Here is a 144,179-nt window from a genome sequence, read left to right on the forward strand (position 1 = left end):
AGTTAAACATGTTAATTATTAAGTCGACACAAAGGATGAGAGAGAGAGGGTGGGTGGGGATGGGGTTGGGGGGCAGTAGCTATGAAGTGTCATTGTGAAGTATAAAGAAATTGTTATACATAAATGTTTCGTGTCTTCATTTTCTTCCAGCTTCTAAAATGTCTTAAAACCTTAAGATCTCGGTTGTGTATACACTGCTGCATCAAGGAAATTAGGACAACATGCTTCAAACCTGCAGATATAAGCGCTTCTTGTTCAGCCATCTACTGAGAATTGGGTGTATAGTCTAGCGATGTGGTCTCGCCAGTTCTCTACCGCAGTCACTGTGACATTATTTTTGTGCTGATGGATTAAACATACGAATGGTCTACGAATAGAGTCCCAAAATACTTACCAGGTATATTCCGTTTTACCAGCAATAACATTATGGTCCTTATGCTGCATATGACCAGCTTTTAAATATGTTATAGTACTTCGGAGTAAATATACTCGAAAAACATCAGATAAAAAAAATGCATACATAATATGACTATATTTAGAAATACCAAAATAATTTACTTTATAAAATGACACAGTAACAGCAAAATATCTGGAAATGAATTGCCATTTACAAGCACCGTGTTGGATAAAGTAGTCCTAAGGTTAAAGCCAGGAGAGGAATGTTTTCATCCGTTAAACAGCACATCATAACATAACTGACATTGTCACCGGCTAAAGCAAAAACACACAAATACACTATCTCCAATGTACTTCACACGATGCAAGGTTGTATGGTAGGTAAATGCTATGTCAGTTTGAACACTGAACCTAGTGTTGTCTTCATTATTCAGTTATGTTCACATCATATTGGAGGCATTATAATGAGGCGCCTATTGACTTGAGGGGAGAACGTAATATATGCTTGACAAGGACTTTTCAGTGTCATGTGCACACAGAACATCGTGAAGAACCTTACCTCTAAAACAGCAATAGTGAGTGTTCTCCCGTTTAATCCCCTTCGTGCATTAGGAAACATTGTTGATGCGTTGGTTACGCTGCAAGGTTCACCAATATGAGACCATTCTCGGCCTGTCCGTGACCACTGTAGTGTCATCACGTGTGTGCAGGTGATGTTGGGGCTACTCTGGTTCTGCACCTTGTTCAGTAAAGTAATATCTTTCGCAAGGAAACCTAAGACATGCATAATATTAGGATATTTCCACGTATATTTGTCAGGATTAATTAAGGGTCAATAACTGCATTAGTTTTTTTAAGCAGTTTTTTTTTTCTTATTTGATAATTTAAAACGTTTTGTTACGAAAATTAATGTTCTAATTATGTTTACTACTCAAAGTTTGCTGAGGATCACTTTACATCTGTTGAAATAGCCAAAGGCAATATTGCGTGAAGACGTGCATAATGAGCAAAGGTCTGTTAACCAATAATCATCCAGATCAAACGTGACAGTGAAAGTATCTGGCAAAAGCAGATACGTACAAAATCACGGATGCAAACGTATTATCCCAAATCACAACTCTTAGGACCGTGTATCATTGTATTTCGGGATGTTTCAATCAGTAAATTCTTTATTTGTTAGGTTATTGTCTATGTGATCACGACTTGATCCGTAACAGACTTTGAGTCGTGTTTTTTGCGCTTGTGGTCTTTCGTATTCGATATACTTCTAGGATGAACATGATAACGAACACTTCATTCAATTAACAGTACAAAGGAAGCGATTGATATAATTCAAATGCTAAAACATGATGTCAAAATACTTTCTGTTTGGTCCATACGATGAACTATTTCGAAGATACCGATGGATGCAGTTTGGTATCTTTTGAAGAAGTCACTCTCAAAATTATTGCTATTCACGTAATCAACAATTTCAAACACCTCTTACTTATAGATACTTAAGAATTACCGCCTACCCGGAAATGTAAAACATATTCAGTAATGTAAATCAAATAGTGATAATTGTGGCTGAATACAAACTTACCTGAGACAAATCCAGCTTAATTGCAAAAGCCACATTGTCGATTTCAGTGTCGATTGCACGGGGTAATGATGTATCCAGGTAAGGGAGAACGAAAAGCCATTTTGAGAAATGTCTGAAAAGTGACCTCTTGCCATATCTCCTATCTTTGTCTGAAACCTTGCAGTTGTTGAAAACGTGTAAATACAATATTTCTTCCTTCAAAGTATATGTTACTACTAAGCTTGCTATCAAGATCTGTATTGTCAAGAATAGGAATTAAATGTCGTAATCGGCGAACAGGGCAACACGTTTATGTTAAGTGAACTTGATACCTTTCACTTCGTTCTGTAAAAGGCTGTAACTGTCATAAGTCCATCTCAGTGCATGGAAGTTTCGTGTGTCTTAGCGCTAAGATCGTTTTGTGAAAAGGTACTTTTCATATGTTTCGGATGATATTCAATATTCAATATTCAAACTTTTATTCAAAATGGTTAGATACACCTTTTAAGCACTTCTTAACAATAAAGATTCTTTTACAAATTTTGCTAAGTTAATTAGGATATTCACTTTATCACAACTTAATAACTATAAATTTATAAATAGAAGGATGTTTCCAGAAATTTTCAGGAATATCATTTTGTCTTAAAATGGAATAAACTTTACATATTAACAGAAAATGGTATTTATCTTCTATACATCCATTTAGACATAAATTACAAAATCGTTCATCGCGAACAATACCGCAACGTCTACCAACATTTATCATTAAAGGCAATTCCCCAGATCTTAGTAAAACTAAAAGCCTTCTATATTCGCGATCCTTTAGAGTGGATAAATAATATTCAACTGACAATCTAGATTTATATTCTTGATAGAAATTTAGAAAATCAATCTTGCTGGTGACAATTTTGAACTCTTTGCACAAACTTACTAAGAAATAAAGAACACATTTGTACTTCCTGAGAGATCCAAACAAATCCAAAACCATAAGAGAAAAGTAACATTTTAACCTTGAAGACCATGTTTAACACGATTACAGTCGCCTAAAGATTTACAAAGAAGATAGCTTTGCTTAGGATATCTATGATAAGGCATTTATAGCAACTTTAACCAATACTGAATACATCTTTTATGAAAATCAACAAATAAGCCATATCTACCACATTCACCAAGTGCAGCAAAATTAGAGACATAACTACCTACACCAATAACATATTTACAAAACTTAACATGAAAATGCTCGATGCATTCAATTTTTGAATGACCCCACACTTCGGTAGAATAGAGTAAGATTGACTTAATCTGAGCATCAAATATCTTGAATAAATCTTAAGAAGAAATATTCTGAAACTTACACTGTAATTGTTTAACGGAAACTAGGGCTTTTGATGTTTTTTTAACAAGAACTTCAATACTCTTTGACCAACATAACCTGTTAGAAAACGTTAACCCAAGATAAGTATAATAGGTCGATGTCATAATAGTTTTATTGCCAAACATCCATTTTTCAGTAAACCTTAATTTGCCACCATTTCTAAAAACTAAAATTTCAGTTTAATTGACATCCAAACCCCATTTGATACTAAACTGCTCCAATACATCTATTTTCCTCTTTAGACCAATCACACTATCATCAAACAAACACAGCATAAAATAAAGATAAAACATCACGAAACTCTTGACCAACAAATGTACCTCGGACATTCGATTCCTGAAACATAGTTTCCAACTCAACAACAAAAAGAGAGAACAGCAAAGGATTTAAAAAACACCCCTGTTTTACGCCACTTAAGGTATCAAAATAATGAGATATGGAACTATTCGACAGTTTAACAGCAGATTTAACTTTAGAGTACATGATAATGTCAACATCGAGTAACCATACAAAATCGTACAGATTTTTTTGTATCTCTGGACAAAACAACACTGAAATACTGGTGTAATTGTTAATCAACCAATATGTGTTGCAAGAAACGCTAAAAGATTTTTAATGTTTTGATCCATTGCATGGTCATTGGCGTAAAACAAGGACTTTCGTGCAAACGATATGTGTGCAATAATTTTGAGGGCAATGTTTGACTCGTCTAACCTCATATTCAAAACGAGGCGACTGTTATATAGTGTCATGAGGAATCAGGTACATGTTGTTTAGCATTATGAATTCAAAGCATGCATCGTTCAATTGACAAACATTAGTCCTGTTTTCCCGTGTGTACTACGATCTCTCAACGTGTAGAAAATCTGTCACCTCTGATGAAAATAGTTTCATATGATTATTTCAGTAAACATGCCTATGAGTTCACTACGAATTTGTCTTGCTTTCAAAAGAGATTGTTTATAAGAGTCAATATTATAAACAGTCAACGAATATACAAAGAATTACATTTACACATAGTGCTCGTGTGGGGAGATTTTAGCTCAACCACTAGTCCTTTTTATCTGGTAAGTTATGACTGAGTAAAGTTTCCTTCACGACGTATCAGCTATATAAACTCTAGTAATGTCGCCATGTTGCCCCTAGGCATTTCACAGGCCAGAGTGAGTGAATGAGTTTGGTTTTACGCCGCTTTTAGCAATATTCCAGCAATATCACGGCGGGAACACCAGAAATGGCCTTCACACATTGTACCCATGTGGGGAATCGACCCGAGTCTTCGGCGCGACGGGCGAACGCTATAGCCACTAGGCTACCCCAACGCCCCTAGTAGGCCAGATGTGCTCAGCATAAGCAGAAAAAGAGACAATTCACATACCATATCAGTAGTGCCATTCAAACAATTACTTGTTCTGTCACAGAAAACAAGAAAATTGAGTTGACTTCTGTAAATGCTGATTTTGTTCTTTTCTATGATGGTTTGCGTGAGATTTGTCAGAAACTCGCCAAGGTTGAGCAGAGAAACATAAATCATGGTGACTCTGTTGTCAAGTACCCATTCTTCTATGGTGTTTGTTGTTTTCATGCCTGAAACATAGCACGAAAAACTGTAGAAATCCGTACACCGCATGTTGAGGATGATTCATCGAATCGTGAATGTAAACCTTTGTTTGGTTAATCCAGTGTACAATTTCGGGGACATGTAATACTTCCCGTAGAAACAAGCTACAGGGTGCTCATAGTACATGGGTGTCTGAATATAATTGTCTGTTAAAATTGTGATTTAAAAATTAGCAAATCTTTCACAAACAATTACGAACAATGATGAGATTCTGTTATTCAACTTAAGTACAGGTCAGATTAACATAAACTGAGATATCAAAAGAATTATTCAACTAGATCGCAGTGAACTAAACGCATTTATATATACCTGGTTGCTGCACTTACAAAGTGAATCTCCATGAACGAACACCAGTGTGGAGCCACCATCTAAAGTCATCATATTCAATAAACCTCTCAGCTCTTGGCCTCCAAACAACGGCTTGTGTACAGCTGTTGAAGACAGGATATGTGTAGTCGTGTGGCCATGAAGACGTGTTTACACTCTACTTAATGCATAGCTTCAATTTTGCGTCGTATAATTAGGCCACGGACCTGGGGTGAGCTGATAAACTGTGACAATTACTTTTCATCAATATCGTCATACCAAACATTTCGACGTCAAGGTTCCATTCCCAGAACAGATACTAGGTACAAGCCGGCTGGATTTATAAATGCGATTTACAGCTCCAAACAATTTTTCACAGAAATGATTATTACCCCAAATCGTGTGGAGTTCATACCCAAGAAAACATACACAAAAAGAAAAATAGAATGTAATTATATACTGTGTTACATGTGTATTCCAACAATAGAAATAATATTGTGAGTGCATTTTTCGTTGGTTAACAACTATTTTAGTTTTCTGTTCTCAACTTATTTAACGCCCCCTCTCTGGCCCACGCATGCAACATTAACAAACAAACACACTCACTCACTCACTCACACACACATATTCAGTTTGTATATGACATGGTTGCTTCGAATTGCGAAACAGGAAAAGCGTCTTCACGAGAAGGTTTACCATGTGTCATGGTATCACTTTCATCTTAAATTCATCTTTCAATAATGTTGAAATCCATAATGTCGATAATGAAAATCCTATTGTGATAAAATATGTCTGTGAATATGTTTATATGCGTACATAAGTACAGTGCCTCCATCATACAAATGGGTAAATATTAAATATATATATTGACATTCAGCAAAATGTATTAATCCTCATAAAACAATTGAATAAAAGATCCGTTAATGGAAATATATAGAATATATAAAACTGGCTATGTATATCTTCCGGCTTAGGCTCATAATATGCAGTCACGATAGTCCAAAGTAATGCAATAAAATACAGCGGACAACATCAAAATTGTTATGGAATATATTTTCTACAAACCTGACGAGTCCACGAAACGAGTACCTGCCAAACCAACGAAAATCCAAAATTGAACAATTGCATGACAGTATCCAAGCATGACATATCCCCACTCATGTGTGAAGCAAACGTCATGGATATCATGATATTTGATCCCCAAAAGGTAATGTACTTTTACTTTTTATAACCCTTGTTAGATGCATATGGTTGTTTTATACTCTCAAAATTAAACATATTTCAGCATTTAAGGCACGTACTTTATGTCTGGGGGTAAATTGAAAACATCCTCACCTCTTGTGTTCATTACATAGCCTCTTGAAATCATCAAACAGGTGGCGAACACAATTGACGCCATCATGTTTCACGCAGTGTCTTCAGCCAGATGTATGAAATGTAGTGATCCACTGTGACAATGCTCGGACAACCGGAAACACGTAGCTGTCCATACGGTATGTGCTGATGTGGTTTTGACATTCGGGCGTCATTGGAATAACTCCAAGACGGATTCGTTAGTCACTGTCTTCAGTAAATATGTCAGCCTAATGCAGTATAGATCGTAGAGAAGACGTTGTGTAAATACGCGCTGGTACATTTTCGCCATATTATTTGATGAGTCTATCAATATCCTTCACAACAAACAAAAAATACTAATTCATGTAGACGAAATACTTGCACATATGAAAAAGTATCCTAAAACAAACCCATTTGTGGTCAACTGATTCCGTCCGTACATTAGTGACATGAGTTGAGGTTTAGTGAAATTATACACGCCGACTAAGGTGCACAACGCTGTAAGAATCCAATCGGATCGCCCATGATCTCTTCAGAGTAAGATGAATCAGAATATTTGCTGGATACAATCTACATACACATACAGAGTCTAACTTTTCATTCTTGAGTTATTCGGAGAGCGCTACTGAGCAGTACTTTTGAACTGGTATTGGCGCTATACAAATGCTTTGATGATGATGGTGATGATGATGATGATGATATTTAGGATATTCTTTTTAATCTTAAAAAGGGCACATTCACACGTTAAGATGACATGGAGAGATGTATCATCGGTGAACGTATTCCATCCAAAACATTCCTTAGAGATTGTACTTCTGGTTTCAATCCCGTTTACCTGCTGAATGTCTTCTCTCAATTCTGGTGTAATGATACAATTCTGTACATTTTGATACTTCTTCTATCCTCATGAATAGTATTTCCTATAACACTATCTTTCTCCTGTAAGCACGCATCAGTTACAGGATGATCTTTCTTACCTATTGAAATCAGCACTCCACTGGCTGGCCAAAATACTGTTGTGAAAACTGCAGTAGAGTCCAACGTGCCTCAGAGCGAGAGCGTTTGTCAAAACCTTCTACAATCCTGGCATAGTAACGCTGGGTGCTTTCGTGTATGTTAGGTGCTTTACCAAGTACTAGAGGCAGGGATTACTGAGATAAATCGCTACTGCTGATGAGAGAGTTTATAGTGCGCCTTACTTTCGCAAATTTCTTCAATATGTGATATCAAAAGAAAGATATGTTATCTAAAGACGTCTTGGATGATTTCTTCAAATCTGACAGAAAGTCTTTCTACTCAGTGGTTCTGCATATAGATAGTATCTTTGTTGTTGGCAATCTTGGGCAAGAGTATGACTTCAAATCAGAAATGTGAAGCAGAGCTTGGGTTTGGTTATGGTCGGGATGACAACGATGACTGCTCAGTAAAAACATGTTGATTAGATTTGCTAAACTTAAGCAACCTTATACTTGCACATCCCCTGGCATTACAGACGGATGTCATGGAGATCTTGTAAATAATGCATTGACATACACGGGGTTATTTGCTGATAGCATTAGCAGTTCTACACTAATTCAAGTAATGGTTACCCAATTCGTCTCATCGACCATACCCGAACCACCGTGGTCTACTGGGACAATGCTAATATTGATGATATGTACAATCATTTCTGTGTTTTGTACATCGATTACCGATATCCATTCTATCGACGAGATTTAGCTATCAATAATCGCCACCTACATTACAGGTAAAGGGATCCTGACGTCCGTATTTCGAAAACATTTTGTGAATTGTAAAATGTAGATGTGGTGAGACAAAAGAACCCTCAAAGTAAAAACCTATCTTTACTTTATTCAGTCATCTGAAGTTCCTTTTCAATATTGTTAATGAGCAACAAACGAATGCCCTTCATGGTCATACGTTAAACACACTTTAAACACACTTAACCCAGATAAAGTTGTTGTAAATGTCCAGAAATCAGCTGGGGTCAACCGTGCCACAAACGTGTAACAAATGTGTGTAGTCACGTGTTTGTGACAACCATTATTGGCATGAATATATATATGCACACATATTTAAAGGAATTGTCTTGTTCATTGCATATTTTTGTGTCGTTTTATAGACAAAACAATGATGTATATTGATTGGCTAAGTGCGCGTTTGTCGGAAACGTATTCTATATTCACTATCATTGTTTTCGAAAATATAATCAATTCATATTCGATTAAATAATGTTGTGATGAAAGAATATCAAACTCTAACTACATTCATACAAAAATTGTTTAAAAATATACATTGTATAAACCATGTCATGTCTTAATTTGGACAAATCTTACATCCATATTCTAATATATAGTTCCATATATAAAAACTTTTTGCATCTTTCATTGCATACTTATGAAGAGAAACAGCTACATAATCATAAACAAAAAAAATTCTTATCCTAAACAAAATATTCGGGTGTTGTGAAATATTATTTTTCATTTAACAGGTGCGCGTGTTGCTCAAAATATGATACACGGTCAAACCGTCTAATTGTTGATATATTCAGGACACTATTTAGATCGAAAACTCAGTCATTTTATGTTTTTGTCTAAAGAGTGTTAAATTCTTACATAGAAACCGAGACCTTTTATACAATTAATGGAAATTAGGTGAGATATATACTATATTTTTTTAGCATACCAATGTCGTCTTTTTCCGACGTCGCAAAATGCATAAAACAACCATGTTGTATTATTTTCAGCAGTTTCATTACATTTGAAGATATGGCTAGTACTCTGGTAATAACGATGCAAAATTAGTCAAAACAAACAGGAGAATATGGAAATCTAAGAACTAACTTATATATCGGATAGGGCCATCCAAATCGCTATTACGCGATTTCACATGTAGTACGTTGTTATCTTTTCTTATAAATTGTGAAACTAGCAAAGCGTATCCGATCACATCGGGGAACTTTGAATTGGAATAGTTTGGTTCACCGTAAACCCAAAATACCGAAAATACAGCGTCCGTATCCACAACAAATTCTCTCCATGTTATCTGAGTTACATTGACGGAGTTATGCCCCCTTATCATTATACGTGTATGACCTCTCTGTCGTCGTTTGACGTCATAGAAGAAAATCCATTTTTCACATTTATTGCAAGTCATTTTTAATGTTGAGCGTACAACGTTATGCATAAGCACATAAACCCAATTCATATACAGTTATGTCGTTCAGATATCAGCCTGTATTTTCTTCGCTCACACTTTCCGTAAAGATGCCAAATTTTAAAAAATCGTAGCACAGTGCTTTTATCGGTGCGCGATAAAAAGCGGAGAAATTTACTGTTTTTTAACGCATAGCAAAAATTTGGACAACATTCAGCAAGGTCTATTTCTCAAACCGCCGAGGTAGTTGCACTTATATTTATCCCAACGGATAGGAAATTTAATGTTCTACATTTCTGTGTAATTTTATAGCCGTACGTAGATCCAGGACCACGAGAGCGCAATTCTCGCACAACGCTCATTTTTCAAACCGTATGAAAAGAGAGATGACTTCATTGAGATTTGATGCTTTCCACTGTGATGTCAAACTTTGTATTCAGCGATGTAACATGACGGGCGATGTGGAACATGTCGTCGGAGGTCGGCTTCATTTCCCCTTGGCTTGCCCAGTTTGGATTGGCTCTTGGACCTTGTTGGTGTCCTGCACACTGTTGATGCCTATCTGATGTTTCGACGTATGATCTCCTACTTTGATAATAATTCTTACGGGAACTTACAGTACTTTTGCTTCCTACATGGACCCTAGCTGGATTCTGTATATAGAAATTATCTTGCAAATGTAACAGTAAGTAAATATAGTCCCCCAATGGAACAGCACAAAGCTAAGTTTGCCATTTCATCTAAGCTGAAACCAACGGAAACCTACATTACCCAGTATCCAATAGGCTTCCGCAACAGCGGAAACTAAGTCATTTTGCTATGAATGTTTCAGCGACCTGAAACTAAATGGAAACGCATAATGATAGTTTCAGTTGTAGAAACTTGACGGAAACCTAGATTTGTTAGTTTCAGTTTTGTAAATGTAAGACTTGGGTAATTGCTGTGGTTGCGTAACAATTACGTCTCAAGGTAAAAGGGATGGGCAAGTGTGTCTATTGCGCGAAGTGCTCGAGTCAAAGATGACACAACACAACAAGACAGTAATAATATGTATTAAAATAAAAGGTCTTGGTTACAGGGTTGCAAATTCCGACTGCACAGTCCAGGTGAAACCTAAAAAACAAGTTGGCTTGTTGTCACCTCGACAGTGCAGGCAGAAAGAGCCATTGTACAGATACAATAATGAAAATAGATAATAATCCGACTGATATATAGGATGTGACGACAATACTTATTAGGGGAAACAATATTATTAGAGAATATATAAACACAATATTGGAACAAAAGTATATGTGCATATATGAGCACACAACCCCAAAGAGTATTTACATAAATAACTTTAATTATATAACCCAAAAGAATCGTCACACCCCTCCTATCAGAGGATTTACATGGGGCCCCACCTGAGGTGAGGTGAAAGTCACAATAACTTTAATGGCCAATGGGAAGTATAAAAATACATATATATATATACACAAAGTGGGGAAAAATTTATACCCAACACATTTGGAATATATGGAAACCGGTTTGATTGATATAAACAATAGCCACGACAGGACACCTGGCCTGTACGACACATGTGGCTAAAGGAAATGGGGTATGACTGCCTGTTGGATGATCATACTAGTCAATATGAGGCTAGCTCCAACAGAATGTCAATACACCCAGTAGGTACACCACTTGGGGCTACCCAGAATGAACACCTAATTGTAGTAAAATACATTGATAAGATGTAATAAATGGATATTACATGATTTACATTACTACAATTTGCAGGTATATTATTGGCCATATAATATAATACATTATATTATTATTGAATAAACTGGGACTTCACTTTCACATCAAGTGGGGAAACATACTAAAATATGATTGATATAGTTGCATGGTCCCGGTAGTCAATGCTATGTTAGGATAAACATGAAGCAGACGATGGACCCTAGTTTTGTTTACATCCGGTGCAGCCATTTTGTAATGGAGCCGGACGGGAGCCGGAGAATGCCGAGGAGAGCCGAAGACAGCCCAGGCTGTGTGCTGCTCAGTGGAGAAGTCAGCACTGGTCAGTGAGCATGACCGCCACTAATTGGTTCCAGATGATACCATGATACTCTAACTGAGCACATGGTTTGGAAACCGGGACAGTGATACAGCCACTTTTTAATTTAGATTAAAATGGCAAAAGAGTTCTGTTGTTAGCAGCAACAAGTCGTAAATAAATGGAATTTTGAACTTAGCAATGAGCTAGAGACAATTTTGACTGGCAGGTCAAATAAGCAAATTAATGCTAAACACACAAAGTACTTTACTAAAATGAATTTCTAGATGAAAATATATTACAATGAGTACATGTCATTTATTCTTGCCATCGAGTGCACGTTTGGACAGTCACAGATGAGTGACCTTTCGCCAGTTTGGCACAGCAAGAATAATTGATGACAGTGACCCAACACTTGTTTTAATTGTGATTTATCAAATTAAAAAATACATTAATTTAAAAGCCGCAGATAATTACTTATCCTGCTAACAACATAACTATGCATTGGAATTTAATACAGAAGACCTAGTTGCAATATGGAAGCAAACTGAGGTTCTTACCTAAAAAACAAGTTGGCTTGTTGTCACCTCGACAGTGCAGGCAGAAAGAGGAAGATTTCAGGCTTGGGGGTCCCACGCTCCCTCTTGCCCCTGTCATGTGACAACATAGCCCCTGGGGATTGGCTAAAAAACTGTTGCTATGGAAACCATGGCACCAGTGCCTTGAGCCCCAGAACCCTATCAGATAACTGGTAAAGGGCAGGATATTGGGTTACTTGTGCAAGAGACTAGGACAAAATATCCAGCCTTTACACTCTCCCCCCCTTTAAGGAAATTTTGTCACCCGAACTGAAATTGGTAAATACAAATACATGATTAAACAATGCTTCAGCTGAACAATACTTCTTCCCAAATGGATCCCAGGAAAAGAACCTAGTGCTTCGTCGCTGGCGCTGGGATCTACGAGGAGCTTCCGGCAAGGTCATGATAATAGTCTCCTCACAGGGGAGAGACTGGAGTGGCTCGTCAGCGGCAACTGGATCACTTATAGCAGAGTCCACAGAGTTCTCAGATAGGTCTGGCTCACAACCAGATGATTCTACCGGATCACAAGAAGCGATGAGCGATGTATCCTCATTGTCCGGATCTTCAGGCAGCCCATCTTCTCTCCCTTGTAGTTCTCCTGAGTCCCCACTCTCCATGGGTTCTGATGGAGCAGCTTTGGCTTCCACTGCAACCGTTTCACAGGTGAGGGGTGCTGCAGTGGTTGCCTCATTCTGCATACCGGGAACCACTTGGATAGCAGGGACTTCCTCTACAGTAGGTTGTGTGTATGGCAGCGCCTGTTCTTGTGGTTCAAAGGGTTGAGCCTCAGGGTTCAAGCTGCTAGTGGGTACAGCTCCAATAGGTTCAGGCTGTGGATACCATACATTGACAGTGTGTACTTCATCTTCAGAGGATTCCAAGATGTTCTCCGGTTGATGATTTCGGGCTCTGGATCTGGTGACAGGCCGCCTGTGACACTGGTTTCTTTCTGGTTCATCCATTTCTAGGGGCAATGAACCAACAGGAAGTAAGAGGTTGCGATGGTAAGTCTTTGAGGGCCCGTCTCCATTTTCTGGTCGAACAACATAGACAGGCAGTTCACCTTGGCGACGTTCAACAATGAAGACTCCCGACTTCCATCTGTCAGCGATGTTATGTTTTCCTTTGACCCCAATGTTGCGGACAAGCACCCGGTCACCTGGTTCCAATACTGCTGCATGAACCTTTCGGTCATAGTAACCCTTGTTGCGAATTGCTGACTTTTGGGCATTCTCCCTGGCCACATGGAATGCAAACTGGAGTCGGTCCCACAGATCTTTGACATACTGTTGAGGTCCTTTTGAAGTCCTGCTGTCAGGATCTGTTCCAAACACCATGTCTACTGGTAGGTGCGCATGACGGCCGAACATGAGGTAGTATGGTGAGTAGCCTGTGGTGTCATGTGCAATGCAGTTGTACGCATGGGCTAGAGGTCCAACATATTTTCTCCAGTCTTTCTTTTGGCTGTGGTTGAGAGCGCCGAGCATATCCAAGAGTGTACGATTCATCCTTTCGGTCACACCATTGCACCTTGGGTTGTATGGTGACGTTCTTATTTTCTTGATGCCAGCAATATCGCACAACTTCTTGATAACTTTTGATTCAAAGTCCCGTCCTTGATCCGACAGTAGGTGCTGAGGGTAACCATAGTGACAGATGAGGTTTTCCCATAAAGCTTTGGCTACAGTGGTAGCTTTCTGATCCTTTGTTGGAACTGCCATTGCGTACTTTGTGAAGTGGTCCATGATCACCAGTACGTTTTCAAAGCCACCATTGTCTGGTTCGATGGACAGATAGTCAATGCAGACTAGTTCAAGTGGGACAGATGGTAAGATGGCTTCCAGTGGTGCAGTTTCTTTCCTGGCTTTCCTCCTGATACATCTTTCACAGTTTGAACAATAAGTTTGGATAGAGGTGGCCATTAATGGCCAGAAAAATCTCTGGCGGGCAAGGGATAAAGTGCTGTTGCTGCAAGGATGTCCAACTTGATCATGAACTCCATGAATTGCCTCCTTGCGATATTGTTTGGGGATGACCAGCTGTTGTCGTTCTATACCCTTGGCATCAGTGACCATTCTGTAGAGGATGTCATCTTTAATTATAAGCTTCTCCAATTCTCGCAGGTAGACATGCATGTCGGGAGGGATTTTGGATGTCTCTGATTTGCATGGTCCCTCCTTTGACTTGATGTGGGAAATCTCCGAATCCAAGCCCTGCGCTGTTTTCCAATCCACTGATGACTGAGCTCTATCAAGGACTGTAGGTGGCTTCACCAAACTGTCAGGAACTGCTTTCTTGGAACTGGACAGAGCTTCCACCAGAACAGGTTCTTCAGTGCTGGACATGACAGCGTTTTGAGAGTATGCCATGCATTTCTTTTCTTGCCTGCTTATTTCTTTGAGATTCCCTTGCTGCCTACCCTCTGGACTGCTGTGAATGCCATGACATTGAAGAATAGCCCGGATTGAGCATGAGGAACACTCCACCAGATTCTGGAGCAGCGTGGGGTGTGCTCCAAGCAATCAACCAGTCTATTCTTTCAGTGTCTTGTTTAAACTCTAGATCTTCTTCTTGAGATTCCTGTGGCAAGCGGCTTAAAGCATCTGCATCAGTCATCTGCACTCCTGGTCGATACTTGATGTTAAAGTTGTAGGCTGCTAGGGCTGCTAACCATCGGTATCCCATGGCATCAACTTTCGCCGACTTCAGGACATATGTAAGGGGATTGTTGTCTGTTACGACTGTGAATTCCGAACCATACAGGTAGTCATGGAACTTGTCAGTAACAGCCCACTTCAATGCTAGAAATTCGCGCTTGTGTGCTGGATAATTTGCCTCACTTTTAGAAAGACCTCGGCTTGCATAGGCGATGACCTTCAGGCTACCGCATTGTTGTTGGTAAAGGACAGCTCCGAGTCCAGTGCCACTGGCGTCAGTGTGGAGTTCAAAAGGGGCAGACAGGTCAGCATAGCCTAACACAGGAGGAGTGGTTAGTTTTTCCTTGATCTTCTCAAAAGCTGTTTGGCATTTCTCTGTCCACTTATCCCCAAAAGGCGTCTTCAGGGTGAGGTTGTTCTTCCCAGGAGTTCTTCCGAGTTTTAGCATGGTCTTTCCTTGTTGGGCCCATTCTTCAAAGGCTACCTCTCCAGCTTTGATGGGTTTTGTACCAGAGAAGGTCTTCAATCTGAAGTAGCTGGATGAGGGACGATCCCAATTCACCAGCACCTGTTGTGGGTCTGGGCGTACAGTGCTACCGCTACCCACAACCCCAGCACTCGAGCTTGCAACATTAGAGTCGCTAGCGGCTGGGGATTCTGAGTGGGCAGCAGCAACATCGTTAGCCGCCAGAACAGGTGTGGGAGTTGTTGGATTTGGTTTGATGGATCCGGTGCTGGTCGTAGCTGATGGAAGCTGTCGTAATAGCAGTTGGAACTCTTCCAGCATCTGCGACTTTATCGCCTCCATCATCAGGGCTGTCTTCCTGTCCAGGGCCTGATCTACTGCCCTGGCCACGACGTCTTCTAGAGAGGATCCTTCCCGAACCAAGTTCACTTTCATAACTTGATACTCCTCCTCTCTGATGAGTACAGTGTCCCCAAGCTTAAGACAACATAGTGTCCAAGAGCTCAGAGTTCGTGAGCGAGGACATGTTGACAAAAATAGGAGATGAGGTTGAGGTACTGAGAATTCTTAGTTGACTAAGGCAACTAAGGGTAGGAGTATAGATACAAAATTATGCCTTATGTGCCAATGAGTGTATATCTTTGACCGTTGAGGGGTACTATGGGCGCTTGCGACACTTTGCCCCACGTTGGGCGCCAATGTAAGACTTGGGTAATTGCTGTGGTTGCGTAACAATTACGTCTCAAAGTAAAAGGGATGGGCAAGTGTGTCTATTGCGCGAAGTGCTCGAGTCAAAGATGACACAACACAAAAAGACAGTAATAATATGTATTAAAATAAAAGGTCTTGGTTACAGGGTTGCAATTCCGACTGCACAGTCCAGGTGAAACCTAAAAAACAAGTTGGCTTGTTGTCACCTCGACAGTGCAGGCAGAAAGAGCCATTGTACAGATACAATAATGAAAATAAATAATAATCCGACTGATATATAGGATGTGACGACAATACTTATTAGGGGAAACAATATTATTAGAGAATATATAAACACAATACTGGAACAAAAGTATATGTGCATATATGAGCACACAACCCCAAAGAGTATTTACATAAATAACTTTAATTATATAACCCAAAAGAATCGTCACACCCCTCCTATCAGAGGATTTACATGGGGCCCCACCTGAGGTGAGGTGAAAGTCACAATAACTTTAATGGCCAATGGGAAGTATAAAAATACATATATATATACACAAAGTGGGGAAAAATTTATACCCAACACATTTGGAATATATGAAAACCGGTTTGATTGATATAAACAATAGAGACTAGGACAAAATATCCAGCCTTTACATAAACTATGCGGAAACTCGCATTGTCTGTTTCCGGATACTGAAACCTAGCGGAAACCTACATTACCCAGTATCCATTTGGTTTCCGCAAGAACGGAAACCAAGTTATTTTTGCTGTGTAAGCTGTCGTTGGTGTTTCGCAACTAAAATTTCATCTGCCAGAACTCTAGATCGTTGGGCGCGTGGTTATCGTGTCCACAAAGCCGCTCTGTTGAATTTTGCATCTGTATCTTCTATCGCACACATCATTACGGTCTGCTATTGATCAGCATTAATGCGATCTGAAAGGATTATTGATAAAGAGCAAATATATTTACGCGGCCCCCATTATCTCTCTTTTCGCACTGTATGCCGTTGTTTATAGTTAATTTACCACCATAAAGAATAAACAACAAAACCAGTATTTATACACAACGACAAGGCCGAAACACAGTTGTATGTTTACTAGGTCGATAGATGGAGTGTTGCATAATGTATAACTTTCTTAAAAAACAGTTACAGTTACAACTGTTCAGTTACTAACAACCGCATGGACGTTGAAACTGTTATATGTATCTATATCGTTCGTGTGAATGATCCTGCCGAAGAAGCAATATGCTCGTAATGTCTGTAAAGCTCTAAGTTTGTAATGTCTGAATCCGGGGTATTGGGTTGGTAAAATGAGAAGCAATGTGTTTAAGTGGGGTGGATGGGTTAAAACGTAGGAGAGACCCATGTGGATGTAAGAGTAGGTAGACGAGAAGTGGGCGGGTGGGTACCTGAGAAGTTTGCGGGTTGGTTTAGTGGACAGCTAAGGAGTCGGTGGGTGGGTTAGCGGGTACCTGAGAAGTTGGCGGGTTGGTTTAGTGGATAGCTAAGGAATCGGTGGGTGTGTGGGTGGGTTAGCGGGTACCTGACAAGTTGGCGGGTTGGTTTAGTGGATAGCTAAGGAGTTGGTGGGTGGGTTAGCGGGTACCTGAGACGTTGGCGGGTTGGTTTAGTGGATAGCTAAGGGGTCGGTGGGTGGGTGGGTGTGTGAGCGGATACCTGAGAAGTTGGCGGGTTGGTTTAGTGGATAGCTAAGGAGTGGGTGGGTGAGTGAGTTTGTGGGTACCTGAGAAGTTGGCGGGTGGGTTTAGTGGACAGCTAAGGAGTCGGTGGGTGAGTCAGTGGGTACCTGAGAAGTTGGCGGGTTGGTTAAGTGGACAGCTAAGGAGTCGGTGGGTGGACGGGTGGGTGGGTTAGCGGGTACCTGAGAAGTTGGCGGGCTGGTTTAGTGGACAGCTAAGGAGTCGGTGGGTGGGTTAGTGGGTACCTGAGAAGTTGACGGGTTGGTTTAGTGGATAGCTAAGGAGTCGGTGGATGGGTGGGTTAGCGGGTACCTGAGAAGTTGGCGGGTTGGTTTAGTGGATAGCTAAGGAGTCGGTGGGTGGGTGGGTTAGCGGGTACCTGAGACGTTGGCGGGTTGGTTTAGTGGATAGCTAAGGAGTCGGTGGGTGGGTTAGCGGATACCTGAGAAGTTGGCGGGTGGGTTTAGTGGATAGCTAAGGAGTCGGTGGGTGGGTTAGCGGGTACCTGAAAAGTTGGCGGGTTGGTTTAGTGGACAGCTAAGGAGTGGGTTAGCGGATACCTGAGAAGTTGGCGGGTGGGTTTAGTGGGTAGCTAAGGAGTGGGTGGGTGGGTTAGTGGGTACCTGAGAAGTTGGCGGGTGGGTTTAGTGGACAGCTAAGGAGTCGGTGGGTGAGTTAGTGGGTACCTGAGAAGTTGGCGGGTTGGTTTAGTGGACAGCTAAGGAGTCCGTGGGTGGGTGGGTTAGCGGGTACCTGAGAAGTTGGCGGGTTGGTTAAGTGGACAGCTAAGGAGTCGGTGGGTGGGTTAGTGGGTACCTGAGAAGTTGACGGGTTGGTTTAGTGGATAGCTAAGGAGTCGGTGGGTGGGTTGGTTAGCGGGTACCTGAGACGTTGGCGGGTTGGTTTAGGATAGTAAGTAGATGAGAAGTGGACAGGCAAGTTAGTAGGTAGTTGAGAAGTATGTGGGTGGGTTAGTTGGTAGGGTAGCTTAAGAGCGGATGGGTTAGTAAGTAGATGAGATGTATGTGGATGGGTTAGTAAGTAGATGAGATGTATGTGGATAGGTTAGTAAGTAGATGAGATGTATGTGGATGGGTTAGTAAGTAGATGAGATGTATGGGGATGGGTTAGTAAGTAGATGAGATGTATGTGAATGGGTTAGTAAGTAGATGAGATGTATGTAGGCGGGTTAGTAAGTAGATGAGATGTATGTGGATGGGTTAATAAGTAGATTAGATGTATGTAGGCGGGTTAGTAAGTAGATGAGATGTATGTGGATGGGTTAGTAAGTAGATGAGATGTATGTGGATAGGTGGGACAAGAAGTAGAAGTGTGTGGATGATTTAGTCATGAGTCAAACTACACCAACACAAGTAAGAGAAAATGATAATAATTTACATATTACTTAAGAGTCATCCATTTAGCTATTACATCCTTTCCCATGTGTTACGATTACAGATTTGAGATACAATTTGGGAGTCAACCAAAACGTATCGGCTATAAAGTGGATCTTTGTATGGGAATAATTTTGTTCCTCGAAAACAAAACATCACAAAAATATATTGTCCCTTATCTACAGGCTGTTTTCACTACGTGGCCTAACTTACACATAGCGTGTGTAACCTCTCTGACGATTAACGTCATAGAAAACAAAACATTTTCGTCATTTATGGCAAGCCATTTATAACAGTGGATAAGAAACGTTATGTACACAAGGGTATAAGCATTCCTCCAAAGGAGAGTTACAAGGAAGAAAATGTGTTCATAGTAACTGTTATTTACAAGTTAAGATGAGGATGCAGGTTTAATGGTAATATCCAATGGGGTTAAGAGTCTTTCTGGAATGAATACAGGTTTGTAATGACATCTGAGCGTAGAGGTGTAGATCACACGTTTCTGGGGTGACAGGGGGTCTGCAGGACAACAGACATGCCACCAACTGATTTGGCGTGTAGTGCTACACTTACTTCTGGCGGACTGACGTCAATGAGGGAGCACCACAAAATGTCTCTCTGGCACTGGTAGCTGGGACAGTGACAGATCACATGAGTCGAGAAATCATTATAATGCTGCCCACAGTTTGGGCAATCACAACACACCAAATCGCACACATGTTGACAAGAAGGTTTGCAGCAGGCTTCAGCCATGGGTCGGAATTCGCCACATGCCATGCCATGTGGGTGGAGGTCTCAGATTTTATCCACATAAAATGATTAAAATATTTTTCCCACTTCGATTGACTTGGGAATGTCCTTGCTTTCAGGAAAGCGTTCAGATAATTGGTTAAGTCATACTTGTCCAGTATAGTGCATATGTCGGGCACATAACCCAACTTCAACTTGGTGTGGGTATGTCTGAGTAGCGATAGGCGGGTTATGAACAACTTTCTTGGGAGAAATTCTGCTTTGGAATTACATAACTGTCCTAAGAAGAACAGCTTTCTGGTATCAATTGATGCCTCAATGGCGTTCCAACCGACAAGTGCGTTACAAATACAGGTCCGTGTGTTACTTGGGAAACCCTGAGCAATTTTCAGACAGAATCTTTGAGCACGCTCGAGGGCAGTGACTTCTGATTTAGAAAGCTCCGTCCACAGTTCACACCCATATAAAGCTTTGGGTAAGCGGGTTGTTCTTATTACTTTGAGGCTTGTCAGTGTGTTGAGTCCGTTTTGGTGTACACCAGACTTTATAAGAGCCATTGCCGTACCTTTTAATTTTCTACATGCTTCGAGAGTTCTGTCCCATGAGTTGAAACCAGCATCCAGTTGTATCCCCACATGTGTTATTTCAGTACAGTGTGGCAGGGATTTTCCATAAAGCGTCACTTCAGAATCGCGGGCCTTTGTTTTACTGAAGGTAAGTATTTTACTCTTAGTAGGGGAAAACGTAAATCTCCACTGAGAGCTGTATCTCTCACAAGTGGACAGAAGATCCTGGATGCCACCGATAAGAGGGCTGATTAAAGTGATGTCATCAGCCTGTGTTGGGGCTGTTACAATTGACATCGCAGACGACAGCTCCCGTCTTGCTTGCAGATAGATTTCTCAACAGTTCATCAATGTACACTATATTTTTTTTTTTATAAGTAGAACTTGGCAGATAAAATACTGCCCTGACGAACCCCTCTATATAAAGGAAACCACTGTGATTGCACATGATTAATCAAGACACTATACTTGTCATATCGATGTAGGCGTTATCTATTAGTCTCCACAGGGAGTCCTTGATTTTCAGCTTTTTCAACTTCAAAAGGAGGTCAGGATGGCAGACTGTATCAACGCTATAGAGCTGTCGAGGAATGCTACATGGACAGCATCAGATCTCTCCGTGCAGTGGACTGCAGTCTCCTGGACCATAAATGATGTATGCATTGATGATATGCCTTTCTGGAAACCAAACTGTTCATGGCTGTTCATGAACTTCACACATTACCTGTGGCATTCGTTTGCCTATAATAAGTTCAAATAGTTAAAACACCACTGGCAGAAGGGTTATACCTCTGTATGAGTCGACTGCAGATCTCGACTTGTTTCCACCTTTGAATATAGGTATTACAATGCCTCTTTTCCAGGAGTGAGGTATGTAGCCCGATTTCAGTACGAGATTAAACAGGACAGAGAGACAGCGTGATAAACTTTACCTCCATACTTCAAATGTTCATATGTGATACCATCTTCACCAGCAACTTTGTTGTTTTTAAGAGTTCGACACAAATCATATACTTCTTGGGGCGTTGTAAGCAGACCGTCAGCTGTAGGTTGTTGTCTGGACAACTCGTCTCTAATGTCGGCCACTTGTTTGTCGATCTCGGCTTTAAAGTTTTCGTCATAGTGGTCTTCTGTAACATTACTGTAGACATGTCTCAGGTGATCTGCCATTGTTTCAGGTAATTCTTTAGCGTCGCGAATCACTCCGTTTTTAGTTTTGAGGCTTGATATTTGTGGCCAGGCTGGTGCAGTCATAATTGGCAGTTTCATATGTTTACCCTTTAGCCCGACCCCTAACACGAGTTCGTTATCTCGCAGTTGATAGCAGACACTGAACCTTGGCAAATCCGGACTTGCTTTATTTAGAGCTTCAGTATTGCAGAAAGGGAAATATCGCGACTAACTGCCACTAATGCCACATTCAGTTTGAATGTTCTCGAGTGTTTTACCACGATGTTTTCAGGTCGCATCACGTGACAGCTTTTACTAACTTTTCGTTGTGACATAACTTCACCATATTACTTGTTTCATGATATTTGTATCAATCAATTCTGTTTAAGTAATAAGTTAATATTATACAAAAGAACCGTGATATCACTATGCCCTATCATAGGAAAGATTACAATTTTATGTCTGTTGATGCAGTAATCAACAATATGGAAGTAAATGCAGGCGCGTAGCAAGCCATTTTTTCCGTATAAGCCCGATAGGTTGCAAAGCTTTATATACTTATCTTCAAAAGTTTGGACTCACTTAAAACACTCACTAGGTTATGTGTACACATATGGTTACATCGAAGATTGATTTCTCCACTAACTTGGGGGAACCAACTGCAAACTTTATGCAGCTGAGTTACACGAGGATCATGCATCAAATTGCTGAAAAGCATGTGTAAAGATCGTGCATGTGAACAGCTGCGTTCTGGAGTAAAGTTTTGTTAATAATTCGCAAATTTTCACTGATTTTCATCACTTACTGAACTCATGACAATCTTTTCAACGTTACGAATTTGTTTTACAATACATTAGTTCATGTGTAAACAGTACCTTTAAACAGTATGGCATATTTTGCAAAACTTAGTCGAGAACAGTTGCCTGAAGTAAGTGTCTATACTTACACTAGCGAGTCTAAACTTTTTATGGGAAGTATAGTTAGTTAGTATTGGGGCTTGCCCAACTTTCATTTTCAAAATCATGTGTACAAGCCCGGGCTTTTTAGTGATGGTTGCTACGCCCCTGAAATTTTTTATTATAACTAAAAATACAGTGTCAAAAAGTGGAAGAAGAGACATTAGGTCACGTGTCTTTGTCATCAGAAAACAACTATTCAGTGTGAAATAACACACGAGAGGGTCCTTGACTCTGGAATAGAATAGGTCGCCAATTTTAAGTGGAAAGTAAATGTTGTAATTTAGTTTCTGGGGATACTTGTCCCCATTCAGACATGTTACTGAGGATGCTCAAGGTAAAAATAAAAATCTTCAAGGGACATAACTCTTGTAATAAAACTCGTCTTCGTCACGACTGTGATTATGACCAAGATAGGCATGCTGTCGTTCATTCACTTAACTTCCGCAGTTAAAACTCTTGTCCCTATTTCATGGAGTATGCTGCTACCTAAACAACATGAAACATATACCATAAGCCAATATCTGTTTAACAACACCCAAACCCAAACCAAGTGTATACACTAAAGTTTGGAGAGATTTACTTTAATTATTGATGTTCAAGGTCATCCCAAAAACTGCACAAGGTCTCCTACAACCCATTGCTACTCGCAGGTGACCAAATGATTCAGATTCTCCATTTGCTGTCAGTCCTCATCTTGGATTATACTACTCACACTGTGCTAAGGATCACAAAAATTCACAACTTCAACTTCACTTAAACGTAGATTTCTAATTTGAAATTGTATCCATTTAAAATTGGATAAATATGGTAACCCTCTTTAGGCAAACAGACACTTTAATCTACCCTTATGCACTTGATACATGAGTAACTATAGAAATGGTTTTCATGGCGCCAATCAACCATTTTGCAAATCATGGAATGGAGTCATTGACAAAACATGTCAATAGCAGGTATGGGATCCACAAGTTGCAATGACATACTGAAACCTAGGATCCATGCTTACAATAAACTTGGTATTTAAACCGAATCTGAACCCACATCATAGTTTTCTGTTAAATCCATGATTTCATCCTTATCAAAGTGTGAATAGTATGTAGAGATGTTTTCAGGTTCCATTTACCCCATTATCAATTTCAAAAACAATAACTCAACATTTAGCTTCCATGAATTTATTTCCAGAGGAAATACACTTGGAGAATGACTTGCTTAGACCTTCCTTTCCAACTCCTTCTTGAGTGGGCCCTGAAAAATAAAGTTCCTTGTTAATGACTTGACAAATCAAAAGAACCAGGTTAAGGACTAAAAAATGTTGCCTTAAATTTAGTTTTTAACTTTATAACAAATCTAGAGGAGATACCAACCAAATATGACAGGAACCAAAAAGTAACTCAAAGCAGTCTCAACACCTGCATCATTATCAGCCTGCAGCTGCAACACAAGGCACATGTGATCTACTTTGGCTTGGTACAGCAACCCATTCTGAAATGGAGGACTGTGCACTAGACCTTTAAAGCTTAATTTCATTCTTACCATGAAGTTCCTCCTCTCGTCCTGGGTCTGGAAACGTCCATGGCCCCACTTGCTGGCGGTGTCCACAAACTTCAGGGTAATCTTTTCCATGAAGCGTTTCTTGAATTGGGTGATCAGGGACTGAAATAAAACGATATTTACAATTTTAATGCAAGGTTAGAGTAAGTCTGATGATTGTCGAGTTTTAAACATTCAAGCTGCTTAAGATTTACTATAGAATACAGCATCAGAAGGAAGGCAACATGGTTAGTTCCACACAAAGTTCAGGTACCCCTGGCAGGGGGTACAGATTCCATGTATTCATCACATGCTGGGTTCTCACACCAAGCTTGGAGGAGGCAGTATCATGCAGCTAAAAGCTTCATTTTTAAATAGCAATTAGAGGGAGCCGCAAAACTCAATGGGATGCTCAATTAGCTTTTTAAAACACTAATCCAATTTAAGTTACCTCAAGCACTCACATAAGCAAAAATATTCTTATTCTACAAGTTCAGTTTTGAATGAAAATTTACCAAACATGCACCAATCTACTTACTTTTCGCAGTGTGAGTGGCCTCTTCTTGGGTCCAACACAACATCCCTTGAGCATCACGAAGTCATTCCTTACTTCACCATAGTGAGGGAAACCACCCATTGGTGTAATGGTCTTCTCAGTGGGGTCGAAGTCAGTGGCAGCATTATTCTTTATCACCTTGCCATCCTTGGTATGGATTCCAGCACCCAGGCGGTAGATCTTCTTATTCCTCTCAGTACGGTGGTGATAGCCCTTCTGACCAGCCCTGGCCACAGTGTACTGAACTCTGCTGGGATGCCAGGCTCCAATACAGGCCACCTTCCTCAGACCCTTGTGAGTCTTCCTGGGCAGTTTCTTACAATGCCAACGGGAAGTCACACCTATGAACAAATTCATCTCATTGTGAACAGGCATATGATGGGTACTTCAGCTTAACAGAACATAATTCAACAAATAAAAAAAGACAAACATGCAAATTTAAGCAACCAACTTCAACCTACCTTTCACTCCTCTACCCTTGGTGACGCCGATGACATCAATGACCTCATCTTGTTCAAACACAGAGCTGACAGGGACAGGCTTCTCAAGGTGCTCACGGGCCCAGTCAACCTTGTCGGCAATACTGCCACCATTAAGCTGAATTTCCATTAAATGTGCCTTCTTTTGGCGCTTTCGGAGGAGCTTAGTCTACAACACAAATGTAAGAACCAATGAGCCCTACTTCACATTTCATAAAAAAAACCATGCACCACTGACATGTCCCACTGTAAAAAATCTGCTAACATATCTACATTCACCTCTGAACCACAAAGTTTGTCGTAGCAGTATATTTTATGATAACAAGCATTGTCACTAAGGTGACATAATCCCCCTCAAATTAACAAATCAAACTTATAAAGTAATGAAAGTTTAAGATGTTAAATGTCAACAAAAACATGACCAGTCAAATCGACTGGGCCCTGTGCCTTCCCTAGATAAAGCTTGGTGTTGAATATGAAGAAAATCCAGGGAACGGTTATTGAGATAGCTTAACATGCAGGTAAAACGTTAAAGTCCCCTTGTGACCTTGAAATGAAAGTCAAGGTCACCAAACCTGACTTGGACCTTTCTTACACTGTGATGAACCTAGGTACCAAATATGAAAAGAATCTATAGAACGGTTCTTAAGATATTCCAATTCGTACGGACAGACGGAGCCTAATACTATATGCCCTGCTTCACGCTAAACTCGCGGCTGGGTATAGCAAGACCTGTGCAGTGTGGCTTTAAACAAACCCAAGTCGAACGGGTATCGCAATGCACAACAAATATTAATGTTCCATCTACATCTAACATCCAAGCTAGTTAAAGTAACAGAATAAGCCTACTAAACAAATGACAAGGATCTAACCATGTTTCACTACATGCTAAATTTTTTCACAAGGCAGACTGTAACTATGCAATGTAAATGACAGATTGGTTTATAAATTGTGTGCTATGAATTGTCTATTTGTAAACAATGTAATGAATACGTTTTTAAAAAACAACTCATTCAAGCTTAGTACATAAAATGTCCATGTATGCAGACTTTGTCTCAACACTATATGGCTGACATAATGTCAATGCAATGCAAAACTCAACTCAACTATGTATTCCAGAAGGCATAAAAGTTGCGATAAATGTAATTCTATTTTGAAAGTAACTACAAAGGCACGAACTTATATCCTCAAATAGTTAAATCTGTGTAGGCATACTTGATTAGGTTAAAAATAGAAAATCTACAAAATACAATGTCCAAGTGTTAACCTGAGACCCTCAGGCCCCTTGGATATTGTTGACTTGCAGCTATGAAATTGCAGTAAGGGGAAAAACGTTGGTCACAAAAATATAAGAAAGACAATGAGGAGACTGTGTCATTGGATCTATTCTCGTCACCTGTCAGTTGAAAATTTGTCACGAAATTAAATGAAATGTATAAGAACTCTGAACTAAAACTAAGTCTCACCTGGGTGTGGGCAATGACACGGATGATAGTGCAGTACTTCTTCAGCTTGGCAAAGTCCCGGTCAATTTCCTTCATGCCAGCTTCATCCTGCCATTTCTTGTTGCTCTTGGTGAATGCCTTCTTCTTGGACCGAGACCTATTGAAATCATCCAGTTTATCTCATCATGAACCAAGTCCATGAGCGGAGATGGATAGTTAAATGCTCATCAGTTTTAAACCGAGAGGAGCAGACAGATGTGGAAGGTCCTGGACCCTGTAAAAGTTCTCACAAAAACAGCTGTTCTGCTTGATAACATTCAAAACATTCTAGTAACTACAGAAATCTCAGACCCTGCCTTATTACAGCTTATATTTACAGATTACTTACAGAATGATTTAAGTGATGTGATAGAATGTTACTCAATCTCAATGTCTAACTTGCAAAATATCCCTTAATCCATGCATCCTGTAAATATGAGTAAACCAGCTCGTAACTGAAAACATGAGTGATATTCCTGTAATGACACTTAACCATAGCATTGTACAACTAACCCAATCCCCATTCAGTCAACTAATGTAAATGAAGTACATAGAGCCTATTTTGTCTGAAGCAACTGAAGGGATAATACTTCTTGCAAATTCACTATTATCAACTTTAAAAGATTAGTTACCAGTTCTTGTAGAAGCGACGTCTGCACTCCTCACTAAGATGTTCAGCCCAGATGGTCTTGAGGGTCCTCAGTCCATGGGGTGTTTCAATATATCCTGTAACACCAGCAATGACCATTGGTGGTGCCTCCAGGATGGTGACAGCCTCCACAACTTCCTTCTTGTTGGTTTCTGATGAGAGAAGTAACATGACTCAATCACAGCATGAATCTCAAGTAAATACTCTACCCAATACTTCTTTGTTTACAGGGCAGTCTTCTCACAGTACCACAAATATTGAACACATTCTGAACTCAAAAGGGTAAGAGTTCCTACCATTCCCCCATCCCAAATAATGTTTATGAATTAACATATAGTAAAATTAATTAACAAAACTTAACACAATTACTAGAGAACTCACAAAAATGACAAAAAGTCCAAAATTTAAGTTGGGGGAACGGCAGGAACTCTTTCACTCCAAAGTGAAATAATACTTGTAAGGGAAGTTAACTACCTGTGGAACTGGAATTTGTTTTATCTACATTCTGTATAGACATTTTCTTAGAAATATGTAATTATTAAACAAGTTTGAAGACATTATTTCAATACGACAAGGCTTTCTTTCAGTGGGTTCATGAGCTATAATTCAGAATAAACTTCACATGTTAAAAAATACAACCATATTTTCTTGAATGTTTGGTCAAATTCTAATTTCCTCAATTCCACACCGACCATTTCATTAGCAAGTTAAGATCCATCACATCCCCTAAAACTGTCACTTACATTCTTGATACCTCACTTTAAACACCCAGGAGTAAGTGAGTTTAGTTTTACTCCGCACTCAGCAATATTCCAGCTAAAAGGCGGCGGTCTGTAAATAATCATGTCTGGACCATACAATCCAGTGATCAACAGCATGAACATCGATCTGCATGATTGGGAACGAATGACATGTGTCGACCAAGTTAGCGAGGCTGACCTGATCCCGTTGGTCGCCTCTTACAACAAGCATGGGTTCAATATTCTAACCCGGACCTTCACAGGTCTAAACACTCAAGAATATTTATAACAAGTTCACTGCCTATTTAAAACTGTCCATATCAGAACTTTATTTGCATAAGGCCGTAAAGCTGTAATTTAAATATCAACATCGTGCAGAGTTCAGTCCCTGCAATAAATAGTCGGTGTCGCAGTGGTATGGTGTAATTCTTGTGGTTAATATGTAAAATAAATGGGCATGAAATCGCACGTACTGGAACCTGGTCTGTCGACCTCACGGACAATATGGGTCATGCCAGCCTTATACGTCAAAAACGTTGTCAGGTGAACAGGTTTGCTCTTATCATCTCTTGGGAAGGACTTGACTTTGCCACGTTGTCTTCTACTTCTCTTCTTGGGCAAAAAGCCCTTTGAACCGTGACGTGGTGCCGAGAACTTACGATGCGACTGAAATGTATATTTTCCATGTTAAAATACTTAATCGGACAAAAATATACGCTTCGTGTGTCATTTAAATGTTTACAGTTCGTTTGTTTTCAACATGTAATCAACTATGCTCAATCTATCTGCAGGATGGCACCGATAATGTTCAGAGCTATCCTTCCTGCTTCTTACCATGCTGGCAGGTACAGCGGAAAAGGACAGTCACAAACGAGGTTCTTCCGGTTTACGACTACTGTCGTTTTCGCCTATGCACTCTCAGATCATAAAATAAACATTGATAACAGCAGATAGATAAAGTCCTATGTCACATTTCTATTACCACCCAAACTATTAATAAACAATTTAGCGAGTTCGTTTCGATAAATTTCAGCTTGCCGTAAACTCCAAGGTTTGTCCTTAACCTTCAAATACAGCGAGATATCTTGTAGGAGAGAAGAAAATGTCAGACGACAACGATCCCTCCTTCGCAAAAGTTGCAATGGGTGTATTCAAGATTATTGATGCCCCAGTGACGCTTTTCAGAGGTACATAATTGTTGTTTTAGTAATAGACCTAGCCGGTGAAAATTCCGTATAAAGACCCCCTGTTTTCGCACACATGCGTTCTAAAGAGATCCCTCGCATAGTTTGAAGTCCCAACTTGTTGCCATGGCATGGAAGCGCAGTTTTATAAATGTTTCTGATTGGCTCTAGGTACCAGTTAAGTATGTGCATGATTCTCTGGAAGCGAAATGTGGCGAACGGAATTCCTTTTTTAATAGTATAAATGCTATGGTTAAGTGTCATTACAGGAATATCACTCATGTTTTCAGTTACTAGCTGGTTTAATTATGTTTAAACCTAAAATTGCCTCCATTACACAACATATCCCTCCAATAAGGATGGAATGGGAAGCCCGTATCTTTCGTTTATTGGCGACCTAGCTTCGTGTATTGGCGACTTTATCGCGTGTATTGGCGCCCTACTTTCAAATACTGGCACCCTATTACTGACCAGGGTGCCGTTGTACAAAACAACCTTAGCGCTAAGGCTACCTTAAGTCCATTTTAAGGTATGGGAGTTACGGTCACCTTAGCTCTAAGATCGTTTTGTACAACGGCACCCCGGTCCTCACGCTGAATCCAAACAGTAATACCCCCATTACTGAAATACAGAAACACTTTAGCACCATTACGTTCCACAACGAAGTGTACAGTTTTAGCACTTGAATTGCAGCAGTGTAACAGTGGGGGACACGACGCATGGGCTTTATACATTGTGCCTTTGCAGGGAATCGAACCCGCGCCGCAGTCACTATAACCACTAGGCTGCCTCACTTATTAATTACGTCTATGGGCGGTGAGGTAGCCTAGTGGTTAAAGTGCCTGCAGTGCGGGTTCGATTCCCCAGTCATCACAACCCACTGGCCTGCAGTCAAGTTGTACATACATTGCATACAGGCTGCACTGTAGCCGTCGTCATGTTTTTTTTTAAACAACTATTTTTTAAAAAGATATTAATTTCATTTTTTTTTAAGATTTAAAGTGCTCACCATATTATTCACTCACCTCAATGACATGTACTTTTGGTCAAGTCTATATGGACAACGGCCCATTCAAATAAAAGGCGGTTTCAAGCAATTTTTTTTAGGGGTGTCATCCCCAATTCAAGCAAACCCGACTCCCACAATGCATCCTCCTCCTGTGGTGTGATGACGCTAGCTTGTCTAGCCTTCTACGCATGCCAAAACCAGACTGTGCCAGTGATTACATTTTAGCATCTAAAATGGTTCTTAAACCCCTAAGGGGGGCAGTGGGGTAGCCTAGTGGTTAAAGCGGTGGCTCGTCACGCCGAAGACCCGGGTTCGAATCCCCACATGGGTACAGTGTGTGAAGCCCATTTCTGGTGTCCCCCGACGTGATGTTGCTGGAATATTGCTAAAAGCGGCGTAAAACCAAACTCAGTCAGTCTTAAACCCCTAAAAGCAAAGTAGGTGTTTAGGTTAACATCTCGACCACTTTGGCGCAAGAATCTCTGCATCAAAATAAGAATCTCGTGAACTATGTTGCCCTTGTTGACCTCCCTTTTTGGTTCCTTACCCGTGAAGGTCCGGGTTAGAATATTGGCCTTCAGTAACCCATGCTTATTGTAAGAGGCAACTAACGTGATCGGGTGGCCAGGCTCGCTGACTTGGTTGACATGTCATCGGTTCCCAATTGCGCAGATCGATGCTCATGCTGTTGATAACTTGATTGTCAGGTCCAAACCATTATTTACAGACCGCCGCCATATAGCTGGAATATTGCTGAGTGCGGCGGAAAATTTAACTCACTCACTCCTTTGGTTCCTTAGTGTTTTGAAAAACAGACTCAGCGTCCTATTCAGATCTTTATCAGAAATACTTAATAATCTGCTGCCTAACTGGGATTCAAACCCATCCCTTTCACGTTGCCAGGAATCGAAAACCCGCACTGCCCGCTGCTTTTCTTTTCTGAATTTTATTTTTGCGCGATTTATATTCAGAAACTGAGAGAGGTTTGCCAAAACGTTTGGTAGTTGTTTGTTCACTTTCTTTTTCTATCTGCTGAGAAGCAAGCATCAGTTCATCATCTGCTGAACTATTCATTTGGTCAAATTCCCGTTCTAGGTTTTGCGACTCACGCAGCAATTCTTCATCCGAAGAACTATTCCCAACTGTATCTACATGATTTTTGTCCCCTTTCAGAGTGATATCAAAATTGACACTTGAAATACTTCCATTCAATTGCTTTGGAAAATGTATTAATTTTGAGTGCCAAAGACATCGCATAAAGAACCCCATTCGCCTGACATGATTGAAAACATCTGGTAAAATGGATGCAGTAAAATATTTCGTTTGTTTTGTATCCCTCCAATACGCTGCCACGTGCACAGTAGAGCGTGTTCATAGCGTGTGTATCGTGCATAACGTGCTACCCAGATGTAGGACGCCAATATTAATATTGCTGTGTTCGGGTGCAAGAGTTACGAAACTAGGGCGCCAATATGTATGATTTTAGGTTTAAGCGCAATAAACTCTTCAGACTCGCCAATATTTGCGCGGCTGGATGGGTCCTCGCCTAACGGCCTCGGACTCAGCCAGCCGCTCGAATATTGGCGAGTCTTCAGAGTTTATTCCTTACATAAGCACAGACCATAAAGGTATGTTTTTTTGCTTGACATTAACTCTTTCCATGATATAACATAATAGGTGTTGGGGATACGATGCCAATTTTTATTCACATTGACACATAAAATAACAAACTTTTCATATAAATACATAAAATCCTCCTCTCTTAACACTAGTAAAAATCTATCAGTAAAACAGGTTGCCCAGGGAGGTGGGCGGGTGTCTTTACACGTCGACTGCAGCCGCGAGACTGACTCTTCGTCCCATATGACGACGAGTCGCATGCCATCAGACGCGACGCCACGTGCAAGTAAGCTTAGCGCATGGAGTGCCGTTTTCCCGATACTGGCGGTGAGGCGCCCGTCTGTCCATGACCTGGAGTTAAACTTTAATAATATAAATTATTACCCCTATAATTTGAGTAGTTCAATAGTAAATATCCAACAATCAATGGGGGCCTACCAAGACGTTTACCGTTGTTGAACTAATAATTTTAGTAGCTTTCTACTGATGCTTACCAGATGTTAATTCACTGGCAGCTTGTTTATCGACAAGCAATCTCCTGTTTTCGCTTTAGTGTCAAAAAGCTCAGAATCAAGCTACAAAACAGATAAGATTTTGATCAAATTTGAGAAATATATCAGTTTGAAACAGAGATCACTTTGAAAGAATGGATGCAGGTGTTGATATTAGCTATCAGACCATCACATGGCTTGTTCGAGACTCATTTGATGCCAATAGCAAGCCATTGAGGTGAGCTAAAACATTCAAACCTGATTGCATTTCAACCTCTCATGTCTTTGTGAATCTCCGGAATGGATATGGACTTATTCTTCATACTCTATTAAATTAAACATTTGAATAAAAGAACATGATTAACCATATCAACATATTAGGTACCACATAATAACAATTCGAATATTTGTTTCTATTTTGTGAGCACATGTGTCTTATCCAAGTAAAAACTGTTTAAGCCAGGATACATTATTTGTCATCTGTGTTGTGTATTAATTTTGCAATAATGACTGACTGACTGAGATTGGTTTTTACGCCGCTTTTAGCAATATTCCAGCAACATCACGGCGGGGGACACCAGAAATGGGCTTCACACATTGTGCCCATGTGGGGATTCGAACCCGGGTCTTCGGCATGACGAGCCAACGCTTTAACCACTAGGCTACCCCACGGCCCCTTTGCAATAATGATCATGATGAAGTTAGGTTTGTATACTCAAAACAGAAACAACCCTTAAAACAAGGTCAGATGAATGTTAGTTGAAATATGGACATGCACAGTCATAATGAAAGCAAGCAATATTCTGATTATTATAATTTTTATTGATTAAGCTATCATTTGTTCATTCAGAAGGGGGACAGTGTATTTTTATCTGCACAATATCATGTTGATGGATCGCATCACCCTTTCAAGTACAAAATTAATCAACAGCAAAGATACATGTTAATGTGGCTGCAGATCTTCACTGTATATTCTTTGTTATGATTTCCAGTTTCTCATTTTTTTATTTTGATTTTGCCAAAAAAAGTCAAGATCATAGTAAAAAATATGCAAATCTTGACTCCTCAAAGAAAAAACAATCCTCATTTCAGTACTTTCGAAGTTGGAGAGTTGTTACCCTGTAATAAAGTAGGGCTGCAGGGTTTGACAAACTTGGAACTTACGTGTTCATCTACAGCACTCTTCTTTTCAATTTGGAGTACAGCACTTTGCAGTGACAACATTGGAGTTTATCAATCACAGCATTCAGCAATTTTCCAGCCACATGACAGCAGCCTGTAAATATTCAAGTCTCGACCAGACAACCCAGTGACTGGGGTACTGTTTTCACAATTGGGATACGATGACATGTGGCAATCAAGTCAGCGAGCCGGACTACCTGATCTGTTAGTGGCCCAGATCTTCATGGGTATTGAGGATCAGGATCCAAATGCCCACATATTTGTGTTGCTTGAACTATGTATTTACAAGGATATCTATGACTCAGTGTTGTGGCATTATTGCAGTTGAATTGTCAGCATCCGTGTCAAGCAAATCACCTCTTACCATCAACTATGTTTCTTTCAGAGAAGTTTGTGATTCCCAACCAAGAGAAGAGCACGCACAAATGGTACCACAGACGATTCCGCCGTGTTCCCTCATTTGATGAGTGTGATGTTGATGATCCTATCTGCATGTATGAAGCTGAGGAACAGTATCGCCGAGACAAGTAGGTTAACTCCTTCATCAATATAAAGTACACTTTTAGCATCCAATTACATTCACTGAATGTTGTCTGGTAACTTGAGCCTTACTGAGATGGTAACAATCATGTAGAATTGGTTGAATTGCTTGCTGTTCTATCTCAGCATGCTAAGTCCTTGTCATAGCAAAGCAAAAAAATGAAATGATGGGGTCATATCAAGTACTTAAGGTGCACACCACAGGTACCATACATTGTCCCATAACCTGAAAAGCTGAACAAACTCTTGCAGCCTATGTTTACTGTCAGTGTTGATGTCTCAGCCCTTTTTTCTTTACATTTTTAAAAAATTTGGTTTGAGCTGGTCAGGGCTCCAGATAAGGGTCGTATAAAAAATATGCAAGATACGGTAGGAAATAGTTTAGAAAACGTAGCAGATACGCACCACAGCAATGGTGTACGGTCTTAGAATCATTTACAGACGTATTTATCTGAAAAAGTATTGTTTTATTGTTTATTGACAAAATTATCTGGAGCCCTGCCTGGTGCTCAACATATGTTCTGTATCTAGTGTTTTTTTCATCTTCCACCTTGATCATGTTGATCACCTCCTTGCACTGTAAACACAATTTCCTGAGGAACGACCTGAGTACTGAAGCTCTAACTTGATGTGTTTATTCCCTCACTGACTTGAGTTTGGTCACCCCTGTCCAAGCGATTCCAAATTTCCATATTGCAACAGCAAATAATGTCATCATATTCAGTCATTTTTGTTACAAATTGGTTTGACTTGTGGATTTGTTTGGTTAGTTTTGGAATTTAATAGATATGTAAGTTTTCCTTTTCTGTGCATTATATATTATTTAACCTAGTATAGACCATGCTGCAAATATCTCTCATGTTGCATATTTGTCTCTCTTTAATATTACAATCCTGAGAGAGCTTAACAGGGATCGAAGGCAGGTTTTGTGCCATAAATATCAATTCTGAAAGTGTTTTGTGATTGAGAACTACATATCTGGTGAGTGACAGTGAACTGGCATTCTGTTGTTGATTTTTTTGGACTTAAGAAAGTTAGTTGAAATAACCTTGTTAGTGTAAAATAATGATAAAGAAAGCTATACATAAGCTTGAGCGCTGACAATATACACTGTCCTTGCCTCACTTTATCAGTGACAGTGTCAGGTACTTGGTGAATTTCTTTGAGTGGGATTTTAGAAGTTGGGTCGTGCAATTTTGAACAATGTTTATGGATAACAACTTCTTTTATTCCGTTAGTGTGATGTTTCGATACAGATGCTTGTACCGTTGTCTAGCAGGAATGAATGTATCAAAACGTCGCACTCACAAAATGAAAGAAGTTGTTATCCATAAGGTTTGTTCAGCATGGTGAGTTGTTTGCAGACTTGTTGACAACCAGATACTGAAGATCCTGAGACAGAGGAAGATAGAGTGTTTGGCTTGGGAGGGCCCTGATGCCTCCAGGAAGTGCAAGAAGGTGTCTGAGGACTATGAAACTTCAGCCACCAACTGGTTCATCAAATGTATGTACATGATAAGGCTGTTATGATTCACTCGCTTATTTGATGTATCAAACCATTACCATTCATGAATATACAATATGTTTTTCGTGGTCACCAGAACCAAATATTAACAAATATTTACGCTTTTTTAAAGGGGTCGTGTTTTACTTGAACCCTTATGATCTTTTTAATTGTGAGTTATGCCAGAATGGAATATGTTATGGTTTGCGAAGGCCGCACACAGTACTGTCAACCAAAGCATTGCTATAGTCTGTTTGCAGTGTAAACGTACCAATGAATTTCACTTTTTACAAAAAAGTAAATCAAATAAAGTGAAATTAAGTGTGCGAATTCTCATAATTTTATCTTGCCAATTGAACATTTAAATCTCAGAATTTTGTTCAACTTAGGATAAAAGTTAATTAACAAACGATCATAGCTTCAAATTGCTATTATTGGTTTGTATTACCAGGGGGTATGCACATTAAATGAAACACCGAGAACAAGTAGGGTTGGTCTAAGTTAGCGCTCATCACGTACCGCAGGTGCATTTGTTTCACTGTTCCAACTACTCAGCTTACCCCAATGTAATACAAACCAAAAATAGAGATTTGAATCTATGATTGTTTGTTTAAATTGCCTGAATGCATGACTGAATGAACAAGACAAGTTGCCTCAATGTCTTTGGAGGGTACTCGCTTCCATCTACTTTGCGAACTTTCAACACAAACCTACACAAACAGTAGTTCAGTACATGGTCATTGAACTCTTCCAATTTATGGTTAATGATGCTAAATCTCTGTCCAGGTTTATTTCCTTGTATGATATTTCGGTTTCTGCTCACTCTCCAAGTTTCAAATAAGCTACACGCCCAACATAACGAGCTCTTCGTTTGTTCTGGAAATTTACTTTTGACAAATTTGCTATTTCGTCGTCCATCTTCGGAGTAGTAAATCGTTCCCTTGCTACAGAATTGTTTGACGTGCTTGAAGAAACAATGATATAGTCAGTTGTATCAATTTTATCGAATCTGAAGACACTCATCACTAATATCACTGTAATCTGTCAACTGATTTACCTTTTTCGCAACTGTTCCATTGCATCATAGCTACTACTAACAGCGTATGAAATAAGCCAAAAACCCAGCCAAAGCTTGTAACTTCAAAATGTTACCAGCCCAAAAAGGATTTGACCATTGAGCTTGCAATACGATAGTTCAATGTTCAAACAGTAATTGTCAAGTCTAAATGTAACACTTTATTTGGAAAATAGATTTTAAGATATGTTGAATTTATTCAGATGTATGGAACATGTTATCTAAAGTTTTTACCAGACCATAGGGCTGGCTAGCTGTTTATTTAGACCGTCCATCAGAAATCTGGCCCATCTCGGGCGGTCAAAGGGGCCTTATTTCATACACTGCTACTAATCAGTTCATCGTCACTTGAATTAAATTCATTTTGAGTAGAGACACCGCTTGGGGATGAGGGCATTAGTTTATCCAACTCGGTATCTGACATGACTACACCGGGGCTATGGCAAGAAAACATAGGCACATCATGCTTTGTGTTTTTATGGTTCTCGTTAAGGGCCCAAATTGTTGGTCTGCAAGCCACTGAAGGCGTATATAATATGATATAGTCCGCATGATATGCACAAGCATTTCTTGCTGCTCATTTTTATAGTTCTCATTTAAGGCTCTGTTAAATGTCCTATGAGCCCCCAAATGCCTCTATACATTATACACTTTCAGTTATCATAGGAATCAACAAAATAGTTCCAAACATTTTATTAAATGTATCCATAAATATATGATTCTAATGAAAGATTGATTCTATATTTGTATATGCCATGCTTTAGATAGGTTAAAGCACTCAGACTTTAGTATCTAATGGTTGAAATTGTCAGTTGGAGCATGATGAGTGAAGCCTGCTATGACAATAATTATGCCCATTTTGTCAACTGTCTTCCCTATGTGATTGAAACAAGAGGAAGGTCAGGGGACGATAACTCTGTTCATGAGTTTACTTCTGGTTTGCATCCTGGTTGAACTGTCTGTGGTGTGGATATTAAACCAAAGAAGCAAAGACTAAGTATTTATAAATTTAATATACAGCCATATATGGTCATCAAAATACTTCTAAGAATTAAGTACATACAGTTTGTCACACAAGAGTGTATTGACATGGTAAATATATAGTGTTAGGAAAACTATTGTATTTGGCTAGCTAAATATTCCTAATACTGGATATTTACCATCTCAAAGCACACAAACATATACTTGTTTTTTTTGAAACACCCATTCCCTTCTCTCATGAACAACGCCTACACATGGCAACATGTCCTGGAATATGTGCATTAATGTATATTTAGTTAGAAAGTCAGTGATTAGGTGGTCGGACAGAGACAACGGGTAACACTGTTCCAACTTAAGACTGTTTTATCATACAGTGTCATAACTACGTACAACCCGTGAAATTCCGGGTTAGAATTCATCTTCAGTAACCCATGCTGGTTATAAGAGGCGACTAACAGGATCGGGTGATCAGGCTCGCTGACTTGGTTGAAACATATCCCAATTGCGTTGATTGATGCTCATGCTCTTGATCACTGGATTGTCTGGTCCAGACTCAATTATTTACAGACCGCCACGGCGTAAAACAAATCTCACTCACTCATAACTACATTCAGGCAAAATGATGTTTGTCTTCTTGCCTTTTGTGTCAATCCATCAACCCTGTAGAGCAATATTCCTTTAATACCTGATACTACAGTACATGTTTATCTGCCTGGCCTGCCATAAGGTTGTTCAAATGCACTCAGATGTTCCTCAAAGTGATATCATGAAACAAGGTTACCTTTCAAATACAACTGTTTTAACAGGAACATGATTCCAAGCTGCAGAAACACTGATGAGAGTAGTCAGACTACCTTCCTCAATAAACTGTTTCACATTTGAAGTCTCCATATTTAACAAATTTTAGAAAATTGTAAATACAAGAAATAGCCTTCTTGACCTTTCATATTTGCATTTTTATCCATATATGATGCAACAGATACCTTATTAACGTGATTTTTCTGTTGTCTTCATTCTGTCTAGAATCTAGAGTTGTCGGATAATCGGCACATTTTCGGATGATCTGTATTCTAAATTGTGATTTCCATATATCCCCTACAAACATGACAGATGATATTCATAAGGCCAAGTATGTACTATGAGCATGTACAGCACAATTTTGCTTTAGATGGCAGAACGAAATGTTTTATCCCATCTTCTGGTCCCATCTCCTGGTTTCTGATGGTTGGCATACTGTCTTGTGGCAGCATCAGTTGGCTGTCCTAATTCAGGATGTCTTCACTATCACAAACGTTTGTTTCCAGATGGGGATATTGGTGCCAGCGCAACAGGAATTGATACTTACATGAAACAGAAGCATCGACTGATCTGGGAGAGACGGAAGGCAGAGAGAGAAGAAGCATAATCAAGTGACTAGGGTTTAGACAATATGATAATGGTATTTCTAGATGCTGATCTCTGTCAGTAGTTACTACATCCTCTCTGTCATCAGCAATCATGTCGTATACAGACTTGCTATACCCCAGAATATGAACGTGTTTGGAAGATGAATGGTGTTAGTTGTTTTTCTTATGTACAGATGAAATTTCCTTGAACACAAGTGCTTGAAATTAAACTTTTGAAATGAAACACATTCTGTGTTATGATTAACAGGATAGGTCACCAAGGATCTCAAATTGTCCAAATTCAGGGGCGGATACAGCTTTCCGGGAAAGGGAGGGTGCACAGTTCGGTTTCACCTCTTTTGAGGAGAGTTTCAATGGTCACTTAATAACTTTTCAGGACAAAGGGGGGAAGTTGCACCCCTGCACGTTCACACGCACGCACGCAACGCACGCACACACGCACACACACACACACACACACACACTGGATCCGCCTATGAAATTTAATCTTATCAGCTGAGGTACTATTGCCAACAAGACCTTATCCACAGAATAAAATTTGACAATAAGCTTACTGTGATATCCCTCTATTCAGCAAGTAGTGAATTTATGCTTTGTTTCTGGTTTTTTCTGATGACTGTTTCTGTGGCTATGACAGCATTGCAATTGATAAATACACCCTGTATTTGAATGAAATTAACAGCTTTATATTTTGTATCCTTATCTGCACTCTAAATATCCCGGTTGAAGAATTCACAGATATGAGGTGTAAAACACACACTGGTACTCAAGCATATTTACTACTCTCCAGGTATAGGAGAGGAAGTTAATGAATCTAATGAAATTCTTTGGTGAGTTGACACACACATCCAGCCATTCATCCACCCACAAGTTAGAGTCAATAGCCAGTCAAATTTGTCCAAAGATCGTTATGGCTAACTCTTGGTAATTGTTTTAGGCCAGTTGGAAAAAGTCTGGCTCTACTCAAAACAACTATTGAAGGGTAACCCATGGCAACTCGTGAATGGTGAACTAAAAGCCTCCTATATGAATGTAGAACTTATTCATAAGCAGAGCTCCATTTGTTACAGACCACTTTAATGTGTGTGTTTGTGTGACTCTTAATGTAGACAATATTTGCATTATGGTATTTATTGAAAGAGCAAGTAGACACTGACCCAAGTTTCACGAATTTTAGCATTGTGGTGATAGTCACAAAGTCGTATATACGTCAAAGTGTGATTGGGAGGCTGTTTCAAAGGTGGAGATAAGAGATGAACACTTAAACACTAACAATGTCCTCATTGAATTAGTCACGCCATTAGGAAAAAAACAGACTGCGCCTGGAGTGGACTTAGTAGTGTGGTGATGAATTAGCATAAGGGCAAGGTGAGGAAGTAGGGGAGGTAACCAACGTCCTTTTACAGCAGCGTAGGTAGGTGGGTGAGTGAGTGAAGTTTTAGTCCGCTTTTACAATATTCCAGCAAAATCACGGCGGGGTCGTGGGTATATATATGATGCTAAAACTAGATACGGAACCGTGAAACACCTAATTTACGTATCTCTCGTTTTAAATGATTCGATTTTCGTTGTGTTCATTATCATTTAACCCGTGAAGGTCCGGGTTTGAATATTGGCCTTCAGTAACCCATGCTTGTCGTAAGAGGCGACTAACGGGATCGGGTGGTCAGGCTCGCTGACTTGGTTGACACATGTCATCGGTTCCCAATTGCGCAGATCGATGTTCATGCTGTTGATCACTGGATTGTCTGGTTCAGACTCGATTATTTACAGACCGCTGCCATTTAGCTGGAATGGTGATGAGTGCGGCGCAAAACTCATCTCACACTCATTATTGCCGTCTGATTAGCTGAATTAGCAGGGGCGGATCCAGAGGGTCGACCCAAAAAAATTATCCCTGATGAGCATTTCCCCAACCCCCCCAAATCCTGGATCCGCCCCTGATTAGTCACCTCTTGTTGCATTCATTTCTCAATGGACGTTAGCAAAAAGAATTAGCCTTGCCGACAGGAACGGAATATATTTCACCACTACGTACGATATTTCAGGGAATCATCAAGCGGTAAAACCACGCTTCAAGGCCAAAGGCAGAAAAAATGAAATAGAACACGAGTATGTCAACTCGCACAGGTTTATTTCGTTCACATTTCCACAAATTTCTCGTCTTTATCTTTCATTTAACTAGCATTTTGAACTGTCGTCCTCTTCTAAAAAGCTGGGGCGGTGGGGTATCCCCACCAATTAGTGGTGAAAACATTATTTTCCCTACTGCCTAGCGTTGGCTAAAGCCTAAATAAAGCACGCCGAAGTCCCCTAGGGTCCTCGAATCCCCAAATTATATATATTCATGGGTACAATGTGTGAAGCCCATTTCTGGTGTCCCTCGCCGTGACGTTGCTGGAATATTGCTAAAAGCGGCGTAAAACCAAACTCAGTCAGTCAGTCAGTCTAAAAAGCTAATGTTAGAATGTGGCTGTTTCTGTCTGTCGTCAATATCTGACTACTGACTACTGTAGTTGTGAAACCATACTCACTTGAGTGTGAATGAGGCTGTATGATTTTACTTGGGTCAAAATGATAGACCAGAATTACTATTTGCATCAAGATGTTCGGTTCCAGAACATGTTCAGCTTCTCTTGTGAACAGCTTGCTCATAAGTGTGTCATTTAAGATGGTATGTACTGACCCCCAAAGTGTCGGATTACAATGAATTCTAACACGCTGGTCATCAATATTCTTACTGTGGACCGTTGCCGCTTCGCTTTCCTTTTCATATTTTATACAGTAATGGGACAAGAGCTTAATAAACTCAAACAAAGAACAAAATTGCGACGTTATCGGAACTCGTCCTCTGTGAACGTCATCTTAGGCTGAAACGGAGTCGTGAGTCATTTCCTGGACGTCCAGAACATGGTGGGTCCTTGATGTTGCCAGTCAGTTGGTAACGACTCCGAAATAAATGCATGGTGTTACGATTAACAATAACATGTTGTGCAATTCTGTATTCAAGCATTTCTATCGCTCACAGCCACCCTTTTTCAGCGCTTTCAAGGTTTGGGCGTCAACAAGATGCTTTTCACAGTTAAAATTCTTCATCGACTTATTTTATGATTGAATTGTGAATGCGGGAAGAGTTTCTTACTCATTAGGCGGTGGGGTAGCCTAATGGATAAAGCGTCCGCTCGTCACACTGAAGGCCCGGGCTCGATTCTCCACATGGGTACGATGTGTGAAGCCCATTTCTGGGGTCCCCCGCCGTGATATTGCTGGAATATTGCTAAAAGCGGCATAAAACCTCACTCACTCACTCTACATGTGATAACCGGAAGGCACATGCAGTTACAGGAATATGTGTCATCATGAGTTGCACTCGGCAATATTCCATCTATATGGCGGCTGTAATCATTACAACGCATGTGTGACCATGCATAATTCTTAAAAAGTCAGGGCAAGTTTCTATCGATGTCATTGTTTATTGTGCACTTGCTTTTACGCTAAAACGTTTCATTTTACATTTATAATTTGTTAGTGCGCATATATTGAACGTGAAATACTTAGTTACATTATGTTGAAAACAACACTTTTTTTAATGTGTACACATTTCGTGAAAGTCTCCGCTAACGTTACTAAAAGTATCCTTTTCATGTCTTTCCTATGTCACAGCACTTAATTCATAATTTGTGCATTGTATAAGTTCATGTCCAAGTATAGTACCAAGCTGAGCAAACGTTCCGCTATATACAGGAAGAAGAATGGGGGTTTATCCGTGTTGGATCGGCTCCTTCATGCAGCACAAACAACTTTCCTCATATTCGTTCAATCTCAGTGAGCCTGCGCAAAGTCAGATTTTTATAGCTTGGCCTTATCTGCTCTCTCAATCCGCTCTTGAGCAGTATGGTGTTTTTGAACTCCAGATGGTGTAAATCAAAGGTGACGTCAGTCGTACACAAGTGACAGACCATAAACCAGGACCGCATCAAAGCTTGGATTCGATCGGTGATTCTTTTCACGACTACAATACACACCTGTTGAAAACTTACATTAGCTGTACTTCATAGTATATATCTTAAACATGTTGTTTGTTCATTTTCTTTCTAACCATGGTAATATGTGTATAATCTATTAATGTATTCTGAACTCGGAGTTAGAATCATTACAATGTCAGTCAAACACTTGAAAAATCTCCCTTGCATTCTCTTATTATTTCGTCAGTCTAAGACAACTCCTCTAGGATTTTCGGTGTTGCGTCGGCTCTGACACATCTCTTATGCATGCGTAGAGTCTGTCTTCCCTTCTTGCGGGTACACGTGGCAAGAACAGTATGTCTTCTTCCTTGATCATCGATATACGTGCTGATTCTCGGGATGTCTGCAAAATATTACAAAATATATTATATTTGTACCAATGTATTGTAAAGAAAACGCATACATACATTTAATATTTTTGCTAATTTCCTAAAGGAATCGACTTGAGATCCTGTTTAATATTTTTGAACATTTCCTTTGTTACTCACTATACAATATGGAGCTGAATATTCAGAATGCCGATACTGCCGTATTGTGAATTGTAAACACTATACCTCATTGTTGAGTGTTCTGCTGCGATTCCTCAGCTTGACGGTCGGAGGCACCGCTGTCCAAATATATAGAAAATGAAATCACACTCGTTAATGACTTGACCAGAAAGTCATTACATAAATCATAGAAAGTGCATATGATATTTAAGGCATTGATTACACTAGGCATGAATTAGTGGCATAGAATGAAGATACTCACGATTGCTGTTGTCGTCCCTCACACCAATTCTTGTGCGAAATTCTGTGCCCACCTGTCACAACATAAATGATGATAATAATATGTGTATTTATAATGAATCCCACACATAAAGCATGCTTAAAGCGCTACATGGAGTGAAATAAAAGTAAATATATGCAAAGTTTATGCTATAACGAGGGAAACATATCAGGAATGTTAGTTAAAGGTTGTAATATCTCCCGAAAAGATGGGTTTTCAGTGAACATTTAAATGAGTCAATAGAGGGAGACATTATGTGTTCAGTGCGGAGTTGATTCCACAGCTGTGATGTATTTGTGTCCATACTAATATAGTATGACCAGAAATTATTGAGAATTTTAGGAATATGTTTTATTGGATTTTTAGTATAAACAACCTTGACCAGCTATCAAGTGCTTGGTTTCATTCAACTCCGTTAATCCTTTTTCATTAGTTTGTGAAGAGTTATCCCCCTTTGTTTACTTGCTACCAGACGACATTTTCAATGATCCTCAGTATGGATGATTTAGAGAAGAGGAAGTTGATTTTAGAGTATTATAACAAGGACATCAGATCAGCTAAAGTGATTTCAAGTAGAACAGGCATTCCTTTGTCCACTGTTTATCGTGTTTTGAAAAATATTGCAAATGGATATTGCATTGAGCACCAGGGAAGCGCAGGTAGGCCCAGAAATTTGACTGTCGGTGACAGGAGGCGGCTTGGTATTCTTGTTTCTAAAAACAAACGAAGGAGTTTAGAAAACTAAAGGCTGGATATGATTGTATCAGCGCCCAAAGTACAGTCCGAAATTTAACGTGTGGGGTGGCATATCTGTTTTAGGGGCAACGCCCCTCTGTGTACTTGAAGGGAATATGAACAGTGCGCGGTACACAGATATTCTCGAGGGCCATTTACTTCCATCTGCTCACGTGTTCTATGGAATTCTGTCTAGAACGACCTAAAACATCGTTCAAAGCATTCACAGGCCTGGTTTCGGACCAAGAATATGACATTATTAGATTGGCCAAGCTATATCCCTGACCTAAATCCAATAGAAAATGTTTGGGGACTTATGAAGGAAAGTGTCTATAAGAAAAATCTGATAAATATTGCTGAAATGAAAGAAGAGGTGGTCCGATATTGGGACAGCATGGACCACGACTTTCTAACTTCTTTGATCAGTAGTATGCACCGCCGCATTGAAGCCTGCATTGCTGCCCATGGTGACTTGACAAAATACTAACTGTTCACCTGTCTTTGAAACTGGAGTTATGTTCTGCTATTATTCACATTTAATACGTGAGTAATGAGTGAAAAAATAAAAAAATTACAATCTTTAAATTCTCAGTAATTTCTGGTTGTACTGTATATCGTACGCAAAGTTCCATGCTTTACAAAGAGAACTCTATTCTATGAAGTGGATGTTTTCAATGCCAGGTGGTTGGTTACGTTATCCGGTAGTACTGGCAGTGGTCCAGGGAATGTAGAGTCGCTATACCCGTCACTGTACACGCATTGTTGTACACACATGTCCACGAGTGATCAGCATTGAGGCGGGAAGATTCTTTCAGATACTTACACAACATATATGCATTGTCCGTTGTCAAGGAATGTACTGAAGGCGGTTTAGATATGAATCAAAATACATACCATATCCATGGCCATGTAGGTATTGGCGGCTGGAGATGACATTGATCTCTGGACTGAAATCAAGCGTAAAGCTGATATGAAAAGGCACATGACTAAATGTTTCATAAATAGAAACCGACTTCAATACTACATCTAGATACAATTGGATCCACAGGCACGCGCAACGGTTACCTCACAAACAGGCATTATAAGATATCTATCCTTTATATTAATGTAACTGTAAGAGAAGGAACATCCAAATTGTATAAGTTGTTACAATTGTATACAATCGGGTATGGTGGACATCTATTGTCACAATACCATTAAAGCAATACCTGACTTTACATGGTGTCTATGACATTTCTCAAGAGTGTCAGTTATCAAAATATTTCATACCGCTGTCAGGAGCTTTTGAAGCACTGATATCTTGATAGACCTTCTTCCCCTTCACTTCTGCAACGTCATCATCGAATATTGTTATGGAAATACAATAATGTGTATGTAGCTACATGACGTGCAGGTAAGAGGAGAATAAGATGGACACAATGTTCCACTTAACTATTGTTTCATCGATAAGACTTTCATAGACTGTATATAATAATATGATAACAATTTCTCTCACCCTTTAATAATAATATGACAACCTTTCTCTCACCTTTTAAAAAATAATATGATAACCTTTTACTCACCTTTTAATAATACGATAACTTTTCACTTACTTTTAAATAGTATCAATATGAAAACCTTTCACTCGCCTTTAATAGATATTTATACATTTTGATTGAAGGAAGCAAATATTTTCTTTAATGAGGAGAAAAGTCACATTTCGTTCTTTCCACATTAAATGGTATTACTTCAAGCTTGATATGCGTGCAGTAAGGAAGCAAGTAGATATGACATGCAATACTGACATGAGCGCGTTGACTTTGCAGGCAGCCGCCGGGAATACTAGTACAGAGAGTGCACAAATCGACGAGGAAGTCGTATAGTGTATCCTACGATCAAACAGAATACTTGCCTTTTAAAGTACCACTTTCGTCTTTCATCATGTCACAATAAGCTTCTTTGTCTATAAATGAACACGGATAAAGAATATTCGTTGAAATAAATTTGATTTGATCATACTTATTTCAGAATGTTCCATTATTTTGCCTATCGCTTGTCCCTAAATTCTTCTCAGTTTGAATTTTTACATACACCCGTGAAAGCGCTTCCTGAAAATAATTTAACCACGACAGGGGAATCTTCTTATAAAGTCATTTTGGTCAGGATACGCACAGATGTCACTGTTTACTTGTGGTTCTGACGCTAAAGCACACGCGGGTTGCCCTAGCGACACGCACCTCGCAACTTGTTACAGAAGTCGCTCTATCAGTCCACGCTAAATATGTCATGATTGTCATTTTTGTTCATTAGCAAAGAATTACATTTTCAGCAAACAGCACATGCACTTGTTTCTTTGCAATACACATCGGGCCATCTATAGAGTGAACGGCAGGACTTGTCCCAATAGCCAGATGTAGATCGGATATTTCTGCCTCGCTTTGTCTGAACCCAACATGCTCATTCTCCGAAGGTTAATCTGTTATTCTGTTAGTATTGTTTGAAAGAGATATGGTTGTATTTGTAAGACAGGCCAAGAGTCATGACAGAAAACAAACCCATATGCAGAGGTGAAGAAGGAAATATACTCTCCCAAAAAGTGAACGCATAGGCGAATTTTCCCAGAAATAACATGGTGTGTTAAAACCCACTCAATACGATATCGTTTGCAACTAAATCGCACCATAAGAAAGTTGGATTGTAAGTCATCATAAATACATAAATCAATGAAGCACGTTCAATCACACTGGTGCATAAGTAGGTGTTGTTCTCAGTGCCGACTGTTAAAACAATGTGCCTCAAAGCTGTTCTGCATCTTCTAGACAAGGGCTGATGACGTCTATGGTTCCGAGTTTGTGGGTTCCTGACCCAGTCGTCCTGCAATGCGTGTACCAGTTGCTGTTGGCGCGTCTTCTTCTTTCGTCACGGAGTTTTCTGGTTACGAGTCAAGCCACACGCAAACGATTCCGGGTCATTCTTTTCAAACCGGGTATTCTGCGGGCAACTTCTGTTGCTGGGTCTATCCGTTCCGCAAATGAAGTACCCGACAATAGTGATCCGGGATCTGCCACTTCGGCGCCTGTTTTGTATATCGCATCCTACAGATGCAAATGATGATCAAGATGGCTTCTCAACCTCCTGACGTTCGATGGCAATGTTTCCAGTTACAATGTCGAATCGTGGCCTGATTCTTTTTTATCCCTGGATCACTGGCTGATAAATGCGATGTTGTTTTAATTATTCAGTAATCTGAGATGCAAAGTTTCATTCAACTTTACACAACATGACTTGAAAATGCTTCACAGTTAATGCTTTACATGCTAATGATACGTTCTGATGCGCTAAATCATTTCTTTCCAAAAATATATAAATGGGATTTTCCTGGTAAAAATATCCGTATCATCTATGCGTTTCCCTTGTGGGAGAGTGTGCATCAATAAAACATCTGGGTATCCTTCAGACGCAGTCTAGCACAACATGCATGCAGGTCTGGAGATGGTATGTCCTAAAGTTTCACTCAGTATATACCTTACCCTACAACGGATACTAACTTCATGTACTAACATGTGCTCTCTAAATGTAAACCCCGTTAATGATGTAAACGGGTGATGTAAAACTCAAACGAATCGGCAGCGCAACATACTATTGAGACTCGAAGACGCCCTGAAAAGGAAGTACCGAGTACCCGTGTTAATGTTCTGTTCGGTACCTTTTGGTCAGTTCTCGAATATACAATCACAAGAATGCGTCCACGAGTCACTTCCTCAGTATTTGTAGAGACGTACAATGTTGTATCTGAGTGTAACCTTATCCTGTTGATATACGAGCCGTGTAATGACAATTCCCACGAAAGAGCAAACCGCATAGTTTAGAGATCAGCAATACATGGATCATGGCAAGACATGCGTCTTTAGAGGGGCTGAGGGTGCTGAAGTGTAGCTCCTCACATATTTACCTTGTGCAACTTCTAGCATTTCTCTTTCTGTCTGTGCTATCGATGGTTCCTTGAACAAATTGATTGTTATAATATAACATATATTAGTTGGCTTTAAGAATGACTTCAGAAATTCAACCCCAATTTTAATGTAGTTAAATAACTGCTTCTGGTTAAATAAGGTATTGCATGTATATTTGTTAAAATAAGTCCAAAAACTTAAAGTGGAGCTCCTTTTAAGAAGGAGCTTTTAACTGCTCAGTACTGACACCCACTTTTGACGTATGGCATTTCTTTAAGGGCTGAGAACACCACACTTAGGAGTCCGACATTGTAACACCGCAAACATTTGACTGTGTGTCTTTGAAGTCATTCACCACTAACCTATACCCCTGTTATTTAGATTCATACTCACCGTCACCTTACCTTCAAAGGGACCCGTGATCCGGGTTAGAATTGGTGTTGAACAACATATACTTGTCGTAAAAGGCGACTAACGGGATCGGTGGTCAGGCTCGCTGACTTGGTTGACACATGTCATCGTAATCGATTAGTTGCGTAGATCGATTATTTATAGACCGCCTTCATATGGCTGGATTATTGCTGAGTGCGACAAATATCACATACCTACACCAGACAGATCAGACATTAAATGGTCATTGTTATCATTTCTAATGAATGTTACCCTCAGATTTTCAGAAAGCCGGATGTGTTGAAATTTCAGTGCGATATCTGCTGGTGTGAGACCATCTCTATTTTTGATCTTGCTGGCCAGTTTTCCCACGGGTGTGTCCCGTATGGACGTGCACAACTCCTTCAGTCCAAACCGAGCCGCAACATGCAGTAGCGTTGGTGAATCCTGTTCTCTTTTGCCTATGAAGCAATTCAAAATCACCAACCGGTCAACATCTATTTGTTCTTGAAAAGACATATAAGTTGAACTTAATTAATTCGCAATTGTTGTTTTTCATATTCACTCGTGCCCAAAGCATAATACTTAGCTACAATGTGAGTGAAAGGTACATACGTATATTTCCAGATTTTCTCTTAGGAAAAATATATCAGTTCTGCCCATTTTAAAAGACTTTCGTTGACGTGGCACTGAATTCCAACAGATCTATTTTAAGGTAGTTATTCAAAACCGAAAACGTTTTTCTTTCTGCTCATTTTAGCAGCAATATTTCCAATTGATGAGCACATATGGAATTCAATTTATCACTGGATCAAACAAATGATTCAAACGTCTCTCTGACGTCAATACCTGCCCGTCGAAAATAATTCCCCACATACAATCTAAGTTACCAGTGTCCAGTGAGATATATCAGTATATATCTACGACGTACATTATACCAGTAGAACACATGATATAAATTTACATTGAAAATAATTCGCTTTAAACAATAGTTGAGTACAGCATATTTCTATAGCCAAATTTAAATACAAGAAGAGTTAACGCCATGGCAAATGTTTCGTTGTGATAAAAGATATTCCTTTACCTGGTACTTCATGTTCCTCACAATGTAATGTCGTGAAGCTACTGGCACTGCCGAACATGTGGCACAGAGTTTGGTCAAGGATCCCAATGTTGCAGTTATTGTCCCCCAACACTGACTGACACAACAGATCCAGGGGCCTATTCACTTCATCCAGGAGGTACTGAAACTCGGTCAGCTTAGAGTAGTACACCAACGTTTCCACGCCCGATGGACACCCGTTCACGAACACTTGCACATCCGTCTCGCCCGTGTAAACACCTGCACACACAATCTGGCATACCAGTGTACGACTCATACTAATTGTTGATATCAAGAAAAACTACTTAGTCATCAGACATTCAGAAAATCCACACAACGCTCTCGCTCTCGCAGAATGAAACCTTGAATTCAATCATATCTGTGTGTCTAAACACATGTGTATAATGTTCACCGATAATGTGACGTATGACAAAACCACTTAACGTTATAATGCAGAATTGACACCGATATCTAATCCATATTTAACAAATTACTTCAATATTTTCATTTGATTACGGTCAACGCTCTGAATGACTTTAGAGGAAAGAAGTCTAGAGCTCGACACGAAACGAATGAATGCGTGTCCATACTGCGCACATTTGCTGAAGTCTACACTGATGGTTTCATGATCCCGGACATTTCTTATATCATAATTAGCTAATTTGTCACTTTGTCGCTTTGGAAAACTTTAAAAAATCGTGAAATATCAAATTCAGTGTTTCATTGTGAACAATCTAACTTATAGTTGCATCATCAACAGGTTCACGACGACAAACGCAAATGTTTTGCGGAAAACCTTGTTTGAATATTATGTCCCTGCATGGTGGCCTAATTTGAAGTCGTCGTAATAACACATGACAATCATGATACAGATGGAACGCCAGAGGGGCTTGAGAAAACAAGTGTTTTCCCCGTGTACAAATAGATCAGCAAACGTACAGAGAGTCGGTAATGTATTTTTCAGAAATACGAAACTGCGTCTATACGCATGTATGGTGTATATCATAAAAATGTTTTTGTTTATGTACTACGTTATATTCTAATTGTCACATTACATTACCCATTACTAAACACTCCTAATCTTGAGAGACACATGCCATCCCAATATATTACTTATTATCTTATTACTTACCCATGGGATTGAAATAATATGTGTAAGGGTTGTAGAAAGTTGCAACGATCTTGTCCGACTTGCCCTGCTGTATTTCCACACATCCCCGAGTTTCCCTTGAGAACATCACGTACACCTTATCCACATTCTGATAAAATAAACAATGAAGGTAAGATTTATAGTTTGTACAAATACATCTGCAGAATGATTTATGAGACAACAGGAAAACCTATCACGTTATCAACGTACTAACAGTTGTATGATGCAATTGGAAGAATTATCACGTCACTCAAAGTCAATGTAATTTGATAATGCTCTCATTTTGCTGAAGTTGCACACATAAATTACATACACAAACATGGCGGCTATCAGTACATCTGCTATCGATTTGGAAGATTGCCTCAGCAATTGACCGATGATGTTAAGATGCCCAATATACTTTGAAATGCCCAACATTGATTCAGATGAGGAAAGGCGACAGATGGAGGGTTTACTGGAGCCACAGATCGACCACAACGACGAAGTGGAAAACACCTCTCTCTGGCAACGTTTACGTAGACGTCAATCTTCCTTCAATACCAGCGTCATTCCCTGAACCATCATATACCAATGTCCATCAAACTCTAAAAGAGACGTCCGAATATCTGGTAAAATCCCTATAGTACAAGCGTCTTCGTGATTTAACTATAATAGCTCACATGAGTGTACAGCAAATATTAGCATATAAATAAACATTATTTTCACTCACATTGGTGTACATATGGTCTTTATACATACATCTATAAACATGAGTTTTGTTCATACAGTCATATATGCTGGTTGTTGATACACCTATGTCCATATTTCCTTCTTTACCTTATTCACACACACACACACACACACACACACACACACACACACACGCATGATCTTCATTCATACGTCTATACACACATTCCATCGTCATGACTGAAGGTTTCATTCTTTAAGGAGAGTAATCACCGGATCAGGTTAATGCACAGAAATCAATTCTTGTAAATTTGTCATTATTGCTCTATATAGTGTCATTGTCACTCCACGACCCTTCAAGTAGGAACAAGGAAAATGCATGCATCAGGTGTGTTTAACTTTACTGTCTTACGACGCAGTTCCCTGTTTATTCCAACAAATATCCTGTTGCTATGTTACAAGCATTGTCTATGGACTTGTGGTATAATTTGGTGAATGGATCACGCATCTACAGTAATACATACATGTAGGTGAGAACTCCATCAGACATCGTTTTGTTGGAGTTGGTGTTGGTGCTGATGTTTTTTAACAAAACACTGGTTTTCACAACAAAGTGCATTGACAGAACACAGTTGCTGCGAAAAATACATGTATATTAATTCTGTAAAACAGGCCTAATGCCCAACTTGGAACTTAATAAAGTGAAAATTATCTGAATTAAGTTCTTGGTTCTCATTTATTGCAATTCTTATTACAATTTCTCGCGTTCTTTGGACTTGTGGCAGCGACTGATTATGAGATAAACATTATATATGACGAGGCGGTACGTTTTAGGTTCGAGTCGGCGATGTTGGTATGAAAAAAAGTGTTGGTTTTTTGTTTGTTTGTTTGTTTTTGTTTTTTGTTGTATTTTTGTTTTGGTTTTCTGGGGGAAGGGGGTCGGCAATAAAATTAGAAGGGTCGGTTTGGCTATGAGAAACACGAAAAATAGAAATGTTGCCCTTAATGTCAGCATTATTCCATCCATATGGCGGCAGTCTGTATATAATCCAGTCAGGAGTATCGACCTACAACTGGGAAGCGATGTTATGTAGCAACCCAGACAGCTTGCCTGACCACATTCGCCTCTTACGACAAGCTTGGCCCCATGGGTTCCTGAAGACCAATTCTAATCCGGATATACAGATATGTCAGTACACCGTCACGATTAAACATATAGTAGTGAATTTTTGTGACATTTTGCCTGATATGTCACACAATCGAACAACATACTATTACTTTTGTATTCAGATGCTAGCTTTGTCACAAGTAAAATCTTTATAGATATATTTGTGCATCTTTCTGAACATAACATACACATGTGTTACAGTCTGTGACAAAAAATATCTCATATACTAGCTTGTCAGGTCAGAGCTGGCCACCTTTGGCCCCACAGTCGTTAGTTGAGCCCAACAGTTTTTTTCAGCTGCCTGATCTATCCATCCATCCCTCACCCGTGAAGGTCCGGGTTAGAATATTGATCTTCAGTAACCCATGCTTGTCGTAAGAGGCGACTAACGGGATCGGGTGGTCAGGCTCGCTGACTTGGTTGACACATGTCATCGGTTCCCAGTTGCGCAGATCGATGCTCATGCTATTGATCACTGGATTGTCTGGTCCAGACTCGATTATTTACAGACTGGAATATTGCTGAGTGCGGCGTATGACCCAACTCACACTCACTCCATCCCTCCCTACCGATTTGGACCATCCTTCCAGATCCAGCAACTACATACTGCAACACCGACAGAACAATTTGCATGTGACAGCTAATGGACTCACCCATGTTACAACCGTTGGCATCAGTTTGAAAGTCTTTAGCATGGGAAGCTGGTCATCATTATCCTCCTCGCATAACGTCATGAGCGTCACAAGACATTCACGGAGTGCTTCTTTGCTGTTTCCGACATCCTTGTGAATCCACATTCCCGCGTCGTCACTCAGTCCACGAACAACCTTTTCAGCTTCAGTTACATCCACATAAAAATAGAGGACGGCTGTTCGTTCCGTCGACCTGAGCAAGACATCCTGGAGGAATAGTCCCGAAGAAGTGACTCCAGCCAGGAAGGACGGCGAGACGACCACCACATTCACTCTGCCTTCTATGCAGTTCGTGGAGGCAGTCTGGTTATTGTTAACCTTACTCATGTCAGCGACATCCACAGTTTCAACAGAACACCCAAACCGTGTGTCACCAAACCGTTGTTGTATGAACGCAGCCAGGTCCTTCCCATCATGTGCATAGAATATAACAAAGTCTACTCCTGAAATACAAGACAGGAATGCATTACATCTGCAAAAACAATACATTTGAATTCCTGACTGAGCTATTGACATATCTTGAAAATATACTTGGTCATATCGTGTATTGATCCCAAAAAGGTCTCAAGCTGGTACACTAAACATCGACCACATCCTAACACGCACTGGTTTTTGGTCTGACCTTACGTTCACCTGCAGCCAGTTGTCATTTAGTAACGGTGTTCATGAAGAACGTTTTGTAGGTGCAATTGAAAAGACAACCCACTCTTTAATCGTTTCACGATTAACACGAAAAACAATGTTGAAATGTCGTATTTGTTTCATCAGGGCGTGATTCCCTATATACCCGGACGGACGTAAGAGGTGAGGTGAGGTGAAATTGGGCTTGAGAATATTTCGCTCATATGACGACGTGCATGCGTGTGTATGTGTATGTGCGGCTGCTTGTACTAGCCCAGACTGAAGCTGTTTTTTATAGTGCTAGCCCACTGGGGTACCATGCCGCAGTGAAGCATGAATACCCCACACATTATACTGATTCCGAGCCGGCCAGTCCTTGTTGTACCCATTAATGCCGAGCGCCAGGCAGGGACCAACAAGTACCATATTTTAACGTCTTTTGGTATGACGCGGTCGGGGATCGAACCCGCGACCTTCCGCTCTCCGGGCGGACGCTCTAACCACTACACCACGGAGGCGGTCGACGGACGTAAGATAAGTCCGGATCATCACTTAAGAAACAAGGGCTTTTGGTTCAGCCAATAGCTTGAACATGGGTTGTTTTCAAACTTTGGGAACACCCTCCATGTCTATAGGAGAGTTGCAGTACAAAGTTATGTTTTGATACTATTCATATATCGAGAAATATGAGAAATTGCATCTCTTGAACTCGTCAAACAGTCCCACATCTAATTTGTTAAACCAATAGCTTTACACTCATTTGACAAATTGTTCTCAGATTTGGATACTGGCTTCTTTGTTTACAGGAAATATGCATGCGACGTTTGATACAGATCTTGTATTTTTGTCCAGAATAATTATTATTAATTGTGATGAATTTGGGAGTCTCGCTAGGGAATACAGTCAACTCTCGTTAATCTGACACTTGTGGTTTGCAGATTAACGGATTAACGAGAATGTCGGATTAATGTATTTGTGTGAAATATCAATGTTTACTAAATGTCATGATCGTCATACTGTTGCATGCATATCAGAAATGGTAGATCTAGTTATCTTCATCGTATGTCAAAATATTCACAGCAATGAAAAATAACAACAATACATCCTTGTTATCATTTATAAACATTCATAGATGGCATAACATACATATATAAGCACATAATCAATCAGTTTCATATCTATTTCATAACCACATTGGCACAAAACTCACGTTTGTTTTCACGTTTGTATCAGTGAGCCTTGCTCATACTATTTGACTTGTTTAGACTAAAGTCTTACTCGAACATATACCAAAGTGAATATGCTTTTCAGTCTCGCTACATGTTTCGGTTTTAAAAATCCCAACAACTTTGAATACGTGATTACAACTAAAATCTCCTCAAGAACCAGTGTACGAGAGAGGGTTTTGGCCCATCGTTATATAGGGCAGAGCAGCGTGTTATCATCACTTGCAAACATCCGACAAGAGGGGATGTGACGGAGTTACGGGACTCCGGATATGTTGACAATGATGCCGATACAGCAAACGACTCTACCGTACCGGAGGTTCAATATTCGTCGAAACAATGACTTTGCATGTGTGTTCAACCAGCAAGCATGTCTCCATTGAGGGCAGTTTGAAGGATGTTCCAACAGCATTATCAGTTAATATACTGTTGGTTACCATACCTATCCCTATCAGACAAACTGAGAATTATTAGCCAATGTAATAGAACATATATTGCCTTGAATGGGATACACCATAGCTTGGGTACACACATCATTATTTACCATAGCCTTTCATCTTGTTGGTATAAAGTTATGTGATAACATTTCATATGGGCGTTCTGTCTTTGAGGATATCAATTTGTTGTCTTATTAAGAATGAAGAAAATAGACAGTTACGGTAATATAAATATACATATTTGTGTGTCTATGCCAGTTCAAACTTCGCTTCGATTAAAATGTTGAATTGCAAAATTATCGAACCATATATAGGTTTCTTTGCAGTCGTTAAAGACGGCACAGGCATGCATGAAGACGATGTATGTAGTTATGATGGTATGACCGAGGATATGTAATGACCTACTGGAGGTATTCTAGAGTCCTACCTTTTCCAGCCATTCTAGACGTCTTGTTTACCTTCGAATACATCCTGAATGGTAAAAACTCTCTTGATCACAAATTCATCGATTATTTCCCAAACGTGAGTTAAATAAAATGACCAACAATGTCATCAGGCCCTGTTGCCAGCTGCGTCAGGCTAGCTTCTAGGACAAGGGGCGTAACTGCTGGATGTGTAAATAACATGCAGGAAGAAAAATGTGTCTTTGTTTACTTATAATGCTTCAATATCGTGACAATCGTAGGAACAATTATTAAGCAAGGCAGTTTTCCTTAAATCCTCAAGGAAGCAATGCGTAGAATAGTTCCTGGTTTTAACCTATAACCAATAATGAATCATTTTCAATTAATAATTTTATTATTTATATTAATAATAGTTACGTGTACAAGCATTGCGCTGTACATAGGTACTGTTTATACTATTGAACTAACGACATATTCATATGGATAGGTTGTACGTTAAATTTCGAACCCGGTCTTGCGCAATAACCACGAGCCACGAATGATGTCTACCACACAACTGAAGTGGTTCTCTGGATATATATCAACCCCTGCCAATGCCCTATCCAGTGGTACAAATCCCACATACATAAAGGGCATTACTGTATGTATGTATGTATGTATGTATGTATGTATGTATGTATGTATGTATGTATGTGCGTGTGTATGTGTATGTATGTATGTATGTATGTATGTATGTATGTATGTATGTGTGTGTGTGTGTGTATGTGTATATATGTATGTATGTATGTATGTATGTATGTATGTATGTATGTATGTATGTATGTATGTATGTATGATACAGCACGATGTAAGTGTGATTATTAGCAAGATGTAAGTTCTTTAATATGTTATGATGCGACGTTTCGGTAGAGATTCTTACCGAAATCTTACCGTTCGTACCTTTCTTATTATTCGTCAACTTCTAAAATGCCATCAAACAGATCATGTAAGTGGGCAGTCCACATAGCCACTCTTTAAGATTGTCTAGGACGTTCAATACATTAAACAACGACACATTATCCCTCTTCGTCACGCAAGGAAAACGAGGAACTAAACAGTGACTGAACATACTAATTGGACACTATAAAACATGTTACTTAAATGGAATGTCATCCGACTGTGGGAGATGTTACAGGCAGAGCAAGACATGCGTACATTTGGTGTCAGTGATTTATTCATAAAATTTACATCCAAATTTTGCCTTTTGACTCTCAACTGAATCTGTTTCGGGAGATATAAATGAGACTAATTTTTCTACGACGTTGACATTTTGTTTTTTGAGCAACCGTTGTGCAAAACCAGGAAACGTTAAGCGTGCACGTTCAAACATAAGATCGTTATAATATTGTGAACGGTTAGGATTTATACCTGCAAACTGATTGTTGTTCTCATCCTGACATCTGATGACATATCTGAGGTTGGTCCATGTATCTATTTCTGACCGTTATCTCAAGAGACCACTGGTACAGCCTTGACACCGTGTCATCATGTTGATAACACATCTTGTGGGTGTTGATACATCTAGTATAATCCTTATGAGTTTCAATACAAACATGAGAGTTTTGTCAGTTTTTCTGCTGTGGTTAATGGTATATGTGCGAGGCGGACATGCAGGGACCACGTGTGGTTTTAAGGTAACTATAAGAAGTTGGCTATAGCGAATGTCAGATTAGTTGCAAAGCTATCTTAAATGGGATTTGAACTTTCTGGACGTATGATTTTTCTCGATAAAGAATATTCATTTAGTGTCTATTTTTCAAAAACCGCGTGTAGTACAACATAGAGTTTATTTCACATCAAACAGAAAGACGTCGACTGCATTCAATTTGAGTTTTCTCTCCATTCAACAAAGCCGTGGCCATGGCAACATAAATAATATCCTAGCATTCCAATTACATCATACTTTTCGCACAGCTGTCTGCAAACATGTGTTTGATGTGTCGATAACACCATGGATTCAAAACGGAAGTCGACTTCTCAAAAACACCCTTTGATGGGACTGATCGTGTCACGTCGTGATGTAGTGAAATACTGTGATTCTGCAACTTTCTTATAGCATTTAACGTTCTTCCAGAGCTGTAACAATGTGGAAGATGGCATGCTGAATGTTCATCTGGTTCCTCATACACACGATGATGTCGGGTGGCTGAAAACAGTGGATGAATACTACTATGGCGGTGAGAGTTTCCACATAATATTAGACGTTGTTACATGAGCAGCCATAATAATGGAACAATGTTCGAAGATTGTTTAGGCGTGCCATTGTATGTGTGTTGACACAGGTACCCCCGATGGGACAGGGTACGCTCTTCTTTCTCAAGAACTACCTGTTATCAACATGTGACAGTTATTCAAAAACACATGCAATATAAGAATTGTAACAATGACTGTTGATATATCATTAGCTGTTATCTGCATATGAAAATTCACTTGGTTTCAGTACTTAAGATATCTGTCTAGCTTTGTAACTGGAATAGTCCTTTTGCGACTATGCATCAAGATGATATATACCCTATAAATCCTTCAAGAAATGGTTTAACTTCTGTAATACCTCTGAATGCCTCTCAAGAATGTCGTGTGAATGTGGTTATACTGACAATAAGAAGTGATTGTGCGATTTCATATTTTAGTAAAAACTCAGACAGAATGGAAACTGCAGTGACATGGATCGATTCTTGGGTCCTTTGCTTGGGTCATCTCTAGAAACGATAGTCCAGATGTATTGTATGTCTTCTGTCCCTAGATCAAATCAAAAAGTAATCTGATATTGTCGTTTGTGCTCTTCCCGGTGTAAAGTGCTATGCTAAACAATGATAGTACCCATAATCGGGCTAGTAATACACAGTCATACATAATAGTGTGTATAAGCTATGGATATAATAGGTCGCCACTATTTCTCTCCTCAAGTACTCCCGAGGCTTCAATCTTTCGTCTCGTCTTTGGGTTAATTATTCGCTTGTAAATGTCAACTTCACCGTTCAGAACTAAATTCCAATTTCCACGGAGATTCGCTCGCGAAATCATCAAAAGTATTTCATTTCCTACTATTAGAGTACTCGCTGTCAGGTCCGTAAATACTGACTGATGCCATCTCTGTTCCTTTACCGACAGGACGACACTGATAGAGTTTTCTTCCATGAATTATATAGAGAGAAGTATGGCCATTTTATAAATGGGGCAATCAAAGCGCTAAGCATTACCTTTACCTCCGCAGACTTGCTATTTAAACCGTTGTTTGGTCTTCCAAATAGTCATAATATCTTAAAGAATATTATGTTTCCTACACTTCACAGAAGCAATGTTAACGTTGATAACGGTAATGTTTTATCAAATAAGTACATGTATTTACCTATTGCTAGATAGAGTTTGGGTATTGTGTATTAAGTTCTCAGTGATATCAACAACAAAAATGACAATGTTTAAATATAGAACAAAACAGCAGACAAAACGAAAACACAGTTAGACTTCTACATTCCTGTTACCTGTCTAATCCATCAGCTCGACTGGACATACAAAGAGCAGCTGTCGTCTACATACTCGATTCTGTGATACCCCAGTTGTTGCAAAACCCGTCGAGAAGGTTCATCTATGTTGAGATCGCCTTCTTCTGGAGGTGGTGGGAGGAACAGACAGAGGAGATGCAGACCACAGTGAAGCAGCTTGTTAATGAAGGTAGAGGTGTAGCTGGTTGAAGCCGATGGCGGGTATGCTTCCAACTGAAATGAATGACATTGCCTAAACAGAACTAGCCTCAGTAGCTCTGTATTATTCACCTTGTAAATTATCTAACTACAAGAGAAACATTAAGAATATTCGCTCTTTCACTGCTTTAGTTCCGTCGTTTACAACAGCATAACCTGTGACTATGTAGATTTCTCACCACTGGAGCAGGTGACAAACATAACGTTAAGGTATTATACATTACACAGAAAGCGAAGTGACACTTGGGTTTTGATATTTTGTAGGGTAAGAAAAGTTAAGGGTAAGATTGTGCCATACAGTGGGTGAGTGGCGATACCTTTCTGATATATTATTTAGTTATTTAGTTAGAAAATCATACGATTAATTTGAAAAACGTCATTTTCATCTTGAGGCTCCAACTCCAGTGAGAATAGTCTCACTGTCATGGTCAAGTTGTTTATATGGTTTGAACTGCTACATAGTTGAATGGAACAGTTTGTTCAAACATAAAATTTGTAAACATTACAGACAATACTTTTGTTTCTTTTGTGTATCACCACTTCTCACAAAGGTTGACTTTCATACCTGAAAGTGTGTTGTCTCAAAGACACTAATTGTCTTCTTGCTGTTTCCTGTTAGGAAGGCTAGAGTTCACTCTTGGTGGATGGTCTATGAACGACGAAGGGGCCACTCACTACAATGCGATTATAGACCAGCATACTCTAGGACTCAGGTTCCTCAACTCAACCTTTGGACAATGTGCCCATCCGCGGGTTGCGTGGCAGATAGACCCATTTGGACACTCGCGCCAACAAGCATCGCTCTTTGCTCAGGTTCATATTGCTTTCAAGAATACTACCGTAACTGGTATAATTATCTGGGGTCTGTAATACTCTTTGACGGGGTGTGGATAGGTGAAATACATTGTAATCATTCTCACTGTGACTGACTACGCTGGTGGAGTGGGTTGGTTGGAGCTAATTATTGCAACATATAATCCCCTCCGCGGTCCACATACCCCTCCCAACCATGATAGATGTGGTGTAAAGGGTTTACTCCTGCCAGTATAAAAAGGTCTTTAGAGCAAAATTTATATCATCGTCATTTGCATAATCCTTGCCACACCAGTCTTTCTTAAAGTTTGGAAAGAGGTGGAATTCTGATGTGCCAAATCTGGTACGCGGATTGTTCAATGACTTCAAACTCGCAAGCAATCACTGCAGCAATGGCGACAACAGACTTTTGCACGGATGCCTTGTTACGGGAGACAACTCGCATATTTTTGCGAGTTCTCCTCAAACATTAGTTTCGATATTCACAGTTTAGCTTAGCAGATTAACAGAATATCGGCCATGAATTGTCTGACCTTACCGTCCTTAGTCCACCATTAGCCGGTGCCTGCGACTGCTTTTGAGTTTCGAGCTCATGGTGGTGAACCACGAGTAAATAGTTATAAATCGCGCAACAAAAACCTCTTGGACTAATTCTAAACGAAGTAGATTATTACGAGAGGTGACAAACAAGCCAGAAACCATTTGTCCTGTCCAGTTCATTCCTTAGAATGTGGAAGATTCCAACTGAAGTGGCTATATGATGTGTAGCTAGTGTCGTCTTTCATCCATATTCCATAAGTTGATACCATGTCTGCATGGATGCCTGTCGGAGTTATCTCAACCGGGGTCACAAGATAACAGCGCTGTTGCCAACTTGTCTATTTTCGTCAACTGAGGATACCTAGTCGTTCTGGCGCCTGCAAACCGAAATTGCGGATTTCTCGTGCATTTGATTTAGATGAAACCTGAAAGCATTTACAGCATTGAACTCAATAAATGAAGCGTGCACCATAAATCCTTCATAGAACTGTTCAGCAACCACTCCCCTTGTGGTTTTCCTCAGATATTTTGCACCATTTGTCAGCATTCTTTAGACTTGTCTAGAGCATCATGACTTTATACCAACACACAGAAATTGAACATGGTGGCATTCATTGTTCACGACATCCAACCGTTTACTGACAGGGAAACCAACGTGTTCCAATTTTTCTCAGAATATGAACTGTAGGTATTAAAGAAACTAATCTTTTGGCAACTCGAAATTAACGTTGCATTTTCTCATGATTCCTCGTGGTTCAAAGTTTATTCTCCAAATGAACTTGTCTTGTCCGTCACACAGGCAGATACATGTCAAAGTTTATACAGTAACTCCAAATGAACTTGTGAATCACACAGGCAGATACATGCATTACTGTGGCATCTGGCGACGATTTATTTCAGATATCTAAATGTATCCCCACCAACAGTATTGAACTCTTAACCAGTCGTTTATCGGTATTGGTAGTTGAGCCTAATGCATGCTTTTGTTGGCGCGCGAAATGACTGGTCACCCTGATCTGTTTCTTGTAGATGGGATACGATGCCTTGTACTTTGGGAGAATTGACTATCAGGACAAAACAACGAGGCTGAATGAGAAAACAATGGAAATGATATGGAAGGGAAGCCCCGAAAATATTGGTGAGTCCGGGGGAACATGAATGAGTGCAGTATGGTGTTAAATGCCTCTGACAGCAAAATTGTATTAATATCACGATGGATTGTATATCGTCAAGTCTGGTCCAGGTAGGAAAACACTCATGTCAGGCAACCAGGCAGTTGACAGCATACTCGGTGAGCACATGGGTACGACAGACAGGCCAACGTGAAGGTTCTAATAAGTACAATGGTTGAAAAGTCGTCTGAGACCGGTTGCCTCTATTTGTATGTCAGAAACCTATGATCATGGGTGCGGATGCATGACTACAATGTTCCAGACCGGGTTGCTGCGTTCATAGCTGCAGCCAAGGAACAAGTCGGTAGTATACAAAAGGGGGCCACTCACCTCCCTGAAATATTGCATTATTATATCATCATATGGTTGTTCGTATTCTAGGGGTAACATCCGACCTGTTCTCTGGAACCCTGTTCAATGGTTACGGTCCTCCCTCTGGATTCTGTTACGATATCGCATGCCAAGACCCGCCAATCATGGTAAGTTAGCTTCCAACACATGTCATATCTAGAACGGATGTTCCACTGACGCGGTCAGTATGCAATACCCATGTGAGAGTTACTCCTGTCTTATTCCTATTGTTATCAGGATGATGTGCGGATGCATGACTACAATGTTCCAGACCGGGTTGCTGCGTTCATAGCTGCAGCCAAGGAACAAGTAGGTAGACAACACTCTGCTCCATGTAACGGATCATTTGCTGTAGTTTGTAATACCCTCGTTTCCTTGGCTAAAGAGTAATTCTGAATATATGTAACATATAATATTATGCGCTCATCACCTATTTTTGTAGGCAAAACACTACACAACAAACCACATCATGATGACCATGGGATCTGATTTTCTTTATTCCAACGCGCACACATGGTACAAGAATCTTGACAAGCTCATCAAATATGTAAACCAGCAGGTAATCAATAATTTATCCTCATTGAATGCCTTCTTCATATCGGATTTAACAGACATACAATACAAATGTAAAATCCACTAAGTCCATTAAATGTGATTCCACTTCCCTCTCCCAAAGTGTAACACCAGGTAAAACCTGGGCGGTTCTGACTGCAACCTGTCGGGAAAAAGAAAGTAAACAGTTTAAAACTTCATTTGACCAGAGGACTCCAGAGGACCTTTTTAAATGTTTATTCATTAAATAATGCCTGATTTTGATGACTTTGCAATCCCTACATGATGGTGTTCATAACGAAGTAACAGAATGCATTAAGTTTCCTAATGTGCGGACAGTACTCTTACAACCTGTAACGTTTATGAAAAGTGTGTTTACGAAGAACATTACCTGTTATGTAATATATTTTGTAATCATTCATTTGTTTTACTAGACATACATCTATTGTTTCCCCACTTCTATCAATTTGTTTCCCCACTTCCAGCAGATGAACGGTAGCAGCGTTAACGTCCTCTACTCCACGCCGTCATGTTACACATACCATGTGAACAGAGCTAACCAGTCATACAATACAAAGGAAGACGACTTTTTCCCTTACGCTATCAAACCTCACGGATTCCTGACAGGTTTTTACACCAGTCGACCTACCCTTAAAGGTTTCATCAGAGACGCCAACAACAGGCTACAGGTACGTTGATGTATCCCACTAAGTGAACAATCTCTAATAACTATATGTTCATAGTATAGATCCGAATTGATAAACATAAGTAATGACTTCGATGTATAATCAGAACCGATTACTCTCTATGTTATTTGATGTTGTACTGATTGCACAGCTGTGATACAAGACTTGTATGGTAGTATGGTATACAGACCTCGTGGCCCAGCTGAATGATTCTTCTTCCCTACTCGTACACCAGATCGTGAGACAACTTCATGTCCTTGCAAACCTGCAAGACTCCAACGACAGTTTCAGTAAGATTTTCCAGTTAGGTAAGATGAAATTTACTTCACGTTATAGCCTGAAAACCATTTACTATTCAATCTACAACTTGCTATCGTAACTGAATGAAACTATGGCATATTTAGGTTCATACATGTAAATCAAGATATGTAGGCGACACGCATTATAACATAGTTTATGTTGTTTCCATTGCAATTTTCAGCTCTTTTTCTGTCTCGTGTACTTAAGATATGCCACCCGATGTATGTTTCTTTTTAGAATTGAAATGCAATACTAACTATAACAGAAAGTATATAATGACTAAATTAGATATACGCTTACATGAAACTCAAATTCATCATTGATAGCAATTACCCATAGTTCGTTGTGATGAGGGTATGAACGTTTTGCTTTACAGAGGAGGCTATGGGGATAGCACAACACCATGACGCCATAAGGTGAGCACAACTCTACACATATATACATGTACATCAAGAAGACATTGGTGAGAGTTCATTGTGCAACTGTACAAAATCTAAATGTTCACCATACGTTTTAGTATAGGGTGTAGGTAAATGCCTTTCTCAACTTGAAGTTCGGATGATATAAGGTTTTCCATCTGATGAGCACTGATATTTGTGAACGTTTTTTTGTGAACGGCATATTTGGATGTTTATACTGCAGATTGTATTTTTAAAATTACCAAAGCCCCACTGGACTACGACCATATTGAATTGTATACATTGATAAAGACTTCAGTCTATGGGGATATACACTGAATGTTCTGTACGACAAAATGAAATGTACGGTGTTATCAGAGATCATGACAACAGCAAAACATACATAACAAAACATTCGAAAGGCATTTTGAGATCGTGTGCTGAAAAAAGTTAAATTGAGGGCGAACTGTAACTTGCTTTTGATCTCGTTCATTACTGCTTTGAAAATTAGATTATTACATCCTATTTCATAATTAACACAGCTGATGATTGGTTCTCATTCTTAGAATACACAGCTCATATAAACCTATTCGGAACATAAAAATCATATCATCTACTATTTTGAGTATGTATTCCCACGAGACAGCTGAAGGTTATAATATGGCTATCAGCGTACACACGATCAAGAGGGAACTACAAGAACCGAATGAAAGGTTGTAAAGGTCGCGAGATTCGATTCGACAGACTTGTTCAATGTATGAATGAACAATGGGAAGACGACTGGTGGTCACAACAAAGACTGATGTTAACGCTCTCACTCAGTATATACAGTGTGAAGTATGAGATTTTTATCTTAGGCACAATACATGTGTTACAATCTCTCCATGTGACAAATGGTGTTCATTCATGGCGGATATAATTTTGAATAAAAGCAGTCTAAACGAACTCTTTCCGTAAAGGCGTTATATAATTAGAACGTTCATACTTTAAGTGACTTCAAAGTAGAATCTAATGGTTGATTTAACCTTCAATTTTCTATAACCCATAGCTGCCGAGTATCTGCGTTATTAATTATTTTTAATAGGGCTCGACAGTGTTCGTACATATAAGTATATTATACTACACTGATAACTCATTACGTGAGTGCAGTGAGTATTGAAATGTCTGATGTTCTTTCAGACAGTTGTGTTAAACGTTTATTGACATGTAGATTACAAATATAACAGTTATTACTGGGTTGTCCCCATTACCACAGTATCAACGTTTATTCTTCTCAACAAACTAGAGTATTCCAAAGTAAATGTTCCAACAATGTCTGTAGCTGTCTGACACCAACGGCCATATTTGTACTACTCCCATCACACAGCCCAAAATGTGTTATATTGTATGATAAGTGTATGATAATTTTGTATGATAAGTGTATGATAAACGCATTTTTCGCTTCTTAGTGGGACGGAGAAGCAAGCAGTTGCACGTGACTATGCTGACCGACTTGGCAGAGCGTTGATAACAGTCGAGGTAATATCTGAAGTGTTTACATGCTACACAGAGTTGTATCCCTTTAACTATTATCAGTGTGTTGGACGGACCCTCGCCGATTTGAAATTAAGCTGATTGGCGTCACACATATCTCAATAGCTGTTACTATCATTGTTAACTGTCACAGTGACAGATTCATTGCTAAAACGTGTCTGAAGAATGAACATATCATTACAAAGCTACTTACCACCATTGGGAGATATATCGGAGTCAATCAATGTTGATATGATAATAGTGAATGTTTTGAGAGTGCATCACCACTTGCACTTCCTTATGACCATAGTTGTTTGTACAGTAATCGCTCTTGAAAGATGGTTGGTGTATGACGTGAAATTTGCATGTGTACGATTTTCAAACAAATATAAACGGCTAGAAACAAACACAACTGTGTGATGCGTGATGATTGTAAAACTTAATGGTATACAGTGATTTATGTACCTTCTTGAAAACCGTCAAAAATCTCTTGAAAAAAGTCAAAAAATCAAGAATGACACCCCATGTACGTGTATGGGGCTACCGAGCACGTGAATCCTATGCGTTGTGTTTAGGTGTGGTGATAAAGAGATATGGTGGTGCGTTCATAACATGTCTGTAAAAGGTTTGTTAACGCTTATACTTCCTGTCCTAATTGAAAGTTTGGGTTCCCCTGTTTTTAAGAGTATATGGGACTGTATTTAGAGCAATACCCGTATGTAACCCTATATGCCGACTCGGTGTTGTCACTTCCCACTGAGAACCTTACCTGACTATGCTTATCTACCAGAACATGGAGCCATCTCGGTGTCCATACGAATGTCCTCATCAAACACACGCAACCATAATGTAAGGCATGGTAATATGTCATATGTCTAACTGATGTCAAACTAATTATTACAAGTATTATGTTTGAAAGGATGTTGTGTTAGAGGGGCTTGCTCGACTTCTACCAAACGGTAGTGTAACATTTCCACGCTCGACCTCCTGCGGTGGCCTTCTCCCTAATGTATGCAAAGTACCACCTACAACAACAAAGGTAACGAAGCAAGCAACATGTACCGCAACATTGTTTTAATGTTATCATCAATGGCAAGAAAAGTATAAATGAAATAATACATAATTATTCATTTAAAATAAACGATATACTCGTTGCCTTAATATTATGATAATATAATATTACTTCTTCGATGGGCATTTTAGAAGTTGAGGTGATGAAGAATGATGATAATTTTATGGATATACAGCTTCTTTATTCTGTGAAAGGCGGCGGAGATTCTAGTGTCGTTGTCGTCGTGATCACTTGCTTGACAATGACATTAGAATATATGTCGAAACGTCGCCTTTTACACAATAAAGAAGTTGTATATCCATAAAATCATCATCGTTCTTTATAATCTTTAAGCAATTAGCCAACAAAGATTATGTCTCACGTGCATTTGTACACCGGAAGGTCTGTCAACAAGGACAACATTCATGATATCTGTTTTCCAGCTACAACTGATAGTATGGAACCCACTCACCCGCCCCACTACAAATTATATAAGGGTAATAGTATTCACATCTGGTTGGACCGTAGTAGGACCGAGTGGCGAGCAACTGCAGTACGATGTAAGTATACGAGCTTCACGTAATAAATACAAGATATGAATTCAACATTTTAAGGATAACGAATTCTTTTTATTCTTTGTACGGCGTTTCAGAGCTAATTCATGCCCCTTCGTCAGCATTCACCTGAAACGTCGGACAAAGAATGAAAAGAAGTTGCTATCCATAACAACGTGTCATGTATTCATGTTCATCCAATTTCTAAATGTCTTTCAAGAACTTTAAATACACACAGATGAGATATGTTAGATTTACAGTGATTACTTTGCAACTTATTCCTATATAGTTTCGTTCATAGAAGATTTGCGCCTTACTTCGACGTTTCGCATGGCGAGTTCGTACTAAACATGTATATTTTTATCTTAAATATTTATCGATCCTGAAAAGAACTCGATAAATTAAACCTTCCCACCAGGTACAGATACTCTTTGATCGTATCATTGTGCACTAGTTTCTACTCTTCAAGGCCACATGCTACAACATATATTTTCAATGAATGGTCGTATGTCTTACATGTAAAGAATATTTAAGGTGAACAAAAGCTTCAATCAAATTCATGATAGATTAAATATAATAACTTTGAAGCAATAGGTAAACACATTTTCAGGTTTTTGACGTGTCTGGAGGTGGCAAGGAAATCATCATTCCTGCCTCGCTACCATCTCTAGGATTCAGCGTTTTCTTCCTCAACACACAACAAGGTGAATGCCATTTATTGTCATACAAATATGTACACTTTTAGTTCAAATGGTCAGGATCATAATACATAGTTTCCAGAGCGATTTCAACCTGTGAAGCTTTGATACCTATTCGCAGGATCTCCGAACAGCGGTCCTCACGTGCCGGTCAGACAAACATCCGTAGCAGATAAAGTGGTTGGAAATAAGGTAACCATAGAAATAGGAATTAGTAAATTATTGAAAAAAATATTGTAGATTACCTGTATGACGAGTTGTTCTGTCAGTACATATTACATATTACTGTACATATTACGATATTATGGATGCTGGTGTTTATTTATTAGTAATGTTTCAACTCGGGATGTCTGTGTTGTGTTTTTGGGTGTTCATGTGTGTGTGTGTGTGTGTGTGTGTGTGTGTGTGTGTGTGTGTGTGTGTGTGTGTGTGTGTGTGTGTGTGTGTGTGTGTGTGTGTGTGTGTGTGTGTTGTGTTGTGTTGTGTTGTGTTGTGTTGTGTTGTGTATGCAGGATGCTGTTTGGTATTTGGTGTGTGTGTGCGTGCGCGCGTGTGTGTGTGTTGTGTGTGCAGGAGGGTGTTGGGTGTGCAGCTGTAGTGACTAATTATTAAATAGACTCAGATAAAAGTAGCAGTACCCTCTATTACATCTGGTCACCATCCGTTCCTCACTCTATTTGTTCGAACCAGATAGTGTCGCTAGTGTTTGATGGCACGACCGGTAGGCTGAAGCAGATGAATAATCTACAGAAGAATATTAGCATGTACCTGGAGCAGGAGCTTCAGTATTACCTGTCTTATAACGGGGACTGTCATGATGATGAACACCAAGCATCGGGAGCCTACATCTTCAGACCGAACCACACCACAACGGAGACGTTTCCTCGACAGTTGTTCAATACGACGTACATTCAGGTACTGGAACAGCAATAGCTTCTACATGAGAATAGTCCAGTGTTATAAAAGCACACGACATAAAGACGGTTCCTTGTAATATCATTGATCTTGTTTACTTAGCTCGTACTGATGCGGAGAGTTAAGCATCATAGTATTCCTTGTTGGTAATACCGGACCTGTTGGTTGTTGTTTTCTCAGATTCTTCTTGGGCGGTGGGATAACCGAGTGGTTAAATCGTTCGCTCGTCACGACGAAGACCCGGGTTCGATTGCCCACATGGGTACAATATTTGAGGCCCATGTCTGGTGTACCCCGCAGTGATATTGCTGGGATATTGCTAAAAGCGGCGTAAAACTAAACTCACTCACTCAGATACTTCACCACTATCAACATGGGATTGTCAGCACCTACCCCATGCTTGTAGCAGGGTCTCACCTAAATGAGACAGCTGTATCTCTTCCGGGTCATCTCACCAGTTACACTTATAGGTTGTGTTCCCGCTACATCTAAGTCGCTGTTCAAGGCGTCTTTCAAATACATTCACCCAGCAATGCTCCTTTGACACTGACTTCTTATTTCTTGAGAGTAGTCTCCCTTCTCTTGTATTCAGGGCAAGGTGGTACAGGAGATACGCCAGGTATTTAGTCCTTGGGCTTCACAAACTATCCGCATCTTTGAGGACAAGTCCTACGTCGAGGTTTCGTGGGCAGTTGGACCGATACCCATTGAGTATGTCGCCTGATATCTCCAGAATACTTTAACATATAAACACTCTCTCCATCCAAGTTGCGGGACACGAGTATGAACACAGAAAAAGGAACTAATTGTAAACAGGGATTCACGTTTGGTATGACATCATATCAACATTAAAGATTCGTATTGTAATCGTTGAAGAAATGCTTAACATATACTTCATAACTGGTCATAATTGTGTAAGAGTCATGCGTGTATGAGTATACAACTATATTATTGCCTTTATTTACTTAATTGTGATGTTTACTGATCTTTATGCCAGGGACAAACAAGGGAAAGAGGTCATAAGTTTGTACAAAACTGATCTCAGGACACATGGGCTGTTCAACACAGATGCCAATGGTCGTGAAATGATGGTCAGAAGGTAATTGTCACTCTCGATGAAACCTAACTTTGTATTTGAGTCAACTACAGTTTGAAAGGGTGTAATGATTGAGTGACATTTTGCTTAATTGTTTCTGTTTGGTTATGCTATATTGCCACTTTAGAGCCAAATGGAGAGAGGGGAGGCCCATGAATATGTTCCACTCAGTTTGCCCATTTAGGGAACTGAATCCGATCGAGAACACGTTTTAACGACTAAGTCACCTTCTGTCCCTACAATGAGAGTGAGTGAGTGAGTTAATATTTAACGTCAAATCGGCAATATTTCAGCCATATCGTGACGAGAACATTTTACATTGTAATGGAATATGTATATATCATAAAACCCTACAATGAGATCAGATAGCACATTGTTCCTAATAATAGTTTCATTTATCATGCACAATGCATGCTCGAAGCTCCCAAACAATCTGATGATTATTACCCCGGATAACCCAAGCTGACTGTTAGGCGCTTGAGGGTTATATTCACGTGACTTTATCCCACCGGGTACCCAGTTTCTGTTGAGTGAACAGAATCACATGTGCTTCGTTGTGGGTCAGGGATGAAGTCCTAGAAACTCTCAGGAGTTAAGCTGCCAAACACGGTCACCCATCCAAGGACTCTCCGCGCCCAAAGTTGCTTAACGTCACCTGATTTGTGACCTGAGCTCTATGCACAGATCAACGGGTAAATGCATGACAGTATACTCTTCTTACAAATCCGAGATGAATATTAATGGGTAATATGACTGTTTCAGACTAAATCACCGCGATACTTGGCATCTGAATCAGACGGAGCCAGTGGCAGGAAACTACTACCCTGTCAACTCTAGAATTTACATCCAGGTTATTTCATCAACACGGTGTAGTCCACTCTATATATGACACTGGAGGTGGAGGCAGAATGTATCAATCTTCGCCTTGTATTATCATACAGTTTTAATCCATACGTTGCCCCGTTACAACGTTAAACGTTGTTTTACTATTAAGGGCCCAATTACTCTTACTTTCCATTACAAGTTGGAGACGTGTAGTTTAATATTCAGAAGGAATACATCTGGATAGTTTACCACAACCAAACAGCATGTGTGATCTTAGTGTTTGGCAAACAATTACCTTCAGGTTCTGTACCTGGAAGAATAACAAGAAGCAGCTTTCATGTAAAGATTTCCTAGCTTCACCACACAGATAGGCAGTCAAACGCAGGTGTTAATGCAACGCATCATGTCGATATATACACACTGGATCTTCTTACACCTTGACTTGCTTAGAGACATGATCACGTGACATTACAGCAATTTAGATGATGAGATGCGTCGATCATCACGTGATCTGTACACCATTGCTGCCCTGATGAGTGTTTACATTGTAATCAGTATTATGTTTACATTGGGCTGGAGTAGAATGTCTTCTGCCATCCCAAGAGGCAGACAATATGTGTTTCCTGAAGAGTTTAGCTGGTCAGTTTGACGTGTACATTTTGTGTAACGTTTTACGATGTATTTTTCGCTATGTCCGTTCGATAAATAGAGTATCAGACGATCACAATGCCCTTGCATCGTCTGTAGGACACGACAAGAAACATACAGTTCACTGTGCTGACCGATCGATCTGAAGGGGGAAGCAGCTTACGTGGTGGAGAAATTGAATTGATGGTAAACAACACTAATTACCTGACACAAAGCATTGAGTAGCATTGACGAACACTCTAGAAGCCAACACGTGCGTACATCGTGGCGAGGGCGGTGGGGTAGCCTAGTGGTTAATGCGTTCGCTCGTCACGCCGAAGACCAGGGTTCGATTCCCAACATGGTTACCATGTGTGAAGCCCATTTCTGGTGTCCCCCGCCGTGATATTGCTGGAATATTGCTAAAAGCGGCGTAAAACTAAGCTCACTCACTCACATCGTGGCGATATTTATCCCCAGCATCTACTATTCTCAATGTGGCATAAATACTTCCTTGTTCAAGTATATTGAATGGGTGTTGGACTTGTTTAATGATCAGTCGATCTGCACATGCATAACAGCTTGTGGTTTCAATAATAGGCTGTTCACGCGATAACGCTGTATAATTATCGATAATGAAGACAGCTAATCATGTTGATGCCCTTAATTTGAAATTACACGAAGATTAGTTTTGACAAATGATGCAAATGATTCGAACAAAACATTCAGACTTGACATGTTTACACATGTTTTTACGTTTGTCTGACAGGTACATCGACGCTTATTGATGGATGATCACTTGGGAGTAGGCGAACCATTGAATGAGACGGGCGATGACGGCAAAGGGCTCGTGGCTTTTGGTAAAACCAGTCTTTACAATCAATTACGTTTTCACTGTTCGTTCGATTTGACGTTAGTGAATCTCATAATGATTCCCAAACAATCATTACACACTTTATGTTTTCACAAATATATTACTTAAGCAATAAACCTTATGAAAGCAAGATTAAGATTTATTTATCCCTGTGAAGGTGAAGAACATGCTGTGTATCCGATGTTTGTATGTATTGGTATCAGTCTAGAATCAGATGTGATATTGTTGCAGGATCACACTACTTGCTTCTCGACACGATACCTGCATCTGCAGCAAGACACCGACTCCTCGCTGAAGACATCTTCATGAAACCAATGGTGTCTGTCTCAGAGGCAGATCACACCTTCCAGTCATGGAGCGATCTTTATGTCACAAATGTAGGTATACCCTCTGTAACAATCATATGCTGTAATCTGGATTCTCATAGGCCGAATGTAGCGTTGTTTATCGCGTGAACACAAATATATAACTGCCAAGAGGAGTCAGTCCTCTATCAACTAAAATGTCCTGAACAGGACAGTTCCAACACACGATCACATTCATACAGAACATTCTAAAACTATCATTTTACGAGCAATGGCGTCTCTGTCACTGCCATAAGCGTTAGCTCCGTCGCTCAGTATTATCATGCATTCAGACATGTATATACTTATTGTTGTTGCAGCGATCGTTTATCCAGAAAAGCCTCCCGGAAATGTTCACCTCCTGACCCTCGCGCAGATCCCACACGATTACAGCGAGGCAACTTCATTCCTTATCTTCAGACTCGAGCACCAATTTGAGAGAACGGAGGACCCCGAACTATCTCAACCAGTAAAGGTGTATGTGAAAGTAAGGACGTGATAAGTCAGCATTGGCATTTTTAGTAACTGAATTACAGTCATAGTGTATGATTCATTGCCGGATCTGTGGGAATTACGAGAACATGGTATGATTTACCTAAATAAAAATGGCATATATTTAACAGGTTCAACTAGTTTCAAAGAAACAAACCTGCTTTCTACGTAGACTACTTCACAACAAGTATGATGTGTACAGTTTCATGGAGTTCCTTACTCGTCGTTTCTTCTTTCAGGAACTGTTTACTCCATTTGACATAATCAACATAGAGGAACTGACTCTTGCTGCAAACATGCCACTGAAAGATTTGGATCGCCTTGCTTGGCGTTCAGCACCAGCACAAGCAGGTTTTCCAGGAAGATTGGTTCCAAAGGATCATCCAACAAATGACGATCCTTTTGACATTGTTCTCAATCCAATGGATATCAGGACATTTAAGATCGAAATTTCCTATAAGGCATTGCTTCGAAACACGTAAGTGTACATACATCTAGTTAAAAGTCGCGGGATGCACATATTGTACATGTACTTTGACGATCATAAATCGAAATTTTTCTGCATATTGATTGAACTGCTGTACTAAAATATAAGTGTTTAAGCGCGGCAAAACTCTTGCCATCATACAATTCCTACGACCATGTGCTATACTAGGTGAGCGTATCACGCTGTATCAGTGGAACCCATTGCAAACACGTGCAAAATACATGCTACTTCAAACTATCCAGTAATAAAGAACCGTTTTTGAGAAAAGTATCCAGCCGTTTTCAATTGTTTGTACAGATAACGGTCAGTCGTTTGCAGGTCCATGTACAAACATAGTCCAACACACTGGGGAGCTGTCACTTCCAGCCGCACATATGTTACACAACCCTGGTGACTGAAGACTTCTGTATAAACGTTGTATATTTTTTTGAAAAGATAACTGAGTTCTCAAAAGTATTTGTTAGACCATGTCTTGCATTAAACGAAGTGACTAACTTTACCTTTTCTGAAGCTAATACAGTTCGGCGCCCATTCATTCAGCTGAACAGATCTGTGGTCGCATTCGGTATTCGTCATCATGTTAAAAAGATAATTATTGAAAAACATCACCAACATTAATTACTGGATGGATGGATATTTTAAAAGAAAATATCGTACACAAATTCGTCCAGGGGAACTTGCAGAAAGATCACCAAGTACATGTCACTAAATCCGTCTATAACGTCTATATGTCGCTAGAGTAAATATTCATTACGTTCATACAATACAGACCTTTCAGTCCAATAATTCTAATTCTGTTTGAAGTGTACTCGGAGAAACATGATGGAGTTGGTTTGTCACTCCGTAAACACTGACATGACAATACTGCTGGCTTCAGTTTCAAAAGCATTAGTAGTTAATATTGATAGCCAGTAATAGTTATTGTTGGTTCTGTATTTGTTAATTAATGGTTGCTATAGATGTTACAACCTGTTCAGATTTGACTGGTTGTAAATGTCCGTTATGTAAATATCACAGATAATAATGAATCCAATTCTTCCAATGCTACTGAGATCTAAATTGTCGTTCCCACGCACTACTGTAATCAAGTACCGTGTCGGTTGCCATGGCAATAATAACGATCACTTGATACTGTGATTGACTTAGTATATTTATTCATGGGTGTTCTTTCTTGTATTTAAAAAAAATCTTGACGGATTTAACCTTGTAGTGTGACTAAAGAGAAAAAAAGTCACAAACTGTTACTGTTTTATGTCTAAAACTTAATTCCTAAAGTCGCTTACAATAGTCTTTTATTGTAGACTTATGATGAAGCAACATCATAACACTGACGTCATCTTCACAAATTTAATATATACATTTCAAAACTTAATGTGTTTATTTGAAGACATATTGGTTAACTATCGGCATCTATGTCTATTTTAAATAATCGTACCTAATCTTCGATAAGCGTTTGTGCATGAGAAACGGGGCCCACGTTAGAACAGAACAGCATCCTGACTTCATTGTTTGTGGATCGTCGTAGCCCGACTTCGAGGGACGTTGTTAACGATGTCAATCACCTGTTTATCTGGCTCAGTCTCCTTTATGCACAGACTCACGTTACAAAGCTGAGACGCTGCTGAATGTGGACACACGCTGTCATAACGCCAGTAAATTCAACAATAGCGGTATTAAACCAGTGAGCGGCAATTACCTGTAGATATATGAAAGGCACGTCTTCTTTCAATTCTGTCCACAAAAAATACCACAGTGCGTACATCCAACGTACATTGCATTCTGTACACTCTACTTCCTGAATTAGATCAGCAATTCAAATGCATTTACATACAAAAACAAAAATGCAAATTGATTATGAACCCTAGTAGGACCTAAAATCTTTCCATGGTCTACGGGCACCATCAACACTTCAAGGGCAACGTTCACCGTACTTTTGGACACCAGTCTCTATGATGAGACACATAACCGATAAGCCCAAACCAGCCACACAGGCGATAAACGCTGACGACAAGTCCGACACTGTAATAGGCTCGGTCTTGGAGTCAATCTCTGGTATACAGGTCTTCTTCTTTGGTGCCCATTTCTTATTCCATAGTGATATAAGACCTGCATCTACCAGTGCCTGGATTCTGAAAGAGAGACACCATCTGTATTAGAAATTCACAACACTGTCTTGACATACATGACCATACCGAAAAGGACAAGCCATTATCAGACTCAAACAATGGCTTACATATGTCTTTGCTTAATTATTTTGTATTTTGTATTACTTTTCTATTTCTTTTCCTCATGTTTTATTTCTTCATTTTATTTTTTCTTTTGGTTTCTGTTGTTTTTTCTTTGTTCTTTTTTGTTTTTTGTTTTACATATAATAGGACAAAATAATCTATTTTTCATATTGCACATAAAAAATGTAGAGCTCTACCAATACAATGTGTACACATAAGATGCAACAAAAAAAGGGGAAAAATGCTTCACAGGACGCGCAAGGTCAGGTCTTCACGCAAAGGGGCATCGTATCCGAAAGAATAGAAAATAAGATTAGACTTTCTTAAAGTAATATTTTCTGAAATAATACATGTTCTGAAATAACCTTCATAAATTCATGAAATATATTAGCGATCATGTTCTTCGTCCAGTTCATTGAAAGCTGTATAATGTTGTGATATATAAGCAATACATTTTGTAATGAGTTCAATATTATACAAGCATATACCTGTGTGACATCATTAGTGCTAATGGAGAATGACGAGGGAAAACAAAGCTTGAGAACAACGGCAAGATCTCCTCATCCATGACGTGGAGCCCACAGTGCTCACTCATGAAGACATCAACGTTAGCTCTTGACGATATCAGAGCAAAGCCACCATCGTAAAGCTTGTTCCGTTGGCGGGTCCACTTTTGGTGTGAAGATTCATTCGTACTAGCTGCTTGTGACAGTGATATCTTCTTCCATATCGCTTGAAAATCTGGATTTGTAGATGTCTAGAAACAATGATAATACCATTTTTGGTATGGCTCAGTCCCTTTGCGTGATGCAGCAGATCACACAGTTCACTAATTTTATATAAATACTTATCAACGATATATCATCACCCATTTATTTAATTGCTGGAGTTCGACAAATGTGTATTATGTCACCCGTACTGTGTACAATGCACACATATGAACGTCCATGGCGTCATTTCCACTTTATATCAAGTAGAGCTTTTATTGATGAAGCAGTAAATGCGTTGTCCGCGCCTTTCCCTGCAGACAATGCCTTAATATATGTAAATAGTGTTAGTAAAAGATTGGTATTTTAGAAAACAAAATACATGTAATGGTTAGAAAGCTGACGATCTATGAACACGCTACGACAAAAGAAACAGTTTGCAAAATGGTGGTTCGATACTGAAAAACAAGAATTAGTTTCTTGGAAAATAAGAAGAACATGGGCGTTTTATTTTCATTTCGAGACATTTACAAGAGCATGTCTGTATGTAGACAGATCGGGAAAGGTATATCCTATAAAGACACTTATTTGTCTCTATAAAACAATACCTATGGGGGCTTTATTTAAAATTGTATATGGCAACATTTACACGATATTGCTTTCAGGCGCAGAAATCGTTGGTACCATACATTGCTATGACCAAGAAGAAAAGGTGGGTTACTGTTTACCTTACAAGGCCATTGTAGGTGCATGTGGAAGTCATTGTATGTCCTTTACAAATCCAATAGTTATTGTAAGTTTTATCTGGTTACTCTGACAACTAGTGTGCACTTTTTTTATAACGTCCATATACGTTAAACATGTAACATATATATCCTTTACATTTACCATATGTCAAAGAATAAGTCCCATATACCACATGATTTATGTACAATATTTTTTCTCAAAACCCCGAATTTCTTTCTTTTATAAGCAAGAATTGGTACAATCTCTTCATCACAAACATAAAATGCACATTGCTAACACTTGCACGAAAATGAAGTCGTGCTAATGAAGTTATTGCTAAAGTGTTAAATACTGAAGAAATAATAACTTTCCCGAATTCTATCTATATACTCCAAATAAAGAATCTTACGCCAGCTATTTTAGGTAATAAAAAATCAATCTCAGTGAACCTGAATATGCCATAATGGTATATAACACGCATAACGGCACGTGTAAATTTTGTGCACCTTCATAATGTGCTTGAGAACACTGCCATCCTCAATGTCAACTTCAAATTCTTCATTTGTTGCCAGTTCTTTAAGTGTTTTGAATGGGACTTCGTCATTATTGGTTGATAGTATGGCGACAAGACTGCCTATGTAGACGTACGTCATTATCATAGTGTACATGCACCAGAAGGCCAGTAACAGTCTGCCTGACGTCGATCTCGGTAAGTGGGGTATACCTGAAACACGGCATCGAATAATGCATTGAAATCTTCGTACAGGGAAAAGTGCAGTGTGCATGGTTGTATAAAACAACTACATATTAAGCGTTTTTGTTTAACGTGTCACAACTTTGTTATATTAAACCCCTCAAAACGGAGTTGGGGCGGTGGGGTAGCCAAGCGGTCAAAGCGTTCGCTCGTCACGCCGAAGATCCGGGTTCGATTCCCCACATGGATACAACGTTTGAAGTTCAATTCTGGTATCCCTGCCGTGATATTGCTGGAATATTGCTAAAAGCTGCGTAAAACCAAAATCTCTCACTCAAGCACTCACTCAAAGCGAAGTAATGTACCCCTTCTGCAGTATAGATTTCTCATCTATGTAGTTCTATATTCTCGCTATAAAATATACCAGTGCTTAAAATATTAATGTGACATATCTCACAAAAACCATATTTTCTGTACATGTTTTATCTGTTAGGGATCGCTATAGTTCTGGCATGCAGGCTCAGGGATAATCACACGACCAACGGTGTTTGCCAGCTTACATAATAGGATATCATATTTTGCACAACCTTTATGTTGGTATGTCAAGTGTGGAAACCGTTTAGGTTTCAGTTTAAGCAAATGACCATGTAAATGAGAGTTCGCCTTTACGAGGATGCTTAATGTGATAATACCCCCCAATGCAGTTATATAATCTATAGATATATCATGGTGACATTCTTTGTGTTTTTAGCATTGTGTCTGCGTCTTATTCACAAGAATGTTCCATACCTTGACGGAGTGGGACAGCAACACAATCCAGCAGCATCAGATTCAATGTAGCCCATATTGTCGGTTTGATTGTATTCTCCACAGAAAAGATACGAGCCGATTCAGAAACAACAAATATCAGATACACAAGTACAGCAATGATCAGACCGCACAGATACACATCTGTTTTGAAGAAGTTTTTGAGAAGTTTCCATTCCAAGCCTGACTTTACTTTTGTCTTAAACACAACAACTGAGTCTTCATAATTGAAAAGGTAGCTGAAAGACAATACTCTCAACCTGGCCTCGTTGGGACTGTATGGCGAAATGGAAAGGTCAGCCTCCTGCAGTAAATACAATTTACGTTCTTTCATGTCATTCAACCAAGGTTCAATACAACGTTAGACAATCGCTTCGCTTGTTTTTAATGATAAGACTGATAAATATTTCTTCTAAAATCACATTTGGATATGGAAGAATGTGCCGTATAGCTGGTTAAATGTATTTATGAAATGAAAGAACATAACCACAACATAAATAACAGGCGATATCGCCATGCGATTTCGACAAATCTTTAAATTGTTATCAGTTAAACATTTACCCCTCTCTGTAGCATGCCAACAACACCGGTCCAGTTCCCGTCTGATTGTAAAACACCCCAAGACCTGTCAGCTGGCTGCACGAACCTAAATCTAGATAATATTTGATGAATTTAATCTCTTGGATATATGAACACATACATGGATGAGTGACATGGATTTAACACAGCGCGTTGGACCCGTGAAGATTCGGGTTAGAATTGACCTTCAGTAGCCCATGCTTGTTGTAAGAGGCGACTAACGGAATTGGGTGGTCAGGCTCGCTGGATAGCTGGAATATTGGAGTGCGGCGTAAACTCAACTCACTCACAGCGCGTTGAACAGTATTTCAGTTTTGTTAAAATTATATTACTGCTTTTGTAAAGACATTCCCGATGTTATGTAGGTCATACTCGCAATCAGAACGAATACGAGATTCGAACCAACTATCATCGGGTTCTGGTGTACCTGGATGTAACGGACGCTTCTCATTATTGGCTCCATAGGCAACAAGACTACCTGTGCACTCCTCTCATCAACACTCATGCATGACCTTCATATGGTGGTGTACTACTGTAGGGCTATCAGCACATATCCATGAAACATGATAATTATAGTCTCAAACCTACCTGAAATTCATTTGTTCAGCTAACACATCTAGAACATCCCTGCATATCCCAGTTATATCAATACTTCCATTGTGTAGGTTTTCTCTTGTAAAAGGACCCCACTGAAAGGATAAGTCATTGTCAAAATTTGCCTCATATCATTAGGAAAGTCATTTTTATTGACATTGTGATTTTTACAGAAATGAAGGACGATGTGGATAGGGTCCTTTATCAGGCCTACCAAATAAAAGCTGCCCCCTAGAATCCTTTTACAGATTAATTTTTGTGCATCAAACTATTGATATAACACTGTTTTAACGTGGATGGTGCCCCCCTTATTAATAAAAGTTAACTACGGCCCTGACAAACGGCATCGAAAGACTATGTCAGATTTTTCTTATTGACACTTTCCTTCATAAGTCCCCAAACATTTTCTTTTGGATTTAGGTCAGGGCTATAGCTTGACCAACCTAATAATGTCATATTTTGGGTCCGAAACCAGGCCTGTGAATGCTTTGAACGATGTTTTGGGTCGTTGTCCTGCTGGAAAATCACAAAATTTCCATGGAACACGTGAGCAGATGGAAGTAAATGTCCCTCGAGAATATCTGTGTACCGCTCACTGTTCGTATTCCCTTCAAATACACAGAGGGGCGTTGCCCCTAACACAGATATGCCACCCCACACGTTAAATTTCGGGCTGTACTTTGGGCGCTGTTACAAAGATTTTTCAGTTTGTTTGGTCCAGAATTTCAGTGTATTAGGAAACAGCCACACAGAACTTTCATCTGAGAAAATCACATTGTCCTAGTTAAAATTTCTATGCTGTAAGCACCAGTTCAACCTTCGCTCCTTTTGTTCAGGTTTCATCATCGGTGATGGAATTCCTCGACTTTTCTGCCAACCCATTGCATGCAGCTCAGTTCTAATTGTCTCCTTACAGACAGCCACAGTTCCTCTATCAATCATATCCAGCCTTAAGTTTTCTGAACTCCTTCGTTTGTTTTTAGAAACAAGAATACCAAGTCGCCTCCTGTCACCGACAGTCAAATGTCTGGGCCTACCTGCGCCTCCCTGGTGCTCAATGCCATATCCATTTGCAATATTTTTCAAAACACGATAAACAGTGGACAAAGGGATGCCTGTTCTACTTGAAATCACTTTAACTGATCTGATGTCCTTGTTATAATACTCTAAAATCAACTTCCTCTTCTATAAATCATCCATACTGAGGATCAATGAAAATGTCGTCTGCTAGCAAGTAAACAAAGGGGGGTAACTCTTCACAAACTAATGAAAAAGGATTAACGGAGTTGTCTCTCTTGAATGAAACCAAGCACTTGATAGCTGGTCAAGGCTGTTTATACTAGAAATCCAATTAAACATATTCCTAAAATTCTCAATAATTTCTGGTCATACTATTACACAACAGAAATACTTTAAAGAGGGACTGTAACTTTTGTCCAAGCTAGAAAATGTCAACATGCGGTCGAGACTTTCTCTTCCATGTACGCATGCGCAAAGTCGAAGTTGCAGGCTCTTCGTTTTTTTATCCAGTTTTAGTGATTTAAAGTTGCCGTTTTTACTGTTTCATTAGCGAGGTATTAGAGAGAGAGAGTGGGAAAGTTTTATTTGGTATTCCTGTTTATGGTCCTCCGGAAATATCAAATTGGGTTTCACTTTCATGTCATGATATCATAATTGAACACAAAAATGCAACACATTTGATCTTGACATGTATGTTGTTTGTTGTCATAAATAAATTGTGACTAATGCCTCATTCTTTTTCATACCAATTAATCTGATATCTTTCACAATAATTCTACAACGTTTACCTTATTTCATACATTATGCTGAACTCTGCCTCACAAAGTGCCCTCGTCACATCTTGTTCTTTATCTATCTCTTACAAAACATATTACATGCACTTATAACAGTAACTTCTAACTGTTAACCCTGAGTATTAGAACGAAGGTAAGTATTGGGGACACACATGTGTGTAAAGCAAAGACGTATCCTGTATATTGCATGAACCGCATGTAGTAGCACCAGACACGTGCTTAGGGGAAGCATTCCTGATTTTTACACTATCAATGAAGGTCGATTAATCTCTGTGAACAAATATTTCTTTCAATCATTAAGAGTCATTCGTGAGTTTTTTTCAAGCAATTTATTGTTTGCCTGTGGACTAGTGATGTAGCATCTGTGGATGTCTACGGAATTTGGGCAAAATGAACCCTGGAAGACATAAGTGTACAATGGCCACTACTATGTTCAGTGTATCACGGCCTGTGGTACGTAGACCGTAGAACAGAAATCAATCCCGTTCAGGGGGTCCAAGGTCAAAGATATAATTACATGAAACTAGGCTCCGCGAGGATCTATTCAGGTCAAACGGCGAATCAACTGCTGCAAACTCAGATTACTGGAGTTCGGGGACGGATCAGACTATTGATAAATCCCTACATGAAGCTCATCTGAATCCTCGATGTCCATGACCATTGTGTTGCAAATAGTCATATCTTCAACAGATGTCAATGGAAAACGCAACGTCAAAACAGGTGTAATCGTCGCTCGAGAGGAATGTCCAGCTAATTCTAAGGCCTCATGACAGATTCGAAGTGGATCGGTAATGGCTTCGGGTAGAATCAATGTGACTTACCGATCCCTCCATATTGTGCAAGGGAGGGTCACAGGACAGCTTTATCGGGCCGACACACTGACACCCTTTTCTGTTCAGTTTGAACGGCCTGTGGGACAACGCCGTCCTCATACACGAATCGTCACTGTCTACCTCCAGCAGCACACTACCTATAGAACTGAATACCATTGCCAGCAACGACCTCAGACCTTTACCACTTTGAATACGTCAAATGGTACTTACGAGGAAGACGAAAGTGTCAACCTCATAGAACAAGTTTCTGGACTTCGCAAAGGTGTGACTCCCTCAAATTACCATTGGGGAACTCATACGCAGCATGCCTTGTCGAATACATAAATGTTTGTCAAATCAGAGAGGTATTATTCACTACTGGTGCAAAATGGTAAACTTTGAAATTTTCACCACAATCCTCTTTCAAGATCGCTGGCGGTCTTAGTGCTTTATGTTTCATCTACTTCATATTTCAAACTGCACTAAACACAGATATATTGTTTATGTGAATCCACTTTAATGCAGTTGTAATAAATTCTTAAAATGGAAAGTGTTAAGTATTAATGAAAATTGATGATACATTACCTCCATCGCAAGCACTATGATAGTTTTTCCATTGAGGTCGTATTTAGTGTTGTTGAAAATATCATCGCCTGGTTTTATCAAAGCTTTTTTCCAGAATGTTCCACGTGGAGTTGATTTGAGAATGTGTACTTCCTGCTGCAACAAAATTATTTTATCAGAATCTCTCTAATACTCCGTCATGAAACAATGACAATAAACAAACAATTAATAATATGTTCCAGCCCAGAATGGTTTAGTTAAAGAAAAGGTCTGGTATTAAAATGTTGTGATACCTTTCTGCCTTGATAAATATGCACACAATGCGGTGTCATTACGATATGACAAGTTTAGCGCTGGCTGTGGAACTAACCGCTTGGCATTCGGTGTTAAGTTTCAGAGATACTGCTATGTTGCCCAAATTGACACGTTCACTTGGGGCTATTGACAGATGCTGCGACAACAGAAAGAGCCATCGTGAAAGATGACTTAAGGTTGTATTCATACCAAGCTGATTATCCATATATTGAATCTGAAATTAGATTCAAATGTGATTAGAATCACACATGTTTAATCATGCAATCATAAGAATGGAGGCCAATCTGCAATTGCAAAGGTTTATGTTTTTCATAAAAGACGTTTCACTGACATGTATATTTCTTTGGACAATTGATTGATCTACTCTTGTCAATGGCTATGCAAAGACATATGCATTGCATTTATGCGTAATCTGGTCAGTGGAAATTACTTTACGCACGGGGACATGATGTATATTTCTGTGTGAATCATACTTCTTGTATTACTTTCTCCATCGGATACTCGTGCAGGAAAACAATAAAGGTCAAACTGTTCCACAACTCCTCTAAGTTATCCCCCTCTAAAAGCTGTGTGATACGACCCTCCAGGTGGGCATACAGGGAGACGACATCCAGGAGAACAACTTGCACATCATGACAGCTGATGTACCTCGATGCCTCGTATGCTTGTTGCTCTGATAACATCAATGAATTGCTGAACATACAATTCCATGACAATGATAACGTGATATACATGATAGGATGGAACTCAACAAGACAAGATGTTCAAAAAACAGACTTGTGTTTCTAACTTCAGATCACAAGATTCGTATACATTGAGTGAATGAGAGTGTTGGTTTGAGTGAACGTCGCTTTGAATCAATCATAACACGGTATTTCAACTTAATAGTTCAATCTCTTGATAGCGAAGTTTATTATATAAATTGGTGCTTCCTATATGAAACCTTATCATTGAGGGCCTAAGCATGTTTGTATTGTTGGACAGTAAGTGTTTCTTACCTGACTCATGGTCGAATACTACTGTTAGAAACTTCACATCAGTTGGAAGTAGTCCATGATATCCGCATCCTTTCAACTGAGACGTGTTTTGCGTCAGGGCACGTTCCCACGTACAAGCAAATGTCACAAAAAGACACCCGTAAAGTGTAAATGCTGACACATTCTTAAACTGCAGCAGACCCGCATCCCTTCCACCTGCCATGGCGATGTAGGAGTATAATAGTGATGCAGGATATAGGCCATGATAAGTGGACATATTGAAATCAATAAATGAATGAATATTTACCCAATTGCCTCCATTACCACATCTGTATGAAAGGCGTGAGTTTGCTTACAGCTGATATGTTTACAATATGTTAGCAGCACAAATGTAGAAGCAAAGGCTCTCTCCCCTTAGAACAGATTCATTTTAGGCATATTCTCACGAAAGTATCATCTGGTTCGAAACAGTATTTTCAATAGATTGCAAGTCCCTCGCGCCAGAAAGTACTCACAATGGTGATATACCGGATTACCTATAACAAGAGAACCACGAGGCCATTGCTGAATCCTTAAAATGCAAGCAGCTTAACTCAAGTTCTATGTGTCTTTATTTCAATTTCTACATATCTAAACGTATATTCATCAAATCAATAAAATGCCACATATATCATATTTGGGACAACACTTTCTCAGCTAAATACAGAAGCTAGGACGAGTACGTTGAGTAGCATCCGAGATTTGAACCCACGCGCCCAGAGAAAGGTATCTAATCACAAGCACCCAGAGTCAGCGATGTAACTCACTCAGCCACTGTTGCTTCCACAAAAGTTGAAATCTGACAACTGGTAGTGTATATAACGTACAAGTTTAAAGTGGCACGATTCCCACTGCCGAAACTTTGAATGTACAAAAGTCTTTTGGAAAGTGGTCTCAATCCAAAACAGTACTAGAGTTTGTACTTGTACTGAGAAAGTGTAATCCCAAATCTAACACATGTTGCATTTGACCACTTTCTAAAAGACAAAGTGCATGAACGCGATACATTTAAACAAAAAGTCTAACTGGATAAGCATTGACCTCTCGTCACCGTACTCCATCCGGGATGTCCATATTGTTCCTGCTTGACATTTCTTTCAGCATGTGGAGTTTGCTGTCCGCACATTCTTGTCCTAGCGTTGCTTAGCTGGCTATCGCTCAGCAATATGGACACACATAGTTCATTGCTAGGCTGTATTTGCGCTGAACGAAGTGCAGAAACTGGTCTCAGTCTCTTGATAAAGAAATTTATTATATACATGGGTGCTTCCTATATGAAACCTTACCATGGAGGGCAATGTTTGTATTGTTGGACAGTAAGTGTTTCTTACCTGACTCATGGAAGAATACTACTGTTATAAACTTCACATCAGTTGGAAGTAGTCCATGATATCCGCATCCTTTCAACTGAGACGTGTTTTGCGTCAGGACATGTTCCCACGTACAAGCACATGTCACAAAAAGACACCCGTAAAGTGTAGATGCTGACACATTCTTAAACTGCAGCAGACCCGCACCCCTTCCACCTGCCATGGCGATGTAGTCACCGTACTCCATCCGGGATATCCATATTGTTCCTGCTTGACATTTCTTTCAGCATTTGGAGTTTGCTGTACATTCTTGTCCTGGCGTTGTATTTGCCCTGAAGGAAGTGCAGAAACTGGTCATGCTTGTGTGAGTCTTTGGAAAGAAAGCTTGCGGAGTTTGAGTGTACCCTAGGTCCTTTCCTTGAACAACTAGCTAGCCTACTCGTGGCACGATATTGACGTGCTCTATCTTTGACAGCACTCAATGACATTGTCTACTTTGTAATGTCAGATGTATTCGTCAAACAATGACAGTGCAAACTTTGATATAAAACTGACGATCATAGGAGTGAGTGAGTGAGTTTAGGTTTACGCCGCACACAGCAATATTCAAGCTATATGGCGGCGGTCTGTAAATAATCGAGCCATGACCAATCCAGTGATCAACAGCATAAGCATCGATCTGCGCAATTGGGAACCGATGACATGTATCAACCAAGTCAGCGAGCCTGACCGCCCGATCCCGTTAGTCGCCTCTTACAAGCATGGGTTACTGGAGGTTCATTCTAACCCGGACCTTCACGAGTAGACGATCATAGGAAAGTATACGGATCAAGATTATTCTTGAAAAATGATAAAGCAACACAAAACACATATCGAAGTTTGTTGTATTACAACCGTAAAGTCAAACACCTTTGTGTCGAAGTTGCAGGGACCTAGGCAAATAGTTCGAGTTATCCAAGTTTCGGCACAACCGAGAAATGCTGACGAAAGAAAGAATACGCAGGGACCAAACTTTTACTTCCAGACAAACGTTCTACACGACTGTATTTGTGTGTATAATCTTCTGGCTACATATACACTCTGGTAGACATGTGATGGAAGCGTCAGCATCACGGATCTCACACAGTATCAGATACACGAGGGTCACTCTCACAGATTACACTCAGGACAACAATGTGTGTTAGCATGATCAATACTGTCACATGTGAATGTCATTCGATCAGTAGTATGTAAGGCTTTTACGTGCAAACAAACGGGATTGCATGACAGAGGTTGGTTAGCGTCAAACCTTGTATTAACTGTACATGCACAGTTGAAACAAGACACAGTGGACTGAAATGTGATCGACAATATATGGTCCCGTGACACCAAGATGGTTAATAATACTATTACAATGAAGGTTTGATAAATATATGGTGAATTATTGAACAATGAGGTTTTAGTGTTAGCTTTTCCTTGTTAAGAGCTTTTCATTGTTAAGACTTAATTACATCACTGTTACATCTGTAATAACATCCCAGGTCAACTTACTCTAACTCTAAATGTTATATACTCATTATTTTTCTAAATTGCATGATATCCATGTCAAATCTTTCTCACTAAAAAGCCAAACACTGCCCGAATAAAATACATGACAAGATTTCAGCTATTGCAACATCGCCCTTTGCACCGAAACCGCGCGTTGCATCCTAACATAGTGACTATGCCCATAGCCTAAAATACCCAAATACCCGTGAAGATCCGGGTTAGCATTGGTCTTCAGTAACCCATTCTTGTCGTTAGAGGCAACTAATGGGATCGAGTGGTCAGGCGTAGAACGATGCTCTTGCTGTTGATCACAGGATTGCCTGTCCAGACTCGATTATTTACAGACCGCCGTCATATAGCTGGATTATTGCTGAGTGCGGCGTAATACTAAACTAACTCACTCACTATTATACCAAAAGGAAATGCTCTCCTGACATTAATCACTACAGAAAATATTGAGAAGCAATAGACTTAACATAAAGAGCTTTGCTTGTCATGTTGATATGGGAATGACTGAATAATGTTCTCCGCCGCAGATATCATCATAGCTGGCACTCCACTGCATCACTGCATCAATGGGGTTGTGGAAAAGGTACACATGACAACCGAATAGGCAGCAAACATTTCCAGACAATAATCGACATGTTTACCCTGAAATCAATTAAACATTCATTCACTCCAAAACAAATATTTTTTATCAAACATTTTCCTTACTCAACTGCTTTGATGTATAATATCTAAAACTGTTCTAACAACAGTGGGCGGGCCTTGTCACTACACGGTCATATTCTGAGCTATGATAAATTATATAAGACATTGCAATTATTGGATGGAGACAATCCAGCTATTGTTACAGTATTTACAGATTGGGGACTACTCCTCGTATTTAAGCGGATTAAATGTGAAAACATTCCAATTTGTAATCAGACTGGTGTCTAATTATATCTCTCCGATGCCATCTTGGTGTATACGTGTATATAACGTTTTTCCACTTCACTCATGTACCACCGTTGGTGAAAGTTGAGAAAATAAAAACCTTAAAACCTTCGTAAATATGAATTGTGCTGTAAGCCAAACAGTCTCTCAACATAGGGAATGTCTCATTGTTTAGTGTAAATATCCATCAATATAAAAGGAATTATATTCTTATGACTACTTCTCCAAAGTGAAATTATAGTAATGTGTGGGAATTCGGGATACCAACCTGTGCTCAGTCACTTTGATAGGAATAGCGTAAAAACTCGATTTGTAGGATACTATTTTTAATCAAGTGTCATCGATGTACACAGTGCAGAGAAGTAAATGTGGTATCAACGACGTATGATGTTACGTTTGCAACTAGACTTGTGAAAATGTCTGTAAAGAACGTCGATAAACAGATCATCCTTCTGTAATCAAGCCTGTTTAGAGAATTAAAGTGTGTTGTTGTGTTTTTACATACACGCGACACACAGTACTGGCTACAATGCCTCGTGCATAGGGCTTATTTCTAATGCATCTAAGAGGTATGCCAGTGTTTAAAACAATGGCTATACGTGTATTGAATAGCTAATGGGAGACTAGCGGTTTGTTTCCACATTTGTCGATTAAAGATACCACCAAGAAAAGCAAGATTTATAAATGTCAACTTCTTTATTGTGAATAAACACGACGTTTCGGAGTGTATGCAAGCTCTTTTATCAGGTGATGAAGAAGCAAGCATATACTCCGAAACGTTTATATTTATTAACAATAAGTGAGTGAGTGAGTTATTATTTAACGTCACATCGGCAATATTTCAGCCATATCGTATTCACAATAAAGAAGTTGACATCCATAAATATTGTTTTTCTTATGTATTCAACTTCTAAATGCCCTTCATTTGAAAGATGCAACTAGTTTTGATGACGCAGACATTTATTTCGTTCTATTGTGAAATTTCAGGTTCCGAAATTGCGTATCATCACACACGGCGATCTATTCTATCAGTGTGGCATTAACATTAAAACTAACACTTTTCCTAACGTCAGGAAATGCCCTGCCACTTCTAACACAAACCAGTGATTATGTTAGCCTTAGGTTCGTGGTATTCGTGACTGTTTCGACTGTATACATGAGATTGTAATCTTGATATGGAAAGCGTCAGTTTAACCATTGGATGTACATTACGACGTTTTCTAACTGTGTTTAATTATGGAAGTGCATGTTGATAAAACACTCGGTAAAGCTTTTACGGTTATGGTTATTGATCTTTCGGATCCCATGTGAGTCCAGGCCTATGTTCCTGCATACATTTCCAACATGATCACGGTTTCATTGAATGGCTGCAATAAGGATGGCATTCCCAGAATTGATTATGTTGCACTGAGAGCTATCAGTAGGAAGGACGTTCACAGAGTGTTTGCTTTATGAAAAAGTAGGCATGTACCGCATGAACATGAATATCGATATGTTTTCTCTTTCAAACAGAGAATATATGGAATTACTTTCGTGTCGAAACACAGATCTACTCTTAGTCAGTCACTGTATATCATTTTGAAGCAAAACTCTTCATTCTACGACCCTTTGCACCTGCAACACACACACGGGCGCATACACGCGCACACACGAACACGCACGCACCAAATGTTAAAGGATGGCTCATAAGCAATGAATGCTATATCATGCAATTAAATACGTGTTTGTCAGTTTCAACAAGATTGTTCTTCCATAAGACCCGTCGTAGCAGGTACCGGTGGCGAGCGTGCATTATCTCCCTTACCGGTGCTGTTGAAATATTGACAAAGCAGATGGATGTGTGATTATTCAGTTGTTTCCATCAAGTACATGTCAAATTGATTCCCACATTAAGGACACATTGCTGAATCGATCTTTAAAATAGTGAAAGTACATATCGATTATTGAATACAGAGTCAATGAAAACAATTTTAATGGGAGAGTTAAACAATATTTAATACATTTCAGGCACTGTGTTTCGTTATCATCAAACATACTTAGTATGTGTACTGGTTTGTGATTCGCTTCAGCTGTTAAAGCTTGATGTCGAACAGATAGACACACCAATGTCTGGAGCCATATGGTACAGTTGACGTCTCTCACATACTATGCACACGCCAGGGATGTACATGTATAGCGCATTTCTTCTAAGCATTCCATGTGCGTTTATAGACGTCCTTGGATTTACTTGCGAGGAAGGTAAATGTATTCTGCCTGTATACATTAGTTTACATTCAAATACTATGATTCTGGCATTTGAAACAAATGATGCACCAAATATTACTGCATCATCATAACACCATTTACTAAAACGAGTGGATCACCGCAATCAGAAATATTCCACGAAATTGGTAATTAAGTGGTAATTAAGTGGTGCATCATTTGTTTCATTCTCCCTATAAATGTAAAATAGTCTGTCTATTTTGATAGATTGGTTTTCAAATACCAGAGTACAATGCCACCAAGGTATTTTTCAGCAAACTGCTACACAGTGTCTGCTTTCAGAGCAAAGACACAATGCCTATGGTGACAATGTTGAAGCAGTCTCTCTTGCGAACCAGCTGCTAACCGAGTCCTCTATATCACACTTGATAGCAGTCACAAGTGATTATCTATTAGGTACGGTTTTCTCTACAGCTTACCTTAGTAAGTCTTTGTGCATTTAGTAATCAGACAGTTTCGTTTCACCATGTTCACATCACTGCCAGTACTGTAATAGAAGTACATGTTATATACGAACTAAATTACTCTTTAAGCTGATGCTGACTTTTTGAGTTGCATTATAGAAGTTGGGAAGTACAATTTTGACAAACCCAATTGATAATAACTTCTTTCATTTCATTAGTGCAACAGATCGATACAGATTCTAGTACCGTTGTCAAGGAGGAATGTAACATGACGTGGAGGGATGTGTATATACAAAATGTAACATTAAGTAGAGGATGTGTATATACGGAATGTAACATGACGTGGAGGGGATGTGTATATACGGAATGTAACATGACGTGGAGGGATGTGTATATACGGAATGTAACATGACGTGGAGGGATGTGTATATACGGAATGTAACATGACGTGGAGGGATGTGTATATACGGAATGTAACATGACGTGGAGGGATGTGTATATACTGAATGTAACATGACGTGGGAGGATGTTATACAGAATGTAACATGACGTGGAGGGATGTGTATATACAGAATGTAACATGACGTGGAGGGATGTGTATATACTGAATGTAACATGACGTGGAGGGATGTGTATATACTGAATGTAACATGACGTGCAGGGATGTGTATATACTGAATGTTACATGACATTGAGGGATGTGTATATACGGAATGTAACATGACGTGGAGGGGATGTGTATATACTGAATGCAACATGACATTGAGGGATGTGTATATACAGAATGTAACATTAAGTGGAGGGGATGTGTATATACAGAATGTAACATGACGTGGAGGGATGTGTATATACTGAATGTAACATCACGTGGAGGGATGTGTTTACTGAATGTAACATGACTTGGGGGGGATGTGTATATACTGAATGTAACATGACGTGGAGGGGATGTGTATATACTGAATGCAACATGACATTGAGGGATGTGTATATACAGAATGTAACATTAAGTGGAAGGGATGTGTATATACAGAATGTAACATGACGTGGAGGGAGGAGATGTGTATATACAGAATGTAACATGACGTGCAGGGATGTGTATATACAGAATGTAACATGACGTGGAGGGGATGTGTATATACAAAATGTAACATGACGTGCAGGGATGTGTATATACTGAATGTTACATGACATTGAGGGATGTGTATATACGGAATGTAACATGACGTGGAGGGGATGTGTATATACTGAATGCAACATGACATTGAGGGATGTGTATATACAGAATGTAACATTAAGTGGAGGGATGTGTATATACAGAATGTAACATGACGTGGAGGGATGTGTATATACTGAATGTAACATGACGTGGAGGGATGTGTATATACTGAATGTAACATGACGTGCAGGGATGTGTATATACAGAATGTAACATGACGTGGAGGGATGTGTTTACTGAATGTAACATGACTTGGGGGGGATGTGTATATACGGAATGTAACATGACGTGGAGGGGATGTGTTTATACTGAATGTGACATGACGTGGAGGGATGTGTATATACAGAATGTAACATGACGTGGAGGGATGTGTTTACTGAATGTAACATGACTTGGGGGGGATGTGTATATACGGAATGTAACATGACGTCGGGGGATGTGTATATACTACTGAATGTAACATGACGTGGAGGGATGTGTTTACTGAATGTAACATGACTTGGGGGGGATGTGTATATACTGAATGTAACATGACGTGGAGGGATGTGTATATACAGAATGTAACATGACGTGGAGGGATGTGTATATACTGAATGTAACATGACGTGGAGGGGATGTGTATATACTGAATGCAACATGACATTGAGGGATGTGTATATACAGAATGTAACATTAAGCGGAGGGATGTGTATATACAGAATGTAACATGACGTGGAGGGATGTGTATATACTGAATGTAACATGACGTGGAGGGATGTGTATATACTGAATGTAACATGACGTGCAGGGATGTGTATATACAGAATGTAACATGACGTGGAGGGATGTGTTTACTGAATGTAACATGACTTGGGGGGGATGTGTATATACGGAATGTAACATGACGTCGGGGGGATGTGTATATACTGAATGTAACATGACGTGGAGGGATGTGTTTACTGAATGTAACATGACTTGGGGGGGATGTGTGTATACTGAATGTAACATGACGTGGAGGGGATGTGTATATACAGAATGTAACATGACGTGGAGGGATGTGTATATACTGAATGTAACATGACGTGGAGGGATGTGTATATACAGAATGTAACATGACGTGGAGGGATGTGTATATACAGAATGTAACATGACTTGGGGGGATGTGTATATACTGAATGTTACATGACGTTGAGGGATGTGTATATACGGAATGTAACATGACGTGCAGGGATGTGTATATACTGAATGTAACATGACGTGCAGGGATGTGTATATACTGAATGTAACATGACGTGGAGGGATGTGTATATACAGAATGTAACATGACGTGGAGGGATGTGTATATACTGAATGTAACATGACGTGGAGGGATGTGTATATTCTGATTGTAATAACAATCAGGCGTAGATACTACCGTCTCCCCACCCCCAGCCTCAATAACCTTCTCCATGGAGTTTGTCAAAACCGATGCTGGTATTTCACCATTTCCTTCCAGCTTCGACAGAGCCATTTTTCAAAAACAAGCGCGACATCCATATTGTTTTCAGTACAACTGATACTTATATGGCAACAACAGAAGCAGTAGTACATCCGCTCTTGAAAAGGCAAAGTATCGATGCATTTTGGAAGTACTTGAACTTCCTTGTGGTTTGCAGCTGTGATTGTATCAACAAACTAATGATACAAGTAAGTACTCATTGTGTGCTATTGGACTGATATAAATGTATAATTTGTATAGTTCCATGGTCAAGCGTTCATAATAACATAGAACTACACACAAAGAACTATTCATTTAATTGCTGCTTTTGTAAGCTGATTTTATTATTTTACTGCCTCTACTTGTGTTCTGCTTCCACTTCCTCTACTGATCAGAATATCTACGTGAATTATTATACTCTTTAAAAAATAAGGGATCATAAACTATAAATACAATACCACGCATCAGAACAAAAATAAGTGTTGACAATAAACATCCTGTTTTTAGAACTTCCAAGCCTGTAATACTGAACACCCAAACACATAATCTTGTGTCCACTTGCCGCATGCAGTTTTCAAGGATTGTCGATTTATCTCCGTGAGCCTTTATTTCTGTCAATCCTATTCATTCTGCATATCATATATTTGTTATGCATGAACTAATGAGGCGTCTACTGGCTACTCGAATGCTGGAAACTGGTATATGTCAGCATGCAGTGGCCAATACGTCAATGTTTGACAGTCTGCGATTAACTGATTATATACCTAGTACCAACAAACGGAAAAATGGAAACAAGTGAATAAACGCTATAGATAGCCGATCACGTTGACTGAACTTGGTCAGGCGCTGCAAGAAGAGTAGGACAGACTCCCCAAAACCGTCATCGGGAGAGTCGTAAGCAATATATATCCGCGACTAAATAAATGTTTGGCGTGTCATGGTGGTATTAGGCACTCCCGAAAACGTCGACGTTGGAATCTTCTATCCCCTTCCCCCTTTCATTCGTCCGTCAGGATTGTGGGCGGTCATAACATCCAGTATGATACTACTGTTATTAAAAACCAACAAATGTTTGTAAACGGCATTGTAGACTCACCAACTGGACGTCGATGTTGGGAAAGGTGTCCTCCTGCGTCATTTCTCAAGATGGGTAATTATTCCAACTGATAATCACACATGTTGTTTATCAACGAGAGAGGTGGTATTTGACAACATAAACATGATCAGCAAGGTACGTATTATTCGAATTTAGTGACACCTAGCATTATCTTAGATGGCATCTAATTACTTGGCATTGCCATTATACCACTGCTCTATCACTAAACCTGATTTTGTGCCATTGCGGATTTCAGTTAATAGTTTTCATGATCATATGTTGGGTATACATTATACTACAGCTTACTGATAACAAATAATTATGTCAATGAGATTTCTGATGCATCGAAGATTCCCTTCATTTTCTGAAGATATTTCAATTGCGAGATCTATGGTTTGTAATACTGAACAGAATCAACGCACTCACAAAAAAGAAGTTGTTATACATAAAGTCTGTTCAATATTATACTTCCCAAAATGCTGAAATGCCACTAAAAGAATTTCTCTATTGTTTTGTCAGAAAAATTGGAGTAGTAGAGGAATGTCACAAAGAATGAAAGTGTTTTCTTTGCTGTGGGAACCTCATGGAAGAAAATGGGGTATTGTTGAATCCAGTTCATATTTGAAGGCATTCCCTAACACGAATTATGGTCTTAATGGGAGGACATTGCGGGTTGCAGCGCTGGAGGTATTTTTTATCATGACAGCTATGGACATGTATGGAATATAAATTTATAATTAATCAAAACATATAATCATTTTTAGGTATATAAGAATAAACTATGCTGTCAAGTAGGTCAAGCAAATGGGTATGAAACCGACAAGCCGCAAATTTGACTATTTTCATGAACACGTTCATATCTACGTAATGAAACTGACAACTTCCAACTTTATTCTAAGTCCGCATTTCTCGTTTTTGCATTGATAATCTGTGGAGGGGATTCATTTTGTGTGGTTCTCCATCCAGTGGTTACCATATGCAAAACGAGAGGTCATCGACGGAGAGATTGTGTACACTGGTGTTTCTATGGAGATACTGAAGCAATTATCAGTCACATATAATTTCAGGTAAGAATAACTGTTGTATTACACGTAATATAGCATCAACAGCTGAGGAAACTAATCCTCCTTTAATGATGTTTTAATTGTGTGTTTTTTTCGTTTCTTTACTTCATTTCCAGAATAACACTATATATAAAACTTTGCACATAGATTTAAGCTCTTTACTTAAGAAAAGGATCATGAGCAGTATACTTTAATAAAAGTGAAAGGAGGATTTCAAAGATAATATTATTATTTGGCATTGATCAGTGACTATAACGATAAACATGCATATCAGGCTCAACATGAATTACAACGTACAACTCTGAAATTAAGTTTGGGCTTAATCATGTGTTGTTTATATACTACTCACACTTTGCTAAGGATCACAAACATTCACAACTTTACTTACATGTAGATTCATAATTTGAAATTGTATCCATTTAAAACGGGATAAATAATAATATGGTAACCCCTCTTTAGACAAACAACCACTTTAATCTAACCTTATGCACTTGATACATGAGTAACCATCAAAATGGTTTTTATGGCACCAATCAACCATTTTGCAAATCATGGAACGAGTCATTGACAAGTACACAACACTTGTCAATAGCAGGTATGGGATCCACAAGATGAAATGACATGCTGAAACCTAATATGCATGCTTAAAATATGCTTAGATATTTAAAGTCCCACATCATAGTTTTCTGTTGAATCCATGATTTGATCCTTAGCAAAGTGTGAATAGTGTATCAATTGTGTTGACTAGTGTGAATATTGTGGAGCCGGAAGATCGTCAGTGGGGAGAGAAAAATCATACCTCTTGGAACGGAATTGTGGGAATGCTCCAGAGAGAGGTACATTGCATCATCAGTGAAACATATCTCATACTGAAATACTTGGACCAATCCGATGGTGGATTTGCATATTGACTCAAAATTGGGGATATACAGACGTTGGCAAATAACTGGCTGCTTGCAAAAACATCAACACTGAAATCTAAGATATATATCGATATTCTTTTTGTGCTGTTAAATATTAATCCTTAGATTAATAATGATCATTACGAATAATTGGTCATGTCGTCACATCACGAAAATGGTACATCAGTCAAAGTATCCAAAAGTGTTGTAATGAGAAAAGGGTAGACTTTAGGGAAATATGACTTAGATGCAATATAATGTTAGTATGATGCTAACCCATAATTCATTATTCAGGAGGTGGATATGACAAGTGTCCCATATGCAGCGAGCACAGAAAGAACTGATGTGATGACATACAGCTATCCGATCATCTACTCAACTCAGTCGGGAGTGTACAAGAAAACTGAGGATAAGATGAAACACTGGGCTGTTCTAACGTCTTGTTTTAAGTGGGAAGTGTACCTGTGTGGTCTCATGACTTTATTTGGCGTGGTCATCCTGTTTCTGATTCTGGAAAAGGTGAATCCCAGACAAGATGAATTAAAGCACGGCATGGGAGTTTCTGACATTGCGTTTCTGGGGATATTAATACCCCTACACCAAGGTAGGCATTCGTTGTTGTATGTATTATTTATCACCGTCGCCTTCTGGGAGCGGAGGTGGTAAAGGAAAGGCTGCCGTCCGTGTGCAACATTTTTCCAAGGCATAACTCAAAATTTCAAAATGAAGCGCAGTTATCATGGATATGATTCGAGAACAAATCTCGGACGACGTTAGAAACAGAAGCAAATCGTAAAACATTTCATATTTATTTTCGTTACCTTTGAGTGCAATGCAGTTCTTTATAGGGGTTTCTTTTGGTTCCTTGAAAACATTCTGCTGCAGTTAAGACGTCACCCCGAAGGTGTGATTTCAGTTTGGGGTATTGGTCTTTGGATATTCTGATGGTGCTAAAATCAGGAGAATACGGTGATGGGAGTTTTTCAAACCTGTAAGCTGCAGTTGCGGACATATGTGCATTATCCTGGATAAAGAAAACTCCAGGAAGAAGCTTTCCTCAGCATATATTTCATGATAGCATCTCGCAAAAGGTTTTATGCTGCAGCGTGTTTGAGTGTGTGAAATCTGTGACATCTACAGTCCAAAGAAACTGAAGCCAAAACTCTGCCAACTGATGAATTGTGATCAAAGTTACTTTAAGTCTTTGATACGATTCCACTGTTTACCCTTGAGAGATATTTACTGAGTTCGCCTAGTACTGGGTAAAATGTTCTTGTCTTATGTTCATTCTGGCAACCTTTTGAACCTATGTCAAGATCCACGGTACCCATCTTGCAGAGAGATTACCAATGTGTGGTTTGTCAATTACGATAGCCTGAACTGAACAAGAACCGAAGCCATGAGTTTCTACAAGTTTTTGACACATCGATCAGCCAGCACCATACATGTACGCCCTAACATGGACGTCAGTTTTGGCCTATCCTGTCACAATACGAGATAAATAAGGCAAAGGCAGAAATGTTATAAATGAAATATATTACAAAAATTATATATATAATGGAAACAAAACCATTTCCCCAAAACCAAACCCCAAATCACTCTTCATTCATACTGCATTCATCACCAAACATAATAATAGCACACAATCACTCCTATACATACCCTTTACACACACAAAAAAAACGAGCAGAGCGTACACCACGTGTATCAAACACGGAATGGGACTAAATGTTCACTGATGATAAAGTTCAATCATAGTTGTAGCTCTTCCCACATAGCATAAGGTCATGACAACCTCAATCTCTCTCACGGTCAGCCATCCTGAAGATGTTTCGCTGGTCAGTCACATGAGGAGGCAACACAGACGCCACCTTTTACAGGTCGAGGCCATCATACTGATCTGCCTCTTACACACAAGGCGAGGTTACCACACAGGTACTGCCTTTAATACGGTCCGGCACAGGTCCCGGGCACTATACAAATATCAAAACAACATTTGATATACTTATCATTCAATGTACACCAAGTTTTACAAACTCAGAATGATAACAATCATTCAACGTACTAAGAGCATTACATACTCAGAATGATATTATACTTTACAGGATGAATATCACAGCATTACATACTCAGAATGATATTATACTTTACAGGTTAGGTGAGGTGAAAGTGGGTTTAACGTCGTGCTTAAGAATATTTCGCTCATATGACGACGTGCATGCGTGTGTATGTATATGTGCGGCTGCTTGTACTAGCCCAGACTTAAGCTGGTTTTATAGTGCTAGCCCACTGAGATACCACGCCGCAGTGAAGCATGAATACCCCACTCAGACACATTATACTGACTCCGAGCCGACCAGTCCTTGTTGTACCCATTAATGCCGAGCGCCCGGCAGGGACCAACAAGTACCATATTTTAACGTCTTTTGGTATGACGCGGTCGTGGATCGAACCCGCGACCTTCCGCTCTCCAGGCGGACGCTCTACACCACGGAGGCGGTCTATACTTTACAGGATGAATATCACAGCATTACATTTCACTTAGAACAACTTTTACGTTATTCAACACACAGGCAAGTGAATATGCTGATAAAACATCTGATTACAACATTGTTTCACAATGTAACACGTATAACTGAAAGCAAAATAATTCACTGGCAACTAAATCGTGAGAATTGACATTTTAGTATATCCATTGCTACAACATTTGAAGATTGACAAAATGATAACATAATCATCATTTAACAATACCCATATTTACATAGCTCCACAATAATAATTACAAAGCAAGATATAAACATATATATCCAATAAAACAAATTCTAATAACGCCATGAAATCAGACCAGCCACCTTGCAAATACAGCCATCCTCATCAGACAACTTTCATGACTGCACTCACCAACCCTTGCACTCTGCCTAATATAATCAAAACTCACACCTTGCATGCTTTTCTTGCCACACTAGCCTCTACATACCACCTTGCATGCTTTCTACCCATTTCCACTCCCTGACACTCACCTACTACAGTCCAACCACACTGTAACACAGTTAAACCAAACTACCATGTGATCTTGACATACCCCACCTCGCTGCACTATTTCTGCCATGTTTACACTCAGGAACTTACTTTTTACGATGGAATATGAAGGGCAGTCATCTGCAAGTGTATTGATATGTCTTCATGAATTTCTTTTGGAATCATTTTTTTTCTTAACAAGTGACAGCACGTTTCGCAGAAGACCCCATATTTGTGATGTTGATTACCTCCACGCCACGTTCAAGTAAGAATGGTCATTAATGATGCCATTACTACACATTTTGGCTTAATTACAGTTGAAAGACCGTCCTGATCGTCCGAGATTATATTCAGCTGCATTTTCAGTTACGCTGTTGACATAACGTTTTGATTTGTCCTCGTAGATGAACGATGTGTATTGTTATTTCAGAACGTGTAGTGCTGTTACATTACAACATATGATTAAAGTTCATGCTTGTTGTAATATTATTTCACCAGGCATTGCAGTTACCCCGTACTCGTCATCGTCCAAAGTGCTTCTTGGATTCTGGTGGTGTTTCTGTGTCATAATCACTTCAGTGTACACAGGAAACCTAATTGCCTTTCTAACGATCACAAAGGAATATGTTCCGTTTAGTACACTGGAAGAAGTGAGTCAACAGGACGAATACGTCGTGGGAGTTGGTAGAGGGAGTTACGTGGAACTTATGCTGAAGGTACTACGTATATTATTCTCTACATTTTTGCCGCATATTAAATCCCTTTAAAGCCAAATGCCTGAAGGCACTCGATTTGTTGAAAGTTGTCTCCAATTCAAAGTGGGGAGGGGATCACTCAACCCTCCTTCACCTATACAGATCACTCATCCGATCAAAATTACGGTTCCATTGTATATGGTGGAGCCTGTAAATGCAACCTCAAAATACTTGATTCTATCCACCATCAAGGTCTAAGACTTTGTCTTGGATCCTTCAGAACTTGTCCTATTGACAGTCTCTACGTTGAAGCAGACGAACCTTCTTTAAACAATGCCGTATTAAACTATCTTTGCAGTATGTTACAAAACTTTATTCAAATGAGTCCAACCCTGCATACAAATGTGTGTTTAATCCCCAATATGAGGTCTGTATTAAAAAATATCTTCACTAATTCCACCTCTTGGAATACGTATTAAACCATTCATTTCTGCTCCTTCCCGTCTTCTTTCTTCTCCTCCTTGGCACTTGGTTATAATTAGGCCACACGTTGACCTAACGTTAACCACATTTAAAAAATCAGAAACTAATGAATTACAATATAAACAAGAATTTAATCAATTAAAAACTAAATATAGTGCATACACATCCTTATTTACAGATCGGTCCAAGGATGGTGGCGCGGTTGCTTGTGCCACTGTACTCATTGGATCCTGAACAATATCTCCTCGATTGCCTGATAATAGTTCTATTTTCATAGCAGAAGCAAATGCATTAGTAACAGCCTTAAAATATATTAATATACACCCTAAATTTAAACAATACATCATATTTTCAGACTCGCCTTCAGGCTATTAAAAATCTTTTTTGCAAACACCCACTTTTAATTGAAATTATTGAATTGTACAATGATCTTGCTACTGGCCAATACGACATCGTCTTCTGTTGGTTACCCAGCCACGTTGGCATTTCTGGGAACGCCAATTAGTGGCATAAGATGCATTGATTGTAATCACATCCGTTCCATCAGCAAGGTGACATCAGTTTCAACCGTTCTGTGTTTAAAGGTACTGCAAATTGACATATATAACTCGTTGTCCTTTCATGTCGGGTGTTGGGGCAGCCAAGCAGTTAAGGCGTTGGCTCGTCACGCTGAAGACCCGGGTTCGATTCCCCAGATTGGTACAATGTGTGAAGCCCATTACTGGCGTCCCCCTAAAATATTGCTAAAAGCCGCGCAAAACTAAACTCACTCACCCAAACTCACTAGTTACAATGCTACACTTGTAATATCTTCGAGATTGTATTTTGTGATATATATACTTAGCTACAGGTTTATACAATGCTTCATGTCTTTTGCAATTATACCTTACCTTCCTTCATTTCAGACTTCCAATAGTTCCACATTACAGAAGTTATGGCAGATGAGTCGACATTCGAAAATGCCAGAAAATCTGAGTGCAGATGAGGAATGGCAACATCTTTTGAGCAATCTGTTTGCTGGACATTATGTGCTATTACTGAGTGGTCCATCAACAGCCCGCCTCATGGCAGAACGTTGTGATATATCGCAACTCCATCAACATTTCCTGCCGGCGCACTCCAGCATTGCATTCCCTAGGTTATCTCCCTTGTCACAACTCTTCGCAAAGGAGTAAGTATTTTGTCTAATATGCATCCTATTCTAATTTATGTAGGTACATGTATATGTGTACAGTTATGCGAACAATATATATGTTGTCATTGTCTGAGAGGCTATATTGTTTGTTTATAACAGGATCATGTACATGACGGAGAGCGGTCTTATTTCAAAGTGGAACAGTGCATTTTCCCCAAAAGCAAGACCTTGTATGGACGCCTCACGAGACACACCACTACAGTTTAAATCTGGAGATTTTTTAAGTGCTTTTGTGGCTAGTGCCGCTGGAATTACTTTCGCCAGCGTCATTCTGATGTTTGAACGTCTCATGGAATGTTTCAGAAAGAGGGATTGATGGTCCTATCAAGTTATTTTCAAATATGTTCGTACTTTGTGCAAAGGTAAAAACGGTAAACATCAAGTAGAGCTTCTGGTATATTTGAATTCCAACCTCTTGGATATTGACCCGGAAACGGCCGGTGTTTATTAAGCTGGTGAACTCATGTGTTTGTGATGTCGAGCAGGTATTCTTGTTTTTCGGTGAATTGCATAAATATAGTGTACTAAACTTTGTGAAACAGTGAAGTTGCTGTTCTTAATTCTCCACAAGAGCTAATTCCTTGGAAATGTTTTGTATTGATATTCGCTGAAGGTAACGCTTCTGTCTGTTGTAGAAATGATACTGCGCATCTTTATTGTTGTTAACACTAAACATGACACTGGCAATAAATGTACTAAATGCTGAACTTTACTTCGTAAACATTCAAGGATTTGAACATTTGCCAACATGGACTGGGGGAAAATACTTAATGAAAAGCTAGACTGGAAGTTATGCTTCGAATCCATGAATTATATCTTGAGTACGTGAATGTCCGCATGTATCGAGTTGGGCATGATCAAGGAAGCAATACCCTCAAAGGAAAGGTAGCCTCGAAGGCTTTGCCGAGCAGGTTTCGATATGCAGTCTAACATTGTTGTCTCGAACTTTGATGTGTCGAACTTGAGGTTGTCTCGAAATAAAACATTGATCCCTGCGTGCTCTTTATTAAGTAATCATTTGCGGTTATGTCTAACACCGGATAAATCGAAGTATATCCTTCAAATTCGACACAACGGTGTTAGACAGTATCTGAAAACGTTTGTGCCTTCTGGTATACTTGCTACAGAACAGTTATCGCCGCTTAATAGTTATCGCCAATACATCAGTATCACGCGTGCGCAGTTCCGGTCAGTTACGATTCCAGTATTTTTCCCCACATTTTTTGACAACAATAAAGATCAGAAAAAGAAAAATCTCCACGGAAAGTAACATAAGACAAAAAATTAAAGATAAAGTTATGAACCCTGTAAATAAATTTAACTTAGTCGGGGGGGATGTCACACGATCTCTTTAATTTCAAGTTCAAGTTCACAAAAGTCATTAATTGTTTCATTCCCTATCAATCTACTGTAAAAACCACCTTACTAGTCACAATCAATTATTCGAGGTTACTTTATGTTATAGATGTTTATTATTTCACGAATGACATGAGAAATTCTGAAATGGCGATAACTGTTACAGTTAGTTGTGAGAAAACATCTATTTGTACTGCCATCCGCCGCATTATATAAAAACACGATCGGCGGCAGTGAACGGGACTGGACACATCGGTGAATAGCTAATTAAGTATTATGATAATTTTGTTTCTTTGATTTAACGAACGGCGGAGTAATTTTGTAAAAACCGCTAAAATTTGGCGATAACTGTTCAGCAGCCAGTATAGTTGGTACCCTCCTGCGTACAGGACCAGTCTTAGAAAAGAGATCTTTTCAATAGTAGCTTTGTACTGACGTAACTGGACACCGATAATAGCATCTGCATATTTAAGTACTTTTTAATAGTGATAGTAATAGCATCTGCATATGTAAACATACTTATATAGGATTCCTTCCTGTGTCACGATGAGGAACACTACGCCGAGACAGCTTGTGTAATGTAGCAGTGAAAGCTATGTATGTAAAGCCGTGATGCTCGACACAAGTGGAGCGGGTACGAGGTTATAATTCAGTTTTAACCTACATACTTATAGGATCTATGTCCTGTCACATTGATATGTATACACAGCTATGTAAGCCCCGACATATATTCACCAATACCCTACTATTGATTCATTCAGTCAAACATGATTGGATTGTAAACGTTATACTCGCAGGAGACCACTGTGTTTGTTCAGCAATTAACTGCCCTGAAAGTGAAATACCAGGATCACGTGCTGATGTCATCTTAGAATTGATCGAAGTAATGTTGAGCCACAACATATGTGTGATTTCACACAACCGAATGCAATGTTCAAACGCAATGCTTATAACTGAATATACATCATAGTTATTTTATCCAGCTGTCAAGCCTAAATTAAGTATTCTGGAAGAACACAAATTCAAACTATGAAAGTATCTCTAATCTCCCATTCATAATAAACGTTACTGCCCGAGATAATCATTATCTACCCAAACAAGTTCCATTTGAAGTAAAAAGCAACAAAAGTGATAACAAAAGTTCGACTTGGCCTTGCATAAATGCCAGTAGTTACTATTGATTGGTGCATCATTACATGTAAACTGTCATAAACTGACGGTGTTACGAACATTTAAACTCTCAAACACTCTCATAACAAGTTGTTAGTGTCAGTTCAAGTTTTCATGAGGTGAAAGTAGCTATTTCGAAGACCAGTGAGTTAGTCCCTGGGGCATGTAGGCGAATATTTACTCAGTTGTGTTAAGGGGTGATTATAGTGATTACCCCGTTACTGGTATCGATCATTCCAGGAAGTATGGTTATATCCTAGGAATAGTCCAGGAGATTTCAGAATACAACAGTATAATATTTTCAGACTCGGGAATGTCAGGGACTTCTTGTGCCAGAATTCCTCTGTCTAGAGACCCTAGTCCAACCAACCAATCAGGTACCCCAGTTAGTTGAAATAGGAGTCACGTTTGTTATACGGTACAATGTATCAGACGTAGAGGTAGTATTGCATGTAACAAAACAGGTCATTTGATGGCAGATTGTCGTAAACTCAAAGGGAGAAAAAATGTCGCATGCTGATGTCAGGGTGGTGTACGTGCCTTGGGGTACTGGTGCGCCGTTTATAATCGGATTTTGTTTACATGTAAGCTGTGCACACACAAAAACTAAACGAAAAATTTAAAGGAACAGTGTTTTTCGTTTTTCAGATGTATACTTAATGTGACCGAAGAGTGTAATCTTTGTAGCGTTGTGCTATTAGATTGACGTGTACGAAGTCTGTTCTACCGGTATGGGAGATGCCAGCCCACATCATTACACCCTCGCCAACAAACCTGTCCACTTCCTGCTTGCAGCTTCGAGGGCGACGTGTTTACGACGTCTGACACGTCACTAAACCAAACACGTCTCAATCGCTGTTGTGGCCACATTCTGTGTCCATGACACCATTGACGTTGCAGCGGACGATGCTGCTCAGTCTGAATGACGCCTCGGGTGAATAACTGTTGGGGTGGCCGCGGTGAGTCTATCACGTGCCCCATAGTCTTGTGATGGAGCTTGGCGATACGTGAAAAACCTGACCACGACCGATGGCGTTGCTTGATCGTTTGTCAGTCGGATCATGTTTTCACTTTTCACTTGCTGTACAATTTTGATTTCAAACAGGTGAAACATATCGTTTTTATAGCCTAACAAGTTCACGTTCATTTCATGTTGTGTGTTTGGCCGCCACCTTCCATGTGGTTGCGTTTTCACGTTTCCCCTACATTTTCGGTACTTAATCTTACCCACACAAATCACTCCCGATGCATGCAAACATGAGAAATTCACATGAGGTAATCAGTTTGGATGAATATCAACTACGTTTGGCTAAAATTGCGTTTCTTTTTTTTCCTTTGTTTGTTGTTGTTTTTGTATCAGAGTATCATTGTTAAAGTTTACAAAATGGCTTTTTTGGTTTAGTTATACCAAAGGAAGATATTTTTATTCAACCAACACCTTGAAAACTATTGTTTGGATTGTTTCACATTTTTGGGACCACCTCATTTGTCTAGCGACCCGTGAAGGTCTGGGTTAGGATATTGATCTCCAGTAACCCATGCTTGTCGTAAGAGGCGACTAACGGGATAGGGTGGTCAGGCTCGCTGACTTGGATTGACACATTGCGCAGATCGATGCTCATGCTCTTGATCACTGGATTGTCTGGTCCAGACTCGATTATTTACAGACCACCGCCATATACCTGGAATATTGCTGAGTGCTGCGTAAAACTAAACTCACTCACTCACTCATGTGTCTAACGGACAGGTTCGGCTCACATTTTGGCAGTGAGATTTTAAGATTTCAATAATTACAGTAATTTACAAATGTGAACAGTTTGTTCAAGCAGTAATTTGAAAAGATATTGGTCAAAATGTGTTTAAATTTGGTAAACAGCTTCTTTATCTGAAGGAAATGTGCAGTGCAAAATTTAGTTCCGATTTTCTGATTTTGAGTTGCGTCACTTTACATATTTTGAAGGAACGTTTTGTTCAACCAATAACCTGAACAAATTTGAATGGTTTGTTTACAAATTTGTAAATCACCCCCTATAGCTATACGAGAGGTGCAGTGAAAAGTGTCATTTTAATATTTTTAATTGATCAAACATTATCACAAAGTACATCTCTTGAATTCGGGAAGAGGTCCACGTCAAATATGTTCAACTTTACAATTATTAAATGGATTGCTTTTAGATTAGGGTAATAGCTTATTTGTTCATAGCAATGGTGCAGGGCAAAGTCAGATGCAGATATTGTATTTTTTTAAAGAATAATCATTATAAATAATTGGTCTGACCATCAGGGGCATTAGTGAGCCTTTCTTTCATTTTTTTTCTCTTGTTTTGTAGTCAATTATCAGGATCTTATTATATAAGTATTACTATTGAGCCAAGCACTCGGGAAGGCACCGAAGCACTGTATATTTCATTTATGTGCTGTGTTCAAAAGCTAACAATGATATCTTAAACGAGAATGGCCCAAAATATTCCTTTGGCTGGTCATTTTGTTTCAAACAAAAGTTTTGACAGTATTCAGCCCATGTCTTCGACTAGAGTACGCCAAGATGTGTTAGTGATGAAAGACGTGTTTGTGATGTTAGGTGGCAGGAAAACGTAATCAGAAAATTATATTACCCCCTGATTCACTCATTGCACTGATCTTCCTTTAGGCATGATACAACATGTATGATAAACCAATGTCAATGAAAGTGATAACATTGTGTCAACAGTACGCAACAAAGGTTAAGTTATTTCAACAGTATGATATGATACCATGGCAGGTCTGAAAACGTGCCACTACTAAAGTCTTGCTACTGTCCCTCCTGTTGATTCTGTATCCGGTGAGTGAAATTCTTAATTTGCATGTAATTGTATAAAGTTTCATGATTTGTTTCTTTGCAATATCTCAATCTTCAGATCAGTCAAGGACAAAGGCACTGTGATTGCGCATGGTTTTTTTTCAGGAGGCAGTTGATTGGAGAAGGATACATAAGTCGTTTGTGTTCATTGTGCAGCTAATGTGTACATTGTTATATTTGAGTGAGACAGTCAACCCATCTCCGTGTGAAAGAAATACTTATCTGCAATCAAACTTTCAAATGAGGAAAGTGTTTTTGTGGCTGCATAGACTGTTGTAGGCGGGAAATGATTAAAGTGCATGTAGAATGCCCACTAAATTCGTGGCCAGATTATAACAGAAGTCGGTGTTTCTCCAGTCCCCACATTCCACTCTAACAGACGAAGCAACACAGTGTATCAACATAGGGCTCGCTGTGCGCTACACGACCGAGATTTATTACATTAACCATCATCATCATCATCATCATCATCATTATCCCATCATAGTTTACCCGTAAGATACTTATTTACACAATATGCAATGTATACAACGAATGTTAACACAGTTACACAATGCTGAAGCCCGACACGTAAAACCAGAGATAAACTTTTAAAGAAAGACTCTGGAACCGTGTTCCCTCAACGATGCAGCAGCATATGACTGGAGGGTTTACAGTAACTGAGTAAAGCCCAACTATCTACACATTTCACAATTAATATATAAATACATACAAATATCTTTATTGGAATAATATCTTCTTCTATTTTTTTAACCCGCATTAAATACAATCTCAACCTCAATCCATCGTTATTATAACAGTATTAAAGCGGCTCTTCAGCCCAGATTACACGAGTCGTTCAATCTCAACATAGTATTAAAGCGGCTCTTCAGCCCAGATTACACGAATCGTCCAATCTCAACATTGTATTATAGCGGCTCTTCAGCCCAGATTACACGAGTCGTTCAATCTCAACATAGTATTATTACGGCTCTTCAGCCCGGAATACACGAGTAGTTCAATCTCAACATAGTATTATAACGGCTCTTCAGCCCATATTACACGAGTCGTTCAATCTCAACACAGTATTATAACGGCTCTTCAGCCCGGAATACAACTGAGTTACATTCAGTCTCAGCACAGTATCACAGCGGCTTTTCAGCCCTGAAAACACGTGATATAACGGTTCTTATCCCCAACTTGAACGTGACATCAATTCATTATCAACGCGGTATTATAATGGCCCCTCAGCCCAAATTCCACATTTATTTCATTCAATCTCAACATATCATAACAGCTCTTCAAGAAATAGCAGGCACAAACACATAAATTGCATGCATGCAGTATTATAACAGCTCTTCAGCACCAATACAAACCACCGTCTGTATACCTCTTGTCAAGATTCTATTCACACATACAATATATATACAATATAGCGGACACCAAGTATTCTCTGACTCTTCAGCCAGCAGGAAATATACCCCTGAAACCACAGGAAATTATATTATTCACATGTATATATAAATGTTACAGATTTATAAAAGTTTTAAGTTAAAAAAATCAACTGACCGTAGCTGCACATGATGCGAGAATGAGGTACACGGCTTACGCTACCTTTATATACCCTTCAACGCCACCTATCAACATGCACACCTACCCTGTCCAGAGTTACATACCCTGGAGAAAGCAATTTCCTTCTCATTCATCCTTCAAACGAAGGAAATATCATTTCTCCAGCCCCCACATTCCACTCTAACAGACGACACAACACATTGTATCAACACAGGGCTCGCTGTGCGCTACACAACCGAGAGAAACAAAGAAAGTCAGAGCGAGAGAGAGGGAATCCTTTAGCCTGATGTATCCATCTTTAGTTTTCTAACTTCGCCAGCGTCCATGTCTCTTAAACATCCGATCTGGAATTCTATTGTTAGCTGCTGCAATAGCTCAACCACTACGCAGGCTGTGCAGTCCAATATCCACTGGATTTGCAAATCTATATTGTACTCAAAACAAATATTAAATACTTGTAACGCAATAGTGTTTTCATGTTACCTTTTTCAACGATGTTAACTACATTTCGATTATCAGTGAACCACTTGACCCTTTCATTTCTCAAACCTGGTGCTAAGCTCTTCAAAACCATATTCACTGCTTGAAGCTCACGCCAGGTCGAACTATTACCACGCTCTTCATCAGACCACTGACCATGTGACAGCACCTTGTTCACATCCACACAATAACCACCATACCCAGTGTCACTCGCATCTGAATACAACAGCTTCCTCATACCTGCTGATTGAATCAAACGTCTTGACACATAACGCCCAGTGTTATCCAGCCAAAACTGTAACTGGTGCCTACTACTGTCAGTAAGTCTTATTTTACTGTTCCAAGACCTAGCAGTAATAATATCCATACTCAAAGATCTAGTCATTAATTGAGCAAGGCCACCAACCACTAATTTCATAGAAATGATCAGCCCTACAACAGAGGCTACACTCTTCACTGGCACCGGATTCGAACTAAGACTCTGTACATGACGTATCGTACTGACAAGCTTGTCAATTTCCCTGTTAGGCCCACTCAATGACATTGTATTAGTGTCAATGCTAAAACCTAACCACTCCAAAGATTGTGAGGGAGACCACAAGGACGTCTCTACTTTTGGCACAAAAACAGAAGCAAGAATATCATCTTTGACAGCAGGACCTATGGCAAGTGTATGCAGATTCGAATCTCCTGATAAAATACCATCGTCCAAAAAAGTAACAATCCTGTAACCTTCTGTCCGCCATTTCTTTACTAGCTGTCTAGTAATCTTAGTAAATACATAGGGTGCCGAAGTCAAGCCAAATGGCAACACCAAACATTTGTAGAAATGTATCATTCCAGTACTATCTGGCCAAGCAAAAGCAAGGAAACCTGTATGAGATGGAAAAATGTCAACGTGGTGATATGCCGAATGTATATCAAATTTAAACAAATAGTCATTCTGACGTATATAGGCTAAAGCCGTTTTCCAGTCCTCATATTTCACACTAGATTTTGAAACATAGTAATTCCCTTTCGACAGATCAAGAATCAACCGTTTTTTGCCTGAGGACTGCACTGATAGAGCGGGTTGACGACAACAGGGGGCGTATCACATTCACAAATCAATTTTTTCTTCTTCAGCTCATCAATAGCTTTTGTCACCAAACTTGCATGCTGTATTGCCGACTGGTTGTTTCTGGAAAACATATCAGGAGGTCTGGTTAAAAATGAATTGTATACCCAATTTCAATTATATCGATTACAAATTGTGATGCACCCATGGATTTCATAAATGGTAAACAGCGTTTAAGCCGACCCTTGACCAAAATTTCCGACATTCCCTGTTCATATTCAGAATAGTTTTCAGTAAGGCTTTCAGTATAAATATTCTCGACAGCATTTAAACATTCGTGAAAAGTATACTTAACTGACAAATCCTGCCTCTGCTCACTGGCCCGACTGGCCTGCACTACCTCCGACTGAAGTTCCCTGACTTCCGCCACTGGTATAGGGGCATTCTCTCCGGAAGTGGGTAAACTCGACACAGGCGAAACATGCTCCTGAACGCTGACCTCTGGTACGAAAGGACTGGATATGCTGAGGACCGCTAGAAACGCTAGCCACCTGCTGCACGGGACGACTAACTGAAGAACTCCACGAGCAGCTCTACTTGCATACGGCGCGTATCTTTCCCGCTTCTGACGCAATTTCCTGACAGCCCGATCATCGTCAGAATTGTCAGCGAGTTCATTAGAAACATATTGCCTCACCGTCTCCCAACCGCCTTCAGAGGAATCCGCCATCCTGATGTGTTTGTTCCTCAGTTTCAGTCGTTCACATTCTGATCTGATCATAGACTCTGCCTCTTCCAGCATCTCGTTGTGAATAGATGATATTACATGTTGTAAACACTGAATAGTCTCTTCATTACAATTGTACTGAATCTTGTTACCCTCCTTCCACCAAACATAGTCCTTGTCCGCCTTGAGTTTCTTAACGCCAGTTGTGGTTTGACTGAACTCTTCTCTGAGGGCCGATATCTTGGTATACAAAGCATCATGAAGCTCTCGCTGGCTTGTCTCCAAGTTCTTCGAAATGGCGTCGATCTTAGCCTCCATTGAAAGGTTTGAAATGAAATCAACTGACCGTAGCTGCACGTGATGCGAGAATGAGGTACACGGCTTACACTACTTTTACATACCCTTATAGCAACGCCACCTATCGACATGCACACCTACCCTGTCCAGAGTTACATACCCTGGAGAAAGCAATTTCCTTCTCATTCATCCTTCAACCAAAGGAAATATCATGAGATTTGTCCGCCTTTGTGTATCCATGGCAGGCTTAATCGTTTGAGGAGTTTCGAACACTGGCTGTACATACATAAAGGAGAAAAGAGGATATTTCCTAGTCTTTTTGAATTGACTTATAGCTTGTCTACTTCCTAGTGCGTATTGAATACCTATTTCATTTATAAACAACAAACACGGTGCCAGCTGGCACTATTCTGGATTCAAGACGTTGGACACTGACCAAATTCAGTGCGCTAGCATTAAGTATGAGCATGTTACTAATAACTGGAGAGGTATTTCTCTTCAAAATCTCAGCTGTTAGCCAATATGTCTGATGAGATAGTATGCCACTTTAACTCCTCTACAGAGGTACTTCCAAGCTGAGATGCTTAGCTCATGGGTGAAACCTACCTACCTCAGGTTATTAAGAATATTCGGATCTTGGCAAATCTACATGTACGTGACACAACTATGAACAATTGATTGCGGTGTCGTATTTAAACCTCTAGGGCACCGCTGCCCCATTCCCAGTACCATGATGGAGGGTGAATGCCGTTTTCTGATGCATTGTCATGGTCCCTAGTATGGTGATCTACCTTCAGTTGTTGGCAATATATTTACTGTCAGTTATTTTACTGTCCTTTGTTGACAGGGTTTTATAATTTGACTTTATATATTACGGCTTTATTTATTATTCAAATCCTCGTCACGATATGGCTGCAATATTGCCGATGTGACGTTAAATTTTAACTCACTCTGATGCATTGTCCTCATTCCGAGTAGTTACATATTTTACATGAGTTACTTTGTGATATGGTAGTCATAGACAGAATGCAGGTAATTGTCATTTGTGTAATAAAGTGATTCTCCATTATATACCTTGTTCTTTACTCTGTATCCCGAATCAAATAGGTTAAGAGAAGATCACTTCACTTACTGCCCTTTCAAAATGCCTACATCGCTAGACTGTGCCACCACGCCTACTTTTTCATTGGAATAGTAATGTCAAATGGGCCTCTCAAATTTCTTCATGCACGTATTCTATGCATAACTAAAATGTATTATAGTGCGTGTGTTTCTGCTATAATAAAGTCATCTCAAATAGGAGGTGAAATGAGCTGAATGGATAATGAGACTTTAGGAGGACACCTAGAATGAAGCACACCTTGAGCACGAGTCGATTTATTATTGAATCATTGAATCAATCCGAGCGTATACAACTCAATATATATATCAGTATATCTGTCCGAATGAAAAGTTCACACAATTCTTCTATTTTATTGAGGAATGATGACTATGGTATTGTGACAGGAAGAACTGTCATTGCGATGGTACAGACTGCCTGCTTTTGACCGAATCCTGGATTTGGACATCGACACGTTGTGTGCTCATCAATTTGTACGTCTTTACCTGCGGGGATTATCTGCTTTGATGCCCAGCAGTTGGAACCTTAAAAACACAAAGGCATATCAAGATGGTCCATTAATCACGTATTAGATAATATAGCCTTAAATAAGAGCTATCAACTTATTACTATTTACTATTTTTACTATTCTTTGTTAATCTTGATGCTTTCACATTTTTTATAAGTGGAGATAATGTTACATTGTAGTTTCTTTCATGTGAGCACTATTTCAAACTGCGACGATTAATATATATTAAGTGTAATGTGGTGCATCAAAACTTTGCTATTGTCCTTCATCGCAGTTATGTTTGTTAAAAGTCTAATATAAACTATTCTTCGCCCTTCAAAGAAATTTTAATTATCACATTTTTTATCATTAGGTTGCCAAGGGTGAAAACACAAAAAGTGTTTTGAAATCGAAGTATGAAAATGGCAAGGTATGAAATTGCAATTAGCACCACGTACCATTCGGACATACAGGACAGCACACTTTGGGATCGTGAACAGGGTCGACACAAGGCGTAAAGAAACAGTCAGCAATGGCGCACACTTCCCGGCCGTTGCTACAGTAGCAGTGTTTGCAGGCTGAAGGCTGATAGGAGGAACCGTCAGGGTGGTACTGGCCATTCACGTGGCATCCGGGCTGGGCGGTTGGCAGGGAGACAGCTGTGGGTGCCAGGGACCCGATACAGAAAACAACGAAGAAGAAAACGAACATCGCCATGGAAACAGAACAGAGAGTGATTCCTTTGCCACTGAAACTGATCTGGCGTGTGCCGATATCCAGGTCAATAGTCTGAGAGATAAGACAGAAGATAAACCTAGCAAGTTGCATTTAAAACCATGAACCAGATTTCTCTTATATATATTCTTGATACAATATTTGTCACTTCGAATACACAAGCTATCTTGCTGAGTTGTATGCTTGAAACCGACCTATATACTCTTCCATAACCTAGCACGTGTACTGTTTTCACTATAACCATTACCGTCTTACAACAATGTGTAGTGTGTGTACTTCTTATGACAATACCTTTGGTCCTTATTGTCCTTCTTGTGACCATGTCTGGTGTGTTTACTGTCCTTCTCATGACAACGTCAAGGTTGTATATTGTCCTCTTACATTCGAATTTCACACATTCGAATCTACATTTGTCCAGAATGAGGTCACCTAATTCTTTAGCGAGTGCTGACAACATTATACCATTCCATGGTGGCGCCAATAACGGTTCTTCTTGCCTTGACTATATGCAGTGCAGCTGCCCTACCAACCAGGACTAAACCCGCACCTACTGTCATGAATGGATGCATATTCGGTGGTTAATTCCATCCAGATGGGTCGTCCTATCGTCCGTCAGCGTGTGAAACATGCCTGTGCAATCAAGGACGTGTCGCCTGTATGACTGCCGATTGCTTTATGGCCGACTGTGTTGACGCTGTGAACACACCCGGCGTTTGCTGTCCCGTTTTTTTTTCAAACGGTAAAGACGTTCGGGTATAGCTGGTTGTGGCCTGAATGGATGTATAGGTTTGTTGGATATAAAACGTTAATATAGTGTGTATAACCGTGTACAAATAACACAATGTCTGTAACTATGTAGAACTGACAGGAACGAACCTGATGTCTGTATTAAAATAATTTTACATGTCACCTGACTTGCATACGTTAGATTCATTGATAGTGGAATGAGATGAGATGGTACGTGTATCAGTATAACACTGCATTTTTGAAGTACCATCTGCCACGCTACTTTTATCATTCCTAGGGACCTCAGTAAAAAGCTTTCAAAAGTTTTATATCAACCATTTGGAGGACATTTCCAATTTTGACGCATAAGTGACTAGAATGATGACCGATTCAGTTTCCTTACTTCACTTATACAACACGTTCACGTGTTGTTTCAGGTCAACATTTGACTAGACTTTGCATTTGCTTATGACGAGTGCCATCGGTGGGACAGAATATGCACACATGTTCCGTGAAATCTTGGTATCCTCACTATTTGATAGTGATTCATAAACAATGCTCATGATATAATCTTATTGTAAAGTCACTGTTATTTTAGTACAGACTTCGTATGGGTGTGGAAATGTTTTGTCGCTTCTATTTGATTTTTTAAGATTATATAACAAATTCATCTCTATGACGTAAAGTATATTTGATGTGTCAAGAAAGCTTATGGTGATAATAAACTGAGCAATATCTGAGTTGTTCTATGTCGGAATATCACGTCCAGTACATGCTACAATGTTAGCCTTTATGTCGGAATATCACGTCCAGTACATGCTACAATGTTAGCCTTTATGTCGGAATATCACGTCCAGTACAGCCTTTATGTCGGAATATCACGTCCAGTACATGCTACAATGTTAGCCTTTATGTCGGAATATCACGTCCAGTACATGCAACTGTCAGCCTTTATGTCGGAATATCACGTCCAGTACATGCTACAATGTTAGCCTTTATGTCGGAATATCACGTCCAGTACATGCTACATGTATCACGTCCAGTACATAGCCTTTATGTCGGAATATCACGTCCAGTACATGCTACAGTGTTAGCCTTTATTTCGGAATATCACGTCCAGTACATGCTACAGTGTTAGCCTTTATTTCGGAATATCACGTCCAGTACATGCTACAGTGTTAGCCTTTATTTCGGAATATCACGTCCAGTACATGCTACAATGTTAGCCTTTATATCGGAATATCACGTCCAGTACATGCTACAATGTTAGCCTTTATTTCGGAATATCACGTCCAGTACATGCTACAATGTTAGCCTTTATTTCGGAATATCACGTCCAGTACATGCTACATGTTAGCTACATTTATATCGAATATCGCGTCCAGTACATGCTACAATGTTAGCCTTTATGTCGGAATATCGCGTCCAGTACATGCTACAATGTTAGCCTTTATTTCGAATATCGCGTCCAGTATATCTACGTTAGCCTTTATTTCGGAATATCACGTCCAGTACATGCTACAATGTTAGCCTTTATGTCGGAATATCACGTCCAGTACATGCTACAATGTTAGCCTTTATGTCGGAATATCACGTCCAGTACGTCTACAATGTACCTTTATGTCGGATGCTACAATGTTAGCCTTTATGTCGGAATATCGTCCAGTACATGCTACAATGTTAGCCTTTATGTTAGTTCTTTATCGGAATATCGTCGTCAGTACATGCTACAATGTTAGCCTTTATGTCGGAATATCACGTCCAGTACATGCTACAATGTTAGCCTTTATGTCGGAATATCACGTCCAGTACATGCTACAATGTTAGCCTTTATGTCGGAATATCGCGTCCAGTACATGCTACAATGTTAGCCTTTATGTCGGAATATCGCGTCCAGTACATGCTACAATGTTAGCCTTTATGTCGGAATATCACGTCCAGTACATGCTACAATGTTAGCCTTTATGTCGGAATATCACGTCCAGTACATGCTACAATGTTAGCCTTTATGTCGGAATATCACGTCCAGTACATGCTACAATGTTAGCCTTTATGTCGGAATATCACGTCCAGTACATGCTACAATGTTAGCCTTTATTTCGGAATATCACGTCCAGTACATATACAGTGTTAGCCTTTATTTATGTCGGAATATCGTCCAGAATATCCAGCATGCTACAATGTTAGCCTTTATGTCGGAATATCGCGTCCAGTACATGCTACAATGTTAGCCTTTATGTCGGAATATCATACAATGTTAGCCTTTATGTCGGAATATCTACAATGTTAGCCTTTATGTCGGAATATCGCGTCCAGTACATGCTACAATGTTAGCCTTTATGTCGGAATATCACGTCCAGTACATGCTACAATGTTAGCCTTTATGTCGGAATATCACGTCCAGTACATGCTACAATGTTAGCCTTTATGTCGGAATATCACGTCCAGTACATGCTACAATGTTAGCCTTTATGTCGGACTATCACGTCCAGTACATGCTACAATGTTAGCCTTTATTTCCTAATTGCTTATATCTTAGGCCCCAACTGCCTGGCGGGCAAACAGAAGATACCAGCTGGGAAGAATGTGGAACTAGATGAGCACACAACATGCCGGTGTTCTCCTGGCTTCAGCACACGCCAGGCTGTAGACGCTTTAGCACTGTCATCATTGGATGAGCACATCGACAATACATAACACACATTGGACACAGATTCTGTTTATTTGTGAGAAAAACGTACAAATTCGTAAGCATGTTTCACACCATTACATCTTCAGGAATTTGATTATTTACTCTGTAATCATTAACTGATTTACAAATCTATTTGTACAAAAAAGACACAACTATGTCTTGATAAAAATATATAATTCTAGCAAACAGTGACATCATGTTCAAATGACTTTCGGATAGCCCCCAAAACACCAATAAGTAAGGGAATATAAATGACACAGATATAAATATAAATAAATGTTTTCATTACGTTACAAATGTACTTGGTGGTGTGTCAAGGGAAAGTTTCAGTGAAATGAGAAGGAGGAAGCGTCCACTTTTGCCACAGACATGCAAGCGTTACAAACATAACGAGAAGTAATACTTTCTGATTTTGATTTGGAAAGCATTAGAAGTCCAGGAAATGAAGAACTGATACCCGAACTCTTAAACTTATAATTCTATGTTTATAATATCATGTCAGTTGGAAGGCAATCTGTGTACAGTCTCTACACAGGTGTACTATTATAATACATGCCATTGGCATTTCAGTATTAACAATAAGATGACTATATAGAATATACCTTTTTGAGGAATAAAACAAATGTATGTGATATGAAAAATACCTTTTAAGCACATTTTATCTTAATCGTATAGCACCTGACATGCTAAAAGGCGACGCTATTGCGAATACTATAACTTAAAAACATATATCGCGTATATTAGTAATACGCTCTTCAAAAAAAGTAGGGGAACGTCATTTTTAATCTACGATTGAAAAATTTTATGTATCGGAGCCAATCAATGTTGATATGATAACAATGAATGTTTTGAGAGTGCATCACCACTTGCACTTCCTTTTGACCATAGTTGTTTGTACAGTAATCGTTCTTGAAAAAGTGTATGACGTGAAATTTGCATGTGTACGATTTTCATTTTCAAAACAAAAAAACGGCTAGAAATAAACACTGTGTGAAGCAAGATGATTGTCAAAATTAATGGTCTACAGGGATTTATCGACCTGCTTGAAAACCGTCAAAATCAAGAATGACACCCCATGCACGTGTATGGGACTACTGCGTTGTGCACGTGCATCCCAGGCGTTGTGTTTAGGGTGGTGATAAAGAGAAATGGTGGTGCGTTCATTAGATGTCTGTCTTTGAAAAAATTGTTAAAACTTATACTTCCTATCCAAATTGAAAGTTCCAGTTCCCCTACTTTTCCACGAGTATATAAAGGGAGCAGAAAATACAAAAGATAATTGACTGCAAACACATAATATAGAGTACTTGTATAGTTTTCTCATTCTATCGCATAACATATGGCATATGGGTACTATGCATAGAAAAGTAATTCTACCAACATAAAAAACGGGGTAAAATATAAGCGAGATACATGTGTACCCTAACCCATTTAGATAGTGTCAATGACCTTGCAAGTACCAAGAAATATACAGGTATATGTATACATCGTATTCGAATGGATTATGCTTTAATCTTTAAAGGAAACATACTCTCTACGAAGGGTTATTGCCCTTTACAACAACTCAACTACCATCCATCAGAATTAATGAGATGCTGAGCACGTGCTATGACGTCATTGCTGTAGTCGTCACCGGTAGTTCCACCGTCCGTCCCCGCCACTGTTTGTACATTCTTCACTCCAAAATTATAAGCGGCAATGCCACCTGGAATCATGGGCCTTGGGTCATATATCGTGTATACGTGCTTAAATAACATACAGTCAATGGTCCAGATACACATTGCACGTTAAAGTTACCATTCTGCATTACTTTGCTTTACTACAGCATGTGTAGTGTTTTGTCTCTAGTATTAATATGCAACGGTGGATGAGAATAATGCCAGCTATATGAAACACCCTACCTTGCAGCTGTTGTTCCTTGGTCCAAGTTGGGTGTTTGTTCTGTACGCCTCGTATCTTCGGGATAAGAACATCCTCTGTCGCTTGTCTGATGTGCCCTTCGCTGTTCCAGGCGTGCTTCTTATAATCAACACCCGATGTATTGATGTCACACTGACACAGAAAACATGTATAGGCATAATAATGATAAAAATAATACAATAATACGTCATATAACATTTCTGTCATCGGAAAGCAGATCAAGCATTACATGTACGTACTAATAAGATACTAACATATATGTTCTCTCATTCTGGTAATCGTACAGTCACTGGGAACTGTTTTATAACTAAACTTATGTGAAACCTGCATAATGCCGTATCCATTTCCATTATCCCCATAGCCGTTTGTTGACTTGATCAGTCTCCCAGCCCGAGACTCCCGACTGGCAATAGCGCCAATAAGAGCAGGGTAGATGTCTGAAAGACACGGAAAGTTTGCCTTGTGAGTGAGTGAGTTAAAATTTAAAGTCACATCGGCAGTATTTCAGCCATATCGTGACTAAGAAAGTTGTACATATATAAATGAATAAAAAGAAAGTTAACAAAATACTTACCTGTCTGCAAAGGACAGTAAAACAACTAGATTATCACAGAAATAGACTTAAAACTAGTAATTTAAATCTAGAATACTTTAACTATAAATGACAAGACAATATAAAAACAGGCTATAGATCGCCAACAACTGAAGGTAGATCACCATGCTAGGGACCATGAGGACTTACAGTACATTTGCTTCCTGCATGGACCCTGGCTGGAATTACACCATCCTTTCAGCTATTGGCAATTTTAGATAATCTGCCATAAATTAAAATAACATATATGCTACGATTAAAAATAGTGGTAGGTTTAAATTAACTTTGAACTGTTTTGGGACTTACGAACAGTTACCCTTGTAAACTGAATAAAAAACATTGAACTTGAGAATTAACTCATGCGCCCATGTACATGTATGGGTCAGGGTAGAGTTGCTACCGCCTCTTGAAGTCAGAAATCATCACAACCAATAACTTGCCAGATTCAGATTCTAGTACTTCCGGGATTCGAACCCACATCCTCAGAGTACTAGAAACTGTGCTTTACTAAGAAAGTGTAATCCCAAATATAACATATGTTACATTTGACCACTTTCTAAATGGCATTGTGTAATCATAGCTTTCGCCGGTGGGAGCCGTGCCAATTTACACTTATCAGAGGGGTACACAGGGGTAACACGAAGTCCGCAGTCTAGACTACCAGTTGTCCGACATCGATGTTTGTGGAAGTCGCGGTGGCCTGAGCGAATTAGCCGTCTGACTTTGTGTGCTGGCGATTAGGTGCCTGACTCTGAGGGTGTGGGTTCGAATCCCGGATGGGACTCAATCCCAAAAGTACTAGAATCTGTACTTTACAAAGAAAGTGTAATCCCAAATATAACATATGTTACATTTGACCACTTTCTAAATGACATTGTGTAATCATAACGAAATTAATTGATTTTCCAAGAACAAACATGTATAATCATGATAAATAGGGATAAAGGTCAGAGATGTTGCGACATAAATTACATTTTAGAGGTTGAAAGGTCTGGTTGCTTCGTAGATCACATTGTGGATGATTCAGTACTGCTCATTTTTTATTGAATTGTATCATGGTATCAATACACCTATTGTATTTAGGATTTCTATGAAATAGCCTTTTTCAGCCGATTACACTTATATCTATGAACTGAAACTGACATAACCTAACCCCAGAAACTACAAAACAGTGTAATGTTCTTCTACGGCTAAACTCGTGTATTATTGTGAAGATCAATTTAACCTACTGAGGCTCTCTCCAACTCTCACGAAGATGTCCTTGAGTTTGTTCAGCTCGACTTCATCAGCATCGACCAGCGCCTGCGAGGCGGCTACACCTGTTGGGGACGTCAAAGGTTTCATATTACATACACAAAACAGTAAATATCAAACCAAACATCGTCATTTAACACGCTGAGCTGGTGTGCAGTACCTTGTATGTGTGCAGTACCTTGTATGTGTGCAGTGCAGTCATACTTCGTTAATAACCTTTTCAATTAGAAGGCCACGCCAATATGTCAAGCGCATGGGGATATTTTGCTTATACATTCAATAAAGGTATGAGGCATTACAAGGGCATTACAAGGGCATTACAAGGGCATCACGACATGGAACTGTGTAATGGAAAAGGGTGAAGACAGCACCTCGTGGATGCTTGCATCAGTGACTACAATCACTTGTGAACATTCCACTTAACACGTGCAGTACATACACAGTATTTCGTGTCACATGTACCATTTAACCGCGATGAATAACTTCCAGTAGATATTCATCACTTTTTCTTCCTGGGAGATGCCTTCAGATGCCTCTACACACCTTTGTGCTTTCCTATTTCTTTTTAGACATCAATTGTATACATCAGTAAATGTTAATCTTTGACAAAATGACTAAATTGAAATAGGATCGCACTGAACAATTTCAGTTACGGTTCATCGGATCTTGAGAACGTATTTGAACTGTAGTGGTTAACTGTGCCACACAATCACTACGCACCTGACACTTTGAGGTTGTCTTGCGATGCTGTCCTGGCAGACGCCCCCTTTGGACTGATTTTGGTGATATCCCCATAAAAGGTCAGATCAATGTTCTTTCTTGAAGCCATAGTGTATGTCCTGACACCTGTAATGCGACGAAATGTGTCTACTAATGTGTTTGGTATGACTACAATATGACAATTACCAGTCCCTGTTTGTTACATGGACACGTTCGGCCTAGCAATACAGATATCGATATATCATATGGCAACATGTCAAGTTTCGGGGACAGAAACGTTAATCTGAATGATGGCATACGAGCTATGATGCCGACGAATGGACGAAACGGTAACGTTGGAATGGCCAACAAAACACTTTTTTAAGTTGTACCTGTATTACGTTAACCCCCTCGCCCAGTAAATATAGGACTTGGGAAGCAATGTGTGGCGCTGTAAATACGTGTCATGAAGCAATGTGTGGCGAAGATGTCAGTAAAACATTAACACATATCACATTTAAAATCGACACTGTGTCACGTTTTACATGTATTTATCAGAATTTGACTGTTTTAAATTGGCGCTAGATTTTTAATCCTACAACAGTTCCAGTCAGTGCGCAGCGACCTTGACCTTGCCGCATTTGTATTCATACGCTTCCATGCTATATTTATATCGCCTTTAACATTGGAACTGCCGGTAAAACACTGCTAATTGTAATTAAAGCCCCCTGAACAGTAGGAGATAATTAAGAAATTAACACACTCGCGTAGATGTCATATTGTATTCACAACACTCGTGATTCGCTCTCGCTCGGGAAATACCAGTTTTTAGTTCCTCGTGTTGTAAATATAACATATATAACATAATATATATATGCCATCTACGCTCGGGTATTAATCTCGATATATTCGTATAAAGCACTACAATATTAAGATGATTCAGCCGAACGTCCACATTCCTCATTGGTATAGCTACATATGGCTGACTGTGTCGGGTGGGTCACGGATGAATGCTGGGTAATGTCATGATGACCCCACGTATTTGTGGCTTGTTTCTCCTCCCTGTTCCTTTGAATATATATTCACCAGACTTGAATAAGTGGGGACATATTCACAACAGTGTAATTTGCCGTGAATACTTTGAAATGAAACCCTATTTCCTACAAATGTGACGAATTCATTGCACAGCATCAGCCGATGCGGAACTGAATATTCAAAGGTAATAAGCGTGCAAACAAATACCCGTTTAACACGCTTAACAACATGTTCAAACACGATGTTGATATACCTGGTTTAAAAATTGAAATCCGGACATTACAACTCTGTAATAAAGTTACACACGTTTTTGGTTATTTTTTTATATCTATATTTTTTTTCCATATAAGATGTTTATGACTTTTTGTTTATTTATTTCTTTCTTTTAACGCCACACTCAGCATGTTCCCACCTATATGGGTGTGGTCTGTCAATGAGTCTGGACAAACAATTCTGGAAGTTATTTCATAAGCATCGATCTACGCAGCTGGGATGCAGTGAAGTATCAACCAAGTCAGCAAATCTGACCACCGATTCCGTTAGTCGCCTCTTACGACAGGCGTGGGCTGCTGAAGATCAAGTACAGTAGAATACTTTTATAACGAACACGGATATAACGAACTGACGGCTATAGCGACCTGTTTTAAAAGTCCCAAATAAACCTCTGCATATTTTCATAACCCAAAGCTTCATGAAATGAAGTGAAAATGAAAGTAGACTCTCAACATAAAGATGAAAATGGTGATTGTGCTAGTAAACAAGCAAGATAATGTTTTAGTGTATTATAATATGGACAATTTGCAGAGATTTGTAGGCCATGGTTTTTGTTGAGTCAGTTAAATGGAACAACCCTTTGTTGTGGCACGGAAGCCCCGGGTTACTTACCTGTATCGACAGCAGAATGACTAAGACAACCAAGGGACATAACTCTTGGTACATTACGTGTTATCGATAGCTTCGCACCGTCGATGCGTATCAGTCAGCCCAGTAAGAGATCGAATCCCTCTTGTTTGTAAAAAAAAAATACTGTTGCAATATACACTCAATATAAACACTGCTTACATTGATGACAATGCGCGTGTTGGACGTTATAAGAATATGACTTACTTGTGATGTGTGTAAAACAGCCGTTACACAAACATCAGGATCGCATATGAAAGTAACAAATCACAAACATTAAACATGTTTAATGCTAACGGCGGAGATAACTCCAGGGGGTAATGCTGAGAGCATCAGCCGAGTAGCGGGTGGCGCAAGGCACATAAATATTTGCATGTTAGTCTTATGGAATATTTACGGATTATTTACGTTATCCCCGTTACGTTGATAAAACATTTCTTGTCAGCACAAACGAGAACCAACTCCATCTACATGGGTACCTACATGTCTAAACACCTGACATTACCACAGCTTGAGAAGTCCGTCGATATGGAGGTGAGGTGAAATTGGGTTAACGTCGTGCTTGAGAATATTTCGCTGATATGACGACGTGCATGCGTGTGTATGTGTATGTGTGGCTGCTTGTACTAGCCCAGACTTACGCTGGTTTTATAGTGCTAGCTCACTGAGATACCATGCCGCAGTGAAGCATGAATACCCCACTCAGACACATTATACTGACTCCGAGCCGACCAGTCCTTGTTGTACCCATTAATGCCGAGCGCCAGGCAGGGACCAACAAGTACCATACTTTAACGTCTTTTGGTATGACACGGTCGGGGATCGAACCCGAGACCTTCCGCTCTCCGGGCGGACGCTCTAACCACTGCACCACGGAGGCTGTTCCCGTCGATATGGAGAATCCAGCTCACTCTTTCAAACTATGGACAGATATCAGTAACTTTTACCAACGAAATATTATATCGCTACAGATAAACTGTTCCAAGTGTAACATCAAAGTTGGTGTTTCAAAAGACATACTTTGTAACTAAAGCAGCAGTAAAATCTCCACACCCAGACCTCAGTGCGCCAGAGAGTCACATCAGTTTCACAGCCGTCTGAAGTTGCTTGTGAGAAGCACTTTGCTCATTATTATAATGACATTTTTTTTCTGTGGCGTGGGGGTGGAGGCAGGGATGGGGTTGTGTGGTGGGTGAAAGGAGGGTGTGTTGGGAGGGGCTTGGTGGAAAATGGGATAGGTGAAGGGGTAGTGAAGGTGGTTGCTGAGAGGGGATGTTGATTGGAGGGGTGAGGAGCGGGTTGAATTCTGGATGCCGATGTAGAGACGGTGGTAGCAGAGAGGGCAGATAACAGAATAGATGGCTGGTTGACGTGAATGGAGAGTGCTAGTTGCATTGGGATGTATTCAATAGTGAGTCGTTGCTGTTCTTTGTTGTTTAACGCCGCACTCAGCAATATTCCAGCTATTTGGCGGCGGTCTGCAAATAATCGAGTCTGGACTAGACTATCCAGTGATCAACATCATGGGCCTCGATCTACGCAACTGGGATACGATGACATATGTCAACCAACTGAACGAGCCTGACCACCCGATCCCGTTAGTCGCCTTTCATGAGAAGCATGGGTTACTGAAGGCCAGTTCAAACCCGGATCGTCACGGGAACAGCAGTGAGTTGTAGTGAATACTACAAGCTTCTCGCATGTGATATCTAGAAGATATACATAACACAGCTATTGTTCATACACACATGAACTCGGTTATACTGTTATATGGATATTATCATTGGGTACCCGGAATACGGTGCAATATTAAGAGTTCGGACTTTTTTACAATATCAATATTTTTACACTTTTGTCATGCTTATCTAGCTACAGGGTGCTGTTGTACAAGACAACCTTAGCGCTAAGACAACCTAAATCTATGGGATGGGAGTCACGGTCACCTTAGTGCTAAGACAACCTAAGTCTATGGGATGGGAGTCACGGTCACCTTAGCGCTAAGACAACCTAAGTCTATGGGATGGGAGTCACGGTCACCTTAGCGCTAAGACAACCTAAGTCTATAGGATGGGAGTCACGGTCACCTTAGCGCTAAGACAACCTAAGTCTATGGGATGGGAGTCACGGTCACCTTAGCACTAAGACAACCTAAGTCTATGGGATGGGAGTCACGGTCACCTTAGCACTAAGACAACCTAAGTCTATGGGATGGGAGTCACGGTCACCTTAGCGCTAAGACAACCTAAGTCTATAGGATGGGAGTCACGGTCACCTTAGTACTAAGACAACCTAAGTCTATGGGATGGGAGTCACGGTCACCTTAGCGCTAAGACAACCTAAGTCTATGGGATGGGAGTCACGGTCACGTTAGCACTAAGACAACCTAAGTCTATAGGATGGGCGTCACGGTCACCTTAGCGCTAAGACAACCTAACGTCTTATAAGGATGGGAGTCACGGTCACCTTAGCGCTAAGACAACCTAAGTCTATGGGATGGGAGTCACGGTCACCTTAGCGCTAAGACAACCTAAGTCTATGGGATGGGAGTCACGGTCACCTTAGCGCTAAGACAACCTAATGTCTATGGCTAAGACAACCTAAGTCTATGGATGGGAGTCACGGTCACCTTAGCGCTAAGACAACCTAAGTCTATGGGATGGGAGTCACGGTCACCTTAGCGCTAAGACAACCTAAGTCTATGGGATGGGAGTCACGGTCACCTTAGCACTAAGACAACCTAAGTCTATGGGATGGGAGTCACGGTCACCTTAGCGCTAAGACAACCTAAGTCTATGGGATGGGAGTCACGGTCACCTTAGCGCTAAGACAACCTAAGTCTATGGGATGGGAGTCACGGTCACCTTAGCGCTAAGACAACCTAAGTCTATGGGATGGGAGTCACGGTCACCTTAGCGCTAAGACAACTTAACTCACGGTCACCTTAGCGCTAAGACAACCTAAGTCTATGGGATGGGAGTCACGGTCACCTTAGCGCTAAGACAACCTAAGTCTATGGGATGGGAGTCACGTCACCTTTAAGCAACTAAGACAACCTAAGTCTATGGGATGGGAGTCACGGTCACCTTAGCTAAGACAACCTAAGTCTATGGGATGGGAGTCACGTCACGGTCACCTTAGCGCTAAGACAACCTAAGTCTATGGGATGGGAGTCACGGTCACCTTAGCGCTAAGACAACCTAAGTCTATGGGATGGGAGTCACGGTCACCTTAGCGCTAAGACAACCTAAGTCTATGGGATGGGAGTCACGGTCACCTTAGCGCTAAGACAACCTAAGTCTATGGGATGGGAGTCACGGTCACCTTAGCGCTAAGACAACCTAAGTCTATGGGATGGGAGTCACGGTCACCTTAGCGCTAAGACAACCTAAGTCTATGGGATGGGAGTCACGGTCACCTTAGCGCTAAGACAACCTAAGTCTATGGGATGGGAGTCACGGTCACCTTAGCGCTAAGACAACCTAAGTCTATGGGATGGGAGTCACGGTCACCTTAGCGCTAAGACAACCTAAGTCTATGGGATGGGAGTCACGGTCACCTTAGCGCTAAGACAACCTAAGTCACGGTCACCTTAGCGCTAAGACAACCTAAGTCTATGGGATGGGAGTCACGGTCACCTTAGCGCTAAGACAACCTAAGTCTATGGGATGGGAGTCACGGTCACCTTAGCGCTAAGACAACCTAAGTCTATGGGATGGGAGTCACGGTCACCTTAGCGCTAAGACAACCTAAGTCTATGGGATGGGAGTCACGGTCACCTTAGCGCTAAGACAACCTAAGTCTATGGGATGGGATGGGGATGGGAGTCACGGTCACCTTAGCGCTAAGACAACCTAAGTCTATGGGATGGGAGTCACGGTCACCTTAGCTAAGTCTAGGATGGGAGTCACGGTCACCTTAGCGCTAAGACAACCTAAGTCTATGGGATGGGAGTCACGGTCACCTTAGCGCTAAGACAACCTAAGTCTATGGGATGGGAGTCATGGTCACCTTAGCGCTAAGACAACCTTAGTCTATGGGATGGGAGTCAAGGTCACCTTAGCGCTAGGACAACCTAAGTCTATGGGATGGGAGTCACGGTCACCTTAGCGCTAAGACAACCTAAGTCTATGGGATGGGAGTCACGGTCACCTTAGCACTAAGACAACCTAAGTCTATGGGATGGGAGTCACGGTCACCTTAGCGCTAAGACAACCTTAGTCTATGGGATGGGAGTCACGGTCACCTTAACGCTAAGACAACCTAAGTCTTTGGGATGGGAGTCACGGTCACCTTAGCGCTAAGACAACCTAAGTTTATGGGATGGGAGTCACGATCACCTTAGCGCTAAGACAACCTAAGTCTATGGCATTGGAGTCACGGTCACCTTAGCGCTAAGACAACCTAAGTTTATAGGATGGGAGTCACGGTCACCTTAGCGCTAAGACAACCTAAGTTTATAGGATGGGAGTCACGGTCACCTTAGCGCTAAGACAACCTAAGTCTATGGGATGGGAGTCACGGTCACCTTAGCGCTAAGATCGCTTTGTACAACAGCACAACAGCATCATTCTTGCCTACTTACTCAATATAGACGACTCTGATTAGGCATTTTAAGAAATAGTGCAGCAGGCAAACAATGCGTTCTATGTAATATATTATTAATGTTCAATCACCACATTTTCAAATCTTCACATGTTAAAGATATCTGTTCATTTAAAATGTTAAAACCATCTCGCATCATCTTGTAATATCAATTTACCAAACATGGACCCGCGAACATGCAGTGCTTGGATACCACACCCCGAATCACTTACCAACGTTGTAACTGTCGTGATGCTGTTACTGTAGATTCGAAACGTATAGTAACACATCTCAGAATGTATTGCTTTAATGAGATCTACAACGTCACATTTTGATTGTATTTCACGGTTAATAACAGTGTATGAAATAAGGCCCGTCCGACCGCCCGAGACGGGCTAGTTTTCTGACGGACGGTCTAAATGTACAGCTGGCCAGCCCGATGGTCTGGTAATAAATGTTCCCTACAATTGAGTAAATTCACCATATGTTGGTGTCTGGTCGGGTAAAATCCATTTCCTGATGTCTGGCTGGGTTGTTTGCGTATTTCATACCCTGTTAAGAAGACACATGCTGATAGCTAATGCTGACACGTAATCAGCCATCGAGCAATTCTTAATTATACATTCAGAATATGTTTACAACATGCAACATTTCAGATTCATAGAATGTTGGGAGTGAAGAGAGGTGTCTCAATTAAATACATTTCTTGGCATCACTTCAAATGTCCGTAATACAAGCTGTAGATGATGCAATGCCTCCTTGTCGAAAACACGACAGGGGTAAATGGTGACGTTCCTCGCAGCGTGGGCATAGCATGTTCTGAAAAAAGGTTTCTTTTACTAGCTGTCCCTTGCCTGTTTAATATGTGTGCATACACAGACACCATCCTGGTGTACAAGCATTGTAGCATATTCCCATACTGATATCATCAAATCTATGCTGAAGAACAGGGATATGTTCCCTCGCCATGACAGCTCCAGGGATTAGTCGCTTGAAGGCTTTAGTTGTACACGATATCATCAACGTTGTTCACTGACATAGTGACCAACGGACAAAAGGAATTACACCAAATTAAATTCTAAGTATGTGGGGCAATATATTATACTTAAGTATTTAATTCAAGCGTGCACAGCAATGACCAACCGCTCATGAAGTAGTTTAAAACCGCGTAAGGGGGAGATTTATTGCTTTGAGTGATACATTTAATCGCAGGAACACGACGAAGGCAGTCATATATTAAACGTCGTGTGTTTCAAAACCAACATATATCTTTTGAATATAATATTCAATTAACATATATACACTGTATGTACCTCATTAAGGCCAAGTTGAAATGTGATACATGTATGTATTATTTTCGAATTGAGACATTCATCAATTCTGTCAGGCCTTATCAACTGAAGCCACGGATGGCCTGGGTCCACCAACAGTTTCTGATTCTCTTTCACACAAACTGACAGCCCACACAGACAACGCCAAAACCAAAAAGGGACTTTATCCACAGGAACCAGACCAAAGAAACATTGGCTGATGGAAAGATAAACCTGGCCAGATCCAATACTAGTGTATTCTGTCTTGTCTCAACATCAAAGATGGTTACAATTGTGTTGCTCCCTCAGCCACACGCATTTTGTGTCGAGGAGTCGGTTACTTGGGGAAGACAGATCGGTTTTTGTCGTGAGCATTACAGGATCGAATATTTTCACAAGTGGTTTTCGGCTTGTCGGTGTCTCGCGTGGTAAATCTGCTGGAAGAGGAGAGGTGTCCGGTGTCAGTCAGCTATTCAGGAACATTTCTGGTGACGTTACTTGCAATTTCACGGTCCGAGCAAGGACTAATGAGTGGTTTGGGCATCTCCAGAACCAAATCGGCTCTTTTGGCTGATGCGCCAGCTTAAAGATGAAAACTAAACGGTCTGCAATTATGGGCTTTAAAACATAAATTTGTTTGCCACAATAAACGGCGGTCGTTACTTTAATAACAATATGCTGAGGCAGCGATATTAACACCTTGGTGTTGTTGACCTAGAAGGTGTTGTTGAACTGATACCCTGGTCACGTGTTGAACTTGGTAAAGTTGTATTTTTTCTGATTTCTCTTGATATCTATTGTCTGTTTCTTGTTAACTAATAACCTTGGAGGGGTGTATGTGATCACGCAGTGCCATGCAAGTTGAGAAACAAGAACAAGTATTGTCATACGAGGGGCGTGGGATGTTTGAAGCTTAGCTTCTCCACCTGTTTCTGAAAACATGAGTAAGCAGATTTCTGCTTGTTTTCATTTTCATTTTCAGTCTAGACACAGACGGGAGGATTAAGTCCATAGTTGTACAAGCCAGTTTATTGGCCAACGTAGTCAGTTTGTAAGTAATACCGTCTGTCTTGTTATCTATCTTGGATATCTGAAGTTGATAATTTTTTCGAAGGGGAACATGACGAAACGACTGGGTATTACCTCCATGCAAGCCCCTAACACTGCCAAGGTTAGATCATATCACTGGCCCAACTTGTTGGTCTGCTTTCAATACAAAATTTCTCATTTATCATCTATTGTTGCCAACAAAGGAAATCGAGACATCTTGTTTACTGAAAGGGCACTGACTGCTTGGTGGTGTTGCCACACAATTGCTGAAGACTGCCATCTACACTGTACCTTAGTGGTCACGTCAACCTGACCGGAGCTGGTGTTGGGTGGGTTATTACATGATGACCATATGCCAGTAAAAACAGGGATATACTGTAAATATGTGCATCAATGTCTGTTACAGACTCATGTAGATGCAGCAGTCATGAAAGTCGTCATTTAGGTGCCAAATATACTCAACAAAAAAGGTTAGGGACCACCCGAATTTTCAATATTAAAGAATTTACAAGTTCATATCATGATCCATATAATACGAAAATATTGTATATTGGGGGGGCCCTTAACTGTGGGGGGTGAGTACATATAACACGTAAATATTGTATATTGGGGGCCCTTAACTGTGGGGGTGAGTACATATAACACGTAAATATTGTATATTGGGGGCCCTTAACTGTGGGGGTGAGTACATATAACACGTAAATATTGTATATTGGGGCCCTTAACTGTGGGGGTGAGTACATATAACACGTAAATTTTGTATATTGGGGGCCCTTAACTGTGGGGGAGTGAGTACATATAACACGTAAATATTGTATATTGGGGCCTTAACTGTGGGGGTGAGTACATATAACACGTAAATATTGTATATTAGGGGGGCCCTTAACTGTGGGGGTGAGTACATATAACACGTAAATATTGTATATTGGGGGCCCTTAACTGTGGGGGTGAGTACATATAACACGTAAATATTGTATATTGGGGGCCCTTAACTGTGGGGGATGAGTACATATAACACGTAAATATTGTATATTGGGGGGCCCTTAACTGTGGGGGTGAGTACATATAACACGTAAATATTGTATATGGGGCCCTTAACTGTGGGGGATGAGTACATATAACACGTAAATATTGTATATTGGGGGCCCTTAACTGTGGGGGTGTGAGTACATATAACACGTAAATATTGTATATTGGGGGGGCCCTTAACTGTAGGGGATGAGTACATATAACACGTAAATATTGTATATTGGGGGGGCCCTTAACTGTGGGGGATGAGTACATATAACACATTTTACGAAATACGTATAGTGTTCGTTATAAACACAATTAATATGTTTTATTAGATAAGTAATTTCAAACGTTAAGCTTTCGATATAACGTTGGGAAACACATTCTTAAGAAAGTTAGTGTAGATGTTTGTGTATTTGAGTGGGAGCGACGATCTCCACGAATACCGACTGACTGTTTTCCAGTTACACGCTGACCAGTTCGACAACTTCATTGAATATTCAACTTAAAATATTATGACACAAAAGTCGGGGGTCCTTTGATTAACAGCTGAGTGAGGAAAATGCTGTATTTTCCGAAAGGAATCTTTTTAAGGAGCATCACCAATATAAACCAAAAAGGGGATAAAATATAATACAAATACACATTAAAACATATGTGCGTAACTTGTAACAAATAACATTAAGAGTATTTTAACTTCAGTTATATAGATGCTGTAGATAATGGGTTAAAAAGCTAAAAAAGAGTAAGATTAATATTATTTCGCTTGATAACGGTGTACGAATCAACATGAAGCGGAGAGCTGTATGCTTCGTTAATACCGTTTGTTTGTTTCAGCAGTGATATGCTTACTGGAACACATGAGTTCACGGATCGTTTAGATTTAATAACATACCTACGTCCAGCTGATAACACTGAACAATGAAGTGATAGGAGCAGTCGAACATTTGTGAGGATAAATTATCAACATCTAAAACACGTCACAGCAATCTCTTCATCTTACAATATTCTACACCTGTTCTGTAGTGAGAGGCCACTGTACCATCAGTGAACAATGAGAAAACAGACTGAATACAATATTTAGGAAATATCAACACTTGCTGTATGTAGCATCTGTATTTTGAGACAACGTGAAGTTATTGTCAGTGATTGTAATTAGCACTTGTATTCTGTCACAACTTGTGAGGAATATCCAGTATGATAGCTTGAGTACAACATGACCTTTTAATGATCTATGATACGAATACGTTTTTCGTTCTTTTTCGCAATAAGAATGTGATTGTAGCTTCCTTTGTTTGTCATTCTTCTCAAACAATAGACTGAAATGCCGTGTCATACGTGGACTTTACACTGAAATATATTTTGGCGACGACTAACATAGTCATCAGTATACAACATGAACAAAAATGGGGATTGAACACATCCTTGAGGACCTCCAATACTCATGTTAATTTAATTTGATAAAATTCCCATGACTTTTAAATACTGTGTTCAAGTTGTATAGGTTGATATTGGCCTAGTTTTACGATCATGTCAGTAATAGGCAATTCGTCCTGTTTGGGTTTTTTTAACAACTGTCTTGACAACATGTTTTATCGGGCTTTTCGCCATGCCTGCAATGATCTATATTAGTAAGAATATATTTAATTCGTGATTTTTCATTCAAGCTAAACGATTCTTTTTTTGCATAATATTTCTTAAGCGATTGGTGATCTTGACAACACATGTACGTTATGACACCATGTCATATTTTGACATGCATGTAGTTCATGTTGTAAGTAGGCATCTAGGCGACGAGACACCCACATCGCTAATCTTGGCTTGGAACCATAACTGTTACACTCCTGACACTAAAACTGAGACACGACAGTAATACCTTTGATAAATACTATTACTGTGCAGTAATGTGTTACAGCAAATGCACAAAATCTATACCGTGGTCCCATAAATCAACGTTTGAAGCACGTAGCCTTTTAGAACATTTTGCAGGCAGTTACGTGAATGTTATCGTGTTTGAGACTCCGGGGAAATCGTTAATCCCTCCATTCTGCGTGCCCCTCGAAGCTGAAGAGTGGCGTTAGGTTTACATTTCCCAGGTCAGATCAGATTATTAGCACCAGTATTGGGTCGGTTCTGACAACAGTTAGTGTGTAACTCTACCATCGTTCCTGACCACCGGAACGACCAATGTACAAGGCCTTCTTGGACAACCCCCTGATGCACACAATGCCACAATATGAAGCCAGTATACTACACCCTAAAAACGTGTTGTCAAGGCTACTTAAAAAGATGTTTGCTCCTATCGACGTTAACGAAATATGTTGTTCAATGTAATGAAAGGAAGGTTTTTTACAGGTGAACCTTCTTATGCTAGACATCTGACTGTAATAGAAATGTTGGTGCGGGATCATATGTAACAAATACCCCAAACACGGAACGTATAGCTCTACTCGACGTTAACATGATTTCTCTGTTTAACCAAGGTATACAATTTGGTTTGTTGTTGGATGTATGAGGAACTAAATAACCCCTCGATTCCACAGCTGTCATATTGTGCCATAAATAATACATAAATAATAATAATAATAATTATAATATGTGTATTTATTCCGCGCTGGATTCCATATATAACTGTATGTTCAAAGCGCTGCATAAAACGGGTGATGGGAGTGCTACAACACATTAGACATTTGTACATAAAAAGGTTGAAACGATTCAGAATGTGTTTGTTAGACACAGTAGTTACTGTGGGTATTTTCTGAAGAGGAATGTTTTCAAGGCACATTTGAAGGAATCCAGGGATGTTGATGGTCTGATTTCGAGTAGCAGCTGGTTCTATAGTGTTGGAGCTCCATAAATAAAAGAGTGGAAACCAAAGGCTTTTAGTTTACGTCTTGGGATGACCAATAGATGCTGATCAGCTGATCGTAAGGCTCTCGATGGAACATGTTTGGTCACCAACTCATTGAGGTAGTCGGGAGCAGTTTCATGATAGCACTGATGGACTATGCTCAGGATTTTATACTCCACTCTGGCTCTTATGGATAACCAGAGTAAGGCCCATGATGCACGGGAGATATTAGACTAACAACTAGTCTCTGAACATAGTTTACAGGAAAAAGAGCTCACAGTAAAATAAAATAAAATATAATGAAAAGGAGCCCTGAGAAGCTGTGGAAATCTAGACGTGCCGCATTTTCTAGACTTGCGTGGTCTTTCTTGGATATATTTGCTTCAGGGTCTGTATGACAGGCTAGGGAGATATGATCTCTCTTGGACACTTTTTTGACAAAGCGAGCTGCTGATTTTTGTACTCGTTGTAGTTTTGAGATGAGTGTTTTTGGCAATACATGATGTATTGTATAGCCCCATAACAGGCAGTACATTTGAACAGTTGAATCTGTGGCAGATTACAGTATATTTTGAATTGATTTTATCAAAGATATCGCATACAAATGAAAGCGACAAAAGCCCTTTCCTCATCATTTAGAAATATCGATTCGTCTAATTCTGTATTGTGAGCATGTGTTTGTTTGTTTGTTTGTTTGTTTGTTTGTTTGACACGCAATCAGGTAAGCTACAGTATCTAGTCATCAGATCCCTATTTCATACAGATTTTACACGAGTTGCAGAGGTTGTTGCTGAGGTATACGCTCACGCGGAATCAGGAGGCCAGGCAGTCTGCTGCAAAGGATTCCACCTATTTTCAGGTGTCTATTTTTGTATCTGAACAGATAAGTATTGCTTTTGGAAATAATCTGCACAGTTAAGACAATTTTGTATAGTACTCATACCAATACAGGCACCAATATATTTACACGCGAGAGGATAAAGAGACAATGCTATATGGACACCATCAACTCTCCTGCATGTGATAACGCCACTGATAACGATAGTGGCACTTCCGGTGTGGTGTGTATCGTGTGAACTCACACCATGTTACTGCTGACCCCCAGCTGGCCACTGTGTGATAACATCAACATTATATCGTAGGCCGATAGCCGTAAATCACAAAACAAGTTGTCTTTTGGCGGGGAATGTGTCGTTGACCTTCAAACTTATTTTTTCAATCACTCACATGTCCTGATTTTAGGTGAATTGAGCACACGTGTGTCGGGTATTTGTGTTTAATTGTACACACATTGGTGACTGTCATATTATTTTCCTTTTAGCGTACATCTGTGTATTTGACGTAATGTTTGTGTACCTTCTATCGAGGAAGAAATCATTCCGGGAAAACGTCCTCGGCGTGTTCTTACCAGTCATGAAAACATGAACGACTTAAATAATCCGGATGGCTAATCCAATGGCATTGTGTGAAACAAATTTAATGGATGAACGTATTTAATGGAACGGGTGAGTGAGTTGTGTTTTATGCCGCTTTTAGCAATATTTCACGATATCATGGCGGGGAACACCTGAAAATGGGCTTCACACAGTATACCCAATGTGGAGAATCGAACCCGGGCCTTCGGCGTGACGAGCAAACGCTATAACCACTAGGCTACCCCACCAACCCGGATGAACAAAGTGACGTGACGCAATCCAGACAAACGAAGTTAAGCCACTGTACAACAAGAACAGTTGTACAGCACGCACCCTATGGACATCGTCTCTTTACTATTTTTTTGTATCGCATCGTTTTTTGTAAAATACTTTCAGTTATGCTCTGCTGACTTGTGCCTAACCCGTTCCAATACTGAATACGACATGTGTTCCACTAGACAAGCATCTGGGGATTCATGTGCTCCACTAGACAAACATATGGGGATTCATGTGCTCCACTAGACAAGCATATTGGGATTCATGTGCTCCACTAGACTAGCATCTGAGGATTCATGTGCTCCACTAGACAAGCATCTGGGGATTCATGTGCTCCACTAGACAAACATATGGGGATTCATGTGCTCCACTAGACAAGCATCTGGGGATTCATGTGCTCCACTAGACAAACATATGGGGATTCATGTGCTCCACTAGACAAGCATATTGGGATTCATGTGCTCCACTAGACTAGCATCTGAGGATTCATGTGCTCCACTAGACAAACATATGGGGATTCATGTGCTCCACTAGACAAACATATGGGGATTCATGTGCTCCACTAGACAAACATATGGGGATTCATGTGCTCCACTAGACAAACATATGGGGATTCATGTGCTCCACTAGACAAGCATATTGGGATTCATGTGCTCCACTAGACTAGCATCTGAGGATTCATGTGCTCAACTAGACAAGCATCTGGGGATTCATGTGCTCCACTAGACAAACATATGGGGATTCATGTGCTCCACTAGACAAACATATGGGGATTACGGATCCCGACAGATCCCTTAATACCCTTGCAAGTCTGACGATGTGGCCCGAGTGATGAGACTCGGTGACACCATGGCAATTCTGAGTCCTACATACACATGTCATTATGTCCAGTAGAATGATGCAACAGACATGAGTATATGCAACACACGGAGAGAGTATTTGTCAAAATATACTTTATTCATAGAAGTCCTTCATAAAGAAATAAAACATGAAATATTTCATAAATATGTGTTACCGCATAAATGCAATAATTAGTAATATCAAATCAATGAAATGAAAGGTATCTAAGTAAGTATGTAACAATACAATGTGTTAAGTATTACAATACAACAACATACATGAGTTAGTGGGACGGGATTAGTACCATATACGTCTTTAAGATAATGGTGGAGTAATGATCTACAGTGACAAAGACTTCGTCTATGTGGTCTCATAATTAGTTGCTGGCCAAAGTAATATGGTTTCGTTGTACAGAGCCTTGGTTGTCTTCATCTATGTTCCTACTGACTGTTCTGTAACCGGTATCAAGATAGACTGCAGTGACCTTGAGGTTGTCGTTATACCCTGGGGATGTGTCCGTCCAGTGTACATTTACATGCAGGAAAGTGAGGTAGGTGAATGTTTGTGATTAACGACTAAATCATCTTTCAGCTGGAATTCAGGATTTGTTTGAAAAATTGATATTTCAAAAAGTTCAAAAACGTCACACATTTGCATAAATGAATATAAATATGCTTTTTGAAAGTATTAGTCACCGCGGTTTAAAACCAAACGAGATAACTGATTTTTTAATGATTATACTATTTCATGTTGATATATTTCACTGCTAATAGTAAGGCTTAATTGCTGTCACGTTGAACTTTTTAAAAAGTTATCAATTACGGTTGGTTTTTACACAGAGGCGATCTGTCAGTACTAAACAATCCCTTTCTTTCTACGGCCGATCAACCTCCGCTGCTGTGGTCGGTAGTGTTAGTAGATGTGTCTGTCGACATATGGAATGGTTGGGAAGATTTCACATTCATACAGCCTGGGAGTCATATATGCAGGTGAGCTGTCGTTGGAGACCACACACGCAGGCTGCACAGCCCATACGTGTGTTGGTTGTCGCCATCAGCTGCAAATAAATGAAAACATTGAACTATGTTAAAGTGTAAAGGAACTTTAATCATATACCAGTGTTCGAGTATAGGTGAGATGAAATTGGATTTAACGTCGTCCTTGAGAATATTTCGCTCATATGACGCCGTTTGTTCGAGTATAATTATTCCTAAGTTAATGTATACAAATATAATATTTGTCTAAAACAAACACTTTTGAACAAATTCTTATGCTGATTGAAGTTCCAAATGTACTGTGTTGTAGTATACTCTACGAATTTAACAACACATGAGATCGATGCTCATGCTATTGATCACTGGATTGTCTGGTCCAGACTCGATTATTTACAGACCGCCGCCATGTAGTTGGAATATTGCTGAGTGCAGCGTAAAACTTAACTCACTCACTCACTAACAACACATGTACGGAAACAAGTGGTTCCTCAACGACGCCAACATGCCTCAATACACAGGAAACTTCCGAACATTCTACCGCTACACTAGTATTTAGTGTATTCTATATCATAGTGTAGCAGTAGACTTTTCTAAAGTCTATATTTCTTCACCGACTTCGTTCAATTCGAAGTGTATGTTAATCATAACATAGAAAAACAATGTATGATTGCAAAAGTCTAGCTTTTTATTTCCAAAAGTTATTGTCCAAACGGTGATTCGAACCCCATGCCTAAATATATATTATGTTTGCGATACATTAAATCTGACAGATGAAATGCTTACATTGGTGTTGTGGTTGCATGTTGCAACGTCGTCTGGTGTCCGACACCCCGCTGTCAACAGCGTGGTTACTGTGTTGCTGCCCTCGTCCCCCCACTCATACACCAGCTGGTACAGGGGGTTCGTCTGTGGACACAAACATTCTCATAAAAAATCAACAAATCGAAGTTACTTACACGGACAATTTTGCAAGGTTGGTAGAGTTAGAGTACATTTAGCAGTTTCAAAGTTAGAAATGTAAATATAATAATAAATCATATAAATTGACATAAATTGAACAATATGATCGCCAGAGAGCAACCAGTCTCGATAATCCGCCCAAACACATTCCAGTGCTCACAAATACATATATATTTACACAGTAGCCTATATAAGTGTTTCCAAAGTGAGACATCGATATCTCTTAATCACGTTCTTGGTGATTCAGAATTAGCACACTAGCAATTAGTGAAAACGCTTAGAGTAGAAAATAGCTGTGAAAATTACATTTGACAATGAGTCATGATACCAGGTGTTAACGAAGAGGGTAAGCATGTCATTGCCCCATCGTTAACACCCACCTATCTTTTGCATTAGAAATAGGTAACTATTTTGTGGTGCCTATCATGACATGGCGACAGGCTCATAGTTATGAAGTATTCCAAAACCAAAGTGAGACATCGATATCTCTTAATCACGTTCTTGGTGATTCAGAATTAGCACACTAGGTGAAAACGCTTAGAGTGTCCATTTGACAATGAGTCATGATACCAGGTGTTAAAAGCGGGTAAGCATTTTGTCGTTAACCTCTTTTGCATTAGAAATAGGTAACTATTTTGTGGTGCCTATCATGACATGGCGACAGGCTCATAGTTATGAAGTATTCCAAAACTGGCGGTTGTGAGAAAGGGGTGTCCGTTAAAAAGTTTAAAGCGATTTAGTCCCTCTAAGCTATTACAGAGTGTGAAACGGGTATCTCTAGACTTCCTCCATAGATATACAAAATTCTAAAGCTAGCGGCTTCAGAGTATCGCTAAAATGAGTTTTATAGTGATACAGTATGCCTTAGCTGGCGGATTATGGACTGAGAAACCGGTATCTCTCAACAACCATAGTTTATAGTATACCCGAACAAGCGCCTCGAAAATGAGCAACATTTATCTCCAAACCTCATGCACAGCGATACAGTATTTCTAAGCGTTTTCGGACTGGGAGACGGGTATCTCTAAACAACATTCATATTATTATTATATATAACTATTCCTAAGCTTGAAGTTTCCGAGTGAGAAACGGGATAACAGTATATACTTTTCAAGAGAGAAACGGGAGTTTCCGTAGACAGGATTAACTTACTGCGCCTGTTTTCCCAAAGTTGGTGTAGGCAGTGCGGGGTCCTGGGTATTCAATGTCGCAGCGGATGACGTAGTTCGCCCATTGCTCCAGCTCATCACTCCAAGTCTGTAACAAGAATGTCTACGTCAAACACAAGCCAATAATACAAGGATATATCACAAGTTGCTCCAAATAAATACTCACACATACTTTATATGTCAGCATCTCCACCGTGTGTTAATGGATCAACCGAGTAGCATGGAACACACATCTTAAAACAGTTAAGGCAACTTCTTCGTGACCTGACCTGAAGTCTCCCTCCTGTGTTGTAACGGACAAACCTCCAGTGTAGCGATATGTTATACATAAACACACAATGCTTTTTTAGAGAGTGCTCAAATGTAACGTATATTGAATCTGACATTAAATCTTCTTATTAAAGTACAAATTCTAGTACTTTGGAGGCTTGAAACTATAAAAATAGGGCACCAAATTGTCAAAGTCGGCGATGTCCTAACCCAGTCAACCAATGTCAGGATTCCAATAACTAAGGAAGTATAATCCCAAGTATAACATTTTTACAAATTATACGTGTTTTAACAATCCCACATGCCTGTGGATACCAGTGTTAATCTGTTTTAGATGAGGTTCTAAACTAACATGAAGATCATGCGAATATGGAGTCTGTGTACATACCACTGGATAAGCCGAATCTTTGGCTCTCAGGTTGTTTGTGACGAGCAGGATAAAGTGCACTTCTTGGGTTGTCATATTGGCTGGATAAGAGAAAAGCTATATACAAAAAATGACTAAGTGACGCAAGAAACACTGCATACGGAATCTTAATTCTCCAAGTAGAATACCCGACAACCATCCAATTATCATATACTCATAGCATATACTTGTGATGTGAGACTTAAATAAATTATCGGTCTGTCTGTTATCTGGAAAGGCGTGGCTGTTTGGCCGGGATTAAATGTGAAAGTACTACATGAAGCGTGTAAGTTTGTAATGGACTATGAGACTAGGACTGGTGTACTCACCAAAGCAGACCGATGGAACAACAGGCGGTTCAATGGCGGGCACCCTCACTGGAACGTTGTCCACTCCACTACCCCCGGGAGCGACTTCAGGTCCGAGTATGTTCTGAGCTTGCAAGGTCTGTATCTCTTTAACAACAACGTTGTATCAACTGTATTTCGTTGTGAGGTACATCCTGGCCTTGGCGATATAACTCGTTTTATAAATATACAGAAAATTATTATAACGAATTCAAAAGGACCAATAACTTAATTCGTTATAACGCTAGTTTGCTATTTGCATTTCGACCAACATATCAGCAAGTGCTCGGAACTTGAAAAAAATGTTCGTTTTGTCATCCAGTTAGTAGTACGCGTGTTCGGTATGCAGGTATGTAACTGTCTTCTGGAGAATTCACTTTGGGAAGATAAACTTGGAAAGAATACTTACTACACAGACCAGCTTCACACATCGACCCCAGAGGGCAGTTGGTACACGCCAAGCCAGGGGTATAGGGGAAATCATTTGTCATTTCACCCCTGAAAATAGCAATACTCCACATTAGTACACTTGAATCATACACGTGTTATCATTCCCACTGAAACATTGACATCGGACTTACGTAGTTTATAAAAACACTGGCCATTGTCTACGTCTCCTTGAGTTATGTAAGTGATCTTTGACTTCATTGTTTGTGGATGCATCTCATTTCCGTATTATAATGTCGTCAGTTAACATTCAACAAGCATGACCACTTACTCATCGGCTATAAGATATAAGTAGAACGCCAGTTTTGTTACTTAGGGACTGTTCATAATTAATGGATATGGTGTTCTCTGCTTTTGATTGATCACATCATTTCGTTCACTGATCTTGTACCAAAGTGGCAGTGGGGTAGTCAACTGGTTAAAGCGCCCGTTCGATACGACGAAGGCCTGGGTTCGAAGCCCATTTCAGATATGTCTTGTCATGTTTATGACATAATATCATACCTGGAGTAAATGTGATAGAATAGAATGCCACAGAATATGTATAATTCTTTTGACATAAGCGGCAAGTCGCTTACATGGCGACATGCTATTGTAATATAAACCCTGGATCTGTTCCATGTCTGATTAGAGAGACGTGAGCTGGATTCACGACGAAGCCTTGTTTACCCAAACTCTTAACTCAATGTATGCAGTAAGATGCTCCATCTTTATAGTGCTCGAAAATCTTTTTCAAAATTGCCTTGTAACAGTTTGCCTCGGAATATGAATTTTATTTCGCGTTAATGAATTGTCACGGACTGTGAACGATGTGTGTATCTGACGGATCATAGAAATAAATACAAGCCATAAAACCAACACAGGAATAACTACATATCCTTGCCGAAAACACCGAGTTTATTGTCTCAACTCAGTCCTCCACACCTTTGGTATAAGTCACTTCGCTAGATCGACTAACCGTTGGTAAACCGCACAGTACCTCCCAGATTTATTTATTTATGTCAGAGAGTCGAGGACCTGAGATGTTTTCCAAGTTAGGAAGACGCCTTATAATCTCCTGTAGCATTGTATACTAATGCCTTCCCCAGTCACCCTGAGGTACACATCATAAGCATTTCTCATTGTGTCTACTGTTACACACAAAAACTGTCTTTAGGTCTGATTACAGTGATGAACATTTCTCTGTGTGACAGACAGCTTTGACTAAATATTTCCGAGAATACGTCTGAATCCTTTGCTTGTCTGGTATTACAGAGTCCATTACTAATTTGCCGCACGGCACCTCGATTCTTTTTAATAGGGAATGTCAATAATCGACGTTATAGAATATCTAAGTCTGGACAGTTTTTGGCAATCGATTTAACATTTTGTACTCAAAACACTAGGCGTCTAGACTGTAAACATTAAAAAATACATCATTTTCAAGGATAGTACCTGTCTCAAATTCTAAAATATAAACGAAAACATTTTAACAACATCCATAGCAACTTTATGTGAAATGTGTTAACTCGGCCTGAAGGACGGAAAGCATAGCGCCTGTTTTTGAGGCTTTTTGTATCCTCTCACCACTTTGTGTAGGGTCATGTCCTGCCGATATAATTTCACGCTTAATGGACGCTTCAAACTTCCTAAAAAACTTCAAACATTGTACCATGCTGTAGTTAATGCAACTGAAAACACTCACTTTGGGGA

The 144,179-nt window shown here is 39.7% G+C and overlaps 9 protein-coding genes and 1 long non-coding RNA gene across 13 annotated transcripts in view; 4 read left to right on the forward strand and 6 right to left on the reverse strand.

Moving 5' to 3' along the window:
- Positions 1-12,593: 12,593 nt before the first annotated feature.
- On the reverse strand, positions 12,594-14,714 carry LOC124277901. Its single transcript, XM_046713627.1, has one exon. It carries the CDS (start codon positions 14,712-14,714, stop codon positions 12,594-12,596), a length of 2,121 nt encoding a protein of 706 aa, XP_046569583.1.
- Positions 14,715-23,882: 9,168 nt separating this feature from the next.
- Positions 23,883-29,125, reverse strand: LOC124277952 (60S ribosomal protein L3-like). Its single transcript, XM_046713671.1, has 8 exons — positions 28,999-29,125; positions 28,638-28,830; positions 27,408-27,576; positions 26,758-26,893; positions 25,274-25,460; positions 24,795-25,153; positions 24,260-24,379; positions 23,883-23,971 (listed from the first exon to the last, which is right to left on the reverse strand). Exons 1-8 carry the CDS (start codon positions 28,999-29,001, stop codon positions 23,936-23,938), a joined length of 1,203 nt encoding a protein of 400 aa, XP_046569627.1. The 5' UTR covers positions 29,002-29,125; the 3' UTR covers positions 23,883-23,935.
- On the forward strand, positions 28,956-39,379 carry LOC124277953 (NADH dehydrogenase [ubiquinone] 1 beta subcomplex subunit 10-like). 2 transcript variants are annotated; one of them, XM_046713674.1, is made up of 4 exons: positions 28,956-29,039; positions 34,036-34,177; positions 35,555-35,694; positions 39,055-39,379. In XM_046713674.1, exons 1-4 carry the CDS (start codon positions 29,000-29,002, stop codon positions 39,153-39,155), a joined length of 423 nt encoding a protein of 140 aa, XP_046569630.1. In that variant the 5' UTR covers positions 28,956-28,999; the 3' UTR covers positions 39,156-39,379. The 2 variants fall into 2 exon arrangements, with proteins under 2 accessions (XP_046569630.1, XP_046569629.1); XM_046713673.1 differs by lacking the exon at positions 28,956-29,039 and adding an exon at positions 29,212-29,351.
- A 3,227-nt stretch (positions 39,380-42,606) lies between these two features.
- On the reverse strand, positions 42,607-56,649 carry LOC124277954 (phosphoinositide 3-kinase adapter protein 1-like). 3 transcript variants are annotated; one of them, XM_046713676.1, is made up of 12 exons: positions 56,499-56,649; positions 53,749-54,230; positions 51,241-51,367; positions 50,091-50,348; positions 49,280-49,467; positions 48,616-48,664; positions 46,576-46,626; positions 45,954-46,010; positions 45,579-45,631; positions 43,932-43,983; positions 43,736-43,788; positions 42,607-43,524 (listed from the first exon to the last, which is right to left on the reverse strand). In XM_046713676.1, the coding sequence occupies exons 1-12, from the start codon at positions 56,539-56,541 to the stop codon at positions 43,384-43,386; spliced, it is 1,554 nt and encodes a 517-aa protein (XP_046569632.1). In that variant the 5' UTR covers positions 56,542-56,649; the 3' UTR covers positions 42,607-43,383. The 3 variants fall into 3 exon arrangements, with proteins under 3 accessions (XP_046569632.1, XP_046569631.1, XP_046569633.1); XM_046713675.1 differs by having other exon boundaries at positions 49,280-49,512; XM_046713677.1 differs by lacking the exon at positions 46,576-46,626 and having other exon boundaries at positions 49,280-49,512.
- Positions 56,650-57,641: 992 nt separating this feature from the next.
- Positions 57,642-74,772, forward strand: LOC124277955 (lysosomal alpha-mannosidase-like). The gene is made up of 25 exons (XM_046713678.1): positions 57,642-58,148; positions 58,589-58,691; positions 60,013-60,186; positions 60,835-61,028; positions 62,598-62,706; positions 63,122-63,219; positions 63,329-63,400; positions 63,534-63,650; positions 64,129-64,332; positions 64,565-64,637; positions 65,006-65,045; positions 66,476-66,545; positions 67,459-67,578; positions 68,034-68,150; positions 68,755-68,848; positions 68,964-69,034; positions 69,533-69,757; positions 70,350-70,468; positions 70,755-70,856; positions 71,616-71,703; positions 72,426-72,512; positions 73,075-73,165; positions 73,411-73,556; positions 73,844-74,010; positions 74,255-74,772. The coding sequence occupies exons 1-24, from the start codon at positions 58,002-58,004 to the stop codon at positions 73,886-73,888; spliced, it is 2,706 nt and encodes a 901-aa protein (XP_046569634.1). The 5' UTR covers positions 57,642-58,001; the 3' UTR covers positions 73,889-74,010; positions 74,255-74,772.
- A 16,425-nt stretch (positions 74,773-91,197) lies between these two features.
- On the forward strand, positions 91,198-103,854 carry LOC124277929 (glutamate receptor-like). Its single transcript, XM_046713649.1, has 11 exons — positions 91,198-91,369; positions 91,676-91,789; positions 94,488-94,678; positions 95,560-95,700; positions 96,085-96,252; positions 96,532-96,632; positions 97,378-97,465; positions 97,826-98,135; positions 101,048-101,265; positions 102,633-102,898; positions 103,022-103,854. Exons 1-11 carry the CDS (start codon positions 91,279-91,281, stop codon positions 103,236-103,238), a joined length of 1,905 nt encoding a protein of 634 aa, XP_046569605.1. The 5' UTR covers positions 91,198-91,278; the 3' UTR covers positions 103,239-103,854.
- A 9,906-nt stretch (positions 103,855-113,760) lies between these two features.
- On the reverse strand, positions 113,761-115,465 carry LOC124277957 (von Willebrand factor C domain-containing protein 2-like). The gene is made up of 2 exons (XM_046713680.1): positions 114,465-115,465; positions 113,761-114,043 (listed from the first exon to the last, which is right to left on the reverse strand). The coding sequence occupies exons 1-2, from the start codon at positions 114,832-114,834 to the stop codon at positions 113,889-113,891; spliced, it is 525 nt and encodes a 174-aa protein (XP_046569636.1). The 5' UTR covers positions 114,835-115,465; the 3' UTR covers positions 113,761-113,888.
- Positions 115,466-118,341: 2,876 nt separating this feature from the next.
- Positions 118,342-118,603, forward strand: LOC124277959. Its single transcript, XR_006898946.1, has 2 exons — positions 118,342-118,457; positions 118,505-118,603. It is a non-coding gene; the product is annotated as an uncharacterized LOC124277959 (long non-coding RNA).
- A 798-nt stretch (positions 118,604-119,401) lies between these two features.
- LOC124277956 (glycine, glutamate and proline-rich protein-like) lies at positions 119,402-124,589 on the reverse strand. Its single transcript, XM_046713679.1, has 6 exons — positions 124,545-124,589; positions 122,646-122,771; positions 121,901-121,990; positions 120,404-120,516; positions 120,061-120,211; positions 119,402-119,864 (listed from the first exon to the last, which is right to left on the reverse strand). The coding sequence occupies exons 1-6, from the start codon at positions 124,582-124,584 to the stop codon at positions 119,728-119,730; spliced, it is 657 nt and encodes a 218-aa protein (XP_046569635.1). The 5' UTR covers positions 124,585-124,589; the 3' UTR covers positions 119,402-119,727.
- A 13,985-nt stretch (positions 124,590-138,574) lies between these two features.
- The window catches only part of LOC124277960, a 15,401-nt gene continuing 9,796 nt past the window's right edge, over positions 138,575-144,179 (reverse strand). Inside the window, exons 3-9 of the mRNA XM_046713681.1 lie at positions 144,172-144,179; positions 142,450-142,538; positions 142,023-142,148; positions 141,676-141,755; positions 141,001-141,105; positions 139,672-139,794; positions 138,575-138,950 (exon numbers count right to left, since the gene is read on the reverse strand). The exon at positions 144,172-144,179 is cut by the window's right edge and continues 108 nt beyond it. Of these exons, the coding sequence (XP_046569637.1) occupies positions 138,855-138,950; positions 139,672-139,794; positions 141,001-141,105; positions 141,676-141,755; positions 142,023-142,148; positions 142,450-142,538; positions 144,172-144,179 (627 nt within the window). The 3' untranslated portion in view covers positions 138,575-138,854. The remainder of the gene's footprint in view (positions 138,951-139,671; positions 139,795-141,000; positions 141,106-141,675; positions 141,756-142,022; positions 142,149-142,449; positions 142,539-144,171) is intronic.

This window comes from Haliotis rubra, unplaced genomic scaffold (assembly GCF_003918875.1).
Source record: "Haliotis rubra isolate DU_JTF1 unplaced genomic scaffold, ASM391887v1 Scf23, whole genome shotgun sequence".
Classification (NCBI taxonomy): Eukaryota; Metazoa; Mollusca; class Gastropoda; order Lepetellida; family Haliotidae; genus Haliotis; species Haliotis rubra.

What these genes read in the sequence shown, in the direction of transcription:
- LOC124277901 (XM_046713627.1), bottom strand. Translation starts at nt 14,714, where the DNA reads ATGTCCAGCACTGAAGAACCTGTTCTGGTGGAAGCTCTGTCCAGTTCC.
- LOC124277952 (XM_046713671.1), bottom strand. An exon ending in GGCCACTCACACTGCGAAAA is followed by an intron (nt 24,380 to 24,794) that starts GTAAGTAGATTG and finishes GTTTTATTTCAG; the next exon opens with TCCCTGATCACCCAATTCAA. An exon ending in ACGAGAGGAGGAACTTCATG is followed by an intron (nt 23,972 to 24,259) that starts GTAAGAATGAAA and finishes TTTATTTTTCAG; the next exon opens with GGCCCACTCAAGAAGGAGTT.
- LOC124277953 (XM_046713673.1), top strand. Translation starts at nt 29,267, where the DNA reads ATGTCAGACGACAACGATCCCTCCTTCGCAAAAGTTGCAATGGGTGTA. An exon ending in GAACAGTATCGCCGAGACAA is followed by an intron (nt 34,178 to 35,554) that starts GTAGGTTAACTC and finishes AGTTGTTTGCAG; the next exon opens with ACTTGTTGACAACCAGATAC. An exon ending in CACCAACTGGTTCATCAAAT is followed by an intron (nt 35,695 to 39,054) that starts GTATGTACATGA and finishes GTTTGTTTCCAG; the next exon opens with ATGGGGATATTGGTGCCAGC.
- LOC124277954 (XM_046713675.1), bottom strand. Translation starts at nt 56,541, where the DNA reads ATGTATTCGAAGGTAAACAAGACGTCTAGAATGGCTGGAAAAG. An exon ending in TGCCAACGGTTGTAACATGG is followed by an intron (nt 51,368 to 53,748) that starts GTGAGTCCATTA and finishes TTATTTTATCAG; the next exon opens with AATGTGGATAAGGTGTACGT. An exon ending in CCTACATGGCCATGGATATG is followed by an intron (nt 43,984 to 45,578) that starts GTATGTATTTTG and finishes ATGTTGTGACAG; the next exon opens with GTGGGCACAGAATTTCGCAC.
- LOC124277955 (XM_046713678.1), top strand. Translation starts at nt 58,002, where the DNA reads ATGTTGATAACACATCTTGTGGGTGTTGATACATCTAGTATAATCCTT. An exon ending in GGATGAATACTACTATGGCG is followed by an intron (nt 58,692 to 60,012) that starts GTGAGAGTTTCC and finishes CTAATCCATCAG; the next exon opens with CTCGACTGGACATACAAAGA. An exon ending in ACTCTAGAATTTACATCCAG is followed by an intron (nt 71,704 to 72,425) that starts GTTATTTCATCA and finishes CATCGTCTGTAG; the next exon opens with GACACGACAAGAAACATACA.
- LOC124277929 (XM_046713649.1), top strand. Translation starts at nt 91,279, where the DNA reads ATGCACACGCCAGGGATGTACATGTATAGCGCATTTCTTCTAAGCATT. An exon ending in TCAGTCACATATAATTTCAG is followed by an intron (nt 96,633 to 97,377) that starts GTAAGAATAACT and finishes TGTGTTGACTAG; the next exon opens with TGTGAATATTGTGGAGCCGG. An exon ending in TGGGAATGCTCCAGAGAGAG is followed by an intron (nt 97,466 to 97,825) that starts GTACATTGCATC and finishes TTCATTATTCAG; the next exon opens with GAGGTGGATATGACAAGTGT.
- LOC124277957 (XM_046713680.1), bottom strand. Translation starts at nt 114,834, where the DNA reads ATGCAACTTGCTAGGTTTATCTTCTGTCTTATCTCTCAGACTATTGAC. An exon ending in CTGTCCTGTATGTCCGAATG is followed by an intron (nt 114,044 to 114,464) that starts GTACGTGGTGCT and finishes TGTGTTTTTAAG; the next exon opens with GTTCCAACTGCTGGGCATCA.
- LOC124277956 (XM_046713679.1), bottom strand. Translation starts at nt 124,584, where the DNA reads ATGTCCCTTGGTTGTCTTAGTCATTCTGCTGTCGATACAG. An exon ending in ATGGATACGGCATTATGCAG is followed by an intron (nt 120,212 to 120,403) that starts GTTTCACATAAG and finishes TTTCTGTGTCAG; the next exon opens with TGTGACATCAATACATCGGG. An exon ending in CAAGGAACAACAGCTGCAAG is followed by an intron (nt 119,865 to 120,060) that starts GTAGGGTGTTTC and finishes CCATGATTCCAG; the next exon opens with GTGGCATTGCCGCTTATAAT.